Below are 105,830 nucleotides of genomic sequence, written 5' to 3' on the forward strand. Positions count from 1 at the left end.
TAAGTGGAGTAATTTGAGACTATTGCGAAACCTCTGCGTTTTCCACCACCTTTGTATCAAGCAATGTTATTATTGCCCTTGTTCCCGTTATGACAGACCAATCATAGCTAATCTCCAGTCCTCTGTTCTGATTGGTTAAGGGACGGCTCCTACTACGTCCTCCGATTGGTTATGAGTCCGGCACATAGACTGTAAATAAAAATGGACAGCATTGCTCCGCCTCTTCTCGTTGTACTGTTCTGAAGCCAAAAAATCCCCCTCCTGGGCGCAGCCATTGTGCAGCCATAGCCTGTGAAGCCCATAGACTGTATAAAATATGGACGTAGTATCCGTGACGTCACCCATCTGTTCCTGAGAGCTGTTTTGAAGCAAATCAACGGGGGCAGCCATATTGGAAATGCGGAACTCAACCAGGCAGAGTGTGACGTAGTGTGAGCCTCTTAGCCAATGGCTGTGTGTTCCCGACCGGGAGTCACGTCAGTCATGTCCTTATTTGGGCAAAACTCGTAATCCTAATATCTTCTGAACCGTCACGTTAGAAAAAAATTCACTCCCCGTACAGTGTGTGCCATTAGAGAGATTAGCTTCATAGGGCCAAGCCGTTTTTTGAACCAGGCTGTAAACATGTTTATTAATGCTGCAAAGATCGTCTTTTTCCCATTCATATCTATGTAGTTTCCGGTGTTTCTGCAGCCAGCCTCAAGCGGATTCTCGATGTATTGCAGTTTATAGCACTTCCGCATTGGCTTCATCGTTTGAGACCGGAGTTTGCCGCTTGGTGAAGCCACTGTAACAAGCTCCGCCCTACAGCGTAGCATCACAAAACGCTGTGTGTCCTTTGAAGTTTCACTCTACGGCGGCTGTGAATCAAAGCAAACCCGGAAGTAAAACCCCGTTTTTTAAACTCTAATAACTAACGAAAAAGAAACTTTTCAGAAAAAAAGAGGCCTTGAACACAAAACAGTCAAATAACTACATATCACCACAGCATACGGGTGTGAGAAACATTTGTACAACATGTATTTATTTTTTAAAGTTTGACTGACAGATTTTTTTACCTATACTGCAGCCAGCCACCATGGGGCAGACACTCTGCTGAAAGCTTCACTTCCAGCCGAGCAATGTGCACCCTTGGTCTGGCACTATCATGACTGCACACGCCAATCTGTGTTGGGGGGCTAAGAGGGAAATCTGGTTGGGAGGGATAGTGTTGACATTCGAAGTCCCTCTCTCTGAACATATGTTTACTCTGTGACTACCAATAGCAGCTTTAAGTTGTTGCATTTAAATATGTATCAGAAATTGGTCAAAATTAGTCAGAAAATATCGGCATTAGATAGGCTGCATCTGTATATATCTGCAAATAAAATAAGCTTTGCATTTATTTCTGTTTTTGCAAGCAAAGCACTGTTTGAAAATATCAATTTTCTGATATCTGAAAAAACATTTCGCCTTCATCAAGTATTGTATATGCTGCCTATCTAGTATCGGTGTGAGCCAAAATATCAGTCTACATTCCTAATAATTAACTTTATTTTTTTTTACCTACAAATTTACCTGAGAGACCATCTATTTACATGATATCGCAGGCTTTGCTGGTGTGAATTCTGGTGTCTGAGGGTGTCGGTCCCCTGCACCCTTTGACCCCAGCAGCGCCTCTAAACCGGCCGGAGGAACGAGCGGCATTCTTCAGCTGCTGGCAGGAGGAGGAAGAGGTGGGAGGGGAAGTTACGACGTAGTACACAGACCCACAGTCAGTCAGTCAGTCAGTGAACCAAGTTTCCAGCGACTCAGCCTTCACGGGCTCAAACTTTTTTTTTTACAAAATGAGCTCACTCAGCGGCTGTGGCGGGGATTTGAGCGGTGGTAGGAGTCCGTGATAGTGGGTCTTTCCAGGTGCGGAGGGCGGGCTCGGTCCGGCCCGGTGCAGCTCAGGAGAAGCAGAATATGGGTCAGACTGCCGTGTCTACCGTGTCTCAGGCTGCGAGCGGTGAGTGTGTGTACAGAATGTGTGTGTAGCACTCCCTCCCGCTTCTCCCTCTTTCTCTCTCTCTCACACCGATCCGCTATCTTTATTCAGGATGTCTGCTCTTTTTCTTTGTCTTTAACATTTATATCGTTTAACTTCACAGAACTTCCTCAAAACTCAACCGACCCCAAGCGCTAATCATGCTAATAGGAAGTGAGCTAACACGAAGTGCGTTAAATTAATTCACATGTTTTTGCATCATTATAAGAGCCCCTGTGTCTAAGTTGGTTACCTTACTTATGTAAAACTAACGAACCAGCCAGTGTTAAGGCTGCAGGATGTGTTGTGTAACCAAAGAGTTGTTTATAATGCTGCATTGTTGCTGCTGGGTAATGAAGTGTACTGTTTGATGTGAGTTTATGTATTTAGCAGCCAGTTTGACATGAGTCCAGAAGAGCTGAAGGAGAACAGCTTAGGTTTGTTTTTCTACAGTAGTCCAGAGATTGAGCAGAGGGCTGTCTGAAGCCTATTATCTTAGTGGATTTAGGTTAGATTCACAGTCAGGACCTCTTTAACGAGACATCATCATAACGACAACAAGTGAGGCTACATGATCTACAACCTACCAGTGGTGGACAGTAACAGAGTAAACTTACTTGAGTACTTAAGTACATTTTTTGAGTATCTGTACTTTACTTGAGTATTATTTTTTGTGGATACTTAATACTTTTATTCCACTTCATTCAGAAGACAATTATTGTACTTTTTACTCCACTACATTTCTATCAGTGCTCTAGTTACTCACTACTTTTGCTTTGAAGTCAGCTCATTACTTTCCTTCTCTTTTCTGAAATCTGATCCCTAAGACAGTAAAATGTGTTTGTGTAGTTCTGTTTGTCTCAGTGGTTTAGAGCAAATTTCACTCAGATCAGGCAGTTCATTTAGAGGTGGTAATGATGGCTATAATTCTCTACCTGAGCACCCATGGTCATATCTTCATCCCGTGCTAGAGCTTTTTGAAATGAAGAATGATGCATATCATTTGAAATGTTCTCTCTGTTTCCCACTCTGCCCAAACATACAAACATTCACAGTCCAACCTGAGAAAGCGTGTTGAGCTACATTACATTTGTTTCATTCCAGATGAACATTTGAAACTAAGTTGTCTGTGCTTGGAGTAACTTGGGTTCTGTTTTTATTCCATGGTATAGTTTTTAGAGATTTAAAATAATGGTTTCTAAATAAACATAATGTAACAGAATGTACCTCTATGTATATTTAACTGCATTTATATATTGTGAAAATACAAAGCTTTGAGATATTTTAAAAAGTACTTTGAATACTTAAGTATTTTTAAAATCAAGTGCTTCAGTACTCTAACTCAAGTAATAATCTGACAGAGCAACTTTCACTTGTATTGGAGTAATATTTGACCAGGAGTATCTATACTATGACTTAAGTAATGAAGCTGTGTACTTTGTCCACCACTGCAACCTGGACTTACCAATGTGTTCATTGTTGGTTATACAGATGCATCTTCACGGTGAAACCTCAGGTCTATAAAACTTAAATGGAAAGTTGAAAGTGTGAAACACATCACCTCATGTCCAAAAGCCAACACCTCTTTATTCACTACCATCCTTAACCAATAAAAGCAGAAAATACTTACTTTAACAAGATAGAACTAGTAAATGTGTTACACTTTCACTCTATTGTTTATGTATGCTGCTCCTTGCAGTCTAAATGCTCTTGCTTGTCTTTTTTTTTATTGTGAGTCATCTTATTGTGGCTTTTTAAACAGGACCTGATACTCACAATTTTGTTTCACTTCATGTGACAGTGTGTGTTTGTATGACAGAAAGAAACCTTGAATTCTTGAACCTTGAATCCTAACATGGTTGAACTGTATTGATTATTAAAAGTCAGTTTCAATCAATAAAATCAATTATTAAATCAATCAATCCAACAATTGATTAATCCTTGCCTTTTATGGGTCGAGAATCTTTGTTAAGTCTCCTCAGAAGAGGAACTTTGTCTATTCTCGGTTGAGGTTTGACACGTTGCAAAGGTCAGGGTTTGGATTTTTTGTTCTTTACAAGCAGACGTGTTTGAAGCTTCCCAAGAGCTTTAGCGACTAATTGAACAGGCCTTTGCTCTATCACACAGTGCTGTTCTCAAATGGTTATTTTTAGTACAAGCATCTCTACAAACCTAAAATATATTCCATTTTGAATATAAATCAAAGATAAGTCCAAAATGCACACAGTTGTAAAAATATTCTTCATTTTGATTTGTAATCTAATACATGGGCAGATGAATTCCCTTTTGAGTAGTTCATTGATTTGTCTGAAGCTGGAGGATGTTCTTTCAGTTAATGAAAAATTAGTCGACCAATAAAATGTGAAAGGTGAGTAATCCCTGTAGTGCCTGTGATTGAGGGCATGTAGGTTTGATTGCCAATTACTCTACAACATAATACAAAAACCTTCATACACATTTGCACATATTAGAAGAGGATATTAGGAAAAACTAACATTGTGATATCTTTCATTTGTATCAGGAATAACTCACAGTTTCTATGTCTGTTTTGCTTTTCTTCCTGTTTTGCAGAACACCTGTGTTTGCAACACACCTTTCCTGAATACCAAATACATCAAAAACACATTAGTTATTCATGAAACTGGCACCAGTTAACCTGAGGACAGCTGATAGTTAGCTTGAGCTTCATCTGGCTGCATTGAAACAGGGTGAAAGCATGGCTGATACACCCAGGCGTCCATCCAGAAAGTAAATTTAGTACTTGCTAAATGAGATTGCTCCTTTTCACACAAAGTAGTGCTCTTCATTGCATTATTTTCAGCCTTCTGTAAAGTGCTTGTTGTGAAAACAATGAGAGAGAATGTGATTTAATGTGCACATTACACATATTAATTTTCTTCTCCTGGAAGTTCAAGTGATACAGCTGTATACACAAGTGACATTATGATCAGACAATTTATAAGTTCCTTGAGCAATGATACATCTGCTGATATCACAAAGTCATGGGCCTCATGTGACAATATCTGAGACCAGGGAATCGACTTACACCCTGGCTGGGCAGAGGCATTTCTGTGTGGAGTTTGCATGTTCTCCTGCTGCATGCATGTCCTCTCTCGAGGTACTCTGGCTCCCTCCCACTATCCAAAAACATGCTTGTTAGGACCAAGCGGCAACCTCCGGCCACGAGAAGCCAATGCAGAAGTGTTAAAAACTTCAGTTTCTCAAGTTTCCACTTGAGGCTGGCTCCGAAAGTACTGGAAACCACATACATACCCATCCAAAAAAGACAATATTTACAGCAGAAATAAACATGTTTACAGCCTGCTACAAAAAACAAGTGTAGTCTGGATAGCTGGATAGCTGAATTTTTTTTTTATCACACAGCTATTTTGAAGATATTAGGATTACGAGTTTTCCATTATGAGAGGCACAGCTGACTTTATTGACAGGCAGGAACACTGTAGCTGTTGGCTAGGGGGCTCAGCATTTCCAATATTGGCTTCAAAACAGCGCTTCAGAAACAGATGGGTGACTTCATGGACACTACGTCCATTATTTGTACAGTCTATGGTTAGGACCAAGGTTATTATAGTTTTATACTTTTCATTAGTTTTTATTTTTGTTCCGTTTTGACCTTTTGTTTTCAATTTCAGTTTAGTTTTAATTAGTTTTTAAAGCGAGTTTCCTGGTTTAGTTTAGTTTTTATTTTTTGAAAATGCTTAGTTTTAGTTTAGTTTTTATTAGTTTCAGTTATTAAAAATTGTTTGAGGTTTGAGTGTAGGCGTGTACTGTTGTATGGCTGTACATGTTGGCCCAGTGACAGGCCCATGAACTTGAACCTGCCCAATGACAGCTGTGATAAGCTCCAGCCCCACTGAGACCCTGAGGGAGTAAAACAGTATTGAAAATGGGTGGATTGATGGATGGATAGATGTATTGGCTTGCCAGTGCAGAAATAAGCCTTCTAAAAGTGTCTCATTATACTTGGTAACGGTCATCTTGAATTGTTGCCAAGTGGCAACCTCCGGTCTAAAAATATGAGTCCAATGCAGAAGTGCTAAAAACTGCAGTTTATCGAGGATCCGCTTGAGGCTGGCTCCGGAAGTACCAGAAACCACATACACACCAAGTCAAAAGAGCCGATCTTTACAGCAGAAATAAACATGTTTAAAGCCTGGTACAAAAGACGAGTGTAGTTTGGATAGCTCATTTCTCGATCGGCACACACTGTACGGGGGGTAAAAAAAATTCTAATGCGGCAATTTCGAAGATATTGAGATTACAAGTCTTCCATTGAGAGGCACAGCTGACTTGATTGACAGGCGGGAACACTGTAGCTGTTGGCTAGGAGACTCAAAGCCCGCCTCTTTACCTCACACTAGCTCTAAAGCAGCAATATGGCTGCCGCCGATGATTGGCCTCAAAACAGCGCTTCAGAAACAGATGGGTGACGTCACGGATCCTACGTCCATATTTTATACAGTCTATGATTGTTGCGTATTAAAATCCATTGACCCCTTGAAACATCATAATACACAGGCTGGTATAGATAACAAAAGGTTGTATTCAGTTCTTATCGTAACACAAACCCCAATGTTCCAGGAATACAAGGCTAAGAAAGGGAAGGTTAGGTCACATCTTTTAAGTTTTTTTTCTCACCAAAAATCCACACAGAGCAACATGATTGGACAAATGAAACAGATGAACTCCCATTGTCTTACTTATTATTTTACTACCATACAGCGTGTGAGAAACTTCTGCACCTCTCTGCTTACAAATGTTTTTCCTCTTCATTCATAGTCTTTAGTCCGTCCTCCAACCAATAAACGTAAACATTTCACATTTGTTGATGTTTTTTATGGGGAAGTTTTAAGGCAGTGGGGTACAGGAAGCCACAAAGAACTCCGGATGAAGACAAAACTGGATCTTTTTACGATGCTGTCAGCATTTAGAGTAAAACTCAAACTGTTTTGTAGCTCACTTAAGCCTACATGTATAGGAACCTTGGGGTATAATTATGATGTATATATTTTGCATGGCTGCATTATGGCTTACATAATAACACTATGATGTGCTTTAAATGCTGAATGTACGGTACTAAGAGAAGGGAAGTGGCTTTGTCAGAGTCTTATTGAAAGATCATTAACATTAAACTGATATCCTCTCAGCCTCTATGAGTTATATCTGTGTGTTAAAACACGATTCTCAAGATAAGCTTCCTGTTTGGTTTCTTTCTGGTTGTTACTCAATCCGAGCTGTTTGGTCCTGTGAGTATCATGAGTTTAGCAGTACTGTGTTTGTCTGGCCTACATTGGAGAAAGTTTTGGAAGAAATGACCAAAGTGTTAAAACTGCAGCCTCTGCCCAGCGCCGCCCCTCCCTCAGATCTGTTAGCAAGAACACATTGCAAGAACTTTTTGTTTTACTTCTTTTCCGTCCCCTATTTCTGTCCCCTCCTCTTCCCCACAGTTTCTTTTCCCCTAACCGTTTTCCACATCTCTCCTTCTCTCCTCGTTTTCTCCTCTCTTTTGTCTCCGTCTCCCCCTTCATCCGTCGTCATCTCTTCATGACGTCTGCCTCTTCCGTCCCTGGTGACTTGCAGAGAAGGAAGGAAGCCTCTCCCTTTCCCCTCCTACTCAACACATGTTCCTGCTATAACGTCTGAAAACACATAATGGCTTTGTCATACACCATTACTTCAACGCTGCAGTATATAACACAATGTATATATGCCATTATGGTATTTTTTTCCTTTAAACAATACTCACAGTCCACATCATGAGTCCTGTGTGATCATTGAGAGGTCTGCTTTGTCTCAAGTTGTGTTTCTGATTATACAACTCATTCCAACAGCTGCTACGTATCCAAATCCTGACTCACTCTTCTAGCACGACCCTGTGAGTCATCGTTTTCAAATCAAACCCCTTGCTGTGAAATCCATGGAGTCAAGTCAGCAGTTGTAATGTTTAATATCATCCCAGAGTCAAGCTGATGTGGATTGAAGACACGTTGCTGCATTGATGAGGCCCTACTTCCACTTTTCTCCTGGGCTTTGGGAGAAGTTAGAGGTCTCCAAGTTGATTGTGAGTCACATTGCCTCTTACAGACCGTTGATTTCTGGATTAGATGTAGTTGAATGTTAAGTTCGTCAGCAGCTTTGGGTGAGGTGTCCCTGTTAAAGCCTTAACAGGAGAGCATTTGTCATCATAGTTGGATGAATTAAGACCTGTGCTTTAGGAAAACAACAACACTGACTTTCAGATGGAAACAGTCAAATTGAGTATATCCTTTATATTCTGTGTGCACTGTGTGATTGTATTGCAGTAATATAAGCGTATTAATTACAGTATATTCCCATATTGCTACACGACATCAGCTATGAGCCTAAAGCCTTCCCTTTTCTCTAAATACCTTCTTCCTGTATGATAAATTTGCAACAAAAATCCATCATGGCAGCTTTTGAACGTGTCATCTGTCATACCAGTCGGATATTTCAAAACATGAAGCAGTCATCTCTTCCCCTTTCACTCTCTCTTTTTCTGTCCTCTGCTTTCTAAGTAATAAGCCCGCCATTGTCCCGGTTTGGTTCCCGCTCAAGGTTTAATAGTTGCGCTAATGGCGATTTTAATCACTGTTACTGATTTTCCCATCATTAGTGGCACAAAGCAGCTGCTGAAATGCACCTATTGTTGCGATTTGATACCAACACAGGAACAGGAAATGAGTGTGTAAGTGTGCATGTGTGTGTCTGTGTGGATGTACTGTGTATAGTGTGTGAGAGAGGGAGAACTAAATTGGTGTCTGGGGAGGGTATGTTGCTGCGTGCACTTTTCCATGTCTTCACTCTGTGGTTTTTTTTTTGCTCTTAATTGCATTGTTGTTTATTTGTGAGATGATTTTTCCTAATTTCCTGAGTGGTCAGGGTCATAAGGTGAGCAAATCGGAAGCAATCAGTCTGGCTTGGTTTTATGTCAGATTGCATACAACAAAACAATGATACTGTGTCCTTTAGATACAGTTCTTTCCATTTTTGGAGCCCACCTCCTTTTTTTTTTTTTTTTTTTAAAGATAAGATAGAAGAAGATACTCCTTTATTTGTCCCACAACTGGGACATTTACAGTGTTACAGCAGCAAGTCAATAATGAAAATATTACTTTATTGCATGGAAAACAATTTCAACTTTCCAGATCACTGTACTTTTAAGTACATTGCATTTTTCCCATATTGTTACATAGATTAAATGAAAAATGACATAACAATAATAGAAAAAAAAACCTCAAAACAACCACCAAAAAAAAAATACACAGTACACAGTAAATCGAACAAAAAAGAAAAAATTATAATACTAAAAAATAAAATAAAATACAAGTCAAAAATAAAAAGGGGGTGGTCTAGTGCTTTTCTATTCTTGATGTAAGTTTATGAAATTGTACATTCTGCCAAGTCTGATTTTAGGGTAGATTTTATGGATTTTTTCCACATCATCTCTAATAGTATAAATTATGCTTTCATCTTCTAATGCACGTTCAATTGTTTTTAACCATAAATTAATTTTAGGCAGACTTTGTTGTCTCCATGTCCTTGTCACCTGCTTCAAAGCAGTCACACATAATAAATTGAAAAGATGCCTATACGGGGCGTGCTAGGCCGCTAGGCCAACGGCGCCCCCAGATCTTGTCTTATTGTTGCTTAAATTCTGTGTTTTGCAAAAACAAAAGTATCTGCTATATTTGATTTTGCTCATATAAGGTGCATTTCGACCAAGAGTTCCGGGGTCTTTTAGCCCCCAGAACTACTTTTCCTGGAGCTAAAAGGTTCCTGTGCCCCCATTGTTGTCTGTATTTTGACCGCAGGCTGAAGTCCCGGGTAGATTGTGCAAATCAGGCCAGTGACGTATGGAGAAAAAAAAATTATATTAAATAATATTTTGGAATCTTAATAAAAAACTAAACTAGTATACATTCCCAGGAACTCCCCCTGTGTTTCAACAACTGTGTAAACTCCACAAACACCGTTACATTCAACCGAAAGTCCCAGGACCTTTGAAAAGTACTACCCCCCAAGCAGGGGCTTTTCAGGGGGGAGATTATCTACCCCTGAACTAAATTTAGACCGTGGTTCCTCCCGTCAAAACGCACATAGGTCAGGGGTTAAGTCCCTAGTTCCAGGATAAAGTTCCTGCGGTCGAAAAACGCCTATAGAGGCATTCATCTTAACTTCCTTCAGGGCATGTGTCCAATCTGTCCCTTACGTATGGCATTTCACTATGTATTGATCAGCCATCACCAGTAAGCAGAAGTTAGAGGCAGTCAATCCCCTTTAACTTCATCTCATGTCCATCAGACGGGTACAAAGTGCTGGATTGCGACTCGTCCAGTATTGGCATCATGTGTCTTTCAGTGCTTGGCCAACATAAAGAGGACATTGGTTGTTTTCCAGAGTTGATATGTTTGGATTCGTCCTTCAGATACGCCAAAAGAGAAAACAAAAATTAAATTTTTCAGCTTCTAGTATGGTTTTTATTTACTTTCTAAGGGTATCAGTTAAGGGAAATGGCTGAAATGTGTTCTGCCTTCCTCGCTCTGGGAGTTTTCTGCTTCAGTCTACGAGGAATCTGGGAGATTTCTTGTTGTTGAATAAGCCTCTTTGGAATAGATTTAGGAAAGTACTGCAGTTTTTTCATTCCTCGTCATTCAACCTTTATTTTGTTTCTGAGTGGTTACTGAGGAGGACATTGGCTGAAATCAGATGGTCTTTGTAAAGGTTTTTGACAGTTGCATCTTTACTCATAGTGAGACGCAACAGGAAACGTGAGTCAGTGGCATTATAACTGTCTGTGTGCGGGGATGTTTGCTCAAAGGTTGAGAGTGGCCTGTAAAGGAAATGTGAGTTGAATCCCTCTAATTATTTGGATCTCGGATATATTCTGTCTGTGTCTGTCTGTGTGTCTGTCTGTGTGTGTGTGTGTGTGTGTGTGTGTGTGTGTGTGTGTGTGTGTGTGTGTGTGTGTGTGTGTGTGTGTGTGTGTGTGTGTGTGTGTGTGTGTGTGTGTGTGTGTGTGTGTGTGTGTGTGTGTGTGTGTAAAAGGGTAGGGGATATTTACAGAATTGCATGCACTGTTGCACACATCCTTCATAGTTAGACAACAGGTGGATGACTTGATGTATCCTTGGGATATTGCATTTTTCGATCCTTATTTTTTACATTTGCTGAATGCTAATCTGTATTTTCAGATTCTACAAAGGTAGAACCTTAAACACCTAGGCTGGCATACGGTCCATATAGTCCCCATTGCAGCGGTTGCTGATTCAACCCTTTGCTGAGCATGCTATCCCCTCTCTCTACTCCCCACTCCTCATCTAATAGGTACTGTAACCATAACTAATAAAACCAACAAAATGTAGTTATTCCAGAATTACCCAAATTACTCCAACCTTTGAGATTCTGGGAAAAGTACTCAAAGATTGAATGCAGAAATTTTAAACTCTTAATCCCTGCTGGTCTCCCTACAGTCAGGAGGCTTGAGGAGTGATTCAGCTGTTGCTGTTGTGAAGCTGCAAAAACAAAATCCTTCCTCTGTTCAAATCTGAGAGATTGCACACTACCTCTCTTTCCCCTGTGTGATTCCGGCACACGCACGCACGCACACGCACGCACGCACACGCATGCACGCACACTCACACACACACACACACACACACACACACACACACACACACACACACACACACACACACACACACACACACACACATCATCCTTACACTGTCTGCAGTTTTCCAGAGAGTTCACAGCACGTCTAATCTTTCAGCAGGAAGAGGAGGAGTTGTGGAAGGACATGGATCTGGCCAAGACACACACACACAGGCAGACACACTTCCAGTACTGTACAGACACAGAGTTAGTGATACTATTCCTGCTTGGCTGCTGAACGCTGAATTATAGAGTGAAGGAGGTGATTGATGCAGCAATTTACTGCCCTTTAGTGCATGACAGTGTTTTCCAGCCTTCCCTCCATTTGCTTACCCTAATCTGTAAAAACAATGGATTTATTGAGCGCTTGAATGTACGAGAGTTTGAACACATGGCGAAAACATGAAAAGAGTTGTTTAGTTTCAAGACATGAAGAGATGCATCTTTTTTGTTTTTTGTTAGGGATGCACCGATCCTACTTTTTTGGTTCTGATACCGATATCGATACCTGGGCTTTGGTATCTGCCGATACCGATACTAGCCGATCAGATACTGGTATTGATTTGACAATCTCTATTCCTTAATGTGAGGATAGAATCATGTTTTGGCAACTTCAGGCTTTTCTGACTTTGTCGGAACAATTAAATCCAAAAACCTGTTCACACTTTGAGTTTGAATCCATTAATAGAATGTTTCTTCCTTCTTTGCAGTCGGCTACAGCTGACATAAACCTCTTACTTTGGGCTTCCATTATATTTTTCAGCGCGACTGCCATCCGTCGAAACATTACAGCACATGTTGCAAGTTTCTGGCGGAGTTGTTAGCAAAAGAAGCATGCACCTAAACTGCAGAACCTCGTGGTTAACCTCCATCACGCTCTACCGGGCAAAAAATGGCTGTTGTAAACACAGAAAAGCATAGAACTGAGATGAATAGATCTACCATATGGATCGGCACTACATGTCGGCCCCTTGTCACCGATATTCGATCTAGCTTTTTGAGTCCGATCTAGCCGATATCCGATACCAGGATCAGATCGGTGCATCCCTAGTTTTTGTCTAGCTGAAATGGGTTGTTCATTCTTGTATCCCTTCACATCAATAATGCCAGTGTTGTATAGCCACACATTGATGTGGTCCAGATACCTATAAACTGTGTTTGAAATGAGTTGATATTGAGCATTATCCACAAGACTTTTATATATTTAATGGTGTATACAGAGAACCAGGCAGCATGCTTTTGTTTGGAGTTTGAATCTTCTCTGTGATCTCTTTGTTAATTTTATTTTCTGTGTCTCTGCATGTGCGTCTGCAGTCGATGGGTTGGAGAAAGCATCCCTTTCCAGCTGTGAAGTCGCTGTGGAAAGTGCCTCCAACGCCCCAAATGCCCCTGCGTCACGGCAGCAGCGAGGCAAGTTGTCGTCACTAGGAAAATTGTTTAAACCCTGGAAGTGGAGGAAGAAGAAGACAAGCGACAAGTTCCAGGATCTGTCCAAAGGTACGTATATGCTGTGTGTGTGTGTGTGTGGGTGTTTTAGGGACATTGCATGAGCTGGATTCTAATTAGTATCAAGTTTTATACAAACCCTCATGGCTTCTATATGTGGATGTGTGTTGAGCAGTGAGTGTAAACAGCAGCACTGTGGCTCTGAGTCAAACTGTAGGAGGGAAAAAAAGTGAAGTTTGTTTGCAGCTCATTGATTTATATTTGCTCCAAGTGTCGGCGGGGAAATAAGAAAGAACAGGAGTAAACACAGAAAGAAGACTTTTCTTCACAGCTGCTCGGTATACATTGTCTTTCCTTCTCTGTTTATCTGACTGTTCACTCTAAAGCTCCATGTCCCCCAGGTTCAATTCAGGCTACTGTACAGGGGAAGAGCGAAAACAATCACTTTCAAAAGATCTTCCTTCCACAGTTTACTCTTCGAGTATCAGCGACCAGGTGCAGCTAGAGCACATCGCATATGCAGCCTTGGGAGTGTCACTTGTTTCCTCCTTGAGATGCTCACAATAGAGATTTAGATCTACTTTTTTAAATAGAGTAAATACCTATTTTTTTCTTTTTAATATTTTCCTCTTTGCCAACTTCTTTGTTTTTGTATCCAAATGATCACTTTATTTTTAAAGGTAAAAAGCTGTGTCACACCTTTCAGTAAGAATGAGAGCTGGTACACCTGTATTGAAATACAACATTTTCAGATCTTGTTTTTCTTCGTGTTAAAGCCTTTTATTTGGAATTAAATGGATATTAAAAATCCTGATTATTTTGGGGGCATTGGGTATTATTGGGCAATATTAAGTCAGATTTGTGTACCCAGAGTGTGCAAAGCTAATCTAAGCATAATGTAGTGCTCAGTTTTACACCTTTAGGTAACTAGTTGTTCCTAGTTGAGACATTTTTTGCTACTCTATTCAATCTTGTAATGTAAACGGAAGCGTTAAGTTGCTGCCGCCATACCATACCATACCATACCATGCCATGCCATGCCATGCCATGCCATACCATACCATACCATACCATCTTCTTCCGCTTATCCGGGTCCGGGTCGCGGGGGCAGCAGTCTCAGCAGGGAAGCCCAGACACTCCTCTCCCCGGCCACTTCCACCAGCTCTTCTGGGAGGATACCGAGGCGTTCCCAGGCCAGCTGAGAGATGTAATATCACCAGCATGTCCTGGGTCTTTCCCGTGGCCTTCTCCCAGGCAGACTTGCCCAAAACACCTCCCCAGGGAGACGTCCGGGAGGCATCCTGACCAGATGCCTGAACCACCTCATCTGGCTCCTCTCGATCCGGAGGAGCAACGGCTCTACTTTGAGCCTCTCCCGGATGTCTGAGCTCCTGAGCCTCTCTCTAAGGTTGAGCCCAGCCACCCTGCGGAGAAAGCTAATTTTGGCCGCTTGTGTTCGCGATCTTGTTCTTTCGGTCACAACCCACAGCTCGTGACCATAGGTGAGGGTTGGAACGTAGATTGACCGGTAAATTGAGAGCTTTGCCTTCTGGCTCAGCTCTCTCTTCACCACAGCAGACCGGTACAGCGTCCGGATCACTGCAGACGCCACCCGATCTGTCTGCCAATCTCGCACTCCCTCTTCCCCTCACTCGTGAACAAGACCCCAAGATGTTGCTGCCACCAGTCATCCTCATCCACAGGATTTTTACACAAAAACATTTTGACTCCCAACTCCGTTATATATACTTTTGTGTTTCATAACACCACTTCATGTATAAGTTGTAGGTGTTTGGTGAGCAGACTGATCAAGAAAAACCTTAAAAATATTCAGTTTTTCCAGATGAGGATACAGAAAGACCAATATGCAGATGTTTTGTTTTACTGGGGCAGTTTTGACAGTGCTGGATTACATAAATCAATACTATACACATATTGTTTACAGATACCTCCTGCATCTAATGACTCTTTTTCAATCAGTTAGGCCATAGCAGGGTGTCAAATGTAGCTCAGTTTCTCTTCAAAAACTCGATACATGGTCCTATCGAGTGCAGGGTGAGGATTGCAGTGATGTTTTGTGTGCAGTGCTTTCACAGATGTTTGTACATAGCTGTGGCTTTTAGACTAGAAAGAGGAACGCTCTCCAGCTGAATCCTACACTGACCTGATGTTCATCCTTCAGTTCTAGAGAGGAAAATCTCCACCAGACAGACGAGGGAGGAGCTGATCAAGAAAGGAGTTCTTATCCCTGACCAAGGTGTGTCTAATAACTCAGTCACATGTTTCTTTAATTCCATGTGCCCGTTTGTAAACCCGCACAATCTGAGGCTTGTATATCATGATTTTAGAAGAAGTATATGATGAGGCAAAATGACACTGAATGGCTCAAGATGGATTTGTAATTACAGCTCAAAACATTTAGTTTAATGTTTGCAGCTCTTTTGATTAATTTTTCATCAATTGTACATTCCCTCTTCATGCCCTTTAGACTAAGTTCAACTCTGTGCACTTATAATTCCAGTACAAGCAGATCTAGAAATTCTGAGATTTCACTGCTTCTGAACAACATTACATAACTGTGGAAAAGCAGGGATTTCAGTTGAAGCAGCTGTTTTTTCCTTTTTCTCTCTTAGAGGAAACGGTCGGCAGTGAAAATCTGAATGGCCATGCCACAGCAACGGAAACAGCAGAGGAGGTCAAAGTCGACATTGAGTCTCCAGAAAAAGTGCGAGAGGAACAGGGCACTGAGGACAAAACAGGTAGCAGATATGTGTCATGTCATACTTTGACCTTTGATCAGAGGCTAAGTGTGTATCTAACTCTTGAAGGTCTGCTCTAGTTGAGGATTTTAACCTTAAGTAACCCTTTTCTTACTGGTGTTTTACTTTTCTTTTTAAGTGTGATGAGCTTTCATTTTCAAATTTAGTCGTGACTTATAGCTTAAATCTCCATAGCAGCATTTTATTCAAAAGACAACAGCTGGGATTGAAGTGTAAACCCTATAAAGTGGAAGTAACAGACATTAGTGCTGTGTTTGTTCAGGAAAAAGTTGTTGTTATCTCACGGAGAAAGATAAAACTAGTGGAACAAAGATTCTCGAAGGGCCAAAGAAAATAGATGTTTTTGTTACAAAGAAGCTCAGTGATCACAGAATATTCTGCGCCTCAAGCTTATAAATGTTCTGCTCAAAGTTTACAGAGTTTTTCCCCTGGTACTTTCAGATACTCAAATCCTTCAATCCTGAGATCAGTTTTGTGGAACAAATATAAAAACAACTAAACACTTCCCACCAGAACGACTCAAAACATGTCAAGTCAGTAATTGGGAACTTCTACTGCCCTGAAGTGACGTCACGTATAAATGATTGAATCAGACACAGCTTTTTTTAGTTGTTGGTTTCTTTTTCCGTAGATGTGAAATGATTTTGTATCGGCTGCAGTTTTCTGGCTGACACTGAATCCTCTTCGGGCTCCCAGACTAGGTCTAATGTGCTCAAATAGATATTCCCATTATGCCAGGCTGCAGCAGGCATTCACAGTCTGCACAGAGCGGTAACCTCCTCCTAATGCCTCCCTCTGCCTCAAGAGACGGTCCTCTGCTCTCCTGTCTGATGCTGCTTAAGTGTTGTGCTGTTCTCAACCCTGTTAGCATTGAACCCCGAGCCATTTGTTTGTTCATTTGTCGATACACAGAAGGGTGCAGGTAACAAATACTGCATGTATGGGAACAGAACACACATACCTTCACATTGGAGGGCAGTGGAAGGTTAATGGGTACAGGTTATCGACTGTTCCAAGACTCAGTTATATGATGACATCTACTCGTATACAATCTAAATAAAGCTGCTCAATATAAACATGTAAACACCATCTCATACTAATATAATCTCTTCTAACATGTAACATGTAAACTCTCCTCTTATTGTTCAATATCTCTTTCTTTGCTTCTTGGCATGTTTGTGAATTGTGCAGCCTTTTATCTTTTTACCTTTTAATCTCTTCTAAATAAAAAAAAAACTCTTATCATCTAATTTTTTCCTCCCTGCTTCCACTGATGTACTCAGAGAGGCGTGATACTAAACCCCTCCCCCGGGTGAACCAAGCACGACTTCGAGACAGTGCTCAAGCTAAAAAACAGCAAAGCGCCGCTCTGCCTGCCTCTTCCAAACCTGCGGGTGGCACCGCAGCCACAACCAGGCACAGAGAAGGCGCTTCAGGAACTAAAAAGACAACTAAAACCGCAGGCAAGGCAGGCTCATCCACTCAGTCTAAAGCTAACCCACGGAGCACTAACACTGCAGGTCGAGGGACTGGTAAGTTCAGCTAGTTTGGAGCCTGTTTGCTGCCTGCCTGAACTCCCTGCATGGAAAATGTCCCTGTATCACAGATGCAAACAAAAGTCATCACAAAGGCCGCTGCACCACAGCCCATTGATTGATGCACACTCCTGTAAAGTATTTGTCATGTCAAGTGACGATAAAACAGACTTTCCAGATTTCCCCGCTTGTTATTGTCCTTTTCTTATTAGAAGAGTTCCCAGCTGAGTGAGTAACTGCGGACTAGTTTTGTTCTTGATTTCCCTCCTTCCTGAGAAAGCAGAAGTGAGAACGTGTCTGTCACGCTCTGTGTATGCCTCTTCAGTGTATGTGTGTGTGTGAATGTGTGTGCTCACGTGAAGATGAGTGAGGTCAGTGTAGCATGGCGGATGTCAGAGCACGATCACCACCCATCATCCACTGTGAGTCTGTCCTTGTTTAACCTAGAGCATGAAGAAGCTGAGCAGCACAGAGGACAGAATAGTGCATGTGACTTTCACACAGTCTTCTGTGAAGACCTCTGTTTATTTTAAGTTCAGATACAGGGGTCAGAAGCTGCTTCATTCATCTCTAGCTGACATTTAGGTTCATACTTTTCCTCAGGCTTTTTTTTCACTTGCACATAAGCGCCAAATCACAGAGGTTATCTCATGAAACTGGATATCTAAAACTAGAATGTGCTCTTCTAACATTATTTAGAGAACTCGTTCATGAACAAACACATGATGACAGCAGCATGGATGAACTTCTTTGGCATTTAACACTAACATTCCTGTTAAACTCTCCTTCTTATCTAACGTACAAACATGACCACGCAACCAGTAAGCTTCCCTGCAAATGTCACTTCAGGCTGTTTAGATTTCCGTGTGGTCCCTAGCTGTTAATACTTCTGCTAAATACAGCACAAGTTTATCTATTTTTCTCTCCTCACTTTCTTGCCTGCAGGCTGCTTTCAGTCTGACACAGATGTGCTCATCCAATGTGATATTTCTCTAAGATCCTTTCTCATGTTCTTTTTTGTATTGATAGAAACAATGACACTTTAAAAAAGTAGTTGACAGTATTATTGACTTTTAAAAGAAATGCAAAAATGTATTGTTGACTGAACTACTTTCAGGCATAAGGAGTATAAATAGAGCTTCATTGATGCCTGAGGAAAGGTATTATTTACCAAACCTGTATTTCTTCAGACAAACATAATGATTAAAAAGTCTTGTTATATCTTTCCTTCTCCTTCTTTCTTTTGCACTAGTCAAATCCTCCCATCCAAAGAAGACAGGAACAACAACAAAAACTACCCCTAGCTCCACCACAACTTCCACCTCCACCCTGCGTTCTCGTGCATCTAAGGACAGTGCAGCACAGAACGGCAGGCCAGATGGAAAGACCAACCGGAAATCAGACACTCCCACCTCTTCCTCAGTACCTCAAAAGGCCTCTGCAGACACTTCTAGCCAGCCTGGGGAGTTGAAATCCTCCCCTCTTTCCTCAGACACCAAGACAGCTGCCTCATCTAAAGCCCCAGGCGGTGAGACTCAGGCAGCTTCTCAGCCTGATCCTGAGTCTAAATCTGCTTCTAATGGGTCTGCTACAGTTGAGGGGACTGCTAAGGATAAGGCTACTGAAGCCACAGAGCAGACTCCCTATGTCAACTCTGCAACAGAGGACACCTCCTTCACAGAGGGAGAGACAGGGAGCAAGGGGGAGAAAGAGGAGAGAACAGGAGGGGAGGGAGTAGAGGAGGAAAAGAAGAAACAGGAAGGAGAAGAAGAGTCTGCTGTGGAGAACGGCCCAAGGTAAGAAAAGGTTTGTTAGTATGTTGTGTCGCTAGATAGTTTCCGAAGTCACTAACTTCTGAAACTATTTCACATTTAAGCAGTAGGTTGATCTGATTGGTTGCAAAACATTGAAAAAGTGTTGGCTACAGCTTTGTAAAACTTGTGTGCTCATGCTGTTGGGTTATTTCTTTCCTGTAGGTCGTATGAGCCCCGAGCTGAAAAGCCAGCAGGCCTCACTGTGAAGACAGAGCATGCCGAGGTGACCGTGATCCCTGATAGGCCGAGAGACAGCACGACTAGTGACTCTGACTCTGATGGCCCAATCCTGTACCGCGATGAGGAGGACGATGAGGAGGACGACGAGTACACAAACAGTATGAGATTGTTTTTTTTCCAACTGTATCTAAGATCTACAGAGAAAAACAATAACAGCTGCAACAAGTGATGTGAAGACGTTTGTTTAGATGTACAAGATTTTCCTGACTTGTTCTCCCCATTCTGTTTCTGTGTCAGGCGCCCTAGCCATAAAGATCCGCCGACGAGACACCCTGAACATCAAACTGGGGAACAGACCCAGCAAGAGGGAGCTGGAGGAGAAAAACATTCTGCCCCGAAGCTCTGAGACGGAGAGACACGAGCTCCGCCAGCAGATAGGCTCTAAACTAGTCAGGTACACACAAGCACACTCAGTGTAGTGTGAAATCTTGCATGGTGTGAATTTACCGCGTAGATTTAGCAGAGCTGTGGGGTTATAACAGGGATTGCTAATTATTTTATTTGGTGTAGCTGTGGGTGGTGAACTGGCACGAATGATGCTCTCCAAAAATCTGGCTGAAGTTTAGTTCACGACAAGACGGAACGGCTTGTAGCAGAAAAGCCTTCGGATGACTCACAGAAAAAAAAAGGTGTCAAACAGTCATAACTGGGTTTTTTAGCAGTCCGTGTGATTTTAAATTAATTTCATGTCTGCTTCGTGTGAAAGGGGATGTGATGACAGTTTTCTTGTTCCAGGCGCCTGAGCCAAAGACCGACCACAGAAGAGCTGGAGCAGAGAAACATCCTCAGGCGTGAGTTTCCAAGATACAGAACGAGGAGTGATGTATGGCTGTCATGATGTTTGAAGACTCGTAGCAAATATATCAATTTCAATGCTGCAAAAATATGGAAAATCTAAGGTTGCATAGGAATACACATCATAAAACTTGTCTCATTTGTTTTCACACCTACAAACCGATAATGAAAAGCACACTGACAGTTTAATACCGGCTCATTTACTACATGGTCAGTATCAATGGTTGCCCTTTCAAATTGTTGACTACAGGCGTTGCAGCCTGACTCTGTGCTAACAGATGTATCATTTCCAGAAGTGGGGAGGTTACAGCTTTAAAGAGGATGGCATAGGGCTGGGCGATATGGCCTAGGAATAAAATCCACGATTTTTTTACAAAAACTCAATTTACGATTTTAATCGATTTTGTGTTTTCCTCCTGAAAATAGTAATTAAAGCAGTTTAACCTTCAGCTAGATGTCAAGCTTGAAACAAAGCAGTACAACTTAAAGGGACTGAATTTTCCATCTCATGAAAATAATAATTTCTTTGACTGTGACATTAAGCACCATGAACCAAAACTACTTCAAAAAAGTAAAAATAAAATTACCTCCTCTGGAAAAAAATTTGTCTTTTCTAGAATTAACCTCCTTGAAGACTAAATTCTTTATGCTGTTGCTGAAAAGATCAATTTCCCCATTGGGATAGATGTAGTGTAAATATATCTTTCATCAAACTTCACATTTTTGCAGATAAATAAAAAGTGGCTCCTGTATCCCTCAAGATATATACAAATAATGTAAACTGCATCACATGTAAGCAGAGGTACAGGACATAAGATGTGTGTTTTTTATCTTCAGTTTCAACATTCTTTTTTCCTTAAATATTTATATATATATATATACAGTGGAGTAGATTACGGAGTAAAACTAGATTTTCTTTTTTTTTTTAAATCGCCTGAAACCAAAAATGCGAATTAATCGATTAAATCGATTTATCGTACAGCCCTAAGATGGCATACACAAGTAGTGTTCAAGGAGAACATGGCCAAAAGTCATTTCAAGCATGAAGTGCAACAAACCCCATGTTTGAATGGTTGATAAAGCTGGTAACAGGGTTCATCAGGGCTACAGAAAATGTGATCCTGAAAATATACTTGACAGTTCTGCCTTTATTTTATTATGTGAAGCTGTGTTCAAGTTTATTTTAAGTCTTCACACAGAGAGAGGGTTAACACAGATTACATCTGCAACAACATTCTGTATGTCTAACGTCATGTAATAGATGTTCTTGGTTATCATATATAGCAGGTATTGTTGTGATCCAGCTATTTAGTGTTATTGTGCACACTGAACTGCAGTGTGCTTTAGTTACTGACTGCCTCAAACTTGGTTGCATAGGCTGTATGGTACCCAATACATACACTACACAGGTATTATATAAACTCTTATACTTTGTCAGATAATTGAGAAAATTTGTACTTCATGCTACCGAGCAGGGATTGAACCATTCAGCTGGAGGTTTTGCTAGATTAGATTGAGTGCCAACAGAGACTTAAATAGAGGCATTTAAGCTCGAGGTATTATAATTTCAAAACCGTTTTGCTCTCGGACTCACTGAGATGGTTCAACCGACAATTTCTACCGCTAATGACTAAGTAGTTATGCAATATATGCTGCTTTATGCCTATTGGAAAACAACATGGCAAACAACATGGCAAACAGTCTAGAGTTGCTTGTTCGTATTTAGTTTGTTCAAACAGGAAACTCAGATATCATCCAACAAGAGCCAGCAATTGTAAAATCCACCTTTGGTAGTGGGATTTTAACAAAGCCCAATAAAAAGCATGTGACATTTATGAATAACGTATTGCAAGTGCACGTAAGCACTAGCACGGTTTCCCCATGGAAGGACACTTTCAGTTCTCTGAGACTGTAACAAAGAACATAACAAATATACAACAGCTACTTCACTGCTAGATTGACCTTTGGCCTTTACAATCAACTAGTGTCGTTGTACTAATAAACTGACATAAGAGGAGTTTGAGCAAAAACTCTCTCAGATATTTGTACCCTTATAATAACCAGATTTGGGAATCCATCCAGAGCTGTTACTGTAAAATTGTTTATGGTTTACAGTGTAACACACAGACACTGTATTATCACAGTCATAGCTCAGATTTCTTGTGAATTTTGGTTTCTGAAGAAACACAAAAAAGTATTTTTACTCAGTTTTATAAGCGACTAGTGTCTGTGTTGTGAATCCCAGAAGGCTTCTTTTTCACTGATCGGACCACAAGAGGTCAAGGAGTTTACCAGTGTCCCAGGCCAGGGCACCCACGAGTTGTTAACCTAAACAAGAAAATAAATTCCTTAAAACTCCATGGAGACACAACATGAGTCCATAACAGATTCAACAAAGATGATATACTAATCAGGAATAAGCATAGTATATCTCAAGAACAAAAAAAATCTCCTTTTTGTACGTTCGGCAGTCACAATGCAACATGCTCTAGCGAATCATATCCTGCTGTTATAAATAGCAGCTGAAGTTTGTAGCTGTCTCAAAAGGTGTTTGTTCTCTGCATACAGACAAGAATGAAGCAGAGGAGAAAGAAGCCAAGCAAGAGATTAAAAGGAGGCTCTCCAGAAAGGTACTGTAAACACCTACAGCACACATACACATGCACACACAGGGGAGAAATGGAAGGACGCAGCAGGGCTATATTTAGCCATTAATATGTTCTGCTCCACCTTATGAGTCATATTAGGAGGCAGAGAGGATGCTCTGTGTAGAGATCAGTCCATCTAGTGGCTACAGAGAGAACTGAAACTTAGCTTTCAGCTGTCTTTCTTTTTAATCCTTCTCAAACTTTTAATAAAAGGAAACAGGGAACAGTTCTAAAAACCAGCATGCATATTTCCTGTATGTTAGACATCAGTTTATTGTCACTTAAAGCTTAAAAAACACTGTTTTTGATGTCTGTGGTTGAATGTCTCATCCTCTTTCTTTGTGTGTGTGTTTGTAGCTGAGTGTGAGGCCAACAGTGGCAGAGCTTGTCGCTCGCAGGATCCTGCGCTTTAACGAGTATGTTGAGGTAACGGACGCCAAGGATTATGACCGGCGGGCAGACAAACCCTGGACACGGCTTACGCCAGCTGACAAGGTGATAAATCCATGATATGCTGCATTGTAACAATTTTGTTTTAAATTCACTGAGCTTGAGGAGGTGGAGGATGTGAAAGTCTGCTACAAGGACAACAACAAGGAGACAAAAAAAAGCGAGAAAACTCTTGTGCATTAATCATGCTGCTGTTCCAGCCTCTACTCCTTTCAGGCAGCTTTACACAAAATGTTGGCTGGAGGGATTTGTTCTCGTTCAGCCTACAAGAGCATTAGTGAGATCGGGCACTGATGTTTGGCAATAAGGCCTGAGTGCTTGTTAATGTTTCGCTTCATTACAGAGGTGCTTGATGGATTAACGGCGTAGTGCAGGCTAGTCATGCTCATCCAAACCAGACAAAAAAAACATAATAACATAGACCTCCCTTTGTGAGAAAGGAAGGGGCTCACCACAAACTATTGCCATGAATCCAGAAGAGCAGTATTGTCTGAAAAAAAAAACCTCCCCAAACCAGAAGTACACATCATGTACTTTTAAGCAAACAGTGGATGTGTTGTACTAAAATCTACTTTTTCTCACATGAAGAGAGATAAAAAAGAAAATATGTGTTGATAGTTCACATGACCTGGCCTGCAAAGTTCTTCTAAGTCTTCGTAAAACCTCCCAAAAGAAGAAAAAAGCTCCTTGGAGTTTGCTGGAGAGCGGTCTCTATGTGAAGCTTGCCCTCTGCTGTTGATGAATAGAACTACACCATTATAATAACCCAGCAGGGCATTGTTCCGTTATACAAAACAATCAATCGACTATAAATAGACCACTTATATGCTGCCTTAGAGCTATGAAAATGATGTGAACATGTTCACCTTGATTTGTATTCTAAATATCATGGAGGAGATATCTATGAGTGTGTGTAGGGTGGGGATGGGAGTGTTCCTGCTTTGTTGTCCTATGCTCATCATATGTCTGATAATATTATCATGAAGATTATTTGATGGAAACATAGAAAAGAAAAACAAGTTATTACTACCTTTGTGAACAAACAACATAAAATGTTTGCCGCTGTTTGCCAGTACAATACTACTCTATGAATCATGAGTAATTCCTTGAACCAAAGTCTGCAGGGCACAGCTTTATTGCAAGGATGCATGAATAGCCCAAAGAAGTTCTATTGAGAAGGCGTTTTTCAACCAAACTCTACCCCGGAACTAGGGACTTTACCCCTGAAATACGTGCGTTTCGACCGGAGGAACCAGGGTCTAAATTTAGTTCAGGGGTAGATAATCTACCCCCTGAAAAGCCCCTGCTTGAGGGGGTAGTACTTTTCAAAGGTCCTGGGACTTTCGGTTGAACGTAACGGTGTTTGTGGAGTTTACACAGTTGTTGAAACACAGAGGGAGTTCCTGGGAATGCGTACTAGTTTATTTTTTTATTAAGATTTGAAAATATTATTTAATATAATTTTTAAACAATATACCTGGGACTTCAGCCCGCGGTCGAAACGGAGACAACAATGGGGGCACAGGAACCCTTTAGTTCCGGGGAAAGTAGTTGTAGGAGCCAATTCCTTAGTTTAAAGTTATATTTAATAATTGAAATATATTTTAGAAATATCTCTGTGTGTGCATGTGTCTGTGTGTGTGGTGTGGTGTGTTCACTAATGGTTGTGATCCTGCAGGTCCGAGGGCTTAAGAGCAAGGTGCTGCAGCCTAGTGGTGTGGCTGACTGAAGCACACAGTCTTTAGACCTTGCGGACCTTGAGGACCTTGTAGATAGTCTTTATTTAAAATCAAGCATTGATACAGTTTTTGTTTATGTTTAATTCCTTTGATCACAAATAAAATCCCAATCTATATTTTTGAACCGCATCCTCTGGACATTCCACCTTTCTCAAGCAACACAAGCATCTAGGATAACAGTCAGTCCAGGAGTGATTCACACAAAGGGGAAAAAACAAAAGGATACCGTGGACACTACAGTAGTTCTGGGGGCTAAAAGACCCCGGAACTCTTGGTCGAAATGCACCTAGAGGGTGAATCTGAGCACATTAGAAATCCCAGCGAGCAATGTCTGTCTCTGTGTGTGTTTGTGTGTGTTGATGGGGCAGGTGGCCTTTTTCCTGCTAGTGCATTTAAATGTGTGTTTGTGTGTGTTTGTGTCCCCCAGGCTGCTATCCGTAAGGAGCTGAATGAGTTTAAGAGCCGAGAGATGGAGGTTCATGAAGACAGTAAACATCTCACAAGGTACCAAAGCCTCCACTACCTCCACTATTTCACCTAACTCTGACTATATCTTACTCTCTGTTAATAATCCATCAGTGTTAATCCTCCTGTTTATCAGCTCATATTGATCAATACTTCAATTATTCTGGTGCCCAAAAGCCTCTAACCACATTCAAGTCAGGATATACGGTTGTTACCTGGGTTGACTCCAGTTCATTAGCCTCAGGTATTGATTGTTAATAAAGTTCAAGCTCACTCTCTTGTGTTATTAGAGCTATGGTGCATGGGTAACGGTTTTATAGCAGTACAGAGGGAAATTTCCCCCTGTAAGACCTGACACAACTTTGAATCAAAGATGCATTTTAAAGCATGTTTCACTTCTTACATTAGAATCAGTCTTTCACTGAAGTTTCTCATGATGTGTCAGCCCTGCTGTTGCCCTTTGTGTAACTCCGTCTTTTCATGTTTGTTCTGTATTCAAACATTTTTATTATTCCTCTGACACTTCTGAAGAATCCCACTGCTGTGGATGATTTTGACTGGTTTTGTTTTTGTGCACCCCTTTGATTGTTTCTGTGGCCTCAGGAGAACAGTTCAGCTCTGCCATTCTGAGCATTGTTTTGTATTGCATAATAACTTGAAAACAATAGCCCCTTTATCTACTGCTGCAGAGTTGAGATCAGTCATAAATCTGCTGCAAAACGATTCAAAGGTAACATTACACCCACATAATTTCATTCTCTAAAACAGAGAGCAGTTGTTTGAGGAGTGTTTTTCGTGCCGGGTAGAAACAGCTGCTGTGGAAAGTTTGATGTGTTAACATGTTTTTATGGACGTCATTAGTGTTAAATATTAAAATTAAAAAAAAAAAAAACAAGTTAGAATGAATGAGGACAAATACTTAAATTGTGGAAATGACTTTGAATGCATCCCTGGAACCAATCCATTCCAATCAGGGTGCTCTCTCTGCATCACTTAACCCTCCTGTTATGTTGTGGGTCAAATTGACCCTTTTTAAAGTCTATTTTATACAATATGCCTTCCAAACCAGCTAAATGCAGCATAAAAAACTGGGCAGCCTGTGACAGAAGAGGTGTGGTGTTAATTTATCAACATCACTTCATAAAATAAAAATAATTCAAAATGTAAAATATAATAAACAAAATTCTATGCCATGTAAAACTATTGTATTTATATTTAGGGCTTTCCAATGTACATTAAAAAAAGTTTTAACATGAATTTTAATGAAAAACGAATGAGTTATCCTCATTGAACCATGATCTGTGAGAATTAAAGAACACCAATGGACCAACTCTTGATTTAAATGGTTAGTAAATGAGTTAAAAATTTGATTAAAAAAAATGTTTTGGGATTTTTGGGGGTTCTGACACTTTTGGACAATTGAATATGCCCCGGGTCAAATTGACCCAGGTACATTATTACTGATCTAGAGAAACCAACATAACAAGAGGTTTGATAAACAACTTTTTTGAAATTTTGACATTCACTGCGTCAAATATAGAATTTTTCCCCACATTACTTCTCCGATTCAGCACAGCTCTCTGGTTTTCATTATCTTGGGTTATTAAAGAGAGGAACAAGACTAAAGATAGCGTGTTGATAAGGGAGCACAGCAGGTCAGACTGACTTTTCATCTACTCACCCTGCTGGAGAACACAGGGCTGCCTTATCAGTTCTGAAGTAAACAGAGTACTTGTCATTTCAAGAGGTTGTTTGAATTTTGGATGGAAAGTAACTGCTTTTATGTGTACCTCTTATGTCTTTTGCTTTAAAGGATTTTAAAAAGGTTTAGCAAGACCCTGTAAAGACAGAATACACACACGCTTTTTAAGGTCTGTAATATGGATGTGTTTTAATGTATTTGGTGGCATTTAAAAATGGGTCAAATGAGTCAAAATATAAGGTTTGTATATTAAAAGTAAATGCAGGAGACAAATTGCTGGAAGAAGAGATGTGCAATACTGACAAAAAATAATATATCAGTAATTTTGGAGGTTAAATATAACTTATTTATGAAAAGCAGGTCTTATTCAGTAACTCAAAACTGAGTCATCCCAGTAAACACATTAAAAAAACATTAACATCAGCAGAGCAGGTTTTGAGATCGAACAGTGCAAGTCAACTATTTCAAAGTGGCCTTCATGATTTACTTTGTAAAATGTTCCACAAAGACCATCAAAAACTATTATGAGAGCATTTCAAACTGCCTCTTCCCCTTAATGTAAACAAGAGTGACTCTGCCAAGGTTGCTCATTGTGTTTTTGTTTTGACCGCACCTTAGCTGGTTGGTCATGGTCATCGACGCCTGACTCCCAAAGCTTTTCATATTCTCAATGTTCTGTGCATTAGCTCACTCTTAAACTGTGAAACAAGTTAGTTGTCAAGCTATTTAAAATGGCAGTGACATTCCAACATAGTTTGCAGGTTGGCGTCTTTTGAGCAACATCCATCTTCCCAAAGCCAAACCACCTCCATGCGAATGAGGATGATCCACGTATGGCAATTAAATCTAATGACCTTGACTCTGAGGCTGGTGGTGATCGTGTTCTTTCTCCTGCACTGTGTGTGTACTCATTTTTAACTTTATCCATGCAGACAGCTTAGCTACCTTAGCTTGTTGTGGTGTGTGAACACTGCATGTGTTCTCAGTGTGCATGTGAAGCAGTATATCCCACTAGGCTTTATCATATGCAGTGAAACAAGAACAAAATCTATGCAAATACAACGCAACAAAATGTGACCTTTTGAATCCCAGTCCTGAACTAAAGTCTGTCTCTTACTGTTTTCAGATTCCATCGGCCCTAATCACTCGCTGCCTGCTTGGACGTCGGCAGCAAAAGCTCCCCGGTCCACAGCTCCCAGCAGTCTCCCCGCCCTCCACACCCTCAGTACACAACTCAGTCCTCTCAAACGCCTGATGATGATACGTATGTCTGTCTGTAGTGATGGCTACAGGTGTGTCTTAAGGCTTTGGCCATCTATGGACACCTGTGAAACATTTGCACAGATCTGTCAGAACAATGGTGTGTATAGCGCTCTGATTATTTATTATAGATGACCAGAACTTTCTGGCGTGTTTTCTTTTTGTTTTTATTTGTATGGTTTTTTTGGTTCACTTCAGGCTTTTTATGAGACGATCCAGGGAGGAAATATGGGCTCCGTCACCCCCAGAATAGTGAATGTGGGTTCATTATAAGAGTCTGTGCACTTGCCAAGGTATGCCTTGTGATAAAATGCCAAATGGCCAAATATGGGCATCCTCCTACAGCAGGAAATGGGAGTGATTGGATGGTTTCCTGCTGATGTCAGTGCCTATGTCATAGATCAGAGGGAAGCAGAGACAGCTTGTTCTGCTCTGATGTGCCTCTTGGAGTTGAATCTGATATACTGCAGTTCATGTGTAGATATTTAAAGTATATCTGCCACTAGGGGGCATTATATCATAAGAGTTATAAACTGCACAGATAGAGAGATATATGTAGATGAACCAGAACCTGTGAGTGTTATATTTATATATGCTGAAGCACAGGGTTCAGAGGACACCTGAGGCTGTCATAATGAAGTGCAATGAAAATCACTCCAATATTAGCCAATTCGGATCCCTCAGCACTCCTACCAATGACTCATGGTGATCACATACCATCACACATCCTGTGTTGAGTAATTAATTGCAAACCTTTTGATCACAAAGTGCTGGACTTGCTGTTTGAAGGATCTCATTTTCAAGTCTCGACTTCAGGTTTTCATTTTAGGCTTTTGAGTGGAGTTGTCACTCAGTGACTTGGTGCCAATCAACAAGCAGGAATTTGATTGTTGGTGTTTTTACTTGAAAGTTTACAGGTTTGATTTTGTTTGAAGCAATCAGCTGGTCTGGAGAAGTGGAGCAGTACTTAATTTCATATTGTCGTGATGTTTTTGCAGTTTGATCTGTCAGAATGTGATGGATACGCTGGGAGAGATGTGGTGAAAAATGCCCCTTTGACATCTTGCCTTAACTTGCACAGTGTATAATGAACAGGTGGTGATGCAAATTAGAATCCCGCCAAGATGAGCAGGTGTCTTGTCAGGTGTCCCTGGCATTGCTTTGCTATTGAGAATTAAACACCCTTTTTAAAGGGGTTCGACCAATCAGAATCAAGTATTATAACACAGTCAGGTAATATCTGGAATAATTTACTCAAACAATTACTCACCTCAGTAGGTTTTCAAGCAACAGTTCTATAAATGTACTGCTTTTCAGAGATGTAGACCAGTTGTTGGAGTCTACAAATCAAATATTATCTGAAGGGGTGGACTGAATTATACTCCTCTATTTTCTGATTTTTAATGAATAAAAAGACAAGTTAATATATCTGGGAACAAATCTAAAAATTCAACAACCTCTGGTTGAAGCACTTTAATGCACTGATTCATTATCCTGATGAAAGTTAAAGGAGGAGATTGATACCACTCTCATGTCTGTTTTCCAAAGTTCCTATATTTGAGAGCGGTGAATTTAATTTTCACTCCTCAGCATCACATGAACATTAATCTATGATTTGTACATGTTCATTTAACCATTAAAGCAGGAGCAGTAGTATCCCTCGTTGTACTCTACCACTCATTTAGATCAGATATCATTTTTGCACTCTTGAGCAGATGTTTGGACTTACATAATACTGAACTGATTTGTACATTTACACATACTATTTAGTTGAAACATGCAGAAAGATATTACATGTAAGTGTAGATTCAGGGTTTATAACAACCACGGCCAATGTCTGATCATTTAAAACACAATTCATCTTTACTGTGCATATAGATTTTCTGCTTTTAAGTGCTCCATTGTGGGAAAAAAACTCAAGAGATGTGTTAATGTGAGATGTTAAAGGGGACTGATGATTAACACATTTTTGGGGGAAAGTTCAGCTCTTGGTAATCGGAACAACAAACATCAAAAAAGCAAGACCTGAAACATGTAAGGACAAACAAATCTGAATTTCAGGACTTGAGTAGAAAGCTTTGACAGAAAAACAAAACATGGCCTCTTATTCACTTTTATAAAAAGTAGATGTTGGAAATGTAACAAAGGTGTTTTCCTCCCAGCTTATTTGGACTATAAAGGGGATGTTGGCTGAATAGTGATTGACAGATTAAGCCTGCTGACGTCCAAAGGCTGCTGCTCTCATTACAGACCTCCAACCTCCAAAAGACATCATCACAAACAAATCCAAGAAAGGACAGATTTATCCTGAGTGTGGAGGTCGTAACATGAAGTGATGTACAGTGAAAAACAAACAACAGTATTCAATGATGTCAATGTGTATGTTGTTATATATTGATTATTTTGTACAGAATGTATATCGAGCATGTGCATACATTGAAATCAATTTTACTACCGATATGATACAATAGAACTGTGATGTGAAGGTTTTAAGCTCTGATTTTAGTCGTGTTTTTTTTCATCATCCACAGACAGTGAAGTAAGCAGCACTGACATATGTGCCAGAAGTACCTGTTTCCTAAGCAGACCATGTACAAGAAATTACATAGGGGGTTATAAATCAGCTGGTTATTTCATATTCTCTTCCACCTCTACTTGAACTGGAGTCAGCAGATGCAGTGCAGCAGGTATTTCATGGATGGGCAGTTAAAAGTAATTTAAAATCCTTCCTGGACCTCACATTTGATTTATTCCCTCAGATTACCAGAGTTCACCTTGCACCAACTTGAAAAGAACGGCCAGGTTGTGCCTTGAAAATTTGAGTAAAGCAAAGTTAGTGAGAAAACACTCCAAATTAAACTCTATTGAAGATGCATTATATAATACAGATGCATTTTATAAATAAGAAAACTGACCATTGGGAATACAGTGGACAATAACGTCAAAGTCTGTCAGATTCCATAACTCCTAAGATTTAATGAAATGACTGGAGATGGTGTCTAGATGAGGCAGCTGAGAGTTGTGACAGCTGGTATGTGCTCATAAACACTTGGTATTAATCACAGGGAGCCAGCTCTGTAACATATTTTATGGCTGCGCTCTGTTTCATCTCATCTTGTACCCCACTGATCAGTGAGACAAACACAATAAAACTTCTGAATAAAACCCAGGAGGCATTGGAAGTTTGAACACACTCACATGTCTTTGTATTATTCACAAGACTGAATATTTTGAATTTAAATTATGAATATACATTTCAAAATTTGTACCTCTTGAATAGCCAATGAGTGGGCTTAAAACTTTGAGAAAGACACTTATAGTCTCGCTGTCCCAGCTGAGTTCCACCAGTTGCTGACATTGTTTACACCAGAGGAAGTCTGCTTTCATGGTGGTGCTTGTTGAAGCTTCCTTCCTCATTCCTCCAAATCACCCCAGTTTGTGACGAGCCATCTGCTGTTATTGATCGGAGGCCTTTCATTTTCAACATGACATGTTTTCTTGATCAATCAAATTCACAGTAAGGTTTGAGGATTTACAGGAGAGTCCCAAGTGTCATTCAGTCGCACCTTGTGAATCTGAAACCAGTGATGGGTTCAAACAAGCATTGTTTTTTTTAAAGTCTTAGAATAATGTCATATATTCCCAAAACAAATACTGTTACGTCCAAACTGTGTATATTGTTTTGTATATAAAGAATCATGAAAAAAAACATTTATCTTGTCTTCCTTGTTTTTCTTTCATGTGATCAGTTTAACTGGATTACGAAAGTGAAAGATGAAAATGTGGATAAAACTCAAACTGCAGTCCTTTAAGGTCACATTTCCTTATAAACTATGCAGAGACATGAAGTGGGAAGAGCTGGCACTTATTCTCAGAAAGGTTTAATTTTTAAATACATTACATCAGTCTTTGCTAATTTTCTGGACTAATTAAAAACTGCCAACATATCTCTTTCAATTATCACTTAATGTTACAAGCAAGGCTACGAGACAAATTTGCAGCCTTTCAGGAAACTCAGAGCTGTTCCAGTTAGTGCCAAATAAGGCTTTTTAGGATATTTAAACAAAGATGAAGGGAGTCAGCTGTTCCATCACCTCCCACACACCCTGAATTAGGACATTTAAATATGACAGTGTAATAACTTTCAGAAATGTGTGCTGACGCTTGATGGGCCCTTTGGCTCTAGCTCAGATTTTCTGCACGGTAATTTAAGGTGAAAAGAAGAAGCGTGATGGCACGTGGATTTTCATCAGCCAGCTAGCTGCAAGGCTCAGGGGAATATTAGTCAGTCAGCTCACCTCTTTAGTCCGGACTTAAATAATTCAACAGCTATGGTATAGATCTCTATGGACATTGATTGTGCCCACAGGATGGACCCAAATGAATTTGGAGATCCTTTTTACTGTTTCTTCAACAGCTAGCAGAGGGATTCAAATTCTCTTATATTTTTATCCTCCTCATGATGAACTTTAACAAACAGATGTCCTCATTTTTAAAATGTGTTCTGTGCTTTGGTTTGTTAACAAAAAGCTACAACAGCTTTTAGTTCAGCTTAACAAAATGCATGGTTATAGGGAAAACTATGATTGGGAACAAAGTGAACCCGACAAGGCTAAACACAAAGAAAAGGTTAAGGTACATAAACTTGCATTCTTTCTAATGACCAGCAGGTGGTGACTTCAGTGTGGCTGTTTATTTAGATTAAAAAGATAAGGAGTCATTACTCAGCACACAGAACATTTCAAATAGTTTAAGCTCAACCCCTAGCTTCAATTCTTCAATGCAGCACTGTTTTCATTTTAGAAATAACAGTCTTGTGGACCGCAAATAGACGGTAAGGCTCGCCAAGCTTCAGAGCTAGCTATCATATGCCAAGTTGGTAACACTGTGGTGTTTTAACTGGGATACAGACTAAACAATGATACCCTGCTGCACAAATATGGTTCCTTCTGTCACAAAAAAGAAAAAGATCAAAACTGCCAAAAAATCTAACATGAAATTTTAAAGCTGTTGTCCACTAGCCATGGTGGGTATGTTGTCTTCTGTTACACAGTTAAACCTCCTGTAGCGGGCCAACCCTCACAGAGATACTCATTAATTTGCTGAACTTCAATTCACTTTTACAGTATAGGACAGAAGCTTGGAGATCTGCCCTTTTACCCATGTAGTGTAATTTCTGGTTCCAAAAAAACAAAACAAAACATCAGCAACAACAAAAGTACCAATCACAAGACTTCAAAATATCAAACCAAACAGCAATGGGTGCCAAAGTGGTTGCTGTGTACAATTTTCATTCACAGTTTACAGGCAAACCTCCTGAACATTAACATGCTAACATAATCTTTGAGACCAGGTTAGCATGCTAGTATCAATGATAAGCTCAAACCACTGTTGATAACATACAGTTAAAAAAGCTGCAAACCTGCATGTAGACTGTTGTAATGATGACATTCAGTCTTCCTGTTTTCTCATTTGTTTGTTTGTTTTGTTTTTTAGCAAAGTTCAAATTGATGTTCCAAAATGTAAAATAGGACATTTTCAGAAACTCTAATCATTTAGAACAGGAAGTCCAAACACAAATGCATCCTCAGCCAGCAATTTCCAAGCAAGAACTGAGCGTTGACTGCCTAATCTGTAGGGCCATTAAAACTACATTTTGCCTAATAGGTTTCTGATAAATATCCCAGATGAATGCTACTTCTCTGAATTCTCTTTCTGTGTGCTGCTTCAGTCTCATTATTTCTTGCACGCTGGATTTCGAGGACTTAAAGTGCACACCACCCTGGTGCCTCTGTCGCAAACATCTCTGAACCTTTGACTCAATGTGAAATTGGGTTTATATGAGAGGTTTCCATGCCAATGACCATTAAGGTATCCAATTTCACCTCTATCTTTTCAGCCTCATCAAGAGCTTGCCTGAAAGAGGATGTGGGCGTAATGGAGTTGGTTCTTAAGGAGAGGGCCAAGAGATGAGAACTACAGAGATTGAAGGGTACAGGCGAGGTGAAGAGGCGGGAAGAAGCTGCAGAGACAGAGACCACTGGAAATGAAAGACAGAATAACCAGCAGGGCTCATGGTGAGATTTGGAGCCCTGATAACTGGCTGCCTCTGGGATTGATTTTACAGCGCAAGGAGGCTTCAGTTTGACCTAAGTGTGGGGGAAAGTGTAAATAGAATTCTTTGATTTGCCCTTGATGTATACCAGTTTGCTGGCTTTGCAGCTCCCTTTTCCAATATATAAATATAAATTCCCAACAACAGTGATAATCTGTTATATAGAGCAAAGGAGGGCAGCCAGATGACTGCAGCAGCTGGTGCTTGTATCTGGGAGGTGCCCTCCTGGACGACAGGGATCATAAACCTCCTGCTCTCTTTCTCTCATATCTGTCGCCTGTAAAAAAAAAAAAACACCAAAACATTTTATCCTCATTTTTATCTTAAAATCACTCTAGGCATATTTCCAGAACTGTTAACTCCAACCTAAAATCAAACCTGAGACCTTTTTTAAAGTGGTAGATAACAACATTTTTACCAAAACGTTTCCACCTTTCAGTCTGAAAAGCCATACCAGTTGTAAAACACACACACATACACACACTCAAACAGATAATGAAGATTCCCTGGGAGCACAGGATGGCTGTTATTGGCCCTGGCACACAGCCCGGAGGTCTCTGCTGTAACGCAGGTCTACTCCTAAAATTTAAAAGCCTGGATATGAATCATCGCTGTGGTACCCTGCAAAGTTATAAAAAGTGTGATGATTAGGGTTTTTTATTCTCCTCTGTCCTCCTGTTGTGCTGACATTTATACCACTTCTCAAATTACGTGAAAGGTTATGACGTAGGTGAGAAAAAAAAATCCAGAACCAAGTCAGAATTAAATTTTGTGCACAATTTGTGTAAAGGTAATTGTTCCCCAGAAGCTGTGGGTGACTGACTGTATTTCAAATTGAATTAAATCCATTTTGTGGCAATTTTTATGTCCCCGAGGTCCCTCTTTGATTCACTTACCTGGTCTCACTTCCTTTATTCATTCAGATTTGTATTTGCATTTAATTATAGCTAATCATACATATAACAATGTCTTTGTTCTTACAATACAGTCATTACTTGTGTGTTTTCCCCCCACTGGTAGACCTAAGGAGAGAGAAAGATGAAACAGAAAGTGGAGGATAAAAAAAAAAGAGTGATGAGGTGGGTGTAAGCTTTAAAGAATGAGAGTGAGAATTTTCCCAAGGAGCACAATAGAGGAGTAGGAGAGGAGATAGGTGCGTAAAACGGGTGGGTGGCGGGAACAGGTAAAGATAATTGGATTGTGGGAGCGCTCTTATTTGACGAGGCGAATGTGCTTCCTGAACCTTTTCACCCCTTTTGGCTGAGCTCCTGTTTAATCAGAGGACAGAGAGGGGATCTGTGTACCAACAGCCAAACAGGCATGAACACAGGAAAGCCAAGTGGTCATTAAAAGACACAATTCACCGTGTCGGGAACCATTTGAAAATACAATCATGCACCAGTTCTGATGCTGTTTCCTGTCTTAGTGTATCTTTTAGGGGCTTGTGAGGAGGAATGGAATTAATTACCTTGACTATCAATACACTGCAGGAAGCTGAAGTACTCACATAGGTGAGGTGATAATGAGCTGCCACGCTAGATTAGATCGATGTCGTGGGTGTCAGGCTGTGAGGTGTTGAAGCAGTCCTGTACTCCCTGACTTCCGTGCCAGCTTCAAATAGCCTCACCATCAAAACTGAGTTAGCTAGACGGCTTTAAATGGACTTAATTTATCTGCAAGTTTCAGCCTGGGTGCATCCTGAGATTAGAAAAACAAAGTGAAATGAAGCAAGCAAAAAATCCTGCATGTCCACAGTGATATGTTGATGCACTTCAACAATTTACTGCATGAAATTAATCTGATACACTCACATCCTCCAGTCTCTTAAATAAAAGTAGAAAAGCTTTTTTTCCCCTTGAAACTCATAACTTGAACCTGATGGAGATGAACCTGTGCTTGCTTTTCTTTATGGTAACATGATCTGAATTTAAGCTAACTATACAGCCGATACAAGCACCACAATAGAATCATACTTACATTTTTAACAATTTTTACGATCAGTTTAGCCTGTTAGAATGCTAACAATTGGTTATTGACATCAAACACTAAGTTCAGCAGCAGATAACAGGGGATTGTTATTAGTTATTTGGTGGTCTCTACAGATACTGCTGACTGGATTTGGTATTTGAAATTATTCTGTTGTCTATAATTCTTGTAGTATTTCTCTGTAGCATTTCAGTAGACATTAGCTACAGGCAGGAAAACAGTAGCTTCACAACTGTGTCCTATTCATGGGGCTGCTTCGCTTCCTTCAAAGGGCTCATTTGAAGACCAATTGTGTCACGGTGGCGCATCAAAGGCTGTCCCATTTTCAAAGGCTCCTTCAATGTGACTGAAAAAATTCCCCAGCCGCGAAGGATGCATCTGGTGTATTATTTACAGCCTCCAGTGATTCTATGCAATCTTGTCTGAATTTACCAATTCAAATAAGATGGCAGACTCAAGCAGCCAAGTAATACTCTGAAATGTAAGTATTTGGTTTAAACGCAGAAACACCTTGAAACTTGAAACTATCTCAAAATGGTGTTCGTGGTTAAGTTGCATGACGCCCAGAGATTGTATAAAAAATTGGATGTAGTGTCCGTGACATCACCCATCTCTTTCTGAAGCGCTGTTTTGGGGCAAATTGTCGGCCAGTGTGACGTAAAGAGGCGGAGTTTGAGCCTCCTAGCCAACAGCTGCAGCGTTCCCGCAGGCAGCTGTGCCTCTCATTTGAAGACTTGTAATCTCAATATCTTCGCAATTGCCGCGTTAGAAAAAAATTCATCCCCCTCACAGTGAGAGGACATCAAGAAATGAGCTATCCAGACTACACTCGTCTTTTGTACCAGGCTGTAAACATGTTTATTTCTGCTGTAAAGATCGTCTTTTTCCCATTCATGTGTATGCGACTTCCGGTACTTCCGGAGCCAGCCTCAAGCGGATCCTCGATGAACTGCAGCTTTTAACACTTCCGCATTGGACTCATATTTTTAGACCGGAGGTTGCCGCTTGATGACACCAGGCATGTTAGCTAGTTGGCTAGCAAGTTACCCGTTGCAAGGCCCTGTGCAATGCAAAGGTTGGGGATGGGAATAGCTGATGTGTAAACAGCAGATCCTATAGACCAGACCGTCTTATTTCAGGTCAGACAAATGTCTGGGTCTCTCAAAAGATGCTTCCCTTGATTTGAAACACAGCTAATGTGAAGAAAATAAGGAGAGGAATGAAACCATAATGTAATCCCAAAACTAATCCCAGTCATTTTCTGGACAGTTTAGCTTCAATTCATCTCCATAAACAGACATCTTATTTCAAGTGTAGCTAACAAACTGTACTTTTCCAACACTAATTCCATCCTCGTTTCTAATGTTGGGATTATGTGTATGTAGTCTTGTTTTAGCTATCTGATTGCTGCTGTCATTTATGGTAGAGTATAAGGGCCAGGGATGTCTACTTTTTCTCACCATTCATTTCAACTTTTTTTTCTCAACACCGAATTTCGACTATTCTGAATTTTGATTTAGTCCTTTTTTTTCTCAAAGAGCATAATAATGAAAAATAGTGACGTGTCAGTCATGAATGAATCGGCTCAAAGAGCCAGCTTTTGTAAGTGAACAAAATGAGCTGGCTCACATTTGAGAGCTGGTGTCCTATTTTCCCCCTTTTGTCTTTTAATACATGACAGATAAAGGGACAATCTTCTCTCCAAACTGCTCAGCCACAGGCTTACCATGCACTGGCTGAATGCTGTGTCAGTGTGTGTTAGGGTTATTGTGGGAATGCTATTAGTGCAGAGGCTAAGAAGCCCCAGAATTATTTTTGTGACGAGGTCTGGTCTGAATGGGTGTCTTCTTTGCTTGAGTAATACCTTCAATGAAAAACAGTGTGGTGCTTTGAACAATATTGTGTACATCCTCATGAGACTTGTTTAGCTTAAAGTGGGTTTACTGTTTTTAGACACCATCTCTTCACTCTGGCATGGCATTTTCGCTGATGTTTGATCCACATTTTCAGAAGTAATAGGAAGCAGCCTTTTTGTCCAGGGATGGAAAATTGATTCACTGGTTAACTCAAGATAACTAAGCCCTATTTTTTTTTATGAGATGACAAAATAATTAGCTCATGTTTTTGAGCAGCACTGACAATTTTCAAGCAGAGGCACTCTCCACTTCTTTAAAAAGGAGGATAAACTCTGAAAGCTAACACTGTATTTAAGGCATTGCCTTAACAGCACCAAGTTATACTAAGCATTAACTAAGTAATAGGCCAAATTACTTACTACCACTACTACAATAACACAACATAAAAAGTGTTGTGTTGTAGCTGAACTTATAATTCGTTTTGTTTTTGTGGGTTTAGTTCACATTCAGAGCTGCAGTGGAATGAAATTGAGGAATAAAATATTTATCGTCCAAGAATACACTTAGGGGAAACAGAAGACATTTTATTCCAGAAATAATAGGCTCCATACATCAGCTACGAGCCTCATGGGTATTCCATATCTCTATACTCCTTATTTTAAACGTGATCATTATTTTCTAAAAAAACTATTCAAGCTGTTTTTACTGCAAATGTGAGCTTTGTTTTACAGGTGTTTTTATGACTTTATTGGGTGTATTTGAAAAGTAGTGGGTTAGTGTGAAAGACTGCAGAAAAAAAACTAACCAATACAAGGTGTTTCAGCTGTACAGCTTTTATTGCAAAGAGGGAGAAAGAATACTTGTAAATAGTTCCAAAGAGAATTGAGTCATTTAACAGTATAAGCATCATATGTAGGTACACAAAGTAGTTCTGATCAGAAATGCTTCAGAAACATCCTAAACATAAACAACAAATCATCTCCTCCAAACCAAGCTGCAACCTCTCTTGTGCTGAAAAAGTGCAGTTCCTCAAGTGTCCACTTGAGGCAGGCTCTGAAAGCCCAGGAATCCTCATTAACGCCCGTGTTAAAATGAACCATTTTCAAAGCAAAAATGTACACGCTTACAGCCGTGTATGAAAAATTTTGTTGATCTGAGTAGCCAATTTTTTTATTTTAAACACACCATACAGGGGGTGAATTTTGTGGTTACTCATCTGTTCTAGGGATTGTAAGATTTGCAGTCATGCATACATTTGCATAACAAAGGTGCGGCTGAATTGGCTGACAGTCAGGCATGATGTAATCGTTGGCCTGCCACAGCTCTACCTCTTGTAGTGTGTCTACATTGACTGAATGTTACGCTGAGTCAGCTTTAACAATATGGTGGCTACCATCATTTGGCTTCAAACCCCACACTTGAAACCAGCAGTGACATTAGGCATGTTGCTTTACGTTAATTAAATAGAAGTAGATAAATTAACCCTCCTGTTATGTTGCGGGTCAAATTGACCCTTTTTATAGTCTATTTTGGGCAATATATGCATCCAAACCAGCTAAATGCAGCATACAAAATTGGGCAGCATGTGACAGAAGAGGTGTCTCATGTTAATTTATCAACTTCACTTCATAAAAAAACAAAAAACAAAATGTAAATAAAATAAACAAAAATCTATTTCATGCAAAACTATTGTATTTATATTTAGGGCTTTCCAAAAAAGTTTTAACATTAATTTCAATGAAAAACGAGGGAGTTATCCTCATTGAAACATGATCTGTGAGAATTAAAGAACACCAATGGACTAAATCTTGATTTAAATGGTTAGTAATGTAGTTAAAAATTAGATTTAAAAAAATGTGTATTGGGATGTTTTGGGGTTCTGACACTTTTGGATAATTAAATATGCCCCGGGTCAAATTGACCCAGGAACATCATTGCTGTTCCAGAGAAACAAACATAACAGGAGGGTTAAAAAATAAAATCCTGATGATCACACAATATGAGCAAAGTGGTTTGGGAGAGTTTATGAGTTCAATGCTTACGAATTGGAAATAAAACAGTGCTTTTTATTTGTCTACAGGTATTTTATGCAAAAAAAGTACACACAGTGACAGTTCACAAGAAGTGAGGAGGGGGCACAAGCTGCGCTGTGGTAATGTTAGCTCAGCTAGCTAGCTGGCTTTTTTGTTTCTAGTGGCAAAGCTTGTTTGAAGAGCTAGCATTCAGTACAACAAGCCTGGCTATAGGACTGTTTTCTTATAATTTAACATTTAAGTTGATTTAAAAAAATCAGCAAAAACATAAAATAGAGCTGTTCATGTCCAGTATCACACTGACAGCAGGGTTAGGGCACACACAGTCATGAGGGGGCACAGGTGCTGCCAACGTTAGCTCAGGTTGGACTTACGTTATTGAATACACTGAGTCCAGCCATTTAGCATTGGTAGCAAATAAATAGCAACAATGTAAGTACTGAAGATATTTAAACAAAATTATTTGTTTTTGTTATCTAATTATATTGGAGGGAAACTCTGTTCCTCAGCTAACAGTCTTTCCCCGCTCTGTTGAACCCTTCTTAACATGTAAAATATAGGTACATTTAATCACATTTTCTATGAAGAGGTTAATTTTATTTTTCCATTTAGTTGAAAAAAAAAAAGGTCATGAGAGGTTTCTTTCCAAGTGCTTTACCGACAGTGTAGGAGTAATTGCTTATAATGAAAGTGCACCCACCTGCAAGCCTTACTGCTATTATCAAATGACAGTCCATCTCGACTGATGTAGCTGTAAACCGAGGAGCAGAAAGTACTTATGTCTCAAAGAGAACAAGTCAACCAGTTTATGTAACCGTTTTATGTGTGTATATACGTATGTGTGCGAGTGCACACCATCAGACCTCGCGTTGCTTTCACGCCTGACTTGGCAATGCCCGCTCCACCACTCTCACAGTGAGGACAGATGGCGAGGACTTACCCCACGAAGAAACCCTCCAACACACACACAACCAGGCTTGATGTGCGGCTTAAGAACTTCCATGGCACCCGCTGACTTGTCTCTCAATCCAACAATGACTCATGCATAGCATCTTTTCTAACTAAGCAGTTGTATTTGTGTACTTGAGTCTGGCTGACAGTATGCTTAGATAAATCACCCAAAGTCAGCAAGGACAACAACAGCTCCTGCTGCTTTTTTTTCTAGCCACGCATTGCATGCTGCTGCCCACTTCAGTCAAAACAAGAGCTGCTTATCAGCGGCAGACTTCAGTAATCATTTCTCTTAAACTACCCTGAGGCCATTTCATAAAATGCTTTTTCTGCTAAGAAGATCAAGATAAAAGGCAGAGATTCATATTCAGCATAGGAATGATTATCTTGATGTGAGCCCTGAGGTGCCTCTGCTTGACTAGTTAATTTGCACTCAGAGACCTAATTGCTATCACTTGTTTTTCAGATATGTAAATGAAAAGCACCACATCACCAGTTTTTACTTCTTCTCAGCATCAAACATGAGTATCAGCAACCTTTTTATTTTCTCCTGGCTTTACTCACACTGTATTATTCTATAATATGGACAGTACATTTGAAACACAATGTTATTTAACAATTTACCCAACAACCATAAACGATGCAATGCAGTGTGTCAGGCTGCGTGTTAAGCTGCCTTGCACAGCTGATCTTTGTACACTCAAATGTGTGGGTGGATGATAGGGTACAAGTGTGTGTGTGTGTGTGTGTGTGTGTGTGTGTGTGTGTGTGTGTGTGTGTGTGTGTGTGTGTGTGCCTGAATGTGGTGCATAATTAAGAGTGTGTAGGTGGACAACATGATGATTCTGCAAGGCAAAACATGAAATTCGCAGTAGACTGATGTCACTGTGGAACATATACATGGAACAGATTAGCTCAAACCTGAAATTGATGCAAATGAAGTCTAAACGGGCCTCAAAAGACTCAATTTAAAGTTTTCGGTGAACTAAAATGTCAGTGGAAAATGTTAATGTCATATGCAGTATGAATCATAGGAGCCATTATAAACACAAAGTTTTACTGCTATTAAGCTTAAAAAAATCATCAAGTATGCTGCTGTTTTTTGCCTTCCGTTCCAGGAAAGGACTCTTAAGCCATACTTTGAACTCACTTCTATAAGTTTGTATTCTAAGAATATGTTTGTTTCTTTCTACATCTCAGAATATATTTGCTGCATGATTTTTCAACCTAATTTTCAATGTTGACATTTTCTTCTTTCCCTATTTTTTTTGAACATTTGTTTGCATTATAACTTGTGCTCCAACATAATATTGTACATAGTCACTTTCTTTTTATGATCTTGTGTAGTTTTCTCTCTGATGAGGCTTAAAATGTCCTTGCCCACTGTTTGAAGATCCTTTAAACTATTCAATACAATATGTCTATGACCATATTGAAATAAATACTGATAGCTACTCTGCATGGTACTACTACAACATTCTAAATAATTAGTCTATTATTCTAATAACCCAAATGACATCAAGGCAAGTCAAAGTAAAGGGTGAGGATACTTCATGCTTCAACACAGGACTTGTATGACTGACTAACTTTGGGAGCACACACAGTTCTCTACAACTCCATCTGACAAATATTGAATTACATATCTTGTAACACTGTTGTTTATTCTGCATTTTGTATTACAGTGACGTGTAGAATCTAAACAAAGAGCATTAAAGCTGTTGTGTACTCACAGGCCCAATGCAAATCTCCAACCCTAAGCCTGAGCACTAAAACCCTCACAGACTTAAATGATGTAAGACGTGCCTTACATGAGTGCATGTGGTATTGAGATAGTATAAAAAAGAGGAAGGGGACACTCTGACATCATACTCTGCCTGTTAACAAGATGCGCTGTTAAGAAAGTAAAAAACCCACAGGTATGTAGTTGTCTGTCTTAATTCATCCATCCATCCATTATCTTGACCACGTATCCTGTTAGGGGTCACGGGGGTCTGGAGCCTATCCCAGCTGGCTTTGGGAGGAAGGCAGGGTACAACCTGGACAGGTCGCCAACCTATCACAGGGCTAACACAGAGAGACAGACAACCATTCACGCACACACTCACACCTACGGGCAATTTAGAGCGATCAATTAACCTGGAGAGCATGTTTTTGGACTGTGGGAGGAAGCCGGGGAGAACCCACACATGCACGGGGAGAACACGCAAACTCCACACAGAAATGCACCTGCCCGGCCAGGGATTCAAACCAGGAACCTTCTAGCTGTGAGGCAACAGCGCTACCCCCTGCACCTCCGTGCAGCCTGTCTTAATTCAGTGTTAATATATTTATATACATTTTTTAAAATGTCAGACAAACATTAACAGAAATGCTGTCTCCATACATGCTGTCTTTATTTCAGTCAAATATTTGCAATAGATTATTAATCTTTTGCAGATATTTGACTGGAAAACATTAACAAGGCTTCAGGTGTGCAACAAATAGCAAGTAATTAACTACATGTTATTTACAGACTTCTTGTTTTTGGATTATGTGGAGGCTTTGTTTACATTTAGGGTTTCATTTGACAAAACTAAATTTTTTTTGTATTGATATTTCTTTTGATTTTGATTTTTCACTATACCAACATTTTTTGACATTCAATGAGGGGCTGAAAAATCATATCCTTCCTGTCACCAAATTCACAATAAACTCTGGGTAAGCCCTACAAGAAAATCTGCAGGAATGAAAACTCATGCAAAGCCCAAAATCTGGCATTCTAAAGTCTGCATCAGAGTCCTTATGCAGTTGATGATAGGAAAAGTAGGACAGCACTAAGCACTCAAACTGCTAGAGCACGCTTCAGTGTTTGAGTCTGGGCGTGAAGAGATCAGGTTTAGCCAAGGTGACCATAGACTGCACCTTTTTGTCACCCACCTTTATGTGGATTTTTTTCTGACTATGTGATGAGAAGTTATAGTTAACAGAAATACAAAAATTATCAAATTGGATACCTTCTGACTAATCAAGCTTATTACCAACTGAATAAAGCAGGAAGAAACAGTCTTGGAGTACAAATACCAACAACAGAAAGACGATTTTAACCAAAGTGGTTTAAAAAATCATAACAGAAAGCTTAGCCAAGCATGAGGCTTTTAAAGTTCATAAAAAACTTGACAGATGACAATATCGCTCTTGGGACAAATTTTTTATTATCTTCATTAATTTTAACTTTTAATCCTGACTCAGGAAAAAAACAAAATTGCAATGATCAATGTCCAAGTATCTTATGTTGTTTGAGTGGACAATCATTCACAGTTGTCAGGGCCACATTAGTCTGAAACACCAGAGGATTTAAAAAGAAATCAGAGGAGCATGCCATGGAATTTTATGGCAGAAACCTCAAATCCTACAAAAAATATCATGTAAAAAATACAAAACACACATTCCTCTCCTGCATCTGTGTGATCTAAGCATCATCAGGTTTGTCTGCTGGCGGTCCACACGGCTGAAGCATCTTCTCCATCAAGTTAAAGCGGACACGCGCTTTACTCTCATTCTCAGCCACAGAGAAGTAGTTGAGCAGGTCAAAATGTCCCATGTAGGAGCAGTAAGAGTCTCTGTGCTGATTGACCAGCCACTCCCACTTGCTGGTGTCTGCGTGTCCTGTGCCAATGTATTTGGACTGAAGATGCTCCAGCTGACTGTGGATGTTGTATCTGTCCGTCATTCTCTCTGGGATGGTAGTCACTGAGGCCCTGGATAGAGGAGGAGAAATAGAGATGAACACAGGATTCATGCAGAGACAGATACTAGATTCCTGAGCCATGACACATTAAGGGACCAGTATGATGACACAGCTGTGATCTATTTGATAAGCAACTATGTGATAACCAAAGTGGCCCAGGGAATGATATTAATGCTCTGAAGATAATGACATTGGATTTGGTTCACCATCTGACTCTCAAAAGCTCATAAAGATATCCCTAACAAAAACATTGAGTGTCTCCTATTCTTTTAAGTTCTTGAGTGTAGTGAATGTGTAATGACTGACTACTTTTTGTCCTGGAAAGACCAAATTGAACTATGCACAATGTCTGCAACAATTCCATCGACAATTGCTCCATCAGATAAAAATCAGTTGAAAGTTAGAAGGCCAACCACTCCAGAGACTTAAAGAATCAGCCTACAATAACAACATATTAAGGCTGCACAACATTATTTGTCTCTGGCCTTTACCAGGCTCTCAACAATAGATATAAACTATGACCATCAAACTTGAGATACCAGGTACCGCGATTGATATGATCAGACTGTTAGACAGAATCACTCTTTGGTGCATTAGTCAATCCTGAAAGTAAGTAGTGAGCTTAATTCCTACGGTGGCCCTGAAGGACAAAACACATTTACAAAAGATGAAACACTTTTACAAAGTTAGAGACAAATTAACATTTTGGGAAACATTTTTACATTTTATAAAACAAAATTACATTAGCAAAACACTTTTACAAAGCTAGGGACAATTTTACAAACAACAGAACACTTTTACCCTTAAGTCTGACTCCTTTTAGCCGGACTCCGTTTAGCCTGAGGCTATGTGGTCTGAGGCCGTTTCATCTGAATTCTGACACATGATGAAGGTTTTGAGGAGATATGACGGAGCTTTTCTGGAGACATGATGCTTTTTCATCTGAGGTTTGACACCTCTTTCTGAGACCCAAGGATGTCCTAATATGTAAACCATGTCCATCTCCGTTTGGTTTCTCTTCATCAAAACAAACTAAATGACCCCTCACTCGGTCACTTCCGGTATTTGGTACATTCCCTTTCCATAATAATGAAATGTTAATTTGGTTCAGAAATGGTAAAAGTGTTCCATTGTTTGTAAAATTGTTTTCTTAAATGTAAATTTGTTTTGGCCTTGGTAGAAGTGTTTTGCTGACGTAATTCTGTTTTATGAAATATTTCCCAAAATGTAAATTTGCCTCCAACTTTGTAGAAGTGTTTCATCTGTTGTAAATGTATTTTGTCCTTCAGGGCCACCGTAAATCCCCGATTGAAGTGCATGAACGGATTTTGATCCCTGTGTTTGTTGCCTGGAATGTTTCTATCGCTGTATCTTTTCATTCATTTGTATCCTGAAAATGAAACTGCTGTGATAAGAGTCAAATGTCTGACAATAGCACATATCCATCCGTTATCTATGAGGCATGGGTACTTTGTGTACATTTCAAATCCAAAAACACAAAGTGTAAGTCTTGCGTACTGTAGACTTGACTCACTGTTTATGTTTGATCGAGTGACTTTCTCAAAATAAACCCTTAAAGTGATTCAATAACCGAGCAAGAACGGCTCTATAGCACTTTTACATGGACAGTTAGCATGCTAACGCTGATTTCAATGGCACTCCGGCTAACAACAACGTGGAACTAGCTAGCAAATATAAAGCAAACAATAATCGTCATGTTTAGCAAGTTAAGCTTCTCTATCACTTCAATATTTTACATAGATCGTACAAAACATACTCACGTTACTCTGCGTGGATTGTTTGATCTCGAGGGCACGAGATGTAAATAGTATCCGTCCACAGAACGTCGAGGGGACAAAGACGGATACTTCCTGTATGTCCTGCTGTAAAATGAACCGGTCAGAAACAAAGACTGGAACCTTTTTCTCTCTAGTAAGAAAGACCACTTTAAACTAATATGAGGCCAAATATAGTAATCGTAGAGAAAAGACAATGTATTTTTCAAGATGATATACATAACAGCAATTATTGGAGCATGTGGAAAATGAGCAAAGGCCTACTGAAGTTGCTCCATACCAGTTGTTTTCTTTGTGATTCTTGAAGTTCTTGCAGTCAGTGGTTTTCCACAAGGTCAGTACTTTTTTTTTTGCCTAAACATGAGGTCAAATCTTTGCTAGTTAATCCTATAGTATGTGTTAAAATTCAACAGGAGTTTTTTTTTCTGTATCTTCCTGAAGTTGGTAGATCTTTGTTGTCTGCCGATTGTTCATTTTCTGTGGGTTGATCTGTGTCCACCAGCATCTATGGCCTTGCTTTGGTCACTCAAGTTTTGTCTTTCTACATTTCTGTGCTTGCAGTGCTCAGATAATCGATCACTATGTACTAACCTTGAGGACTAAATGGCATTGAATATAGTTTATTTCACAGATGTCAATTGTATGATGCCTTTCTATCTCAATATACTGGTAAATGGGCTGAGCCTTGTTAACAGCAGGTGGTTTGGTATACAATTCTGACGCTACAACTTATTACTACCAGTAACATTTGCCAGCACAGAAGAAGTTTGACAGACAAATTAACAAACTTTTATAATAGATGTGTGAATGCTCATGTAAAGCCCTTTTAGTTGTTGTTGCTGGCAAGCCATGTATTCATGAGGTGTTTTGAATGTTTGGTATGCTGCCTTTAAATGAAAGTTGCAATCTCATGTTTAAAACATGAAAAGTTCAGTATATGTTTTATTTTAAAGCGTTTTTAAGTCTTGAGTACACCACTGCAAGGCAACAACTACATGGATACCAAAAGATAAATGGGGTGGATTAAAATTAATAAAAATAACATTAGAACCAAATGTCATGGCATCCAATCCAACAGTTGTGACAGCTTTCTCAAAACAATAAGTATGAATCTCATGATGGTTGAAAATAAAAAGCTAGGCGGTCACCTAAGTTAAAAGGATTCACCATCTGGGGACAATATATATCAGCTCCAAACTGTATTCATCTATTAATAGTTGCCGTGACATTTCAGTTTAAACAAACAACATCAACCTCATGACCAAACTCACTTGAATAAGAGCATAAGGCTTGCCAAAGTTGGAGAGATATAAATGTGGTGCTTGAATCTGTGCAACCCTTAATGGGAATAAGTCGAATTGTTTAACAAAGGCTCATACAGACCTAAATTGCCATCCCAACACTGCTACTTTGGCTGAAACCATACACAAAACATTTCTTATCTGTTATCAGTCAGCAGTTTTCTTCTATGTGACTTTTTAACCCCATATATGTTTACTGTCTGGCTGGGATGATGAAATGTTTGGGGCAAAACTAATATTTATATTTCACTGATAAATGTCACAAACAGACGGGCTGTGTCCCCTTCCCAGGAGGATTTCTATATTTTATCCAATAACCTAAACAGTCGGGGGACTTTTTTTCCCCCATAAGTTATTTTATGCTTTAACTCTCGGGGGAGTGGAGCCATTTTTCATGCAATAGAGAACTCATATTGTTTATTCATTTATACATCTCTATAATAACAAGAAATACATTGTTCTATGAAGTTATCTCAGGGCAAACCATATAAAATGTTGCATAACAGTGTCCCATGTGATGAATATATTCTTTTATAGCCAAAGGCTTATTTCCAGCTCTGGTCCCTTGATGGGAACACTTTGCACTTTGGATAATTACCTGACTTTTGCACAGGTTCTTTTCTTTTTCCATTTCAAACTTTTTAATATATTTTCTCTGAGCTGAAAACAAATATTTTCTTGTTTGTTCCCACGAGAAACAGGAACCGAGATACAGGTGGGCATGTGTTTGGCTGCAAAAACCTTAATACATAAAAAATATTTCTGTTTGTTGTTTCCTTTCTTCCTTTCTTCCTTTCTTCCTTCCTTCCTTCCTTCCTTCCTTCATTCCTTCCTTCCTTCCTTTCTTCCATTATTTCTTTCTTTCCTCCATTCATCCTTCCTTAATTTCTTTCCTCCATTCTTCCTTCCTTTTTTTATTTCTTCCATTCTGTCTTCCCTCCTTTCTTCCTTCTTTCATTTCTTTTTTCCATTCTTCCTTCCTTCCATTATTTTTTCCATTCTTCCTTCTTTCCTTACTTCCTCCATTTGTCCTTCCTTGATTTCCTTCCTCCACTCTCCCTTCCTTTCTTTATTTCTTCCATTCTTCCTTCTTTCCTTACTTCCTCCCTTTCATCTTAATTTCTTTCTTCCTTCCTTTCTACCTTTCTTTCATCCTTCCTTTCTTCCTTCTCTCCTTTCTTCCTCCCTTTCAGACTTCCTTTCTTCTTTCCTTTCAACCTTCCTTCCTTCCCTCCATTCTTCCTTTCTGTCCTTTCTTCCTTCCTACCTTCTTTTCTTCCTTCCTTCCTACCTTGCTTTCTTCCTTACTTCCTTTCAACCTTCCTTCCTTTCAATCTTCCTTTCTTTTCTTCCTTCCTTTCAACCATCTTTCCTTCCTTTCTATCTTTCTGTCTTCCTTTCTTCACCACATACAAAGTTTTCCTCGCTGAGGTAGTCTTTGTGCTGAAATGCGTACGTTGCTCTTCCTGGTCTGTGCTTTTGCCCAGATTTAACAGTTAAAAAGGACATTTAGTCTGCTGACTTCTTTCTGTTTAATATCAGAAGAAGTTACAGAGATATCACACTTACAGGAGAAAGACAGGGATCCCTTTGAGCTGGCACAGCAGGCAGGGTGAAACTGTGCTGTGTGTGTCTGTGCATGTCTGATTTTGTGTGCACATGAAGCTCACGCTGTGTTTACCGCTCATGTTAATGCAATGTCAAATCACACACTTGGAGACCAATAGTGCGCTGTTGCAGGATCAATATAAAAGTACAAAACCATGAAAACGCAAGGAGGAGCTGTGTTACAGCACTGTTGTGGACTTGCAATATGAAAAGGTCTGCTGACAAGTTACTATGGCATCCGTTAGCACAAGTCTCACAAGGAGAAAATTGCCAATATTATCTTTTCAAGGGAAATAATGAAGTGTCCAGAAATTTTCTTTTTTATGTGTAAAGCTGGGATGAAGAGAAATTACTAGAAATACAAAGAATTAGCAAAGCTTGTCATGATAATGGAGCTCCGTAAAAGCAAAGAAAAACAATAGTGTCAGAAGATAATTTCCTCTGAAAGGTTAAAAGCCTCTTGTTTAAGTCATTGTGGGGCATTCAGAGAAAAGCATCCATTAACTGACAATCACTTTTCAGAGCTTCACCTTCATGTGTTACCAAACTGGAAAGCACAGCCTCTGCAGTGACGTCTCTTGAGGATTACTGTTCATTGATTGTCTCTTCAGATGACTGCTCTTAAGAAAAGTACCTGATGAGAATATCTGAGCATGAAGGATAACAGTAATTAGAGAAGAAGGTCCATTTATCACGCGGCTGCACCATGGAGATCTACAGGGATTGAGATTACATTTCTGGGAGCAAATCCTGGCAAAAACCACAGGGAGTGAGGTCAAAGCTGTCTGACATTTTCACTGTGGGGTAGACCCAATATTGTCCTTATTGTATTCAACGAAAACGAGGCTGAGAGCCCGGAGGGTGTTGTGAGCCTTAATTAGTTTCCACAGCTCTATGCTTGTGGTACAGTGCAGCATTTTTAGTGTGGTTTGCTAGATAAAACTAGACTGTGTCTTGAGATTCTTATCACAAGGGGAGCTGAATGCACAATGAGGGCAGCAGACAGTTGAAAACACTGCATCAAACCTGCATCAGGACGGAAATTAACATGCAGCTATACATACACCTTCAGCGAGTGTTATAACCTCTTGAATGAAGTGGAATGAATTAGACAGGAAGAACACAGACGTGCTGTTTAAGCACTATAGAACGCTCTCTTGTAATCTGCTCGTGTATTTGATTCAGCGTGTGGTCTTTTCATTTCCAGTTTCCATCACACTTAAGTTTGTAGCACCCAGCAGTTTGTATAACAAGCACTAGATTTATATAGTTTGACAATGTGGAGATACTGTTAAAAAAATAGGACAAAACCTCACAGCATTGTGAGGAGAATATTGAGTAAATATTACAGACACATTTTCAGAGTCCAACAGTTTCTTGGAAAGGAACTGTTATATAAATGTATTCCGAGGAGTAATGATGAGATGATTTGGTGCAATTTACTGAAGAAATGAAGATGGCGTGAGAGTCGCTTTCTTAGTCATGAATTTCTTTCATCTGTCTTTTTAAGCAGTGCAAACCAGCAAAGTTGGAAATGACATGATCATGACCTGGCTTATTCTGAGACACTAAGCTTTAAAATACTGGTAAAATATTGCCTAAAATAAGTTTTCCCTGCTAATTTTAAGATCAGTTTTCTAAATATTACATCTTATTTTAAGAAATCTTACCAAGCAAATTTTTACTTGTTCTATTGGCAGATTGTTTTGCTTATTTCCAGATAAAAGTGCCTTGAAATACCTTTTTTTTTCTTCTTCTTTTTGGAGGGGTATTTTTTCCAGTGAGCAGAGCAAAGGATCCAAAAGGGAGCAAGTAAAAATGCAGTCAAAAATGTAGGCAATGGTCCTGACACAAGGAAACTCATGAGTAAAACTGCTGGAACAAGGCGACACCGGGAACACACAACAAACTGGCAACATGAGGGAAGACACGAAAGGAACACCGACAATCAATCAAGGAGTGACGAGGCACAGGTGGATCTATAGGGCAGGGTTGACACGAGAAGTAGGATCGAGAAACTAAGACAAGAGAGACTACAATGTAAAAGACGAAAACATGACCTTAGTTAACTTGATGGGGTTAGTAAAAAGAAATCCACAGATACAAATAAATGAAGGATACTTTCCATACAAAATGAGTTTTTAATGACATTTTCTTGGCTACATTAAGCTTTTCGTTCAAGTAAAGTCCTCTGTAAATCAACAGCTGCTGACAAAACTTAATACAACAAACTTTGGTCTAAATTGGCCTCATAGTTCTACAGCGTCCTCAGAAAGTTTGAGGATAATAAAAAAAACGATTTCAAATGAGTTATCCACCAGCAAAAGAAGGCTGAGATAATGTGATTTATAGCCTCTAGTGCATCCAGGGAACAAAACGTATCATTGTACCTGTCTTATTTCTTCTGGTATTAGTCTGGTCCCCCTCCCGCTCACACAGATTACAATCTGAGGTGTATTCAGGTTGGAATAATCAATACAATCTATTTGATATGGAAAGAAGAACTTTTATTTTATGTTTATCTTGGACAATGCTGTACTTCTAATCTCTTTGCTGAGTTCGTCCTTGACATAAAGAAGTAGTGTTTTCTGAGGAAAAATCTCATTCTGCCTCCCTTTATAGTCAAACACATCACTCACTGTGAGTCTGTGCTGTGGAGAATAGCAACAAAGGGGGATTGGGTCGCATGCTGTTAATCACCTTTATGGATAGTACCAAACATGGATGTAGTCTCAGTGATGTATACCTTCCTACTTTGTTCTCCATTTTCATAAATGACGTGGGTCAGGACATCAAAGAAAAAATGCACTTCTATGCTGGTGACACTATGATCTACCCACATGTTCCCTCCATGGCAAAAGCAGTGCAAGAGCTTCATATGGCTTTCAGTCTTTATGAACTGCTTTACTGAATTTAAAGATACTTTTAAATGCTCAACAAACTTAAAGTCTCACTTAGAACAGTCAAATAATTTCAATATTTTCACTTCTGACCTTCTCCTTTAATTTAATGTACATAGTGCCATTTATTTTTTATTTTTTTAAGTTATATTTTTAGGGCTTTTACACCTATTGATAGAGGGAGAGGACAGTGGATACTGTAGGAAACTGGGAGAGAGTGGGGGAATGACATACGGGAAAGGAGCAACAGGCTGGTTTTGAACCCGGGCCGCCCGCTACATGGGCGCACAACTTAACCAGTAGCCCAAGGCCAAATCCGCGCCCACCATTCATTTTAAATGGAAAATCCCTGACTTACCATTGCATTCTTCACGATTTGGGGGGTAGGACATCTTTAACAATTCACAGAACATTAATATCTCTTCCCAGAGTGCTTGCAGAAAGCACTGGTATATTTTTCATAGCAATTCTGGAAAAACTTCCAGCTTAATTCTGCACCCTTCTCTGTGCCAGCTCTACTGGGTACCAGTAGTCCACTGGGCAACCTGTTAATGATGTTAAAGATAAAGCCAGTGCAGAGGTGCTAAAAAGCCCCGGAACCACACTGATACCACTTAACAAATCACAAAAGACGTGGTGACCGAGGCATGTGATTGTTTTTCTTGGAAGGAATTTGAATATATTTTTAATTATTGTGACTTTACCATGTTTTATTTTTTATTTTTTATGTGTTTGTGACTTTATGTGGCGGTTAACTTAGCTAAGTCTCTCGCAAAAGATATTTTTAATCTCAATGGGATTTTCCGGGGTGAATAATGATATAATAAAAAAATGAAATGCAGCATTTACATTTTACATTTTACATTGTATGTATTGGTTGCTTCCCTATGACAAGTAGAATCACCTTTATATAAGGAACTGAGACTATTTTCCTGAGGCAGAGAATGTTTGCTACCCATTGTCCCACCAATAAATAATTTTTCTTTTATATCAAGGCTTCTCTAGACTACAGCATAACAAGTCTTTGTCCACTTGGTTGTGATCAGGGTGTATAGTGTATATCAGCACAGCACAATTTGCAAAGAACATGTAAACACAGCACAGAGACCTTGTCAGAGAACGGCTTATCATACAAACCAGTTAGTGTGTGGCTTCTATGTGGTTTCTTTGTAGGTTATAATACAATGACTTGGTTAATCTATTGTATGAAGAGCTCTCTAGTGAGCTATTCAAGCTGTTACAGGAAAAGACACCACTTATGGTAAAGCCTTGAAGGGTCACTCATGCACACCTGTGTGTACAGATATATGTGTACTTTACATTCATGCATTAAGAGTAGAGATCCTGATTATGGTCTTTCCCTCTAGCTCTTTGTTTTTGCTCTCCTGATAGTTGCAGCTTTATCTCTCTTTGCAGAGCCCCTCCTGCGGTAAAATAATGGTCACAGGGGCGTGATAATCAAACTTTGATAGCCAATCTTTTAGTGAGCAGACCTGGGAACTGCAATGCACAGCACCAGCAGGAGAAGAGGGTAATGAAATCAGGTGGATGGATGGGAATACTGCCTGGCTGCATGGCTCCTGTGCCCCCCTCAAGCCCAGCTGAGTGATAGCCTAGTAAAAATTGGAGTCAGCGATATTTCCACTGATTTAAACCAAGTGCCTAAGATGGAGCACATTACCAAGCAGCAGGCGTCAGAGGTGGATAGAGAGAAGTAGTAAAAACAAACAGCACCCTGCAGGGTTGTTACAGCAGTGGCTGGATGGTCAATTGACAGAAGCGAGGCGGCTCATTGGTCAGCTGTCAAACTGCCCGATTTTGCTGGTTCACCGGTTCGTTTGTGGAGTGGATGGCAGTTTTGCAGGACTCAGGGGTCTGTCCGGCTAATTTGCTTTCTGAAACATTAGCTTGACTAACTGGAGTTGTTTTTCTGGCTTGCCTTCCTTCCTTCCTCCTGAAGACCTCCCCTGACTTTGATTTCTCCAGTACACCCGAGTTTCTCTCCGAGGCGTCCTCATCTCACCCTCCTGATGTGCTGTGAACCACACAAGCAAAAACTCAATGCTTTCTTGAGAGGATGAGAGCTAGTTATTTTTTTGTCCAGGTGTGAAATAGCCTCAGGAAACTGCTGCTCTATGACAAAACTGGGTCGCTAAGGTATCAAAACCTGGAGGACTTAAATTGGATTTGGTACGGCTCTGAACATACAATCTCACTCTTTTTCCTGCCCATTCTGCCAAGGTTTTCATGAAGGCTTTGGGTTTAATTCGCAAAGAAGTTCTAATTTACTCCATTTATCATATGCAAAAATGCAGTCAAGAGCCTGTTTACTGAAGGCTTTGGTTATAATGTGAGGAAAACCACCAGAGAAAACAAGACTGACCTTTAGCTTTTTTTCCCCATGAGCCTTTGGAGCAGAACAGAAATGCAGAGTACGAAGCAGACTAACACGAGATTCTCAGATAAACAAGGATACCATGGGCAATGTTTCTTTTCATGTTAATTTTCACTTTCACTATATTACGGCAGAAGATTAGGGCCACATTAAGGATGAAAGTATTGAAATGTCAAGAGTAGAATAGGGATTGTATGAGTAGAAAGTCATAATTTTACAAGAATAAAGTAATAGATTAATGAGAAATAAGATGTAATTTTATGAGAGAGAAGTCTTAATTACCAGCTTTAGTTAACCTCTAATCAATAAATATGAGTGCTGTGAAACTGCATCTACTCGGATGTGTTGGCATTGGAGGAAAACAAAAGAGATAGCAGAGGCAGTATCCACACACCAGTTGAGTCCGGCTAAAAAGTCACAAAAAAGTTTAAAGGCTGCAGAAAAACAATAATAATCTCCTTAATTAAGAAACGAGTGGTGAAAACAAAGGGTGCTCAAAGTGCAAAAACAGCAGCAACATTTCAGTTCTTGACTATAATCAATGCTGCTGATTTTTAGCCTGGCTCAAGTGGTGAGTGGGTCCCCTTCTCTGCTAATCTATATCCATAAGAGGACATCAAAACAGCAGCCAGCTGCCAGCACTAAATTGAGGAACATAGATCATCTTGAAGTCGAGGCTGAAATTACTCAACAGCAGAGGACAAACAGCGGTTTCAGAAGCGTGCTCAGGTTGCCTATCAGTCTGCTCTTCTTCTGACTCAGTTTCTTATCCATCTAGTCAGAATAATATGACTAACAACAATGTGGTGCTGATGAGCCGACGATTTAGTATTTAGTTACTTATGAAACCTACAAAATCAGTCCTATCTTGTCTTATTCCCTGTCTCCTGAGAACATGTACAGCACTATGTCTCATTGTTCTGGCTTTAAAATAAACAACACATGCACCTTTAATGAATGTATTGGAACCTAAACAATTACATCGTCAGCTTAAGTGCAGAGTAAATGGGTATGCATTGTAATAAGATAATTAATAATATGAAGGCTGTTTAATCTCTAGAGAATGCAAGACCATGTACATGTTTGCATTAGTGTGCAACCAACTGTATCATATATGAAAGCAGCAAATTGAGGTTCCATACATGTAATGAAAAAAGGGCAAAGTATCACCTCCCTGTATGATCTTCTACAATAAAATCTTCAACCTTTTATTCATGCCCTCCTCTCTCTTCTCAAGACAAAGGTCGTCTAACTTTGGTTAGGTTGATTAATTTCCTGCACAGATTAAGGCAAGCTTCACAACATCATGGCTGACTGAGAGCTCCGTCTCTGCAGAAAGAGGGCACGTTTGACGCCATCTGGTGATAATCGCTGTGACAGGAAAAATCATGCTGCCAACTCCTATAAGGTAATGCCTGGCTCTTCGACAGCCCTGTACATGACAAGACAGAGTTGAGAGCACGCCCACGCATTTCCGAGAGCCTGCTGCTGATGTGAGGGGGGGGGGGGGGGGGGGGTGTTCTCACAAAGAAACCAGTAAAAGCTCCTCGTGCTCAGCACACTTGCATGCAAACGGACTCTTGGACATGTTAACATCCACAGTGATATCACGGATTGTCGAGGTTAGCGTAGTTCACACAGGATTTCTTGGGTTAATTTGCAATTTTACAGGACTTACAAGAATACATGATGATATTCTGCTGCAACATTTTCTCCATGGTTGAAATTAGCCTCAGTTAATTGTTTTATTTAGATGCTAAGAAAAAAACAGTGGCAGTGTAACAAGAAGTTGCAAAAGCACAAAATGAAACATAGATATGGGCTTAATTTACCTCAGTATTGTAGGCACTGACAACATGGTGTGTTGTGGTCTCACATATCACAGTCACCAGCCTATGTAATACTTTCCAGATGACAATCTGTCTCAACTGTATATCAGTTGTTATCACTGGAACGTGGAGGAAATAAAACATATGGCCGCTCTGATGCTTGTCCACTTACAGCGTCCATAGATTTTAGTGGATTTTAATCCCTTCTGTTACTTTCCTGGGATGTTTTGTAATACATATAGCACCATATGCCATCAAGTGGCCTCTTGCTGGGTGAGCAGCAGGGTCATAAAGGAACAAGGGACTGAGTATTAAAAGCAGTGCTCTTAACATTTCCCAACAATGGAGAGCTATACTTAATCTCAAACAGCATCAAGAGGATTAAAGGATGAACAGCTTCCTTTAATGCATATGTCCTTTAACATCATTACATTTAATAAGATGTAAAGTAGACTGGGTTAAGATTAAATACGCTTCTTTATACCCTGGCATGTAGTGCAGAATAATTGCAGTATGACTAGGTATGCGTTTGTAGTGAACTTAATTGTTTCATCCCTCCCTCATGACTCATCCTCTCTATCGTGCTCAGGCTCGCCTGTCTTTTCAGGGAAGTATTCGAGGGATTTTACAATGTGCAACGTTGGGTCAAACATTTACATCAGTACATAATAAGCTGTAGTAGTTCCATGTTCTGGTGTTATGCAGGTTTGGCACACTAGTATGTCTTATTTTTATGCTCAAATTATGACAGAGGGAAGTGAAGTGATTGATTGCAGTCGTAATTCTAGATATCTGCTTTGCCATTTCAATCCATAGCAAAACACACACTAAGCTGATGCAGCCATTTCTTTGAAATATTGAGTTCCCCTCATGTCACATTAATGTGTTTTACATAACAGCAATCATTTCGTCATAAATTATAGCCATAGGGGAAAAAAGGAGATTGATGGGTGAAAGCGTCTGCCTCTCTGACAGCTGCTGGACTCATGTGATGTCTGCTCAAATATACAGTATATGCTGAAATGATAGTCCTTCATTCCTCATAATTCATTTGTTTAGCCCTTTATCTGTGTTCTTCATCTCTGAGTGTACAGAGATGAAAAGCCTTTTGTGTTTTAAGCCACAAATGTAGGCTGAAAGAAAAAGGACAGACAATGATGCAGGACATTCTTTATTCGGATGCAAGAAAAAAGGCATTCAGTGAGATTCAGAATTACACTTTATTCCACTGACAATGCACTGATTAACATAAAATTATATCTATTATGTTACAGTGTTGTCCGTAGAGTATAAATGATGGTCTGTACACTGGATTACAACAAGTGCTGTTACAAGTAAGCCATGATTGAACCAATGTTCAAAAGAAAGTTTAATGGGGCGGCATATCACATCATACATTTTATATAACTGTTTGTACTAAGAGTGTGATCTGAATGGTTCACCAGGCTACAGCTGCTGAAGTTAAGCCATTACTGCACATTGTACATTGATGCCAAAAATACTGTTATAACCATAAGTGGCAGACTGCTAAACAAAGAGCATTATGCAGCACAGAAGGCGACACTGCTTCTTAATGCTTCTTTTTACACATGATGGGATTTCCTGAATGAAACATTTTATAGATGTTGAGCATGAAAGACATTTGAAGCTCGTACCAGCTAAATCCAGCTGGTTTTGTGATATAGAGTTCTTCAGCCCGAGACAATTTGATCTCATGTTTTTCAAACATTTTTCTGTGCTGTTGTTGATGGGTGGTGTGTAATCTCCACAAATTAAATTTCAAAGCAATAGAAAAAAAATAGACTGACTGGATTAACTGGATAACAGCATGACATGATTTTTTTTTTATACAGCAACAGGGGTTTGTCCAAGGGTTAGCTTCTCTTCAAATCTTGCTGGTTGCTTAAGATGCCATTCCATAATCCTGAAATATAATTGGCTATCAGGTTGGTTAGAGGCGGGACTGTGACTTTCACAGAAACATCTTCTTTTAAGTCCCCAAAGGAATTAGTGTGGGCTATTTATACTGTTATTGCCACTGTGTTACATATTCTTTTTTAAGAACCCATAGAACTGTATGTTAGAACAGTTGAAAGCCTTAATGTCAGGAGTTGAAGTGGGTATAAAAATGTTGAATTGATGCTATCTGATAGAAGAAGTTTGAAGTCAGTGGCCGGGCTGTGCCACCCCATTCAAAAAAAATCTGGACACACCCCTGCCTAGCCAAGAAACATATCCAACAGTCTTTATGTTAAACTCTGCGTACATTTTCAACTCACAATTTTGAATTTTTTTTTTTTGCATGTGTTGTTTGATAATATATTCAATAAAGTAGCTTTAATTAGACAAAAAGGTACTTTTCAAAAACACAATGACTTACAGGTCCACTATTATCTCCTGAAATCCTTATCTGGCAAATGTCTGATTTCATGTTATAAAAGTGCAACATAGTACTTACAATATTTTACATGAATGATTAATACAATCATAATCATCTTTACAGATCCTTAAAAAAATACTGACAGTACACAGAATATCAAGTAGAGCTACTGTAAAGGCAACTGGCAAGTATAGTATACAGCACAGCACGTAAGCACAAGCATGTCTAAAGATTACAGCAGATGTACAATCCTGCTTGGCTAACTTGTTAAAATCCTTAGAGGAGAAGTGGCTCCATTTGAGCTCAATCCTGGTGTGATGGCTGTAATAAGCAATGGTTAATCATACACGCATTGCACCATATGTTCGCACTCCGTGTTCGCACTATAAGCCACGATATCACGCTCTGTGTGCTGTGCAAACAGACTGATGCATCATCGTTGCTGGTTTATAGGATCCACAGTTCAGCCCAAAGATCCAGCTGTTTTTTTTTTCTTCTTTTACATTCAGAAATGTGTCATAATCAACAGAAAGAACAAACAGTGCTAGACTGCATGTCTGCTCAATGACGAGTCCAGGAACTGTAGAGACTCTTTTTGGTGACAAAATAACAGAAGAAGAAGAAAATGGAAGGAATGAAGAGAGATAGGGCAATGTGACAGCAGGAGCAGAAGTCCAAAACCAAACTGGATCCTACACCTTTAACTGCCCTTTAACATGTGCAAACAAGTCTAGAAAACATAGGGAGGAAAGTGACAGATGAGCGGGATATCATATGAACACTGCAAACATAAGAAAATTAATAAATCTATTTTTACAAACCTGATAATAAGCGATGATAAATAAGAGGACAGATGGATTCAATCAATGAGGCAGCTTTGTACAAAGCAGATAGGAAAGAAATCACATTATTAAGTTGTGTAACTCTTTTTTTTAGATCCATCCACACATCTATCTTTGTTTACTGCACATGTTCTGTCTCTCTGGTTCATATTGTCATTCTAAGTGTAATTACATACATTTAAATGTGAAGTCATGACAGTTTTATTCCACAAGTTAGTGCAACAACTTCCTCAGCCATGAGGTCATGATATAATCATGCATCATGGTTTTCTGTTTAACTTAGCTTGACACATTTCTTCATCTGTTTAAGTAAGAGCCTTGTACTGCCATGCACTAAGACTGGCTGGCAGACGATTTCCCCTTACATATTCACACTGGTCTGTGCTGTTGTTTCTCAGCCTGGTCCTGGATGGTTTGTGTGTTTGATTTGTGTTTGCTTCGTCAGAGCCCTGTGGTGACCTGTGTAATCTCCGAGTTGAGATCGTCGTTGGCAACGCGAGTGTCCATCGACGACCCCTCCAAGGCTAGTCATACCTGCACAGATGAGTTAAAGAGAGGGCACAGTTTTGATTTTTTGTTTACTTTTGGTAAATAAAAAATGATTAATTTTTCCAGAATGTTTAACTATCCATCATGTACATGGAGATAAAGCCTACCTGTTGATTGGACCTCTCCCCTGTGTTGGCACTGTTGTGTTCGCGCTGTGGCATCTTGCGGCTAGTGGCCCCGGTCCGGGAAGAGTTCTGCATCTCCAACACAGAAGGACTTGGGGTGCAGAACTCACGGAAACAACGCTTGAAGTTCTCGTCCAGGTATCCATAAAGAACTGGGTTCAGACTACTGCAAGGAGAGCAAAACAATACCACAGGTAAACACGAGGAAATAAACTTCCCTCTGAGCTGAACGAAATCTTTTTCTTACTCATACACTGTGAAATGAGGAGAGTGATAACTTCAAGTTAATTGAAGTCATTGCATAAAAAGTGTGCAAACAAATGCACACTCTAAACTCAATGCTGTTTGCTCTCATCTGGAAGACACAATATTTCTCTGAACAGGCACGCTGTTATCATCACTTGTGCAGGCTTCAACCTTAATTAAAGCAACAAACCAGGTTGTGTTATATTGATTAAAATTATTTCAGATATCGTATGTAAATTACAGGAGTGACTACAAATGCATCAGCACAAAGAAAAATACTTTTTAGTTGTGAACTGACACCCAAATAAAACTTCATGAGCACAACTTTGATGTTATTTACTTTCAGCTCTTTTACTCTGCCTTGTGTGTACCTGTTTGTGTAGCCCAGTGCGATGCAGAAGTGCCAGGTAATAGTCTGCAGTGTGGAGCTGGGGATGTTGATCAGAGCTGTGATGATTACAAAGATGTGGATTGGTGTCCAGCAAACAATGAAGACTGCAACCACCACAAGGACCATGCGTGTGATCCGACGCAGGTTTCTATCCTTCTCCTGTGATTGCGAGATAAAAAGGTAGTTTAGTGTTGTTTCAAAGGAAAAGGGAATACAAAGAGAAATGAAGGAGAAGGCAAAATAGGGAGGACAATCAAGATAGGAGTAGAGGATGGCTGGTTGGGTGATGAAAGGGGAGGTAAAAAGAGGAAAAGGAAGATGGAAGGGAAAAAGAGGTTAGGAAGGTGCAGTGGTGGATGAAGAGATGTGAGCAGAATCATGTGTATTTCATTTTCTGCTCTGTATCTTCTTTAAATGCATCCTCATTCAGATATGTATATTTTGCACTCAGCGTTTGCTAAATTGTCTTGAATACTGATTGTGAAATCAAGTTGTTTGGGTGGCTTAACCCTCTTCTGAAATTCATTAACACTGAGCCCCGAGCTTAAGGTGATTTCCCCTAATGGCTGCACATGCAAGCTCTAGGAAGCCTTTTACTTTGCTTAATTATTCCTAAAGAATTAATACAATGAATGAGTTATTCATTCAGAGCCCCATGTTAGGCCATCAGAGATTCTATAATTCACTTAATGGTCAGTCATGCCTGCTTTCTAAAATCCTATTTGCATCAGATATAAGACAATAAAAAATGAAGAGTCTTTGCATTAATCTGTCTAATAAATCAAGAAGGATTTTTCATAACCTGGGAGCCCGACAGCATGCGCACACTCTTCAGCCGCAGGATCATGAGGCCGTAGCACACGGTGATGATGAGGACGGGCATGATGAAGGCAAAGATGAACACACAGATCTTTAGCAGTGTGTCCCAGTACCAGGAAGGGTGGGGGAAAATCAGCTTGCAGTCAACAATGCTGGAGGCTGTGCAAGGTGAGGAAACACATATGCATCATTACATCCATACGATTGGACGTTAACAGTGACGCAACCATTGACTACATCTACAGTAGCAGTTTCATGGGTAGTTATTTATATCTGCTCAATTAACACTTTAATATCACAAACAACCTTCCTCAGAAAGGTGTAATATAGTCAATATAGTATTCACAGGGGCACCCAATCAATGTTTTTATTTTCAATCTGTCAACTATTCCTAACATTTAAGCGTATTGAAAAAAAGACGACATCGACCTGTCCTTCCACCCACTGTTATGGGGACTGTAAGATCTATCTACAATAAGGTGGACGAGCTAACCCAGCACCAGAGGGAATACTAGCAGAGTAGCATCATGCTAACAGAGCTCACACCGGACACGAACGCCACATTGGAAGGATTTCACCTGCTGTGGGCAGACAGGATACAGGAGAGCAAGACTGAACTAACTGGTGAAGAAGGCCAGCTCAGTCCTGGACCCTGTGGAGGTGGTGGCTGACAGGAGAATATGGCCAAGCTGTTGTCTCTGATGGACTTGTTGAACATTCTTGTTGAAATTCTTGTACTGTACACCTTCTTGTTTGCTGCTGTAACTCCATGAATTTCCCTGCTGTGGGACGAATAAAGGAGTATCTTATCTTATCTTATAAAAGATGATTAATTTGAAAAGAGACCACTTAGTGATGCACTTGGTTTGCTTATATCATTTGAACAAATTGAAGGATATCAATTATTGACTTAAAACAGCTGAAAATCTTCACATTTGTGAAGCTAGAGGAAGTAAATGTTCAGCATTTAAACATTTCAAATAACTGTAAACCGTAATAACTGATTGCGCCAGGCTAGAGCACTAAAACATTAGTATGGCAATATAGTTTGTGATCACTAGTTTATTTCACACATGTAGCACAAACTGGGCTTTAAGCATTCCGTTTTTGTTTCACTTGATTTGGTGAATTGAAGTCCTTTCTGGGCTCCACCTTGCCCAAAATATCTCATGCTTTACCTCAACTCAAGCTAAATACTAGCTTTTTCTGTCCTTTGTTTGATGCTAATTGAAAACATCTTTCTGTGTAACTGTAAAGGCATTATAAGAGCTATTAAAGAAATGACACACTTAGAGATATCAGAGCTTGAAACCACAAGAGACTCCTTTCTTTCTAAAGTAGTCACATGACCTTTGTGCAAATAGAAAATTGTTGCTTGTCTATTTTAAATGAATAAACAGTAATCACAATATTTATCTTGTTAATTTTCTTGACAAATTGTTTCAGCTCTAATCATTCCTCTGATGTAGTCTTTGTAGTGTTGTGTGTTTTTCCTTTCATTTGCCAAAGTCATTTTCATTGGAGTAAATACTGGACGTGATTGACCTGGTTTCGAAGAGGTCAATGCTTAAAAATGAACCCCTGACACCCCTGCTTAATAGCTACATGCAATCTCTTGTCTCCATGCCCTTGTTCGCTGTTAACTGGGCAGAACATTAAAGTTAATGTATTTTGTGTATTTTGGCTGGTTTTGTAACTCCCTTTGGGACATTGTGAGCTTACAAGTCAGAAAGATTGAAATCTTTTTGGCGTCTACATGAGTAATGTGTTGAAAGTGAGACCACAAGGTTTGTTGATCTAGAAATGAAATAAACTACTCACTAATTTATCACTGTTCTGTTATCAAACAACCCCAGGCATCTACACTGGTGCATGTCCCCATTATCCAGCCTCAATAATAAAGGTAAACTTCACACCTCATGGAACTTTTATGGAGCTTTTCACTCTAAACTCAGTGTATCACACTTCAGCTATTTCGAGGGCTCTTATTTCTCCATTACTTCTTTAATTTCACAGAGACTCCCTGCAAGAGAAACCTGTCTCTGTAGGTAGCTCCTTTGATGCAGATACTTATATTAGTGACTGACCAGCCATGTAGCATTGAATCGGTCTTTTGTGCAGTTGTACAGAAAGAAGTGACCTGTCTCCTTTTATAGAGCTGCTGGAGAACAGAAGCATTTTATCTCAGCTGGAGTGCAGAGCATGAACTGAATGTGTCTCTTGGCATTTAGTTCATTCCTTTATTTGGTTGAAAGAATATAATTATTTCTTGCATTAACAAAGTTTAAGCTTATTTGAAGGGGAGACAATATTTAACTGTCTTCTTCTGTCTGCTGGTCTTTCATATGACTTTCCAACAAGTTTCTTTTCATGCACAATACGAGTTGATTGATATTGTTGCCAATCTGAGTATTTGCCTCTGACAGCACCTTAACGCCCCTAACACGCTGATTGGATTGCACGACAATGAAACAACAACAGTCGATGTGTTGTTAGTCAAAGCTAGTAAAATGTCAGCAGTCTATGTTTTTTTCCTCCTACAAGATGGATATTTTTATCGCACTGATATTAAAAGGCTACTCTCTACCCGGCCCTCTCACAGATCTAAGTATGTGTTTTCCTTTTAAGGAAGGATGCAAGGTATCGGAGCATATTTAATGCAAAGTAAAACAACTTACATTCATGCAGTGTAGAAACAACAGTGTAAAAGAGTTGTGCTACGAGTGACGGCAGTTGAAGCCATGAACATGACAGGCAGTCCCGATGGCGGAGGAGAGAATCCAGTTGCAGACGTTGACGATCTTGGCGTTGCGTGGTGTCCTGAAGTCCAGAGCTTTGACTGGGTGGCACACAGCAATGTAGCGGTCTATGCTCATAGTGGTGAGCGTGAAGATGGAGGTGACATGTTGTAGTAGTCGATGGACATCACCATCTTGCACAGCATGTCCCCAAACGGCCAGGTCCCCATCAGTAGTTGACACTCTGGAATGGTAGCGTGCTGGTGACTAAGGTGTCAGCCAGGGCCAGGTTGAAGATGTAGATATTGGTTGCAGTCTTCATTTTAGTGTATCTGCACAGAAAGAGGGATGTATTGAAGAAAACGGACTCAAGGCAAGATATTCAAAGGAATTAAAAGAAGAAAAAAATTGTCTGCATCCTTTGTTGTCTTCATGTGTCCCTTTGAAGTATAGTTTGAAATATTTTTTAATTGTTAGATGTCTCTTTGTTGTCATTTTGAATCTCTTTGTAGTTGTTTGAAGTCATTAAAAGTTTTTATTAGTCATGTTGTGTCATTGTAGTCATAACTCAGTTCTGTATGTCTTTGTAGTTTTTTGTGTTGATGTTTGAGGCACTTTGAAGTCTTTTTAGTCCACATTGTAGTCCTCTGGTGTTTCTGTGTAGCCACTCTGTAGTTCTGTCTCTCTTTGTACTTATTCCATGTTTTAAAGTAGTTCAAAGTCCTGTATGGCATTTTTGGTCCACTTTTAGCCTTTTGTGTATCATTATAGTCATTCCTTTCTATAATTGTTCTGGATATCTTTGTGGTTATTTTCTCTCTCATCGTTGTCCTTATGTGTCTCTTGTCAATCATTTTGACCTTGTTTTGGATCTTGTTGTACATTTTTGTCTCTTTCTTGTTGTTTTGATTTTATTTGTAGTCCTTTTTTGTGTCTTTTGGTAAAACGAACACTGAACTATCTGATAAACTATCTGACAGATGGGACCATAACGGGTTAATTTCTCATAGGAAAACCATAAGACGCCAAAGTTAACCAGGCTCACTTGTCTACAAATATCCACAAGCAAGCATTTGTGATTTTTCCAGGACTTGTTGAAAGTGAAAATGAATTCATGTTCTCTTTTTGGTTCCTTTTCAGAAAGTAGAAATATAGATGCAATCGTTTTAGACAACAGAAAACAACAGCACTACTGGGACACAAGTACAGCACAACAAAGTAATTTAAGTATAATTACTTTGTTTCTGCACATAAAACACCTCAAATATGAAACTCCCGACTTTTAATATCATGTGTGGAGTGTAAATGCACAGCCAAAACTGCAAAACTGTAGCAGAAGTAGTTGAATGAGCTGAATACAGTATCATGGGATGTTTTATGGATAATACAGGCCCTCTGCATGGACTACTGTTTGTAGAAGCAAAATTCCTCTTTAATCAGTTGTAAAATATCAATTTATATCTGCACACAGAGGAGTGAAGACACTGACTCACTGTAGTTTTTAAAGATATTACCAGGATAAAACTACATTTAGTGTGTTGAGAAGAAAACTGTCCCTTTGATCAATGTGATTAAATTGTGCACAGAAGAAATGGGCTCAAAGGGTTAGTAGAGAGTGTGCATAGGCAACAGAAGAAAGAGCTTGGATCCATTAGGGTAGAGGATAAAACCATTCAATTGAATTGGCCTGATTGTTTAGAGCTCTTATCAGTGGAGATACATACTGTTTACCATCTTCTGTACTCTTTGCCATGAGGGGTGGGTGAAAATGGATCACATCAAAAAGATCTAAAATTATCTGCATATGCCATAAACTGTAGACCAAAAGACCCAAATGACAGGTGCATTAAAACAGTCATTACCCAGTTATTGCTTGTATTTTTTAAAGTAACAAATGTAGTAAAATTGTGTGAAATATGTCGATTTTTGGATTGAAATTTAGTTAAAGTTCAGCCCCAGCCTGCAGCCTAAGACCACACCTGAGCGACAGTCAGGGTGAAAGATGACATTTTAATCAAGCTGCTTTGAATTTGATTATTTTAAATGTCAGCTTTCTACTGGGTCCCTAGGTAAGGTCAATATGACAGAGAGTTGTTTTAGAGCTGCCTGGAGCTGCATTAAAGAGCTAACCAAGCCAAATACTGAAGGCATACACATCTGAATTAAGAAATTAGACAATTCAAAGACGAAAACACTATATTTCTATATTTTCTCAGGTTTGTTTGGCCTAGCATAAAGGTTGGAGAAAAAGATCTATAGTACCGTCCAATCTGTACCAACAATTTTCTACAACCAGAAGCCAGTTAGCCTAGCTTAGCATTAAAATGAACTACAGAGAGAACAGGGAGCATGGCTGCCAAAATGCTGGCAGATTCTATCAACAAGGACGTTTAAAGCTGCTCTTAATATAACATATTATATCCAGCTTGTTACTTCAGTCAAAGAACATAAGTGTAAAATTGAAAAAAGTGTTATTTGTCTGATTGTTTCTAGGCTTTGATCAGTTGCCAGGCAACTTAGTGCAGAAATAAAATTACAAACTATCATTTTTACACTGCAATGGTATACAAGTGACAAGATACAACACGTTATCTCAAGATGAGATGAAGCATAGTTATTTTAATGTAAAATTATTCCTTTGATTTAATTCCCGAGGCACAGCCCTGATTCCACTGTTGATGCACTATTCCATGTAAAGACCACAGAGACGTGTCCCTACAGTTACGTTATCGAATTAATATGGATACACAAAGTGACAAAGATGCATTACACCCTCTGCCTTCACTTTATTAAACCCCCAACCGTCATTTTACCTCCAAGATAATTTACTTTTGCTTTGTTCAAGCGCTCTCCTCAAATCCCAAATCCTCTTAGCCAGAGATGACAGTTAGCTCATTAAATTCTGATTAACTCTAACACTGACAGCTTATTGTGTTTGTTATTTCAGGCTTTATTTGCACAGGGACTGTGAGACACCTGGAGATGAAGTAAAAAGCCGTCACTGCACCCTGCATAGTGTGCTGGAGCTGGAGGTAATAACATCCCTTTATTGTCTTTGTGACAGTCGTTAACATGGCTGAAGAAGATAGCTTGTGATTCTCCTGTGTGTTGTGTCTCCAGCTCACGGATTATGTAGACCCTGTTGTACGTTAAGGTGAATGGCCTCATCCAGTCTAAATTACCTGAATGAAGTGTTTTATTAACAAGTTTTCAGCTTTAATTTATTCTTTGCCCATGAGCTTTTACCTAACGGATTATCCATTATTTACTGAAAGCCTTAAGCTGGAATGCATCCTCTTACGGCTTTGGTCAGTTTAAAGCTTGAGAAATATTTATTATCCTCTGTTAAATAAAAATTGAAAAGGTTCAACAAGTCCTATTAAAAAGGCAAAGAAAATTGTCCATGCACTTATCTCAAGTAGACTTGAGTACTGAAATTATCTTTTTTTTCCTGCAGTCTCTGGAGACCCCTGGACTCTTTAGATTTTCTGCATTGCCTAGACTGTATATTTCTGAGACTACTTATTCCTGTGGTGTGCCACAAGGATCCGCCTTTGGTCCTATAGTTATTCTCTGTATATGCTTCCCTTAGACTATGTCAGCACAACTTCAAAGATATCTCACATCACAGTTATGCTAATGGTATTCTGCTGTATGTCTTTTACCCCTGATGACAAGGACAAAGTGTCAGACTGTTTAGCACAGCTGTCTGGCTACCTTTAAAAACTGGAAGAGTGACAGCTTTTAGCAACTAAAACACTGATGTAGGATTTAGCATTGTATCAGACCCCCTCACATAGCTGCCAAGCTTTGAAAAGATACCTCTGAAATCTTGACATATTTGATATGCAACATTGAATCTTTGATTGATTTTATGTTTCTTTATAATTAGAAAGATTGCGTAACTAAGATCTGATATTGTTTTAACCTGAGTTAGAGATACCCTTCATCCTTTTTTATCTTCCAGGCTTGACCACAGCGATTCAATTTTTAAGTGGCTCCGTGAGTCCTCCTTTCTCCATCTAAAAAGGGTCCAGAAGACTGATTCATGGCTGTAACAAGGTACAACTCACAGAACACACATTTGCGAAATACAGCTCACGTTTGCTTCCAATCAAATTCAGGGCTTTAGGGAAAACAATGCATGATCGAGCAGTTAGAGTCTGTGAATTTCAGACCTTGTCCATCCCTATGTCAGCAGTAAATCTCTCTGGCCAGATCAGGACAAACTGTTATTTTCCAAGTGCCCAAGTGAAAATAATAGTTGATGGTTCCTCTGAATTTGTGTGCTTGTTGATGTGAAACACTTTTTCTATATTTACCCTGTGGTGTTTGTTGATGCCATTAAATGAAGCTTAGACTCATTTGCTGTAATGTTGTAAAGTTGCTCTCATGTTTGATTGCTTTCATTTCTTTGTTTTAATTAAAACTTTTGAACAATTTGCATACGATTTGTGCCCATTTTTACAGCACTTGCTAACTTAGTCTGAACAAATGCTATGTGAGCTCAAACTGAAGCACAAGAGGACTTTTTAAATTTGCTTTGAGGATACAAATGAGAACTACATATCAAGGGGAAAATTATTTAGGATACATTCAATATACAAAACAAGTGATATAAAATGAATGTAGAAGAGATGTTTATTTCAAAGTTTTCTAATCATACTAATGACACATTTAATCCCAGTGAAATAACATCTCAGAAGAGCGTGCTTTCCTTTGTAGATGAGTGGTTATATAGATTTCTATTCAGGAGTATTGCTTGTAAACAACATAATGTTTCCCAGAAGAAAATACAAAGTACCCATCAGCAGGCATTTCCTTCGATTTATGAGCTGCTAGAATTATAATTGTGTTGTATATTAGACCAAACAGGATATTGACTGAGCAAATCTGACACATTTTACTTAACAAGTGTTAAATTAATTTTCATGTTGGAGGCAATTATTTGATAAGTATCATTCATAAAGGGGATACTGATCGTCTGCAGATTTTTTTTTCTTTTTCGAAGAATAGTCTGACAAGAAAATGAAAGCTCTACTGGTTACACAACAGATTAAACATTTTCTCATTATATTGCAGCGAAAACGCCACAAATGAAAATGTGTACAGTAAATATCATGCCTATCATTCACAGTAAGAGAAAGTGACAGTGAAGCTGCAGAAGTAACCGTCTGGAAAAAGTAAATCTTTATTATGCTGTCTGTGAATAAACAACACCAGACAACAGAAATTGTTCAATCTGCCTCTAAACTACCCCAACTGGGTCGTTATGTGGACCACTGAAGCACAGAGGCGACATGCCGGCCTGCAGTAATGGACCTTAAAATCAACCAAAACAGTCCTTTCGGTGAAATCATTTATAATTCATGGCCCTCCATCAATACGTTAGCTGCGGCTCCCACCTAATGCAGGGAAACACTGTCTCATTCCTTCTGTTTCTCCTCTGTCTCTATCGCTCTCCATGAGAAAGAAAATTATTTGATATTTACGTTAATTATCCTTGAGACTGTTCTGAAGAGAAACATGTTTTTGCTAACAATCCAACCCTCAACCAGCAGCAAGAGAGAGACACTGCAGTCTGGTCTTGCAGGCAGTTTTTCCAAGGTTGCATTATTCAAGTACCTAGATTGTTTGACACACATGCAGAGGCACAATTTTACAACACTGGTGATCTGTTATTTCAATAACCTGGCATAAACAGGCTCTTATTAGGTCATTATGGGTGGTTATTCTAACATAACCAAATTCAACAGAGAATTATGATAAAATTCTTTGGTGTGACTCATATCTGACGAATGATCTTAGATCACTTTCTGAACTGTATGACAAATTATTGAAATTAAAATTGCAAAACCTCTAGCTTCAGTCCCTAATGAGCCCCATCTGTTGAAACAGTAATGAGAAGCCCCGGAACAGCAATCAAAACTGTTAATAATTTTTGGAATTACTTTTTGGAGCCCTGGCACCAAATATCAATATTTTATTGAAAAGAATCCAGCGTCTTAAACAGACTTCTCTGGCTCTCCTTGTCTAACTTCATCACTCCTCCAGCTCCTCTCGATGGCGCTAATGACATAAAGAGGGTCAACGAAGTGGTCAATGAAGAATTTAACAATGGGACAATGGTGGACAGCTGTTAAAAAGATGCTCCAGGCACTTGAAAGAAAGAAAGGAAAAGAAGAAAGAAAGAAAGAAAGAAAGAAAGAAAGAAAAAGAAAAGAAAGAAAGAAAAGAAAAAAGAAGAAAAGAAAGAAAGAAAGAAAGAAAAAGAAAGAAAAGAAAAAGAAGAAAAAAGAGAAAGAAAAGAAAGAAGAAAGAAAGAAAGAAAGAAAGAAAGAAGAAAGAAAGAAAGAAAGAAGAAAGAAGAAAGAAAGAAAGAAAAAGAAAGAAAGAAAAGAAAGAAAGAAAGAAAGAAAGAGAAAAAAGAAAGAAAGAAAGAAAGGGTATTACAGTTCTTCATGCTGAAACAAGAGAAAAGTTGGATTCTCTAAAGTCTGCAGAGAGAGAACCTTCTATGCGATTGGTGACTTAAGGCCCATGGATTCCTGTGTGACAGCCTATTTTAGTAACAACGGGCAATCAGCAATTGACTGAAGGCTGCAGAGGAATGGAAGCTGACTGAATAAGACCCTGTGGTAATTGTTGACATCGCAGCAAACAGTCAACTATAGCTGTTACCTTTACACCAGTTAAACATCATAGACTGTTTATTTATATGGACACCGTAAGTGTTCACGGACTTTGAAGACAAAAGACCTAGAGCTATCGCTACTGACTGGCTGCTGTATAGGTCATAAACAATGCCATATTAACAGGTGGAATATGCGTCTAGTTAAAAAAGTTAAAATCCAGGTCAAATACCTTTTTTTCTCAAACCTGGTTTCTCTCATCATAGTCAGCTCCTATCATGCTGATTTATGTACAAAAGTTCATTTTAATTAGTTGTTTGAATTTAAAAAGACGACTCACTGACAGCTATTTTGACAAATGAGGGTTTCTGCAGTGGTCTTACTAGATTAGTAGAGTTGTAGTGGGACAGCTAGAGAAAACCATAGCAACCACTAACACTATTATCATTTCACGTTCATCGCTGTAATGTCTGCCTAAAAAAACACAGGAATATGATTTGCTGTGGACTGTGCCCACCTGAGGGATCTTTAATGTTTTATCTGTTGGTATTCGTTCACCAGTGCAATATGTCACATGCCTGTTAAGGCAGCCTTTTGGCCATTGCGCATCAGTGGACTGAAATGAAGGCACATTGTCCATATTGGAGTCATTAAAACACATGTCAAGCACTGGAATTTCTATCTATCTTGTATGAGCCTTATTTCCAGTTGAATGTGTATTGTTTCAGACTCATTGATCTGCTGTTCTGTGGTTCTGTAAATTTAATTTACTGACTAAAAACATGTACATAATTTCATCTTAGTGTACCAAAACCAGAGTGTAGGGTATACGTGGATCCTGCTCTTTGCCTTTTAAAGAGCATTTAGTCTTCTTCAGTCGATCAGATATTGGGATGTATCATTGTATGATTGTCTTGGAATTAAATAGCTTATTCCCAAATTACTATATTGTTATATTGTTGTCCATGTTGGCCTTGTATCATGTATGCTATCCAATCATAACCTCGTGAGTACATATATGTCTGATATATTGCCTATCAGAAACTGTAAACAGAATGAAATATGAGATGTCAGTTTTATGACCATGAAGTTTGTTACAACCTTCTTGAACACATGTTTGGAGGTTATATTGCTTCTGATTTAGGGAATATGTTTGGCTCCTTTTAACCTCGTCTGTGAAACACACAGGTCAGACCATTAGGATAAGTGTGAGGGTAATTGTTGCAAAACATGTCCAACACACAAATGAACAACTAAATGCTACAATGTTTGAACAACATCATATTTCCAGCTTGGCTCATTCGTTTTAACATTCAAAGTAAAAATCCGAAGTCTTGAAAATGTGGCATATGGTTTTTGTAAGGTTGGACAAACATTGTTGCTGCCATAAATGAAAGAAAATGTTAAAAGGATAACCTAATGGTGCTGTTTGTGGGCCATGCAGAGCTCAGTGATTTAACATCTTTACACTTGGCAACGCAAGTAAGTAGAGGGTTTAAAAGAGGAGAATGAAATCATGGGACTTCAGGGTTTGGTCTTTAAATATGAATCTGGTACATGATAACAGTTTCTAAAGTTCTCTAAAGGAGTACCCCCATTATCTGTATAAAACACTCAAAAGAAACTCCAGTAAGTGCAGCAGTCACAACTTGCACAATGCAAAAATGTGCTTTCTTTTTGGTCTAGATTTTTTCATAGCCCTCACAGCGACACTTATGAAGATGTTTCTTACTAAACCGAAAATTCAAACATTCAGAGACATTTGAAAAAAAAGGTAAGAATGAGTTATGCCACTAAGATTTATTGTTTATAACAATGACCTTCTGTACAAAGCACCATCGATGTCTGTAGAGATTTTTCAGTCCGGAATGATAGATCAAAGTATCCATCACTTGAGCCTCGTGTGGTCTCAAAAACAGGGACAAGAATGAAAACAAACTGAGTACAGCGTGGCTGTGTCCTCATAAAAACTCAAAACTCTCTCAGTTTAAGTTGCATGTGCTTTCCTCATAACTGGACTAAAGGAGTCCAACCCCAGCTGTTCAATAACAAAAGATAAACGCTTTACCAACTATTTATGGCATCTGAGTGTTTTCCTTTTTGTGTTGGACAATGACTGACGCAAGAACACGTGGGGACAAGAAGAGACGAGAGAAAAAGGCATTCTGCACACCACACGTCCCCAAGTTATGAATATAGTAAGCAGCATGGAGCCGCTCACATGGACCTGAATGGTAATTAGTTGATAAATGTCTGTTTGCACATGTGAAGATTCTGTTTCACCATGGCAACAACCTTGACCAGGAGTTAGAGACTGTGATGTGGGGGTGATTGTAATAATGATGATGATGAAATGTATATCTCAGAACAAGTGTGGCTTATTGTTTGTTGTTTATTTTGCATTACTGCTGCTCAATACACAACAGCAAAGATAGCAAGCTTTGACAAGAAATAGATACTTGCACATGAAAAAAAAGAAGATGCTACCTGAAGATAATGATGCTGAAACATTTATTAGAAAAATAAACACTCCTTGGCTGTTTCTATCTGGATAAAAGAGTCCATATATATGAGGCAAACAAGAGCAATCTTGTGTTTGAGTTGATTTTGAACTTTTTTGTTTGATTTCTATGGTTACACATAGTATTATATTATTACATTCCCACTAACTGATGCTGTCTAATGTGTTCAACATCATACTGTGAATATTTACTCCACTCTACATAGTTCAGGAGACACGGCCCCTAAAGGAAAACGTTAAATCTTAATAGACGGCGTTAACTTAATTCAGTTTGATTTAGCTAACAGCATGGTATAACAAATAACAGCCAAGTGGATGAGAAAATAGAGCAGAAGCTATTAATTTTTCTAGATTTGAGAGATAGAAAAACACAATGGTTTAATGTGATTAGGATTATTTATGGATTAAACTGAAGCTTTTCACTGCTTATTGTAAATTAAGCTGGAGTAAACATTTCCTCGGGCTTCTGTTGCCAGGTGCAGCAGTTAAAAGTGTCACACAGATGTTGGAAGGCTAACAGATTATAAGAGACCAATAACTTGGCTGGACATTTTGAGTTCAGACCATTTCAGCTCCAGTCGGAGCTCTGTGTATCTTTAGAGCAAGCCTTTGGTGAGTCAACAGTCTAGCCACCATGTTTTCACAGACGTCAAGATGAAACCTACGCACTTGCATTCAACAGTTTGGAACCAGAGCAGATACATTTTTCAGTGCCTTTTGTTACACAGAGGAGCTAAACATAATTCATCAGCACCCTGCCAAGCTGACTGGTGTGTGTGTGTAACCTCGTGTGTGATTCATGGGCTGCTGCTGGGTGCAGATAAACCATTAAGTCGGGGGCTGCAAAACAGAGACTGCCCATGTGAACAGACATCTGTATGCCTCTGGCTCTCACCAATAACACTGTCCATGCACGCTGTGAGGAGCATGATGGATTAGGTTGCACAGTGTGTGACTGTGCGTGTCTGTCTGACTGCTGGGCATGTTTCTGTGGTGAGTAGTGTCAGGAAGCTGAAATTTGTCTGTGCTTTGGGACACAAAGATGTAGCAGATTCTCCAACATGGTGTACAAACTCCCAACATTACAATATTGATGTATGTGCAACATCATGATAAAGGACATTGGCAAATCTACTTTGATCTGTATGTGTGGCTGTATTTGTAAACTAACCAGACTGGAAAATTGGTTTTTGACTGATCTAAATGCCTTACAAATCATCGTACACCATCACACTTATTTCTTATAAAATCCAATACTGCCATAAATGAGCACTCTTTGTTCATTTGCACCATTAACCACAACAATCTTATTGATCTAGAGATATTAAAGAGAAGAGCACAATGGTATAGGTATTGCATAATCTCAAGACAGTTGTAAAGTTCATATAATCATACTATATACACTACCGTTCAAAAGTTTGGGGTCACTTAGAAATTTCCTTATTTTGAAAGAAAAGTACTGCTTTTTTCAATGAAGATAACATTAAATTAATCAGAAATACACTCTATACATTGTTAATGTGGTAAATGACTATTCTAGCTGCAAACGTCTGGTTTTAATGGAATATCTACATAGGTGTATAGAGGCCCCATTCCATCACTCCAGTGTTCTAATGGTACATTGGGCTTGCTAATTGCGTTAGAAAGCTAATGGATGATTAGAAAATCCTTCAAAACCCCAGTTACGTTAGCACAGCTGAAAGGGTTTTGCTGGTTAGAGAAGCTATAAAACTGGCCTTTCTTTGAGCTAGTTGAGTATCTGAAGGCTATTCCATTCGAGAAATTCCAAGAAACTGAACATTTCCTACAATGATGTGTACTACTCCCTTCAGAGAACAGCACAAACAGGCTCTAACCAGAGTAGAAAGAGAAGTGAGAGCCCCGGTGCACAACAGTACAAGAAGACAAGTACATTAGAGTCTCTAGTTTGAGAAATAGACGCCTCACAGGTCCTGAACTGGCAGCTTCATTAAATGGTACCCGCAAAACGCCAGTTGTCAACGTCTACAGTGAAGAGGTGACTCTGGGATGCTGGTCTTCTGGGCAGAGTGGCAAAGAAAAGGCCATATCTGAGACTGGCCAATAAAAGGAAAAGATTAATATGGGTAAAAGAACAAGACATTGGACAGAGGAAGATTGGAAAAAAGTGTTATGGACAGGACAAATCGAAGTTTCAGGTGTTTGGATCACACAGAAGAACATTTGTGAGATGCAGAACAAGTGGAAGATGCTGGAAGAGTGCCTGACGCCATCTGTCAAGCATGGTATAGGTAATGTGATGTCTGGGGCTGCTTTGGTGCTGGTAAAGTGGGAGATTTGTACCAGATATAAGGGATTTTGAATAAGGAAGGCTATCAATCCATTTTGCAACGCCATGCCATACCCTGTGGACAGCGCTGGATTGGAGACAATTTCCTCCTACAACAGGACAATGACCAAAGCACACTTTCAAATATGCAAGAACTATTTAGGGAAGAAGCAGGCAGCTGGTATTCTGTCTGTAATGGAGTGGACAGCGGAGTCATCAGATCTCAACCCCATTGAGCTGTTGTGGGAGCAGCTTGACCGTATGGTACGCAAAAAGTGCCCATCAAGCCAATCCAACTTGTGGGAGGTGCTTCAGGAAGCGTGGGTGAAATTTCTTCAGATTCCCTCAACAAATTAACAGCTAGAATGCCAAAGGTCTGCAATGCTGTAATTGCTGAAAAGGGAGCATTCTTTGATGAAAGCAAAGTTTGAATGACAAAATTATTATTTCAACTAAAAATCATTATTTCTAACCTTGTCAATGTCTTGACTATATTTTCTATTCATTTTGTAACTCCATTTGATAAATAAAACTGTGAGTTTTCATGGAAAACACAAAATTGTCTGGGTGACCCCAAACTTTTGAACGGTAGTGTATACTGTATTGTCCTATCACCCCTGATGTATGGATTTCTCACTTACCACTCTGCAGGGATGTCATACTCATATTAAAGACAAGCCAACAGCAGGACACGCAAAACAACATATTATACAAACTGAAATGTGAAGCTCATCACAATGAACCTCTTCATGTCCCACTAAAGTTAATACCATAGATCTTTCTGGGAGCCTTAATTGATATGATCTTTCCTTCTCCTTCTATTACCATCTACTATTAGATCTGTTGGCTTGAACTGCCATCAAATTAAGATCAGTCTATTATCATTAATTTGCGTTCCTGCAAACCGTACACATACTTTTAACATAGTAATTGGCAATTTAATCATAAGTCTGTATGAGCTGTGTTGTAATTATTGTTGATGTTGTCTGTCTCTATCCATCTCTCTTTCTGCCTCTCCCCCTCCTTATTTTCCAGCCTAGCGTGGTCTAAGCAGATGGCTTTTCAACGCAAGTCTGGTTCTGCTCGAGGTTTCTGCCTGTTATCTTGTCTTGATGTTGGGTCTTTGTAAATAATACAAAGAGTGCGGCCCAGACCTGAGGCCTATGCTACAAAGCAAGTTCATCTTTTGCAAACTATGATATTAGAAAATGTGAAATTAAAAACATAATTCAGACTACAATAAACACGCTCTGCACTTGCAAAATAAAGGAATAACTGACAGAAGTAAATGCCCAAACTAAGTTTTATAACAGAACTTTCCCATTGTGTGAGATAGATCTGACTGTAATAACTCCCATTTATTCCCAGAAACTGATTTTTGGTTTAATTTCGTTTGTGGTGTGTGACAGTTTTAATATTTCAGCTGCAGCCTGATGGTATCAAACAGACCAGTATGAAGATAATAAAAATGATTGAAATGATAAGCACACATAATTTTACATCTTACATCTCTGGTGTAAACGTATTTCAGTTCCCTGATAAAGACTGATGTCAGGAAAGCACAATCAATAACTTCATTTTTATATTTTCAGAATTTAAATCATACAGGTAGATAAAGTGTCCTTCCAGTCTCTCTACCTCCTCCCCTCCTGATTAGATCGCAGAGCTTTATGATCAAGCAGATTGGTTAGTCAATAGGCAGTTGTATTTTACAAACCGATCTCCTATCATGAACATAACCTGCCCGGGAGCAGGTTAGATGATCAGCATCAGCCACCATGGAGATCCATGGGGCATTTTCAGATAACATTTTGTGAATTGGCACTTTTTTATATTTGACTTTTTTGATTGATTGATTGATTGATTGATTGATTGATTGATTGATTGATTGATTGATTGATTGGTAAAAGACCAATCAGAAGATTACAAAGCCATTATCACCCATCCTCTGGGAACCATGAATGTTTGTGCAGTTTGAGGTGTTTAGAAAGATTTTCATCAGTTGGTTGGGCTTAATGAAAAGTCAGGTGAGGATCAAAGTAAAACAACTCAGAGGACCATAAATGTATACACAAAATGTAGATTGAACAGCTGGGTCATTTTATATATACAAAGGAAAATCTTGTAATAAAAAATAATAAAAAATGTATCAGGGTGTCACTAATGTCATGTTAAACTATCAACTGGGGATAATGAATGTCTGTACTAGTCAGACATTGCCTTCACTGAACCATGAACCATGTCAAACAAATGTGAAGGCTTCCCATCACGTTGACAGATGGGAATAATGAGAGCCATCCACCATATAGTGTCACACAGCAATGTCAATATGCAGAAAGTCCCCTCCAAATATATATGCACATGAACCTCTAAGAAACACAGCAAACGTTTGCTCAGTTGTGAACAAGACAGATCAGCTGTCCAAGCTGAGTCAACAGTGCTGATCACATTAGCCAGCAAACACCTGCCAAACTAAACTGTGACTGTAGTTCATCATCGTGGATGTTTTTCGAAAAGGGTTCATTTGACTTCTAACAAGAGGTGTGATTTAATTGTTTAAGAGACTGATCCAGTATCATTATCCTCAGAAAAACTTAAATAAAAATGACAGGCAATACACCTTAGGACTGAATTTTAATGACCCCCTCTGGGAGATTGTGAGAATGTCTAAAGCAACCTCTGGTATCAATAATCATCCAGTGTTCTTTTACTTATTAAACATAAACCAAACATGTGAACAACTTGTTCTGGAAAACATATCAGAGTATCAATAAATCCATGTAAAATGATCATCTAGGCACCATGATAGTCTGTATAAAACTGACACAATAAGGAGAACAGGTGTGTTTACTGCAAGGGTTCTTAACAGTAACTCTGCTGGCCTTTAATGAAACCTGTAGCCATTGTTCAGTAAAAAAAAAAAAAAAAGGTGTCCTCAGTGAAAACCACAATATAAGATTTAAGATGAGTATGTTTCAGTGCAAATTGGTAATGAGGCTCATAATTACAGCTATGGTAGTTTAATCTTTGTATAAAATATTGTTGAATAAAAGGTTGATAGAATTACTGTGAAGAATAAATTGAGTCCAGAGACTGCAGGGCTATAAAATGTGAAAATGTGAGAAATCACTTCAACAGAGAAACGGTCAGACATTAGGTCTAATATTTTTGTTATAAGTCGTATAGAGGGATGTAGCTGGATTTTCACGTAACTGAAAAAGGAAAACATTAATAGACATGTTTTATGGTCAGATTTTGGCTAACAAGGACTGAGATAAACACGTTTTACCATTAGAGACAATGAATAAATGACTCCTCTTTTCTGTTTTCATGACAGCGGATACTTAGGGCCTATAGTGATAATATGTTTGCAAACCATATTTCCCATGTGGTGTACTCTGAATTGAAGCAAGACCCAATTATTGTTTTTTTTTTAGAACTCTCTTGGAAATCATTCCAGTAAATGGAAGTCATTACACAAGGCCCACTGGGAATACACTGCAGGGGAAACTGATCCCAGTACAGTCTTAAATGTTGGTAATGGACCCACGCACACATTGTCAGCGGCCATGACAGACTGATTGAGATTTGGCACTTATTCTGACATGGATAAAAAGGCTTTTAGAGATGTTCTGATTTTATTGGCATGAATCACACTTAGCCTGCCCTAGGCAAGCTCCTGTAGATGATCCAAAGAGAGACAAAAACTGACAAAGAATACTTGTGAAGTGAGTGAAAAAAGACAGGGGGTTGAAGTGGGGGGGGCATAACAGTGCTACAAGAAGGCCTTTGAATAAAAGACTTACAGGCCTTTTTGAATCAAGAGCCACAAAGGAACTGGGCTAAAGCTTCCTTTTGCTCAATCCCCTTGTGTTCAAACATGCTGACACGATAAAAGACAGTGAAACTCCAAAGTAGACAAACTAGTCGAGTTTGATGGTTACTTAATTCAACCTGATGTAGAACCCTCTTACAGCTACGGCAAATAAATGTTTATGTCTCCTCTTCACTTACTTTGTTTTCTCACTGGTGCACTCAGCTCATTTGAACTTTCTCTTGTTATCTCACTCTTCTTTAAGCTAGTACAGCAACAACATGAATTCATTTCATCTTTTATAAAACATCAGATATTGCAATGCAGTAGAGAAGTTTGAGAGGTGACGCATTGCTTGATTAATAAACAAAGTCCAACCCAAAGGTTCCTGTACCTCACTACGACTGCTGAAGCAGGACTCTTGGGAGTGTATTTAGTCCCTCCACCCTCAAATTAAAATAGATGCTAAAATAGATGTTAAGTCCAAGCAGCATCTCTGGTGTTCAAAACGAGGCTTGCTCCAAAGGAATCCTCATTAGATCCCATGTGAAAACGTCCCATTTTACAGCACATCTAAAAATTTGACACAAAACCAGTAATGGTCTCTGAAGCTCATTTCTTTATTTGTCACACCTTAATGGGATTACATTTTTTACATAACCTATCTGTTTTGATCATGTTAAGGCTAAGACGTTTGCATAAGTTTGCATAACATAAGGCATGGTGCAGTTGACAGACTAGTGGGCAGTAGCCATTTACCAGGTGGCTTAAGGCCTGCACCAGCTTCACCTCTTTGCCAGTTTAGTGATCAAAAGTTAGGTTGAGTCAGCATTTCCCATGGTTAGGCTCCATTACCTCTTGTCAGAAACCACTGGGTGATGCTGCTGAGACTATGTCCATTATTTATGTAGTCTCTAGTTTAGTCCTGAGTTCTTTAAAGTGCGACCTTATTACAAATTTAAGGACTCTGGTTTTGAGCCAGTTTCTCAAAGTATCATCACGGGTGAGGTCAGCTATGAGCTCTGTTGATCTGTGACCACACACATCGGTGATCTAAGTATTTTGAGTCTAGCTGAACTTCACTGCAAGCAGAGAACCTGAACTGCTCATGGGCAGCGAAAAACATCATTTCCAGGCAGTGATGAGTTACCTTTTCTGGTCTCCTTGAAAGGCTTCTGTTGCTTTTATATCAAAGAGGTAGAAGTGCTGTCATGAGGAAGGCCCATTTTACTCTCTTTTTTTTTGTTAAGGTGCACAGAGCTGGTTAGCAGTTGTTAGTATGCTGGCTACAACTGTTTTCTACCTTAAAGGTGACATATCACGCTTTTTTCATCAATACATATTGGTCTAAGAGGTCCCCAAAACATGTCTTTAAAGTTTATGCTCAAAAAAACACTTTGAAATCAGATTTTGGCATGCCTGAAAAGCGCTCTTCTTCAGCCCTCCGCAGAACAGTCGGTTTTCTCTCTGACCACGCCCCCTCAGGAAGTGGATGTGCCTCGGCTCTCCAGCACGTTGATCTAATGTTTACATGTTGGCTGAATATACACGGTTGCTCACAGATCACGTTACTTCAACCCTCTGAATCTGATCCAGAATCTGATCCTGACGGAGAGGCGCCTGCAGCAGGACCTTTCTAAACGATTGGTCACAGATTTAGTGTTTCTTGTTGTTTTATTTATCAGTATGTAGACGTGTTTCTTGATACACAGCTACAGCTACGACATGTAGCTATGTGGCTATGCTAACTAGCGCTAGCACTTTTCCATAATAAATAAAAATCATCCCCTAGATCTTCAAATCTGCAGACGTGGGGAGTAAAACCGACCTTTGTGTTTATTAAGACAGCCTAGACAACTAGCATGCCTCCCTCCTAAGCTCCTTGTTACCACACATTTGTGCAGGTAATGAAAAACAGAGGAGGGGTTGAGTTGTATTTATACAGTCTATGAGTCTATGGGCTGAACAAGCTCTGAGCTCTGACTCCGTTACAGACCGGATATTGTTGTGACGTAACAAAAACACGGAAGTCTGAAACGGCTCGTTTCACACACATTTACAGAAAAGTGGAGAAATCAGAACGGGGGCAGAATGGATTTTTTTCATTCTCGGGGGTTTGTAGACATGCCAGGGAAACATATTTCAGGTAGAGAACCATTAAAAAGTCAATTTTGCATGATATGTCACCTTTAATAGAAGATAACAATTCTGTGCATATACATTTGTGACTCATGTTGACACGTTAATTTACTTTGGGCCATCGACTCAAAATACCAAGAGATAAGGCTCACAGAGTCACTTTAATAGAATTGATTTTAAAAGATGTCTTCTTATTGCTTTATCCTCATTTTGCTGTCCTATCTGACCTTTTTTCTTAATATTCCTCTACTTGTTTTTTCCCTCACCTCCTCAACTTTTTATTGCTATCAATTTATTGAATTGCCTTTCTGGCTTCCATTTTATTACTTTGATTTATTGCCTTTATTTTTTTTATGCCGTGCTTCTATTGCTTGGATAATGCTTATATGTCCTTTATTGTTCTCATTTCCTTTTAATGCTTTTATAGCTTTTATTTATTTATTGTTGTATTTTATTTTATTTTCCTTAGTGCTTATATCTCTTTGAAATGCTTGTATCTCTATGATGGCTGTGACCATCCAGTTTCCACAGGAGGCGTGTGCATTGTGTTCTGTCAGCGCTGCACGCTGATCCACTAATCCGAGACAGTTTTTGTCAATGCTACTGTTTTGAAAGTGAGCTCTATGAGGCATCTCAGCTCCATCTCAGAAGCATCTCCCTGCTATTGTTACGGGTGTGAGGGTGAACCCAAAAGCAGCACACTGGAGCCCGGAGGAAACAGCAGGTAACAGTCTTTACTAACCCGGTCACACAATGTCTGTTGAGAAGCTGGTTTCGCTGTGTGGAGGATCAGGCTGGAAACAGACGAGGAGCAGGCAAATCTCTTGGTCGGGGACAGAGGGCTGAGGTAGTTACCAGGGCAGAAACGAGGAAGGTAGGTCGGGGACAGGCAGGGTCGAAACCGGGAGATCAGTCCGAGGAAAAGTGCTGGAGAGTCTTGCATTTGCAGTGAGAACAATCTGGCACTGAGTGAGCTGAAACCGGGACTTAAATACTGGCAGCAGGTAATGAGAAACAGGTGATTTGTGTTGGCTTAATGAGGAGAGTGTGGTTCAGGTAAACGAAGGGGAGTGGAAATGTAGTGGGCTGAGAGGCTGAGCAGGTGTGGCAGGTGATAACTGTGACAGCTATGCTACGACAAAGATACGCAAGTCCAATTTTGAGGGGGCCCACGTCCAGAATGCATCAAGCAGAACAGAGAAAATATACCTTGACAGGAAGTACGGCATATACCATCTGATCAATTTCAAAATAAAACACTCTGTAAAGCCCCTCGACCGTACATCAAATTGTATAGAAAATAAATACTGCTTGAAGATTGATATATTGTTACTACGAAACAGCCATATATCCACAATCCAGGCTGACTTTGTCTAAAGGTAACAGCACAATAAAGTAGAACAAATTCATAACAGAATAAACCTGCATAAATCAAAACTGTATAGTAGCATACTCACCAACGGTAGAAGCACACAAGTCACAGAATAATATGCAAATGAGCACTGAATCAACCACATAAAGGCATTGTAATCTGTTGTTAGTATGCTTTTCTCTCTAAACTGAGCCCAGCTGCCCCGGGCTGTTCACAACTGCACTACACTTCAAATATGCCTCCAGTGTAACAGGGCCCAAACCATTGGATGGACCTAAATCCTGGCACTTACAGAAAGTAACGCACACACTTCCTATGGATTTCAGGCTTAACTCTCTACTACTTTTCTCTCTTACTGCTTCTAGCCCTTTGTGCTTTTTCTATCTTTTAATTGTATACATTATTTTACATTTTTGAACATTGGTTTTGAATTCGTTCATGTTGAGGTGTAAAGCCCATCGCACTTATATTTTTCCAGAAGTTCTCCATGTTTGCATCGTGTGGATAATATCAGTAATTAAGTTTTTTTTCTGTAGGGGATTAATGCCTCAGTGTCTGAGTCTGTGTTGGAGCTTTTCAGCCGGGCAATCATTAGGATTTTAATTTTGGATGGGCCAAAGTAATTTTGGCTGGACTGTTTTAATTAAAGACTCTCTCCCTGTATACTTTCCTTTGACTGCTTCATACTTGTAGTCCTGCATGGATTGTCTGGACCAGTCCATCCATTAATTAATTCATGGTGTTTTAGTTCTATTCCAGCAAATGTCATCTTATTTCAGGGATCAGGCTATGTTTTGTGTCTGTTGATTGCGGGAAGAGTTTCTTCAACTGTTGGGCGGGTCAAATTGACTTTTAACAAGAGAGAGAGAGAGAAAGAGGGGGACTTTGTGCCATCAATTCAGAAGCTTGTCTCATTAGAAATGGAAATATGCTCTCAAAGCAATAAAGAGACTTCAAGTCAGGCAGGAATTATAAACCCATTTCCCCATCTTACCAATACTGTTTTCTAGATTTTCTGGTCCTAATAGGAAATGTTTTAGCCACAAATGTAGACAGTGACTGCAACTGAAATCTCACCCTTTGGTAAAACCACATTGCATGTTGTGACTGGTCACTTGATAGCAGTGTGCGTTGTAACAAAATGTTGTTTTCCTGTAAATTGGCATCTAATTGCTCTCCTAGCCATTCTCCAAGCTGTGTCTGTATTGCAGGCCATTTAGGCTCACCCACAACACTGAGTCATACTTGCTCATTGTAGCTGCATGTAAATGTGAATATCCTTCAAAACATCTTTTCAAGTGCTTCTACGGTGTCTTTCTTTTGGCTGCTCTGTAGTTGTACCCTCCAGGGAAACTTCCACCCGCACAGATTGCTGTCGTTGAAAGCGCTATAAATTGTATATCATTTGCCACCATCTTCTCCATCTCACGGTCCAATTCTGAAGGGATATACAGTATAGAGTAATGATGTACAATTTAAAACAGGTCCGTAAAGTCTTGCAACTTGGTGCAATTTGCCCCTATCTTGAGCCTGATTGCAGGAAAAATTGCCTGAAATTTCTGCTACTGGAACTGCGCTCTTATGCTGACTAAGTTCAATTCAATATATGTAAAGTTGATATGTGTGAAGAAAGGTGGCTGCTCTTTTTCCTGGTTATTTGAAGACCAGACTCTACAGATGTGAAACCAATTCCATTGCCTCTAATGCAGTTCCTGCCCTGGAGCAAGCCATAGGCCAGGTGTTTGGCCCCAGGCAGGCACAGGATGAGTTAACCCCTGATTAAAATAAAAATGTCAGAATTGTATTCACAGACTGTGCTTTCAAGTAGTTTTATAAATTCATACCAAAAAAAAAGAAACTGTCATGATTGCTTGATATCTAAACTTGACCTTAGAAAAAAAACTACACTGCAATCATCAGTAGTGGTGCAACGGATCATCGTTGATCCGTGATCCGTACGGATGCCTCTCCACGGTTCGGCACGGACGTGGTCTGCGGATCGCTTGATGAAAAAAGTTGCACGCGTTCACGTGATGGCTGCATGTGCAATCCACACTCACTCGTCAAGCGCAGCGGTAGTCATGGTAAGTGAAGGAGCAGAGGAACTTGAAAAACCTCCTGCATCTTGTAAGTCACATGTATGGGAGCATTTTGGTTTCCCTGTGAAATACAGTGAATGCTGAATGTGCTTGAGCCACGTTATGAAATTCCGTCGCGCACCCACTAGACCAGAGGCCGTCAATACGCGGGCCGCGTCCGGCCGCCTATTTGTGGCCCCCGAACTGTTATTCCTTCACTCTGTGTTTTGGTCGGGTCACCTTGTGTTTACCGGGACTTGTCTCCATGTCAACGATACGCAGACAGCCTGTTAATGGGTCACTTAGAGTCCACTGCTGCGAGTGAAATTTTTAACTTTCACTTTCGTTTATGGAGCAGTTCACATATTGGCACTTTGCCAGCTGTAGGACCCTAGAATCAAACGGTGTGTTCCAAGTTTGCAGCTCAAAGAAAAGTGGACGGTGAAAATCAACGATTGAAAGAAGAATGGAGTGAAACTTTTGAAGTTCCTCTTCTCCTTCACTTGCCATGCCATGAAATGCAGTGAATGAGGCAGGACTGGGCCCACAGATAGGGTGCTTTGCACAAGCAGTACATTTTGAGATGAATCTTGTTTTTATTTTATTGGCAAAAGTTTAAAAGTGTTTTACAAAATAAATGGAGGGACAAAGTTGTATTTGTCTTTTTTTTTCTTTTTTTTTTTTTGCTGATCCGAAAAATGATCCGATCCGTGACTCAAACCGTGATCCGATCCGAACCGTGAGTTTTTGATCTGTTGCACCCCTAATCATCAGTTACGCTCTGAGGATGCAAGTAATTTCACTCCCACATATTGCTATTCTGAATTACCAGCTCATTTGCACAAAAAAGGCTGAGTAAGCCTCCAAAATACACAAATGGATTAATTAGCACTGATCAAAAGCCGCTTGATTACTTTGTGATTTCGTCCCCCAGTAAGGTCTGAATGCAATATTCAGTTTTCAATGTACACAATACTGATAATCTTGACTTACATAATTGGCTCACTGTGTAAAAAGAGGAACTGATGAATTAATTGAAAGCACATAATTGTATAGAATCTGAAGAGCTAAATGAGGTGGCATGTTGGCTGATTGTAAATGGGGTCTCAACATATGCATACTTATTTAGTAATCAAACGAGACTTTCATGCAGAGCTTGTCACCTCATTTAACACATCCAACCTTTCATCTGTACCAAAACTGTGTTGTCATAGTAATTCTAAAAATGGGATACAATTTCATTACTCTAAAGTGGTTGGGATTGATTTTGCTGAGCTCAATGTGTGCATTGACATAAAAACAAAACAGCTTATGATGACTGATAGCTTTATCACAGGATGCTCAGTTTAAGCAGAGAAATCACAGCGACAAGCATAAAGCCATGAGTGTATAAGTGTATAAGTATATACAGCACACCTGCTGTTTTAAATCCCTGATGACAAGCAACACGTGAGAAAGGTTTGGCTGAGGAGGGACACAGGGAGGGGATATTAGTGAGGTAATTTTAGGGATTGATACTGTGGAGAAATGGTGTGCTGGTTGCAAGAGATCCTCCTCTCTTAAAGCGGATTCTTTGTTCAAGTTTTAGTGTCTTTTCTCCTGATCTCTTATCCAACCTTAGTAACTGGAAGGACAACAGATGGACAGATAAATCAAAACCTGCGTCAAGCAAATCATCTGATAATACCACTAAATGATCTGCTGTAAAGACCACAGCAGTGTGTTTGTACAGGTTACTGATGCATTCATGTGTATGAGATACAACTATGTGCGGTCTGCCAGTATGAATCACTGTGGACGTTTTCTGGCATGAAATGTTAATGCTAATAGTTGAATTTATTTTTGTACCTGAATTTGTTGTTTATATTTAATATAGTCACTACAAGAATATAAATAAGAGGAAAAGCCAGGCAGGATATAAATAATATGCCCATTGAACTTCCTATGTTGAAAAAAGTACTAAACTTAACTCATCTTGTTGTTGAAGTTACATGAGTGGACTTGTGACCTTTAGGATGTACGTTTAGCAGAAGGAGAAGAAGAGAAGGTCTGGTAAATGAGGATTAGGAAGCATATTCTGTGTGTATCAGGGAAGAGAAGAGACTCCTAATCTGTACACAATGATTGAAAATAAGTCCATATTAATGTCATTTTTAACATAGAGGCTCCACTATAGGATTTAGCGCACAAGTATGTACAAGGATAGGTATCAGATGGTGTTGGAGACAGATGGTGTGTGATCTAATTTTACCACAGAGAAATTATAATCAAACTAACTGCAAGCAGCAGTAAGAGGTTGAAGCTTTCTAGATGACATTGCAGTCTAATGATGCACAAAAAGTTAATAATTTATTTATAAAAACTTTAATCCGACGTATTTTTAAGCATGTCAAATCAAGTTTGGGATTACATACTGATGCAAGACATCTGGGTTGAACTGGAATGATTCATCTGCTGTCTTAATTGCTTCCATAACTATATTAAATGATGGTAATGGTGCAACGATACATTTAAAATCCCAAGCATCAAAGAGTTCTTTGTGAAATTGATTGAAAGCTTCAAGGATTCAGCTTGACAGTGCACAGTTCCTGAGCTGTGATTCACATCAACACAGAGAAACCAAGTCTGTACACAACATACGCAACAAGAAATACAGATAAATAGTAGTCACACCTGTAAAAGTTAGAAAGACAAGATGCACTATTGAGTGTATTTCAGGCTGTCAGACAGAGAAAGCCTGACTCTGTTGTTGTTGTGGCAGGTGTGTGCTATACAAGCTGAGAGTTGACACCTGGGGTCCGTTTCACAAAGCAGGTTCAATAAAACTCTGAGTCTAACCCTGAACTCTAGTTGATCTACTCTGAGATAGGAAACTCTGTGTTTTCGGTTCCACAACAGCTGATTTGAGTTAGTTAAATCAACTTGGAGTAGTTTCACCTGGGGTTAAGCACGTGCACCACAACTTTAAAAAGACAGCATCAATGGAGCCCCGATTCGACGAGTAACCATGGCAAAGGAGAAGAAGAGGGCTGCATTTTTCACCCCACTGGAACTGGACATCCTTATTCGCTCATATGGCGAGTTTGAGCATGTTTTTTAAAAAAAATGCAACACCGCTGCAGGTGTCAAACAGAGGGAGATGGCATGGGAGAACATTGCGGCTCGGGTCAATGCGTACGTTTAAATGTAGTCCTTTGCAATCACAGGGGGAAACTGCTTGAATGGTAGCCTATTAATTTATTTAATTTAGGTGCAATCCGGCTGGGGAGAAGCGCACCTGGCTGCAGCTTAAGATGAAATATAAAAACATTGTTCAAACAGGTAAGACCTCGGCATAATATCATGGGGGGTACCTCATTTTGATCATGTTTTACATTGTAAAGTAAATATTAAGTGTCTGTTTGACTGTGCAGTTGTTTTATCCCCAACATAATGCTGTTTTCACACACATGCATGCATTTTCATCTATATCATGTTCTGTTAAATAATTAAGCCTATTTAAACTAACACAGACTTCTACTCAGCCAACAGAAAGAAAGCAGATGCCCGTAAAACGGGTGGCGGCCGAGCACCGCCACCTCTAACGGAGGCAGAGGCGCTGGCTCTGAGACAGAATTTTGGAAGGCCAGCGACTGAGGGAATCCCTGGAGGGAGCTCATCCTCTGAGCCCACCCCCCAAGACACAAGTGCCTTTATAACATGTAATATTCCTAGACCTATATATCTTTTTTTAAGCCTATTCATACAAATATTTATTTCCCTTTTCATTTTTTTTTTTTTTCTCCCAACATATTCTGATGGTGCGATCTGCCTGGTGGAGCCCCCTCACGCCACAACAGACCTTATAACTGTAAGTAGGCAATACTCCAAAGATTTTGCCAAATGGTGGTTTAAGTTTACTGAGACATATCACTGATCTAGGATGAAGAGTACGAGGAGACTTTGTCTGCTGCCTTCACAGAGGGGGAACCAGAAAGGCCTATAGAGGTAGCATTTGATATGTTATTGCTAGTTCTCTTCCCATTCACATTTCTTAACATTCTGGTGTAAAATAGAGTGTGACATTTAGCCTACACTGAAGTATTAACACATTGTCATCCTTTTTAACAGGGCATGGCTGGGCAGCAGCAGGAGGGTCCCTCAACTTCAACTGCACAGATTGACACAGTGAGATGGATGTTCAGTAAACACCAGAGGTTCATTCTGTGGAATTCATGTGCAACTGTATAATTTAATGTCCTCCTTATGTATTCCCAGTTAAAGATATCTACAAAATATTTCTTCTGAAAAAAATTGAAAAAACCAACAAAGAAATGCAGTTCTTGGACCGCCAGATGAGAAGGGCAGATCTCCAAATTGAATTACTAGAGCACAAGTTAGAGGTGGGTGCATGGTCACAGGTGAATTATGTTAATTATGTTAACTACAGGAACATTAACTAAACTATCTCTTGTATTTGTAGGAAATAAAGAAGACCTAATGAAATTTGTATTATGTTTTTATTTGACTGCTGCTGTGTTGGTGGTGGTAGTGGTGATGATATTGTCTTAATCTCTGAAGTGGATGCGGGATATGGTGTCTCTGACTGCTCTGCCGTCCTGCATACAGTGGCCTTACTTAAGTGCCCTGCATCTCCAACATTATACAAAAAACTCCCATTTGCAAAAAAACGCAGAGCAACACACAATATCTGCTGGGATGTAAGAGCACGACTACGGTGGGTAATGTTTCAAATGTACGGACGGATTAAGTTGTGTATGTAGATGATCGACTGTGAAGTGAAACGGTACCGCTCAAAAAGATAATTGTCCAGAAATGCTGAAACATCTATGCGCGGTCTGATTATCATCTCCCGACGAATATTTAATTCTCTGCGCAATAATGCTGCACCTTCATCCACGGGATCATTAACAAAAGGACATGCCATTTTAGTGAAAAAAGTTGGCACCTAATATAGGCCTACTGATTGATTTTTGAATTATTATTTAAATAACAGACGGCAGAAATACGCTACGCCAACACTCGCCTGCCGACTGAATGAATGAGGAAATCAAATACCGTGTGTGGCTGAAAGGGGGCGGAGACTGAGAGAAACTTGAGGTTCATTGAGAAAAACCTGGTCCCGACCAGATTAGGTTCATAGAGTCTGTTACTACGGTAACTGACCGAGAGTTTGAGTTACCTCCCTCTGTGAAACAGGCTAGAGTTACCCCTCTTTCTCTGGTTTGAGTTACCTCCCTTTGTGAAACGGAAAACACAGAGTTTCCCTCATTTCAGGGTTAAAAAACTCAGAGTATTCACTAAACCTGCTTTGTGAAACGGACCCCTGTAGTGTTGCAATCATTCTCACAACTCTCTCTCTGAAGGTGTGTTCAGATGCAGTAAATATGTGCCAGGGAGCAATTACCAAAGACAGCTCCTTCACACTGCATCATATTTCGCCAATCTGATCCAAGGTGTTTGAGAGGTTATATCTCATCAAAATCCTTACTGCTGGGTTTGTTTCTATCAGCCTCAGTTAAAACGTTTGTCCTCCTGGAGGTAACAAAATCTACCCTTGCATTTTTGCATCCCAACACGTGACCTGCTGCCAGAAAGAAAACACATACCAACGATTTCACTATGTTGATAGCTGTTTGTTTAATAAAATCATCCATCAACAATGAGAGGTGACATATTGGGAATGCTCCTGATTGGCCCGACTGGAATTGATGCAAGGAGATCGATATCCCTGGACAAACAAAGGCAAACTCGAGTGAGTGGAAACTCAGCAGATGTATAAGTGTTCCACAGTCGCTCTCAAAGGTGAAACGCAAACCTCTGCTTCTAGGTGCAAATAAAGGAGGTTTGTACAAGCTACCTGGGACTTGAACTTGTCAATATCATGATCATTTATTAATCTAAATAGAATACAAATCCACATATGGATGTTTGTGTTTTGTAAAATTCAACAACTCGTGATACTCTAAGTATTTCTGTTCTTCTGTGTTAAATGAAGCCTGATATCGTTGTGTTGTTGTTGTTGTTCTTTTGTAATGTGCAAAGCACATAAACAGTATTTTTTTACTCCTTATCATTGAAAACAGCCACAGTAGGATGGATTACCCTGAAGATTTCATAACCTTGTAAGTTGAATGGCATATATTAGATATATACGAAAATCGAAGAAAAAATCGGAAGAAAAATATCTGTAGAAAATCTGCAAAATGATTCTATATTTGTGTTATGAGGATTTTAAGAGTTGAGTGCTTTAAGTGTATAGTTGAATTTTCACTAAGATTTGCTGTGCTGGAAACTGCTTAATTTTATGAGAGTTTTTAGTTTGGCTTAGATTAGGAGAAGAAGAAAAGTACTTGAAAAACAGAGACCCATAAATGACTGTTCATCTGTGGTTAAAATTTGAAGTATCTAAGCTTGGCCCGCCTGAGAGGTGCTCCAATTTAGTTTGCAAAACACTCCAAAGCGCCCTCAAAATGGGAAGATCGCAATAATATTAATTGCACACACCACATGTATTCAGCCACTGTATTGTGTTCAACTCATGGGTTTGACAATCACTACCTGCTTCGTTGTGACTCACTCATAATGGTTTTCCATTTTCAAAAATATGAGAAAAAGGAATAGGAAACTAATTTAAAACAGACCCAGATCCTTTCAGTGATGCTGGTAATGGAAACAGGGACCTCCAGAGGAGTTTATCAGCTTGTTGCTTAGGAACACTGTCATCAGTGTACTGAGCATCTCCTATAGAGGCTCTCTCTGTGCCCTTGGCCCCTGTCTTCAATCCACATTCAATAAGTGAAAGAGTAGTAAACAGCAGTGGTAAGGTTCTGTAGATGAGGCCATGAGTCATGAGAGACCATTGGGTTGTTTCTTTGTTTTTGCTTGCTCATCTTTGTGCAACAATAAGCTGTCAACAGTAGAATAAAAATCATTTTTGAAAACAACAAGACGTTTGAATGGCTAACTAGCGGGGTGTAACAGTATTGTCAAATTAATTCTTCAAGTCTGCGATACCCCCTGGTGCTTTGAAATGCCAGCCATGATGAAGAAGGACGTGTTTAACGCTACCTGTCATAAAGAATAAAGAGTAGAAACAGGGTCACAGAGCGAGTAACTTTGTTATTGACAGATGGACAAAAGAGCCGAGAGGCCCCATCAATCATTCAGAACAGAGAAGGATGAAATCTGTCCGCTGTTCCCTCCTTTTAGGTTTGTCATCAGTCTTTTACTGTGCCTCATTTTTTCATGGAAAACTGTGGCTGTCACTAAATTTCCTCAAAAAACTAACAAACAAGGACTTTTCAAGGGTAGGGTTGCAAAGGGGTGGAAAATTTCCAGTAAATTTCCAGAAAGTTTCCGGTAAATTTCCATGGGAAGTTAAGCTGAGGAATTTTAGATTCCAAATTGGAAACTTTCCATGGGAATTAATTGGAATTAACTGGGAATTGAGGGTAATTTAATGGAAATACATTTGTATGGATACATTTGTATGTGATATTTGTAAGTTAAACATTAGTACCATACAACAAAATTTGTTTAATATATTACACCGTAATACCATCAACACTAACTTCACTTTGTGTAGTCCACAGGCTTAAATGTTTAGCTTCAATAGTCTTGTGCTCTGGGCTCAAAAGTGTGGTCGATGATTCTAGAAATCATCAGTGCATGTGATGGAGGAATGCACAGTGCATGTAGGGTGTGTGGTTTCAATAGCCCTGCAGTAAGCAGTGTGCTATGTGCATGTGATTGAGGAATCACATGCACATAGAAAGTTTCCAACTGTGAAAATTCCCGAAATTTTGCAACCCTGTTCAAGGGTCTTAATGTTCAAACACTGTGGCTGCTCAAAAAGAAAATTTGACTTTTGTTCTTGTTTGGTAAATTCTGTGTCACATCTGCCTCCCAAGAAAAATAAAAATGACTCATCTTTTGACTGTTCATTTATCAGAATTATACAAAATGTAAGGTAACATTAAAACGATTACAGGCAGATAGTTGTCCGCCAATGAGTCTAGTTCAGCTCAAGGTTTCTACCTGTTCAAAATAGTTTTTTATCAACACTGGTGTCAAGTGTTAAGTCATTGATGAATTCATATTGGGCTTATATAGATCACAGAGTATATGCTAGTATGCTTCTGTACATGTAAAGTGTCATGGCATCAATTTTTGGCGCTTTACAAAGCAATCTGAAGTTATCAAAGGAAGCACAGCTGAGCAGTTTTAAAGCTTCTCAGAGTTCAAATTTTCTTTTTCTTAAGATTATTCTCTTGGCCTCTGCCTTTAGATAAAACAGCTAAAGAGAGATGAGAATTGTCGGGAAGAGAGCGTGGGGATTACACATGGTCGCAGATAGAAGTTGAGCCAGCAGCTGGTGGGTTGAAGTCTAAGCCTCTGCATATTGGGCACCTGCTCTGCTGACTCAGCTAAACCAGCGCCCCAAGGCCCCTATGTTTAATATGAAAACTGCTTTATTATGTGTTGCCACTAGTTCTCATTATTTTGGGGGGGGGGGGGGGGGGGAGAAGGAGACCTCTGCAAAAAGAATTTGCTCCCGGTACAATCCGCTTGATAAACCCTGAGGAATGTTAGTTTGAAACTAAGCTAAGTACCTTAAACAAGCTAACGTAAGCATTAGCTTAATTGTGGCCCCAAAGTGGAGACACTGAGTTTTAACTTGAAACTGCTCTTTTCAGTGTTTTTAAAAGATTTAATCACCAGGTCCATTTGTTTTAGAAAAGGGGAGAGATCTGCTTACAATTGGGTTCCAGGTAAATGATGCGACTAAAAACCCAGAGTGTAGAGATTCAACTAAAGAAATGCAACATGACTCTGCAAAACTGCTCCATCATTTATCCTGAGCTCTGTTCAGTCTCCAAAGTCAAGGCCCACCAAATCAAGAAAGCTTTTCAACATAATGTAAAATGTAGCTACAATTTTTTTTTTGTCTTTTAGTCTTTTACCCCTTTTTTTTCTCCCAACACAACACCTCTTGTTGAATCCAGACAGTGTGCTAATTCTCCAGCAGTGTGTCCAGTGATGTTAAGAAGCTCATTAGCCAGAAACACACATTCACACACTGACACACACAGGAAGGATCGCCTAATTACCTCCCTGCACTTTCTCCTCAACATGAAATTGGACTCTGCACCCTCTGTTGTCTTCATTTACACACATTTAAGCAAAAGCAGCATGCAGAATTGGTTTCTGCACAAGCCTCACACTGAGCTGTAAAACTCTGATAAGGATTATCAATGAAATTCTGGTAAACAAACAAGTCCAAACAATTTATCTTCACATAAGTTGATAGTTTTATTGTTGGAGGTAGGCCATTATTTCTTGCCTTATTTTGTGCCAGGTGAGCTTGTCAGGACTCTTAAGCAAACAGAGTAATGAAGCATAAACTCAACAGTCAAACGCCATTGTCAAGCTGTCCACTTGTCATTCGTTTAACTGCATTCAAGGTCCTACTACACAAAAGCATATTGTTCAGCTTTACAGTGGTTGCAAAACTGAGGTCAGAGTGCTGGGTCCTGAATGTTCACGGCATGCTGAGAGGTAAGAAAGGGTTGTTCGATCAAACAGTTGTGGCTGTTCAATGTGAAAATACAACTATTGTTCTTGTTTAGTAAATTCTGTGTGCACACGACACAGACACAAAGAGTGGACTTCAGATCTAAATTATAGTTAGTTAACATGCTGGATTAGCAGGGATGTTACAAGGGATGTTACAAGGGATGTTACAAGGGATGTTACAAGGATGTTAGCGGACAGCTCGGCTTCGTGTACCATTGAAAAATCATATGCTGGATTTTCATATTCTGAGTTAATAATACGTGTTAGAAGCCACAAACTCATAATCTCATAACTCTAAAGCATGAGGATGTTCATGAATACATAAGAGAGGCTTGTAAGATTTCTAGCAACACGGATGTCCTTTCAAGTCAGTGTCAATCTAAATGAAGCTAGTCGTTTCTAGAGCAGATTACAACCCTTTTTTTTTTCATGGCTAATAATACGCTGCATACCTTGTGACTAATTTGTGTTAATGAGGGGGAAGCCATTCTCTATCATCTGACAGCACTCACCCTCCACTGATAGTAGTGGATAATGGGAGTCTATGACATTTGTAGGGATTCAAATGCAGAGCCTAAAAAACATCCTGAGCACAACCAATGTGGGATGTTGAGACCAATACGATTAATAAAAATCAGATAGTAGCTAATTAATGATACTTTGAAAAATGCAAATAAAGCTGTTTTCTATGGACTGAGCTCTAATTGCGCAACAAACTGACTCAGGATTGGTATCAGGAACTGTTTGTTACTGAACAATCATGTGCGGGTACAAAAAACCCCAAACAAACGGTTCTCATAACATTAGCACTCTGTCTTATTTAATGTCATTTTCATTTAGCAGTTAGGCCAGCCTCATGACGAAACAGACAAGAGATCAGCCGCATTAACATACAGATCCCCTTTATGAATCATCTGTCTTACCACCGTGTTGCATCATCATGAACTTGCAGGTAACATCTCCCAAAAAGTGGAGCCACAGGAGAGAAAAATTAGGACCATTCTTTAGGGTCCATGATTGACATGAGCCTTCAAAAATATCAGAAGTGGTGGGACCCTTTTTTTTTTTTTTTTAATTGAGCCCAACCCCCTGGTGGGTTTAGTTTATGCATTACGATGCAGCAGTCTTACTTCAAACTGTCACTTTAGAGGATAGTGAACTTATTTGCCAGCAGAAAAAAGAGGCTCCCTCTGTTGCACGCGGTAAGACATTCACTGACTTTAATTGTCAAGCAGTAATGGTCAGCCAAACAAACTGTCTGAATGGGCCTCTGTTGCATCCAAAATGTCCAGGGGTGGACAGGGTAACTTGGGCTCTATACTTGAAATCTAATTTGCCACCCCAATCACAGCCTCTACTTTGATTAACTGTGTTTGAGTTTTTTATTGACAGTGCTATTACAAAGGTGGTTACACCAGCAGACTCAAGACACACTAACAAGTTTAAGGTTCTATAAATCTGTAGCAGAGCAGCATGTTTGACTGCTTTAGCAAAGCAGCTACTGCTAACCCCATTGCTATCACAGTATGTCCTATTTATATCAAGACATATTCACATCTCTAATAGCTTTTCAGCCAGCTGTAGTGCGGACTAGCGTCTGCTCAGCTGTGATGCTCTGCTTCTTGTGATGGCTAACAGTGCAGAGCTTACTGTAAACTATTGAGTCTGTGCATTCTTTAGTTGATAGAATACAAATGACCCTGTTTCTTAATCAGCCTAAACATTGTGGTCTGCATATCTGCTCTGTAAAAAAAAAGGGGGTTCATTCTGGTGAGTATGGGAAACTAAACACCAATGTCGTTACAACTGTACATGTGAAGAGTTAATTTGCAAAAACAGATATCTTACTTTTTTTTTTTTTTAAATGTTTCAAAAAACATATTTTTTCTATTACTAGCTTTAGGTATTATCAATCAACTGGAGTTGGGTGGCTTTGACTAAGTCAAAATGACCTTAATAATTAGAGGTATCTTTAAAATGTAACTTGATTAAAAATAAGTATTAAAAAGAAATATGTCTTTTGAAAATTTATAAAAACTGAGTCATCTGTTTTTGCAAATGAACTCTTCATGTAGGCCCTCTCATGTTAGTTGACTGTTAAATCAGACCCTAAATAACCCAATTTGTATTGCACTAAGTGTGAAACCATTGAAGGGTAGGTTTCCATTTTTCATTCAGTCTTTAAACAATACTGACCTTTTCATACACACGAAAGTGTTAGCCTACTATTTCCCGTAACTATTCCTCAAAGAAATTCCATCATCCTGGGACTTTAATTTCCAGTTAGTGTTAAACTATTAAGTGTTAGCTGTAAATAAAAAATAAAGCAGAAACCAACGCAGGTAGGAGTGTGCAATACCCTCCTTGTGCTTCTCTGAAGAATGTTTCCTGCTTAGTCAGATCTGAAGAGACCGCCAGCCGTTTTTCATACCTATGTTGTCAAACATCTGTCTGGAAGGTCTGCTAGAGATGCAGCAGACTTTCAAACCAACTCAAATGTAAACCTACCTGCTGTATTATGAGACAGTAAGATAACAGCTTTTAGTGACATAAAGAAAACAACAAAGCCTTTTTATCCTTTACACCTACTCCTTGTTTTTTTCTTATCGTTACTTATTTACTTATTTTTCCTAGGACAAACAAAATGAACAGTTTCACATTGAAAACAGACAGAAAGAAGACAAGCTCTTCCAATTCCATCAATATGACACTCAACAGACACTGCCATAGGAATCTGGCCAAAGGCCAAAGAGGAGACATAAATTGTCGCTATATGTTTATTGAACAGGTATGTTTAACGGGGCAAAATGTTAAAAGTTCAGATTAAGAAAGAAATAGTGGTTGGTTGTGTTGATTAGACTCCTAACAGCGTAAGCAAGACCCTGACATAAAGATACCGTTTTTGCCACAGTGTCAACAGGCAGAGGCAACATTTTCAGATGGATTTGTTATGACAGGTGTGAGCAAGCTGTCCCCAGCATTACTTTGCTTTTGAGAATTATTCATCCTTGTCATAGGGTTTTAGATATAAAAACCAATTATTTAACACAGTTGGGTGATTTCTTGGCTAAAGCACAAGAAGTCATGTGGTTGTTGTTCCTAATCACTTGCAGTTAAATTGCTTTGGTTAGCAGACAGTAAGGACAGGAATAACAATTAAAGCACCTGTAACCCAACGCCATGTTTTAGACAGTCACTGCTGTCCAAAGAAGGGCATTGGTAAAAAAAAAAAAAATCCTTTGACAATTTTAGAACACTTAAAATCAAAACAAGCACTAGCAATGGTTTTAGTAGAACGCCTTGTTGTTGCGAGTCATCTCAGACTTCAAAAACACTGCAGGTTGATTAAAACTCTGCACAAAGCTATTTGTCAAGACAGCGGGAGCTACAAGTGAACCCATTACTGAGGAACATTAGCGAGGAGAATCCATGGCATTGCTCTTGAGAACCAGATTGTGTTGACTCTAATCATAACATCATATTTCATGTGACTGGGTTTAAAACTCTCCCGTAAACAGCAAGAAACCAGATGTTTAAAAGCTACTCTGACCTCGGAGAGCAGAGTCATGGAAAAATCTGCCTCATATGAAGGAGTAATAGAAATATAGAAGGTTACTTTTGTTTGGCATGACTTTTCAAAGTGAATGCACATCCATGTCTGCCATTTCAGATGCTTAAAAGCCTCTGATGGGGGATTGAGGCAGGGGTTTAAAGTAAGGTGGTGGAGTCATTTTGCACTCCTTGCACTAAAAACACCTCCCTGTGTTTCCTTGGTAACGGGTATAATTCTGCACTGGTGGCATATTCCTGGTGGAACCAGGTTGTTTCTGGTCGACTGTGATTGATTTTCTCTGATTGAGCGGACAGATATCTGCTTGTGTTTGTTTGCTCACAAGAAGTTTGTGGAGAGGTTAAGTGTGGAGCAAACGCAGATTAAGGACAATGAGATAAAGACTGAGAGATAAATGTTTTATGGTTGTAAGGTCACCATTACTTGGACAGTGAGGGGAAAAAACATGTCTCATCCACTGCTGTCTATTTAATCAAGTAAAAATGCATTCAAGGCCATGACCGTTGGAAGTGGGAAAGGAGAGTTTGAGATGGCATTTGCATTTTCAAGTAAATATCCGCTGTGTGCCATTAACTAAATGGCTGTTCATTCTGAATCAGCCGACAGGGAGAGGAAACACAAAAGACAGAGAGAGATAGAGAGAGAGAGAGAGAGAGAGAGAGAGAGAGAGAGAGAGAGAGAGAGAGAGAGATAGATTCTGATGAATGTTGACCCTGACGGATTGTGGTCATCAGAGTAATGGACACATCCTTAAACTTTCTCACGATTTTTCAAGAAGTCTCATTTGTCGAGCTCAAATAGTTGTAAATTACCTTGCATGCCTGCACACAATCACACACACATTCCTGTTTGTGTCGGTATAAGCACTGATGCCCACTTCATTACCATCAAGAAAAGGCAGAGGACGCCTGGGTCGTCCTAAATCTGCCTCCACAAAACAGCCAAGGATGAGAGAGCTGCAGATAAAGTAATGCTCTTACATCGATCATCTGCTTTGGAGACAAACAAGTTTGGAATACATAATAAGAGCCTGAATACCATCTCATACATCATAAATGCTCTCGTACCTCCACCAGACAGGTGCAGACAGAGATCTTGACATTAGAATGATTGTGGTGCATGACTAATACTTCAAAAGGTGATTTCACTTCTGTTTGACCGATGTTTCTTTTCCGCTTTATTTCTTGTTTGGGAAATGCCAGTGGCAAAAGGAATAGATAACATTTGCTTCTGTTGTGGGAGGAAGTGTTTCTGTTTCTGTGTTTTTGATATTAAAAGTTTTATTCTCTGAGGTATTGCTTTGCTAGTTGAGTAGCACTATTAACAGAGTACTGCAAAGATCCTTTGATACACTGCTGTGCAGGAAAAGAGGAATAAATGATGAATCAGCAGCTTCATAACGACATATGCTACTACCACGTCAGTAGAAGAAGAAGAGCAGAACTCAATGTCCACAGAGAAGACAGTTGGCAGTCATGACATAACTATCAATTAAGGTTAAGAGAACAGTGCTACTTAACAAATTCACACACAACTGAATGAATCAATGCACAGTCCCATAAGAACGCAAAGTAGCTCATATCAGATGCACCCGTGATGTTGTGCGTTCAACAGGCCTATAATAGTGGTGTTCATGGGACGATAGAAATAATAATAATCAGACCCTAATGAACCCAGTAGATTCATTCTGGGATCAGACTGGAACCTGTAATTTTTTTTAAAGAAGAGAGGCGATCAAGTCTGAGGTCTAAGTTAAAATTCCAATGTTATTTATATGTGTAAAAATGTTATCACTAGGAAATTTGGTGTGTAAGATGCACTTATGAGCCACTGTGGACAATACACCAGTATTAATGCAAAGAGAGGTATTGCATTGTGTTACAGGGTGAAGATGGTGCTAGAAGAATCAAGCAGCTGCTTCACTGTGCAAAACATGCTGGATAAGTGTTGAGATGGATCGGTCCACTTTCTAACGCTTTTCCCCCTCATTATGTCATCATCGTGCATTTAAGGGAAATGGTGGTTTACTGTTCGATGAATAAACCTTATGGAGTGCTGGTTTGATAGAAAAGACTTCCAAATGTAAGACAGCAAGTGACCGCATGGGGAGTGGCGTGAGTCATGGCGAATGGGTTGTGTGGCAGTGAGTCTGTCAGTACCTCATAACTATCAACGCCAACCACCATACAGGTAGCTGGCAGGGTGGCAATAACAGATGGTACAACAAAGAGCTGCACCTCTGCAAAGAAACTGAATGTTGCTGAATGTAATGGAAGTCTTCATGCAGGAACATGATTTAAGGTCATTTTTGTTTAGCTAGATTTAACATGCCTTATTAAGCCCTTTTTGCTTTATCTTCCTTACATCAGCAGGGAAGGTAAACATCTGTCTTCAGCTCTGAAACCTCCAGTTGCTCTAACTCGCTGACAGTTCTTCATTCCTCTTTTTCGTGGGTGATCTGACCCTGAACCAAGTAATCATCATGCATGATCCACCAACAGTGCTCAAGCAATACTCCCATAATCTGTGCTGCTCAAGGGCCTTCTTGAGTCCACTCAGATATTGTACAAAATGATAATCAGACCTTGGACCTGCGATGATAGTTTGGGACTGGACTCAACATAATTGCCCATAATAAGAAGTGGTTCTAAACCTCTGCATGTCAGAGGTTGGGTTTCCATTCATTAGTGTTAACCCTTGAACACTCCACGAATTAAGTGTTTACTAAGCAGTGGAGGACTAAAAACTGTCAGGTGTGTTAGGCCTTTCCCTTTTTTTTTTTTGGCTGTCTATATGAACACCACCTCCTCCAAAGATTCCTCAGGTCCACACAGTTCACAGCAGAATAGATTCTTGTGCCAGTTGAAAGCAGACACTCACAGTTATGAAAAGTTCAATGACTCTTGTGTTTGAGTTTGGAGGGCTTTCACTATTTGTTCCTCCGTACTTCACTAATCTGGTGCACACAATGCTGCAGCAGACGCTTTTGTCGACAGAGCTGTCAATCACAGCTTTATTCCCTTTTCTCTAGCATCAAATGACTCATTTAAACCAAACTTCCCCTAACACCAATAATTGGACACAAATTAGCACAAAAGAACTACCTACAACCCCAGAAACAATCATTGAATTTGTGTGTGTTTTTATTATCCAATGTTAGACCCATGTTCCAACTGTTAACATGGTCAAGGTGGGATTTATGACCTATTACAGTCAACCAGTGTGTTTCCTTCACTTTTGGGGAGCTGTCATGTTGTCCATTTTTTTTATACAGCCTGCAGTATTTTACCAATAATCACTGTTACACTTGTGGCTGCTTAGTTCTCACTCTGCTCATGTTTGAAATCCTCAACTATACTGGTTATGTTATGCACTGAGAATACATGAACAGAGGAGCTGAACTTGGAGCAGGTTGAGCTGAACAGCACAGAACTGTCAAGTGAGTACAACACTAAACTCAGTAACGCGCTTTTACATCTTTATACATATGACCTTGATGATGTTTTATTATGCTTTTAAGGTGACAGGCTATTTTATTAATGTAGCCTGATATTAATTGAAGCATCAGCTGCTCAGTCGATAGCTCAGAGTTAAATGAGTTGTTCCCTCATAGGCTTTGTTAAGGAGAGTGGAATATACTGTGTATTTATTATTTATAATCAGTTGAGCACACAGGCTGCACATTTGTTCTATGGCAGAGTAATTTCATGTTGGTTTAGACAAGTAGTGCTTCTGTTCCCATTGACTTGTTAATACACATTATTTTATAATTCAATTCATATATAATTCATTAGCTCGATTATACAACAAGGTAATCAAGCCCCTGTCTACCTCTACCAGATTAAGAAGTGTAGTACTTCCTGAGCACGAGGCAGAGCTGTGGAAAGTCATTTAGGGTTAAAAAAAGAAGAAAACAATAGGGATGGATTCAGAAAACATCCTGAAAAGACTGTGCAGAACTATTTGGGGAAGCACTCAGACTGAAGAGGATGATGTGTGCAGTCTGGCAAATGAGCATTCACTTGTAGCAGCATCTGCCCTGGAAACAGTGGGGGAGTGAGAAGAATTATAGGTGTCAGAAAGTAATGATATGTTGTTGTGATGGTAGAGAAGTAAATCAAATATAGAGACCATTTTAACACTCTTCATTCTGTCAGAAAGTGGTTCGAGCACCTGTCTGACAAGTTTCACACACTCAATCCCCCACTCTTCATTGCTTCTGTCAGATCTATAAAGTGGATAATCACAAGGTGCACCATCCTCACCTTTGCCTCCATTCTCCTCAACTTTCTCGTCTCTCACCATCCATCCATTTCATCCTTGATCTTGTCTCATGTCAAAGTTAATCTCTCAACTCTTTTGTCCTTTTTTCCTCGTCTAACTTTCTCTCACTGTCTCACCAGTCAGGTGACTTTTATAACCTAAAAGCGTCTAATTTGACAGATGATGAAAAGAAGCATCAGCAGGGGATCATTTCACTGGTATAAATGTCAGATTTTCATGCATGCTTAAATGTTGCCAATAAAACCCTGCGTCTAAAATAAAATTATCCTCAAGTGTGGACAACTTTGGTAGGATAGGTTACCCTGAAGGTATTTGTCAGGCACTGAAACAAAACTTGAGTCATTTTCATTAAATCAATTCCACTCTAGGGACCTATACGGCTTGTGTCTGACTTTTGAAATACTTCCTTCTCTCGAGTTTCCTCCCTGTATTAGTTAATTCTTCTCTATAGTTCAAAAGAACAGTATGTGAATGACCATGAAGAAATGTAACCTATTCTGTAAAAACAGCAAGTGGCCTTGAATTTCTTAAATTGTGCCCAACTTGTCTTGCATCGTTGCCTTTTGATCCATGTCACAGGCCATTACAGAGTATAAGAGCTGCTCCTGGAATGAGATCTTAAAAGAATGACATCTCTTTTAAGCAAAGTCTAATGTATCAGTGAATGAGATGTATACATGTCAACTGATGGAACATGACCAGCATTAAAGTGGCCTATATGAAGAAGCCAAATGCAGAAGAGCATGACATTTTTTGCTGTAAACACAAATTTTGAACATCAAATAATATTCCCAAAGTGTGATAATCTTTTTAACGAATCCAGTAATCTGCAGTGGCGTTTAATGCAACACATTTGTATGCAAATTGCTTATTTTAAGTGCTTTCCCAAAACTATTTAAGACCTTTCATCTAATTTACATGAGGAACAATCCTAAGGGAACAGGAGACACTTTGCATATGAGAACAGAAGCATCTGACGGGATTCATTGTTTCTGTAAAGTGCTCATAGGGGTGATATCCAGCATTTTTTAAATAGCAGTGCGATTTTCCAGTTCAGTAAGGGTATTATGGATGAAAGAGACTCAGATCTAGGGAAAGGAGCGTGTGCTGTGTCTTCTTCACACATACCCAACTCTTCCTCTGCTGTTGTGCATGTGTCTTTTTCTGTGGAGAAGCCTGTCCTCTTCTTCCTCCTGCCTTGGCTCGCTTGTTTATGCGCATGGGAGCAACTTACTGAGAGGTTGGAGGGATTTTACGCACGAGTGACAGCTGGACTGACACTGTCAACAATCCATTCACATGGCCACACTCAGCCTCACAAGTTCACACCAACAAACACAGCTTTGTGTTCAATATGCAGCAACAGGTTATTGATGGATCTTTTGTTAGACAGTTACAGGTATGCTGGAATTGGATGGTCTTTCTTACCTGACCACGATGTACATGACCAACACGTTCCCTACCAGCCCCACCACACACACGATGGAGTACAGCGCGGTGATAACAATCGCTATGATGACCGGGTTGGCGTCGTCCTCGAGCCTGCCTGTCAGCCTGCGGTTGCCGTCACATCTCGCCTCCGTGAAGCTCGTGCTGTCGTTGCTGTCAGTGAAGTTCCGACAGAAGCTGCTACTGTTATAAAACACGGGCTGACTCCGGTAATCCGCGTCCGAGCCGTTCACTGCGCTCTCCATGGTCCTCGCTCGCTTGGTTGTGTGAGGGTAATTGTGCCGTGCGCGCCTTTCGCTACCACTCGTGTGCTCTTGCCGGTGCCCGTGGCGTCCCGCTGAGAGCCTGTCTGTCGTTTGTTTTGGAGAAGTGCTTGCCCTTCACGCGCGGGACGAAGCTCCGTCCGGTATAACGTTGAATCTACTCGTGCTGAAGAATGTGGCCGCGTGCGATGTAGTGAGAGCACTGACGACCCTCGCGCGCCACAGCCTGTACAGAACAGAGGCGACGGTGTGAAAATGAATTAGTTCGCTCCCTTGCTCCCTTCCTACCTAGCTTCCATCCTCGTCTCCTTCCTACACAGCCAGCCCTCTCTTCTAACCAAATTTGTTTATTTTACAATTCTTTCGTTTTGGCCCTTACTTCCTTCCGTCTTCCTTCAACCAAAACCATCTTTTTTTTTCTCTCTCTCTTTCTTTCTTTAACCCTACATAGCCTGTTTTTCTAATCCTTCCTCATTTCATCCCTCCCTTCCTAAATCTTCCCTAATATAGCAATGGACTCTTCTTTTATTCCTTCCTTTTTTCTTTTATACCTTCGTTTTCTCTTCCACTTTCTCCTCTAATTGTCTACTTCCTTCTTCTATTTGCTTCCTTCATACATCCAGTCCTGCTCACTCAGTCACTTGTCTCTCATTTCCTT

General features: G+C 39.6%; 3 protein-coding genes across 5 annotated transcripts; 1 reads left to right on the forward strand and 2 right to left on the reverse strand.

Annotated features, from left to right (window-relative positions):
* The first annotated feature begins 1,635 nt into the window (after nt 1-1,635).
* phactr2 (phosphatase and actin regulator 2) lies at nt 1,636-32,288 on the forward strand. 2 transcript variants are annotated; one of them, XM_034682063.1, is made up of 13 exons: nt 1,666-1,990; nt 13,016-13,198; nt 15,330-15,404; nt 15,781-15,906; nt 17,211-17,459; nt 18,715-19,258; nt 19,439-19,614; nt 19,754-19,910; nt 20,252-20,307; nt 22,880-22,941; nt 23,317-23,454; nt 25,576-25,652; nt 28,442-32,288. In XM_034682063.1, exons 1-13 carry the CDS (start codon nt 1,948-1,950, stop codon nt 28,455-28,457), a joined length of 1,902 nt encoding a protein of 633 aa, XP_034537954.1. In that variant the 5' UTR covers nt 1,666-1,947; the 3' UTR covers nt 28,458-32,288. The 2 variants fall into 2 exon arrangements, with proteins under 2 accessions (XP_034537955.1, XP_034537954.1); XM_034682064.1 differs by lacking the exon at nt 17,211-17,459 and having other exon boundaries at nt 1,636-1,990.
* Nucleotides 32,289-44,684: 12,396 nt separating this feature from the next.
* On the reverse strand, nt 44,685-51,792 carry sf3b5 (splicing factor 3b, subunit 5). Of its 2 annotated transcripts, XM_034682251.1 has the most exons (3): nt 51,689-51,792; nt 47,025-47,126; nt 44,685-45,253 (listed from the first exon to the last, which is right to left on the reverse strand). In XM_034682251.1, the coding sequence occupies exon 3, from the start codon at nt 45,223-45,225 to the stop codon at nt 44,965-44,967; it is 261 nt and encodes an 86-aa protein (XP_034538142.1). In that variant the 5' UTR covers nt 45,226-45,253; nt 47,025-47,126; nt 51,689-51,792; the 3' UTR covers nt 44,685-44,964. The 2 variants fall into 2 exon arrangements, with proteins under 2 accessions (XP_034538142.1, XP_034538141.1); XM_034682250.1 differs by lacking the exon at nt 51,689-51,792 and having other exon boundaries at nt 47,025-47,128.
* An 8,551-nt stretch (nt 51,793-60,343) lies between these two features.
* oprm1 (opioid receptor, mu 1) lies at nt 60,344-105,377 on the reverse strand. Its single transcript, XM_034682249.1, is given in 9 exon segments — nt 60,344-60,828; nt 60,951-61,134; nt 61,586-61,764; nt 62,408-62,583; nt 65,146-65,185; nt 65,187-65,326; nt 65,329-65,394; nt 65,397-65,494; nt 104,889-105,377. Coding segments are annotated over 9 exon segments (1,155 nt in total). The 5' UTR covers nt 105,155-105,377; the 3' UTR covers nt 60,344-60,822.
* Between the last annotated feature and the right edge of the window lie 453 nt (nt 105,378-105,830).

This window comes from Notolabrus celidotus, chromosome 4, assembly GCF_009762535.1.
Source record: "Notolabrus celidotus isolate fNotCel1 chromosome 4, fNotCel1.pri, whole genome shotgun sequence".
Lineage (NCBI taxonomy): Eukaryota > Metazoa > Chordata > Actinopteri > Labriformes > Labridae > Notolabrus > Notolabrus celidotus.

What these genes read in the sequence shown, in the direction of transcription:
- phactr2 (XM_034682063.1), top strand. Translation starts at nt 1,948, where the DNA reads ATGGGTCAGACTGCCGTGTCTACCGTGTCTCAGGCTGCGAGCG. An exon ending in CACTGCAGGTCGAGGGACTG is followed by an intron (nt 17,460 to 18,714) that starts GTAAGTTCAGCT and finishes CTTTTGCACTAG; the next exon opens with TCAAATCCTCCCATCCAAAG. An exon ending in GCTGTGGAGAACGGCCCAAG is followed by an intron (nt 19,259 to 19,438) that starts GTAAGAAAAGGT and finishes TCTTTCCTGTAG; the next exon opens with GTCGTATGAGCCCCGAGCTG.
- sf3b5 (XM_034682251.1), bottom strand. Translation starts at nt 45,225, where the DNA reads ATGACGGACAGATACAACATCCACAGTCAGCTGGAGCATCTTCAGTCC.